Source organism: Copadichromis virginalis, linkage group LG13, assembly GCF_057382275.1.
Source record: "Copadichromis virginalis isolate Kocher_CV1m ecotype Utaka linkage group LG13, C_Virginalis_male_GT1.1, whole genome shotgun sequence".
Classification (NCBI taxonomy): Eukaryota; Metazoa; Chordata; class Actinopteri; order Cichliformes; family Cichlidae; genus Copadichromis; species Copadichromis virginalis.
In genome coordinates, this window is record NC_140630.1 from 6,815,984 (window position 1) to 6,960,162 (window position 144,179).

General features: G+C 40.1%; 2 long non-coding RNA genes and 1 pseudogene across 2 annotated transcripts; 2 read left to right on the top strand and 1 right to left on the bottom strand.

Moving 5' to 3' along the window:
* The first annotated feature begins 47,499 nt into the window (after positions 1-47,499).
* On the top strand, positions 47,500-96,116 carry LOC146695153 (uncharacterized). The gene is made up of 5 exons (XR_014923535.1): positions 47,500-48,052; positions 93,580-93,689; positions 93,829-93,888; positions 95,595-95,650; positions 95,883-96,116. It is a non-coding gene; the product is annotated as an uncharacterized LOC146695153 (long non-coding RNA).
* A 14,597-nt stretch (positions 96,117-110,713) lies between these two features.
* LOC146695154 (uncharacterized) lies at positions 110,714-111,876 on the bottom strand. The gene is made up of 2 exons (XR_014923453.1): positions 111,566-111,876; positions 110,714-110,971 (listed from the first exon to the last, which is right to left on the bottom strand). It is a non-coding gene; the product is annotated as an uncharacterized LOC146695154 (long non-coding RNA).
* A 4,456-nt stretch (positions 111,877-116,332) lies between these two features.
* Positions 116,333-118,788, top strand: LOC146695155 (uncharacterized; annotated as a pseudogene).
* The last annotated feature ends 25,391 nt before the right edge of the window (positions 118,789-144,179 follow it).

Here is a 144,179-nt window from a genome sequence, read left to right on the forward strand (position 1 = left end):
AGTATATTATTAAGCTAAGTAGATAATTGAAGCACAGTGTAGTCTTCTTAGTTGCTGCAGGCATCACCTTTACATAAAATATTTTCAGCTGTAACCCATTTAAGCTTTAGACAAGCTTAATATACTTAATATTACTAACATAAAGATTTTAAACCAAAATGTTTACTCTAAGGGGCATGACTGAATATGTGCAATGCATCTAAAATGAATAACAAATAGGCCACTGTTCTGTGGTCAGTTTAGTAAATGTAATGAAGCCAAATGTGACAATATACCTGACTGATGTTCTAAAACATCACGAAATGATACAAAGGCAGTGTACGTTTGCATATGCAATCATCAACTAATACTCTGACGCCCAAAGGCTAATATTATATTCTGCCGGTGAGTTAAAGGTTAGTTAAATCAGAAACTAATCGCTGATGCCTTTTGTAGTTTTGAAAAATGCTCAGTGGTTTGCAGATAATATTAACAAAGTTGTTTCTCCATAATATTATTTAATTGGTGAAGTGAAACAAAAGGTCAGATTTAGATATGTGCACACAGGATTGGTGATAAAATAGACAAACACACACAAGGTGCTGTATGAAGCAACATTAACGTTTTTGACTCTGACAATCACAGAGTAGCAAAAAAAGGATGGAATTCAATAAGAAATAAAAGCAATACTGACAGACAGTGCCCCAGAACACTTCACAGCCATTTGTCAATAAAGAAGCAATTACTAAAATGTAGCATCCATTTGTATGCTGCCTGGAGATGGGAGGGTTGGGTCTCTGTGGATTCGCAGTGCTTGTCATAGAGAAAACACACAAATTCACATAAATGAACATCAAAGAAAGCAGATGCATTTATATGTACAAAGATACTAACAAAGAGAATGACAGGAAACCAAAAATTATGCAGGACACAAAGGTTTGGTAACATAGGCTGCAAACACATGCAAATGAAAACACAGCCACATCAAAATCAGTGTTTTTGTCTGCATTTGTATGTTCAAGGGCATCAAATGCAGTTATGTATAAAATGAAAGAGCTAAAAAATGCTGGCACAATTTCTTGAGATGGTTTATATTACAATGTGATTTTTACTTCCAATTAAAAGAATGATCTATTTATAATCAATATAAGTTCATACTTCTAAAAGCTTTTTAAAGGCATGCAGCTATTCTTTTGTCTCTTAAGTAATATGGTACCTTTATATAAACATACACAAACATGTTGCCGATCAAACAAAGTAATTTCCAGCCAATTACAAGAGTCAAACAGAAATCAAAACTCATTTGGACTCACTGTTGTAGAGAGCTGTTATTTGCCTGTCTGCTGTGCCATACTTCCCTTTTTACTAGTATACACTGACAGCTGAGGTGTGTGCGAGTGTGTGTGTTTTACTGTTTTTGTTTTTCCACATCATTCTCATTAAACCCACTCAATGTTCCGCGTGAACAACTCATGACAGCAGTTATTTAAGAATACCTGGAGCTGACATGGTGGCCACTGGAGCTTGGGACAGGATTGTTTTTATTTTCTTTTTACCCTTGACATGATATTAATTTTAACTGAATCTCATGATGCCCGTTTACTTGTTTCAAATAGCACATCATCAACACATCGCTCACTGTCACCATGAAGGATTTCTCCTCTCCAACAGTATAAAACAGTCTAATAAAAGTTGTTGTGATGCATAGGTTGATTCAATGAGTGGTGTAATAATCTACTCCCAGAACATTTGCTTTGTGTTCTTGAGCTGGGGACTCGTATAATTTCAATGGCTATTTGGAAAGTATGTGTAGTCATCTCAAATTTGCAATTAGGCATTAGGTACGGTACCTATATTGCAACACATTTCTTCTGACTCCTTTCGAGTCAATGTGGATGCAATTTCAGGTGTGACAGTAGGAGACAGAAGATCTTCAAAGTGTTCTTATCACCACGCAACTATATCCTCAGTTGAGGTCAGTAGCATCCCACCCTGTTATATACAATGTGAGCAGAGTGCTGCTTCCCCTTCCTGAGTCATCTGAATCATTTTGACTTGAACCAAAAGTCTTGATCCTTGGTCTCACCGAATATTATTCTTCAGCTACTACCAGAGTAGCAGAGGGGCCTGCTGGTACCTGTAACCTGCTGTCGCCTGAACCTTTGCTTTTCCCTCCTCTTCTTCCCCACTTTCCTGTCTAATCTTCCCTGCTTCCCTCTAAAAAGTAATCGTTAAAAAATGTGTTGCATTCAAGGTCAGAAAGGTTGATGTTACCTTTAAAGTTGTCTCCTTCTGCACTGTAGGAGCCATATGTGAGTTTTTCCTTTTTTGGGTTAAGAGGGTTGGTTTAATGCACACACTGTATTGGTGCACGGCTGTGGGGCATGACTCATGGGTGTGTATTACATAATAAATGTGGTTGCATTCACCTGATCACCACACCTGCTATTTGATGAGCGGAAAGGTAAGGTGAGCATGGGGTGAGACTTTCTGTTGACTGCAGCTTGATGCACAGTTTGATACACCATTTGATGCTGTAGTTTGATTCTGCGCATGGATATCTCAATTTGACATAATAATTCTTGTAACTCTTTGTGAGTTGCAGTCCTGTATCTTTGTGAGGTCTGTGCATTTGTATTATATTAGATCCCATGTGCTGATGTGTGGTTTTGGACAGTATAATTGAACAAAAAGAAGTGCATTTCATGTGTTTATTGTTGCACATCGTCAGTATCCCCATGTTTAGCCTGCCGCAGCCGTTGGTTTTGGAGGAGCCGCAATATCCAACTTCATGCTACTTTCAGCACTGCCGTTCGTTCTTTGCAAATCTTTTTTTTTTTTTTTTTGAACAAATGGAGCCAACAAAAACAAGATTCTTGCAAAATGTAGAAGATAACGTGGCAAGCAGCAAAATCGAGCACCTCTCACCTTTTTAATTGCCAGTGGATGACATACACAAGGTGACATTTGAAGTGACTGTACTCATTCCGGATGTTATAGTACAATTCCTCTTTGTCTGCCTGATTAGCTGCAATATTTACTCTGACTCGCTGCCTTCACACTTTTACACTGGGGGCTTTTCAAATGCAGACCAGTCAGAAAAGGATTTCCAGAGACCAAAAATATGTAAACCAGTCCAGAGGTGCACAAAGAGATGATCTCTAGGGGAAGATCACCCATAAAGATCAGGATATGGTTTTTTTTGCTTGTTATAGGCAAAGTTGATAAATGAAATGGAAATGAAATAAAAGAAAGAAAGATATTTCAAATTTTACAGTTTCAGGAAACAACTGTAAAAAGATCATGGAGTGGATCTGATGCTTGTTCATCATCATCATCACAATAATAATAATAATAATAATAATAATAATAATAATAATAATAATGAATATTATTCTACTTACAAAAATAGACAAATTATGAGCATCCACTTTTTTGTCATTTGCTTTTCTCCGTTTAAATTCAAATACAAAGACTGTATCAGCTTTTCAATTTCAAAAACACAATCAATTCATAATTCATCCCAGTTTTACCACAGATATCAAAAGTAATACAGCTATTAAAGTAGAAGTAGGTGGTTGCACAAATAAAATTTATTGATTGTGCACAGCGGTTCACAGAATAATCTGTCCCAAAGTGATACACTAAAAGTCTCGTCTCCTTCAAGGGAATCTGCACAGAAAATTGTCCATGCCCCACCTGAGTGACAGATGTCATGTTTGTTCCCGTGTGCATATGTGGTGGATTGATATATGTGAGTTTACTGTTTGATGCCTCATTGACATCGTTTATGGGAGCTCTCTGGCTGATTGGACGCAATCAGATGCACAACACACACACACACACACACACACACACACACACACAGGCACACATGCCCACAACAGAATCTATGGGGGTTCTCCGGATGATTAGAGACAAAGACAACCTCGAATGATTGCTCCTTTCTTGATGATTACCCCCCTCAAACACCTTGTGCAGATGGAAACATACACAGGTACACACACACACACACACACACACACACACACACACACACACACACACACACACACACTATGGCTAAGGCATGTGTCAATCAAACTGCAGTGTTTTGGCAGGTTGCAGTTTATGTCATGTGGAGTCTTTTGATTGTATTAAGTGTTGCAGAGAACCGTTCTTTATGTTAAATTATGAAGTTGTTGAGAATTATTTTTCAGTTCATCTCCCCTTTTTTTTTTTAATGTTTGATTAATATACATAGCCTTTAGTGTGTAAGAGTAATGAATTAAAAATTAGCTGCAGGCTTTAGGCTCCATGCTGGACTCAACCAGCCAGCATGTCACACGACATTAGCTACATGGACATGACATTTCATAGTTACACAACATCAACTCAGACACAGCGTTGCTGTGGTATGACTACTTTGCAAACACAAACACACACACAGAGTATTCCTGAGACAAATGCCTTGTGTTCGCTAGTAAAGAGTCGTCAGGTTATGAGGCACAATAAACACGTCAGGCTCACCAGATGGTCAAATAAAGCAGTTTTACAGCTGTTTTGTTAGTGAGTGTTGACGTGTTTACCTCTTTGGGTGTTGGTAGGTGTATATTTATCGGATGCTATTTCATAAACAAACCCCAACTTTTCTTCAGGTGTCTGTAGTGCATGGAGGCGTGAAGATGAATGCTGTCTGACCTCCAGTTACTCAAAAGAAATATGGAAATATTAGAACATCTTCTTTAGTCCTTAAAGACTTTTTTTATGCACTGCTCTCTGGTTTAACTGCTGATTAATGACTAGGTTCAAATATTTTTTTCTATTTATTTTCTAATAAATTAAAAGTATGGCAAAAGTTTCCAATTAGATGCAAGCTATTTTAGGAGATTTCATGATAAACTACCTTTACTTAGATCTTTAGAATATGCACAATGTGCACTGAGGGGAGGGCTGAATTGAAACGCATGCTTTGTGATCAGTGGCGTGTCTAGAAAATTTTTGTTGGGGGGGGGGGGGCAGGTAGGGGCACAGATTTGGAGAAGGGTGGCAGATGTAATTGGCAAATAATGTTAAAAAAATTCTACCAATCGTTAACCATAATTCAATAACCCTATGAACCTAATAACCGAATGCGCTTTTAACTCTTATTAGAATGAGATTTTAACCACTACAGTGCAAAGTTATTCTTTCTTTTTATTCTTTATTGTTTTATTCTTTTATCTCTACTGGTTGGCCCTGAAGTAATAAAGCAAAAACTTATGTCACAAACAACAACTTTCCTGATGTATGACCTTGACTAGAAGTCAGGGATGTCAAATTCTGGCCCTCATGGACCCCTATCGTGCACGTTTTAGATGTTACCTATACCAACATAGCCAATTCAAATCAAATAATCCCCAAACACCTAGTTGTGCACAAGTCTGTAAATGGTTCTTTAAATCAGTTGTGTTGAAGAAACATCTGAAACCGGCAAGACAGGAGCCTTGAGAACCAGAACTGCACATCCCTGCATTGAACATGGCACAGCCATTTCATGGGGTGATTTACACTCTATTCATAACATGGAGCTGGGAGATAGGATACGTAATGAGAGAAATTAGCTAGACCGCACTGTGTCGTGTAAGTGCTGCCTTATGGTAAACTTTGGTAATATCGATGTATAAAGAACAACACTGGCTCATGATGAAATACAGTCAGCTGGCATGGTGACACTGCCAGTATTAACCTGCAACCAAATCTGCAGCTCCATACAGCAATGTTATGACTTGGATTATATCTTATAGCTCATAACTCTTATGCTAGCTGCCCCCCCAGCAGCCTACTGTCTGAAATATTCGACGGTTGCAATAATTCTCTAAGTGTTATTTTTTTCCTTGGTATTCTAATTTCACCGAAGTTTACTAAACTCAACAAACTTGCTCATAATGCAGAGGCTGATGCTGCATTCACGTACACTCGGATATCTGAACTTCACTGTGAAAACATAATCGTACATTTGATATTTGATTGAATTTTATTGTTTTAGCTTCGGGGTGGCACCTGGAGTGGCCAGTCTGGTTGGCACCCTGCTGGACATGCCACTGTTTGTGATATAGTTACAAATTTTATTTACTTATGTTGCTAGACACAATTTTTTACGTTCTAACCAGCTTTAGTGAAAAAAACTGTATTTTGGTATGAAATACTCACCAGCCGTGTTCTTTTCAACTGTATACCTTACCTTAATATATACTTAAAAGCTGAGTATGGTATCCTTTTACGGAATCACATTTGCCAAACATTTATGGACATGTACTATAACTCTGATGTCAACATTGTGTGCAGCTTTTCACGCTTTTCTGTGTATTTTTAGACATTTCTGTATTAGGCAAATTGCCTGCATGCAGTTGTGGAATATTTTATATGAAATTTGTCATCTATAATTTAGTAAGACACATTCACAACATGAAGTCCTGAAATCTCTCACTTTAAACTTTTGCTGTTTGATAGCTCACTGATAGCACACTGATTAAAGATGTGATATGAGACCAAATAGCAAATGGCACAGACCCCCAGGAAGATTTTTTTTATTGTTTTTGTTTGTTATGCTTTGCTTTTGTTTTTCTCCCATCTACCTGCCATCTGCAAAATAATTTTTTCTGCACCATTTAATATCAGCCGAGACCCGCTGGTCTTTTATTTTGCACTTTTACCTGCCCCACTAAAGAGCACCTGTCAAATCAGCCACCGCAAACATGTTACACGGAAAGCTTCTTTCCTATAAAAAGAATCTTCCCATGTAGGCACCAGTGTTGGTCAAGTTACTTGAAAAATGTAATCAGTAACTAATTACTGATTACTGAAAAGTAATCCCATTACTTTACTGATTACTTATTTTCAAAAGTAATTAATTACTTAGTTACTTTTTAAAAACACGATTTGCAACCTGAATAGGTGATAAAGCAATAGATCTTTCAGCCCAAATCTACTTTTTCTGCATAATCCATCCATCAAACTTGTTTTATTACTTTTATTCGTTTAATTTTATGCATCAAGCAAAGATTTAATTATATGCAAGATTCTCTGACTGGAAGAAATTTGTTTAACATTTAAACTTATTTTCTGCACATTCCAGCACATAAAATAAAATATTTTTTTGTGTTTACACTAACTCTGTCATGGTCCTGGGTCATTTTGGCCCAGCGTTTTGTGTTTCCTTGAAGTTCATTTTTGTGCTTTGTGTTTATTCTGATTTTGTATTGGTTTAGGGTTGAACCTGTAGTTTGGTGTGTGTATTCAGCCCTACCTGTGTCTGTCCTTGGTGCTCTGTTCATGTCCCGTGTTGTGTTGTAAATCAGTCTGTGTGTTCCTGCTTTACTTTGAAGGCTCATGTTCTGGATTTCCTGTTCTGTTCTGAAGGTCTGTGTCTGTTGTTATTGTGTTCAGCTTGTGTCCTCCGGTCCTCATGTGTATTAGGTTCAGCTGTTCTTCCCTCCTGTGTGTGATTACCTGATTACCTTGTGTGTGTATATTTAGTGGGTGTCGGTCTGTGTTCATTGTCGGCTCGTCTGCGTTCTATGGTGTTCCTGTCTCTGCGTCTCTCTGCCCCGCACCCCTTTTGTATGGTCTCAGGTTTGTCATTTAGTTCTCCCAGTTTAGGTTTCTTCAGTTGTTTTGTCATGCCTCACTGCCTGTTTCTGCCATTGTCACTTTGTAAATAAACATCACTCGTATCATCAGTCACTGCTGCATTTTGGGTCCTCCCTTTCCTCCACACCACACGGCTCACTCCGCCAGCCGTGACAAACTCTTTCAAATAGATGCAAGTAAAACACAGCAGAAAATAAATAAAATCAAAGACTAGCGGTCCTGTTGCTCTATTTTCACCTGTAAAGCAGGAGTTGGGTAGGCGGAGGTTTACCCTGGTGCAGGTGTGCCGCAGCGGTCAGTGGAAGAATCCGCAAGTTTCTGTGTGAAGGTTTTTTTTTTTTTTTTTTTCGCTGTAAAAAGAAGTTTTCTTCCCACGCACAACGGACGCTAATGTTTTTGTTAGTGATGTGCGATACCACTGATTTCCTTTCCGATCCGATACCAAGTAAAATTCAGGGTGGTATCGACGATACTGATCCGATACGATACTTTGTACAAAAACGTATTTTATTTATTGTATCTCAAATTATAGTGTCATAATGATTACAGGACATCAGATTACTTGTTCTTGTCACTTAATAATGCAAAGTTCATCATATAGAAATAAAAAACCTGAAGTTGTGCGCTATTTGAACACCTTGCCTGCCTGCAGCACTAAAGGACGTCTGTCTCGCCCTAGCAGCACCTGTCCCTGTCCACTCCTCCTCTTCAATTCGCTTTAACATACGCTTGTCATATTCTGTGATATGATTTACTCTGGGGTGTTTGACAAATTTGTGGTGTTGCCACAACACCTCACTTTCTTGCCACATGTATGGCAAACCACGTCTCGGCTGTTTGTGGATGTAAAATAGGTCCGTACATAACTCCAATTACGTTCAGCCATTGTTGTGAGTGCGCACGCCAAGGGGCTGCCACATTTATACAGCCATATTTCGCACATGACTATGAAAGGCGGAAGAGGAAGTAGTTCCTTCCAATTGTAGACAATCCGAATAAAATAGGTTATTTCCACTGTGTTCCTGTTAATGATAAACTACAAATTTACCCTTAATTACTAAAATATCAATATTTTAATGTGAGAATCGATTCTAGAACATAAATGACTGGTATCGGAGGAATCGATATTTCAGTATCGATCCGCACATCACTAGTTTTTGTCAGTTTTTATGGAATCAAACTCAAAGTAAGGTCAGTACTTCCACGCTTTAAACGCTGCACGCTCATACTCTCTCCCGCACTCGATATATTATCCATTGTTGATCTGCACACAGCTGTTGTCACGAACGTCGCACTCACTTACGTCACTGTCATGAGACACACTCGCAAAAAATCACGGATTTAGTAACGCAGCGTACTTACAGGAAAGTAACGGTAATCTAATTACCGCTTTTGCAATAGTAATCCCTTACTTTACTAGTTACTTGAAAAAAGTAATCTGATTACTTTTTCTGGTAGGCACCAAAACAAAACAAAAATGCTGCTCCCTTTTTCACAAGACGTCACCACAGCAGGCCACGCCACATATTTAGATTTTGGCAGATGACTGATGCAACTCCACAGGCTTTTGTGTCACAGGAATGAGCCAGGAATCTGTAAACCACTACACTATAGAGTCACTAAAAATAAATACTACATGTAAAATGTATTTTCAAGTAAAAAAAACAAAAAAACTCAAAATAAATCATTAATAGCATTGTAACATTGCTTGTATTCATGCCTATTAGAGTCAGCAAAGTCCTTTACGCAAACATTTATATGTTGAGACTTGAGCTTTGTGTGCAGTTGTTTTACACACTTCCACTCCAGCCTTTGCAAAATAAGTCAGGAACTATCTGTGTTTATCCACTGCACAGAAAGTGTTTCACAAGGGCAGAAAGAAAAAGAAGAAAATAGTGATGGATTAATAGAGATGAACAAAGAGAAAATGAGCACAGAGGGAAAGTGAAATAGAATAAGACCAACAAGAGAAAATTGTGGTAAAGAGAACGCAGAAGAGGAAATAGTGATCGTGTGAATGAACTCTTTATGGAAAGCTGCCCTGACTAATAGAGATACTCATACACTCATGGTTAAAAGAAAATGCATCCTCTTTATGGGTTTATATAAAAGGACATAATAAAAACAATCTGGTTCTCAAGATTTGATTAAGTTAGATAAATGCAACCTATGATCATCTACAAAACTATATAATCATTTATTTTACAACAATTAAGCCAAAATGCATAGGCAGTATGTAAAAAGCTAAGCTAAAATGCCCTTGATGAGTGAAAGACTGCAACGTCTTTTCAGGAGTATATATCTTAGCAAATCAATCCCCAAGTCAGACCGTTCTCACAAAACTACAAAACAGATCTACAGTTTGAAGAAGACAAAACCAGCTTGGCTTGTTTTGAGATGGTTTGCATGAGAAGACCTTCTTTAAAAAAATGGTGGCACATCCTAGACTTTTAGAGGAGAATCCACCACAAAAAACACCTTGTTTGGTGAAAGTCAGATATGGTGTTTGGTTTTCATCACTGTTCAAGCACCTCATGTCAACTGCCAAACTCAGTGGGGTGAAAGAGGGATGATTATGTGGGCTGGTTTTGCAGTCACAGCACCTGGGCACCTTGCAATCATTGGGTGGACCATGAAGTATTCCACAGTCAATTGTGAGGCCATTGTGCTAAAGCGTGGCCAAAACTGGGTCATAGGACAATAGGACAATGGCACCAGACACTACCAACAAATTTACAACAGAATGCCTGAAAAAGAATTAGTGTAGCATTGAAATGCTGTGACACCACTTTAAGCGAGCTGGCAAACGAATGTTGTTAAAGCTTAGTGAACTAAAGTCATGTTGTAAAGAAGCATGGGTCAGATTTCCTTCACAATACTGTGAGAGACTGTTAAATCACACAGAAAGGTATTTCAAGGTATTTCTGCTCTATTTTACAAGCTATTGAATCAGGGCACGTACTTGGCTTTTCATACAAAGCTTCTGCATTTTGGCTTAGTCTCACTTACGTAAATAATGACATAGTGTAATATGTTTTGTTGCTCAACTGAGGTTGTATTTGCTTCAATTTAAGACCTGGTAATGACTGCATAATTTTATTGGGGAGGGGGTGAGGTGGAAATCACCCCCTGGAAATCAAAGGGGGAAGTGTATAAGAAAGAGAACAAGAAGGGAAGGAGACAAGAAGAAGAAGAGGGCGATAACTAGAGGTCAGTGTTAGCACTTTTTGCACACACAACTGCAAAAAGTGGATAGAGGGATGAAGTACCAGTGATAAGAGCGGACGGAGTGATGAATAGCCACAGGATGTTGAGAGGGGAATAAACACATACAGTAGGGATATGATGACGGGGGGGGAAAGTGTTAATAAATGACTTTAAGTCACTAACAAATGAGTCATGGGCAGCAATTAGATTAAATCTAACTGACTGAGTACATCAGCAGGAGCACAAACTGTCCCATTGATTTTGCGCTAATCAATGTCTCTGAAAGACATGGGATGAGAAAGAACAGCAGTGTTATGCTACTCTTACACAAAGCAAGCCCTTAATTCACCTAAAGTAATGCAATTGTAATTCATTTAAGTGATAAACGCTTCATTTTGGTTAATTTAGCTGCACTGACAGAACTGACAGGCTCCCATTAAGCAGCATCATTTTAATTAGAATTTGGTCTAATTTTAATTGTCCTGTTTTGGGTGAATGAGGGCTCATGCAGACAGCCTCACTGAGCATTGATAGTGGGAGAAATGGCATTGATTAAAGACAATGAATGATAAAATGTGGTGGAAATGATCTGTTCAGAAGACTTTGATTAAATATGAATACTGGAGCACACACCTGCAAAGCATATAAAGACCTTTACTGTCATTTGGATGGCTGGCATACAAATGACGCTCAACCACTGGAAATTTGCTCCAACTTTTCACCCATTAGCGATCTACATTAATAGCTGTTCTGTAATTAAGACAGCTGCTTCAAAACTTTTAATAATATGAATTGATCATGGAAATTGTTTTGCTGCTTAACCCATCAAGCAGCAATGCTCAGTGGAGGAGGAAAAAAATATCTCTTGATAAATCTAGGAGCAAAACATCTGAACAACTATGGATTTTAAACCAGACACAATGAAGATTTGATAAGTCCCCAAAACATAAAAATGTACCACGCAAGTTTACCTAAAATTTTAATTAGTGAAAGAAAATCTCAGCCTACATAAAAACCTCTCACATGTAAATAAAAGTGAATAATCATGGAGGACTCTTGGAGGACAAAGACATGACAGTAGTACAAGTGATGTGCTACTACTTAGATCAAACTACTTTCTCTATGTCCCATCCAAAGACTTCTAAAACTGGAATTCTGACATCTCATGCTGTGACATAATTGGCTTTAAGATTCTTGGTTATTGCATGTATACGCCAGATTAGAAACGGACTGGATATACAGATAACACAAAAGATAAAAAAGAGAGACAACTGCTGAAACTGAAAACTGTAGCTATGATCATGACAGCAGTGTAGTCTAATATCGGGCAAAATTTCCCGTATTTACCTCGAGGCCTTTCTCGCATTAGTTCCACACTTAAAAGATGAGTTTCACTTTTAAACATTGTGGAAATATGAAACATAATGGTACAAAATTTAAATATGGCAATCCAGGATGGGGCTATACAAAACAGAACTGTGTGTGATTTTGTTTATCTGACATATCCTTTGTGCACTTATTAGTTTCCCTGCATCTCACCTAACTCATTCCACTTTCACATGAAATGTAGTTCCATACCGTATTACAGGAAATCTTATATTTTGGGACACAAACAAGATCAAACCTGGTTAATATAGATATTATTAATTCATTAGATGGCAAGGGCACAGCAGATTCTCTCATTTTACGCTGGGATTTATTCCATCTGGTGGATTTGGTGGTGGTCAGAGGGCCCGTTGGCACCAGTGTCCGGCAGCCTCGCCTCTGTCAGTACGCCCCAGGGCAGCTACGGCTACAATGTAGCTTGCCATCACCAGTGTGTGAATGGGTGGATGACTGAATGTAGTGTAAAGAGCTTTGGGGGCCATAGGGACTAAGTAAAGCACTATACAAATACAGGCCATTTACAACCCTTGATAAGGAAATTGAAAAGTTTACCTATGTTGAGGAAATGTTTCATTACACATACTTCATTAAACATACATAACAATCTGCATTTATTTTTGTAAGATAAATGTAAATACATAGATTAAAAAATCCTAATGTCAAAAAAAATTGTGTTCCGTAGTTTTTTTTATTTCTTTCATTTATCCTTGCTTCTCTGCTATGCTCAGAAACAACCAGGTAAAAGAAATTAAAATTGCTATCTGGATTACAATTGATGCTTTTAGCATTACACATTAAATTTGACTTTTTGCCAGTATCAACAAGCTGTCGATTCATGTTTCTAGGTGTTTCATTTCTTCATTGCTATAGAGATTTTCAAACCCTCTGTAAGTCTCCTTTCCACCTGCGCTGTCTCCTGTTATTTTCTTCATTTTTCTTTGGATGCATGTGGAGGACCTGATTGATGGAAAGCCCTTTCCAAATAACACAACATAGCAGGTTTTCTGTCACTTTATTTGATACTCTCTTGATCTTTTCCCCTTTTTCCTCACTCAACCTCTTCATTTTCCCACATCTCGTCAGAAAAAAAGCATGCACGTATCTTGCTAGAACCTTTGACATTTTTATCAGGTGGGTATTAATGTGTATGCGTTTATGATTCAGCCTTGTACCTACAGGCACTGTTGATGTGACACAGATCTAGATATAGCACTGTGAAAAAGGCAACACTTTTCTACTTTGTTCCATTATTGCAGAAACACATATGGCCATTTAATAATACATTGCAGTTACTGCCAACTCTCTCATTCTTCTAGAGCGAAGTAACAAATGACAAAACAGGGATGAAAGGGTTGACTAAGGAAGAAGTTCCACTCAGAGAAAACTGCTGACACTCCAGATTGGCATATGAAACAAAAGTGGGCATTTTACTGTCCTTTTTGTGTCCTTTTTTAAAAGGATTTTTTTAAACCCTCCATATAGCAACAACCCACTTTGTTTAAAATATATAACCAAATGGGTATGAAGTTACAGGGGGACTGAAGAGGTGGGGGAAATCCTAAGATATGGCCCAGCCCTAGAGCAGGAAAAAACAATTCAGCTAAAAATAACGAAATGTCTTTGTACACTGAGCTCCGGTAAATGTGTTCCTTACGAAGAGTCGTGTTATCGCTTAACATTTCGTGGTGCTTCATCTGCTGGGTTTACTGCTCTTTGCATATATTGCACAACTTCATTGTGCAATATATGCAAAAATGTTACTTCAGCTAACATTTATGCTTATGTTGTTGTTGTTTACTCTAAGTCATAGTAAAAGTGGAGTTTGGAAAATGTTACTAAAAGAGTGGGTTTGAAAACATAACAAAAATAAACTAAAAACAAACAAAAACCAAACTGAATTGTTGAGGAGCTCAATCTTAGTCTTGGAAATGTCTACTAGAGTGAAGTATGACATAATAGCTTGAAGCACAGTGCAACCGTCTAAACTCCAAAACTATCAAATTCCCTTTACCGTTCATATTTAAGGGAAGTTTTGATAAAATTAATAATTGCTATATTTTTTTGCTTCTCAGAAGTCCCTTAACATCCACTCGGATTGTGCACTCTGTGATCTCACTGTAGATGCCAGCTTTGTGTAGACATCAGGGGTTTTCCATTAGGGTGTCACCTCTGCTTGCCTTTCTGTAAAAGTCACCACACACCGCTGGTAGAAACAAAACTGTCTTTCAAACAGACAGGGGCTGTTTTTGTGGATTGTCATCGCAACCCAGCCCAGGGGTGATGCATCGGGTCAGCAGTGGGACTGGTTTAATGCTCACTGTTTTCTTTCTTTTTTTCCCTTTTGTTTTTAATATGCAAGGGGTTGTTTACTGTGAATCTGTACCCAAGGGAGTTTTGTCATAAAGGAGTTCTATTGTAACATCCTGAGCGGTCTGACATAGAACATTTATCTGAAATGATGATAGCTGTCATTGCCATTGTGTACTGACAAACAGCACATTGAAAACAGAGTTTTTTGGCCACACCAGGGCTCAGCAACCTTTGGACCCGGTTTCCACGCAAAAGAAAACACTGGGAGCCGCAAATACTTTTTGACATCTAAAATGAAGATAACACTGTATGTATTGTTTTTTACCTTTGTGCTTTTTGTGAACAACTAAAGTAAGTAAGTGACTAAGGTGTGTTGCTTATGAAATCCTTGAAGTGCTAATGAGAAAATTACATTTTATTTATGTAATTAACACATTTTGAACTCTTAAAGAAATATAACAAAAGGAAAGACACCCAGCTGAACTAAAATGATCCATGTAGCAAACAAAAACTGCTGTGAGCCGCCCCCCTTATATCGCCTTTGGGCTTTTGGGGCCTTGACCTGACTTTTAAAAAAATAATTGGAAAAACAGCACTTTGCTGCTAAAAGATGAAAAATAGATATTTGCAAAATTCTGCCTAAATATGTATTTTACCTGGTTAATGTGTGTGGCGGGGCGTGGTCTGCAGCGCCGCTGCAGGGGAGTCGGACGCACCCGAGCGGCATCCGCAATCACGCCTCGCCGCCTTAACGTCTGTGCCATTTATGCTGTTGTGTTGGTGTGTGTCGGGCTGTGAGCTGAAAAGCTACAGCCGGCTGTATGCGTACAGCAACCGTGTGTGAAAAGTGGTCAATAAAGAGATGCCACGGTCTGGCTGGCAGACCGTGGGGATGTGGGCAAAGGAGGACCCAGTTGCAGTACTCTGTGTCTAAGCAGTGCGTTTATTTACATTGAATGAAACAATAACAGTAAACCCCCGTGCTCTCCCGTGTCGTGTCTTCACAAAAAGTCAGTGCTCCGTGTTCTCCACTCTCGTGTGTCCACACACACCCCGTGCCTGCTGCCCTCCGATGTTCCACGCTCCTCCTGAGGGGAAAATAACAGAGGCAGCCGTCAAGACACTGTATTCCAGTAGGCATACACTCACAGACTTTAACTGAGCTAAGACTGACGTGAAGTCTCACGCCCATCAGGCCTGCAGGCGCTAGGCATCCACACACACATATATACGCACACATACACCTACACACGCCTACACATACAATAAGTGGAACACCGGAACAGAAGCATAGACTTACAAATACATATCACAATAACAAGTCCATAACTGCTCAGGGATCCTGGGTCCTGACAAGAGAAGCCGTAAAGCATGTTCATGGAAACCGCGTCGGGTCTGCCGTGGTATGTTTACAATGGAACTTCTGCTCCTGAACCTCTGCGCACAGCGTCTGAAAATCGGGGCTGTACGAAGTGACTTTCATCTTTACGCAGAACTGTAAGCTGTCATCTATAAGGCGTGAGCGGTGTTTGTTTTTAACATAATTCACGGAGGAGAACAGCTGCTGACATAATGTGGATCCGAAGGTCCATAATTGGCCTATCTGGGGTTGAAAGTCTCGATAAATGCACGGCGCTTAGGCGGGATGAAAAAATAATGAAATATAATTGTATTTTTATATTTCAATATCACAATAATCTTCCAATTTAGAACTACAATTTAAAAAAGAACTAACATAAATAAATTACACTTCAGCTAAATACTTCTAATTTATTTTCCCAAACCACGCACTACAAGGACTAAAGAGCCACATGCGGGTTGCCGACCCCTGGGCCACACCAAAACAGCTTTTGCTCCCCACCTTCCACTCACCAGATTGGGCTCCCTGTCAGTTTGTCGACATCAACAAAATGAAAACATGCCAACTTGCAGCTTGGCCACACTGGAAAAGAGCCAGTGGACATTGCAGAGGCATGAGTGGCACAGTAGGATGTTCACTCAGCAATCCAAAAGTAGCAAACCCACTGGAAGAGATCTAGAGGTACACTGGTTGATGCACTTGAAGGAAAGATGAGCCAAATTTAAATAAAGTATTTTTTTTCCAGCAAATTTCAGGTATTGACAGTCAGTTGGGTAATATAGCTTGACAATACAGAGATTCATGAATTTAGTTTCAGTTCAGCTAATGTAATGACTCGGTGATGCACACTTGCGGGTAACGTCACAAAAGCAAACACCACATTAATGCCCAGCAGATTGCTTTCACAGCTATAAGAGTGTACAGGTGTCTTTCTTAATCCCCCAGTGGTCCACAGATGAGACAATGGGTAAGTGGTGGAGAGAAAAGAGAGGGGCCACACATTCATATTTCATCAGGGAGACACTTAGCTACAACTGGTAAGTACTAAAAAGAAGGGCACAAAAAGAGAAAGGACATGCATTTATATTTCATCACATAGAAATACACATAGTTAAAAAAAATCTGAAAAACAGTGGTGGAAAGGGACAGCCACTGACTGATAACTCTTGGGAACATCAATAAATAGGCATGAGGGACATTTTCAGAGGAGGAGAAGTGACAGTGCGAGGCATGCATCCATATTTCATCAGAGAGAGGCGACTGAAATGGCTCCAAACAGGTGGGTATCAATATAGACACATCAGGACCACTTACGGCAGAGAGAGAGAGAGAAAAGCAGAGAGTGCTTTAGGAAGGCAGAAGCACATCTAAAAGCCGATAACTGCCTCTATGAATATAGACACATCCACAGTGACATTTATAGACAGCCATTAGTCTTTAGGTTGTTACTTAGTTGGAGGTTTAAGACATACGTTTACTCAACTTGTTGCGCTTTGTGGAACTTTAAATGTACATGGACCATCAACACTGAGTGGAAAAAAGGATTTGAAGGAAACCAACTCAACAACAAACTAAAGGCTAATTAGACTATTTTGTTAAAAAAAATTTTTTGTAATTTTGCAGGTCAGAATTTTTGCTTTTGAACTGTGAATTTTTACCTGTGATAATTAAATTGATGTAAAAGGCTTATTTTAAGTCATTTTAGTTTTATTATTTGTTTTTATTAATTTTTTTTTTTTTTTAAATTAAGACTTTAGCACAGAAAATTGCACAGTTAGGTGACATGTAAAGGCCCCATTTCAAAACTTGATAAGTTGGTATTCCCATTCCAAAGTGTTCATAAGCTTGATGTTGTACTGTAGCTACAAGGGCAAAGCATTTTATTTGATTTCTTAAAGCATGCCATTTCCAGAATAACACATTAAAGTTTTGCTATGGGGAGCTGGGGCATATAAAAAAAAATTCCAGGGAGCTCAAGAAACAGTTAAGTTTGCATAATGCACCTGTCGATAAGTTGGTTTCTGTCAGGGGCTGGGTCTGTGACCCAGTGTTTTGTGTGTGTGTGTGTGTGTGTGTGTGTGTGTGTGTGTGTGTGTGTTTAAGTCTTCTGTCTTCCTTTGTTCAGTGTCAGGTTGTCTGTTTTCACTCCCACCATGTCACGTCTAGTTCCTCGTTCTTCATGATTCAGCTCAGGTCGTGTTCATGTTCACGTACCTGGTCTGAATCATGTTCATGTCAGTTATCACAGTCATAGTTTTCCCAGTGCAGGTTTTAGTTTGTTTTGCCCTTTGCTTTGCTTTATTTTTCTTCTCATGTTATCAGCCACAATAAAAGGCTCGCTTTTTGTTTAAAACTGCAGTTCCTCTCTCTGTCTGCTTCTGGGTTTGTTTCCTTTAACACACCAGCTGGTCAGCCGTGACAGGTTTCTATGACTTGTTTTTAATAAGGTTACTATGAATACCATTAATTTGACGAGAAGAAAAACAAACAAAATGGTCAAATTCTGACATTTTTTTTATAGGACATTTGATAGATTTGCATTTTTAACATTTTATAGTAGTTTCTCCCACACAAGTACCAGCCAGCACTGTAAAATCCAGTAATTTTTATTATTTTTTTAGTGATACAGATTACAAAACATGAAAGTACAAATGAACATCCTGTCTTTCTATCTCTCTCTCCTTCTCTCTTTTTTAATAAAAAATCCGCACACAAACAAGCCCCAATCCCCTGGAATTTGAGATTGCCTTTGCCACTTCAGTGCATTGTGGGTACAGGATTGAGTAATGGTTGTGTCACATGTATACCATGCTGAATCTCTCTCCACTAATGTAATGGCTCAGCACTTGTGTGTGTGTGTGTGTGTGTGTCTTTGTTTGTGTGTTCAGCAGCTCTCCTCATTGTCCACATGTAATCTTTCTTATTGTGCATGAGTCTGTGTTCATGTCAGTATTCGTTTGTTTCCGTGTGTGTGTGTACGCGCGTGCATCACTGAGGGGAAATGAGGGCTCCTTATTTGGCCTGACAGGGCAATGAGCCGCTGAGACGAGATGAGCCTTATTTATCGGGCTGTGGGCCGGTTTGTGTGCACGCTTGTGTGTGTCTGTGCGTTTGCGTCCTTCCGTGTCCCTCAGACTAAAATGATCACAGTGGTGCAGTAGTGCACTCTCATCACTGTGTGTGCTGACAACATAATTGGTTGGCCTGGCATTTCAATTCAACACCACTAGACTGCTGTGGGCTACTCCATTCTCTGCTCTGTTAGCCACTGCTGCTAATAATCCAAGAAAGACGGAGGCCATGGCAGTATCCTCCCCTTCCAGTCTAGACACACCGTTGAAGCTGATTTAACATGAAGGATGTGAAATTTACATCATTTACAGATCAAAACTTTCCTTCTTTAAGATTTTTTTTTTCATTGTTTGCTTGTTTGTTCCTACTTGTTGTTTTTCAGTTTTCAAACCATACAATTTCATAACAGTACAATCAATAAAGTTTGTAAAAGAAAATTCTTACAACTGTCCTCATTGACAAAGCAACAGTAGTGGTTGTTTATTGAAATGCCACCAATCTAATAGGTAGGTTTTCCTGGCAAGCTATCTCATCTTTAAGTAAATAATGGTAGACATGGTAAAGTAGTAACAGAACCGGTAATTCAGGGGAAAACGGGGACACTAAAAAAACAGTTAAAGGGGGCAGAGTCTGCTGCCTCTGGCTGTAAGAATAAACTCCGTGTTCAAGTATACACTTTTACTGTCTGTCTGTTTAGGAGTTTGTGGTTCCTAGTTGTTTGGCTAGCTGCACTGACATGGGAAAATCCACCTGTTACTGTAGCTCTAATGTTTGAGTCAGGTGACAGGTGATTTCTTTCCTCCTCTGGCCGAGTATACTGAGCAGCACAGTCAGCTGGTAAGAACCATAGTTATGTTTGTGGTGTGATACACGTGTAGTAAGCTGTGATGTTGCAAACTGTCTGGTTGTGTTTAGGTTTTATTGCATTAAATAGCACTGATCACATTTTGTGAACATTTGCTGTGCCAGCTGATTGTGTGCCTGTTTGCACCTGGCCTCTTGAGGAAAAGCTCACCAGGTAAAGTGTGTTGGTCTGGTGATTCAAACAAACTCTTCTCCACACAGTCCTCATTCATAAAGTTTTTATACATCTGAACATTGTGGCTAGCAGTTGGATTTCCCCTCAGTGCAGCTAGCCAAACAACTTTCAGCATTTTACTGCTAAAGAGTGACAGTGGACATTATATCCTCGATTTTTAACATAAAACATACGTTACTTTTAATTTAAGATCAAAAATTGCTCTTTCAAACTTTATTGGCCTGATTAATATTTTGCTCATTTTGTACACCACTGCTCTCTCTTCTCCCTCATCTCCACCTCATCCTCTTCCTCTGGATCTCAGGCCTAATTTCCTGAATTAAAGTCCGAGCTCTAACACATGAATATGTGTCTGTTTTTCCCAGTATTGCCACGATTACCTATTGTCAGCAGATTAGACATGCATTACTCCCATCTATGCACAGCAGACAATGACATGGCAACAGCTGGTTATAAGCTAACATTAGGCTTGAGTCTCCTAAAATCAGACTTTCCCTCTGAGAAACAGAGTGAGTTTATTCCCTTAGTGTCCAAGTCCAACAATGTTAGATGGACTTCAAAGAAAGTTTCACTGACACCAACTAACGGTAGCAAACAGCAGCAAAAAACATAAGTATTTATTTTTTTTTATTTTTTATTTTTTTGCATGTAGTCGGTCTATCAATTTCCTGTAATCTTACGCTTTTAGAGTCTGAATACACATCAGCTCTGGAACCACACAAAAACAAGCTAAAAGTTCTGTTGACCTGCTGTAACACACATGCATGCATTTACTCTTTCAGCACCCTTGTCCACATACTCATTCAGCACACAAACTCCAAAACATTGCGCTGATTGTGTTCAAACAGCAGCTCCATCATTTCTTGACCGGAATGGACCAGAAAAATGATGTGTCTGAAGTGTAAGACTACAAAGAAATACACAATGTTTTGATGGGTTTACACACAAAGTAAAGCTGTTTCCACTTTGTATGAAGTTGCTTTTTCTCACATAAAACATAAAACAGGAGTGTACCTTTGACACGTTGTTGCTACTAGAGATATTCCATTGGATTGGGTAAGGGTGCTGCTTGATCTATTTTCACATCAGCAAAAGCTGTAAAGTCAGACATCACTTCGTGGACGATCACTTCATTGTTTCTTGAATTGCTCTTTGCCTGGCCCCACACCCAGCACCAGTTTGCCTTGTAATAACCTACTGGGGGCAAAACCCTGACAACATAGTCCCTGGCATCACCGGAACACAAAAGCTTCTCCACCATGGTGAGGTGGAAATTCACTGACCTATTTGTTGTGTTGTCTTACTTATTGACTTGTCAACACAGTAATCTGACACCAGTATAAAGTGGTGTGAACGAGGTCCCCAGCCACTGGGGTTCCCACTGTTTACTTCAGCCGTCTATATCCTGAGTTAGAAGCCGGCTTGAACATTTACTCTGCTGTAAAACATTGTGAAAGGAGTTTGTTATGAGTCATCACGTCCGTAAAGCTGGCAAACTGTGTCATCTAACCAGTGACAATAATACTGCAGTGAGGTGTGAAGTAGATTCTACACTTTTTCAAATGATAAGCGCTGCTGGTATTGCTGCTGTTAGCTGCAGCTGGCCCGTGTTAGCCTCTGTTACCTGTTGTTAGCTGGGATTAGTAAAACTGTCTTTGAAGTGAATCTAACATTATTGAACTGACACTTAGTGAATAAACTCGGATATAATGTGACAATATAACCTCAGTCTTTAGAGGGGAAAGTGTGATTTTTATTTTATTGTATTTTTTTATGACATTTGAGAGTAACATTAGCTGGACCAATGTTAGTTATAACCAGCTGTTGTTGTTTAGCCAAATGTTTTCAGCTGACTGGAGATGGGAAGGTCACATGTCCAATCTGTTAACAATAAGTAATTGTGACACTATCCACATAAATAAGCCTGTTTATGCATATTTTTGTGTGTTAGAGCCATGACTTCAGTTGAGAAGATAAGGGTTGAAGTGAGAAGGAAGACGATGTGTCTGTCCTTTTGTGTTTTTTCTTCTTTGATTTAGGCCGTTCCTGGCAATAAAACATAGATATGATCTTTGATATCTTGAGTCTGACGATGCAGACACAAATTTAGATATCTCTTCACTGCCTACAACTTTTCCTCCTCCTGTGGCTGTCAGCCATATATGCAAAATGGGGTTAACCAAAAGGGAAGACGGCCAGTATTCAGATATGACGGGACAACCCACCCCCACCGCTATTTTTTTTAAATTGATTAATTACCATTGCTACTTATCTGGGGGGCAGTTGATGATAATCACTTGCTATTTAAAGATTACTGGAAAACTATATCCCTGTAACTACAGTCTGACTTTAATTGAAAACAAGTTTTTAATGCACAATTACAAAAGGGGGAAAAGCAAAAAAAGACCCATATAGAATCCTTATGAAACTGATCAAGTTGAAAATAGAGTGAAAGAATTGACAGCAATGAATAGAGACCGATCGATGGAGGAGAAAAGAAGTTGAAGTTGAGAGAGAAGCCAAATTATGAGAAGCAGAAGGGGAGACGGCTCCCAATGAGGAGAGGAGGGGAATTAGTACCAGAACTAGGGCAAGCAGAGCAGGCATATCCCTGGGCAGCCATGCGTGTCTTTGTGTATGCTGTAAAACACTGTAAAGTGCAACAAGGTGTTGTAAAATTCATCGGGTTTGTGTTTGCGAACATTGCCGCTCTTAACTCGGAGATGTGGTCTGCCTTTCAATTATGTACAACTAAAATTAGACATGAATAGAAAATGACCAGAAACTAAATGCAGATTAGACACAGAAATGATTCGATGTACATAGGGACAGTGGAAACAAAGTGATATTTAAAAACGCAAACACACACCACTATATTTAAAACTGAGACACATGCATAGGATGCTTAGGATTAAGGTGGATGATTTATGTCAGTATTAATGTTTTTATTTAACTTGACTTTCTTTCTGTTACTACATTCACTGCAGTGTCAACTTTCTACAATTTTATTTAAATTGATTCAAAATGCAATTATACTGACATGTAAATTACACAAAGAGTATGAATGAGAAAAAAACTTACTTATTTGATCCTACCCTCCTAATACTATACATGGGCCTGGTTGACACACTTGACACAAATAACATTTTTAACATTGTCTTTATCTACTTTTACATAGGTGTTCTGGCCAAAGCTTACTGGCGTTTTCTTATCTTTTATATATAAGGCTCTATTGGCATTATAAAGGGTGTAGATAAGTCAAGATAACCTTCCTTGAGGGTGAAGATACCATTTTTTTTTGTTTCTTTTGTTTTTTTCAGTTACCCTCTTTTTCTCATTTTTTTTCCATGTCATTGCAACCGTAAAAACTTGAACTGCAACAAAATATTGTTCTTTGGCTTAAAATTGTCTAAATTGTTGCAACCGTCTGCAAATACAATACTTTTGATTAATGAGTTTCTTATTTCACTTATGACAGTGGAAGTATCCCCATATTCACCAAATGAGCTAATGAATTCCCAAAGTAAAGACTAAAATTTCATCTGGATGAGAAATTTGAAGTAATCACCAACTGAGTGCCATCTTGTCAACCCAGTTCCTTTACACTTTCTGTGTGCACATCCCTGTGTGTGTGCACGTGAAATGGATAGCTGTTGTCAGCCCACACTAATATCAACTCCCACATGAACTCTTAATGCCTGACCAAGGACGGCATTCACACATGCATGCACACAAAAACTCACAGACATCATCTCACACAATATAAAGCCAGTGGATCATTAATCCACTCTGCAGCTATTTGGAGGCCACTGTTGATGAAAAGAGGGAGAGACAGAGTGAGACAGAGAAGAGGAAAAGATAGCGACAGAGAGGAAACAAAGAATGAGTGCGAGAGAAACATAGAGCGACAGTTATGAAAGACTAGCTGAGTGCTTGTGGTCCAATATACAGAACTACTTTTACGGATACGTCATAGGGCTAACGGAGAACAGAGGTGACAGCAACAGAGTTGGAAAATCGGAGGACTGGAAATATATAGAGAGAAGACAAGCAGATAAGAAATGAAGCAAGACATATGAAGCGAATGGGGAACAAAGAATAAAGAACCAAAGTGCGATGAAGCAACACAGGAAAAAAGTCTAAGAGACCTACAGCAGACAAATATGGTAACTTCAGAAATAAAATAACATAAAAAAGAGATTTTAAAAAACAAGTTGTTCATTCAATTATGTTTTTGTGAACAGAAATGGCCACTGAAATTCCTAAAACAAAAATAATGAATAACAGATATTTAGCCAGTTGTTTAAGGCTGTTTATGTAAAATGTATTTAATCTGTCTGTTAGAGCATGTGTTAGCATCTGTTAGAGTATGTGATTAGGTACATGCTGCAGCTGTGCCGTCATGCTCACACCATGACCCAGTGAGTTAACATTTGCTTTTAAAAACATGTAGATTATGTGAATTGCCAATATAGACTGATTGTGTTTTTTGTTTGTTTGTTTTGTTTGTTTTTGTTCTTTGTCTCAATGATAACTTTATTTTCCCCAGTGGGCACTTGATTTGCAGCCTGTCCATACAGAAAGGGACAAAAACAAACACAACACATACAGGGGAAAAAGCCCTTCACCTTTTCAAGGTCTGAACTTGTACCGGCAGCAGCTTTATAGCATAGCCTGAGAACACAGGTTTTTTTAAAAAGTAATCAGGAGCAACAAATTTAACTACACACCAAAAAAGAAAAGAAACACTCCCAACTAAACTTGGCAGATCTCCCTTTTAAGATTGTGTTCTTGTTGTTTTCTACTTTTAGACAATTCTGTGTTAAACTGAACAAAAAGATTTTTAGCAGACGTACGCTATATCTGCTTTTTCTATTGCGACATGGTTTGCCTTTGATGCATGAAGACACATTTCGGCCAATTTATGACATCATCTATTTGTGGTTCTTTGTAATTAATGTCTTTAATAATTAACCACATTATGCTTTAGGCAGCAGAAATTCATTCATTTATTAAAGTTTTAGCCAACATAGTGTCACATTGATGTCTGTGTATACAGTGGATAAAAACATCAGCTTATGATTATTAGAGATGGCACGATACCACTTTTTTATGTCCGATACCGATACCGATATCATAAATTTGGATATCTGCCGATACCGATATGAATCCGATATAGTGTTTTTTAATCAACAAAACTGTTTTTTAAAATATCTTGCTGCATTTTGCAAGTCTGCAAGTTCATACTCAAGTTTAAAACAACAACTACACTAAAGCTATTCTGTTATACCTGTATACAAAAAAAATATTTCATAGTTCAGCAATACTGATCAATCTAATAAACTTAGACCTACACCATCCTCCCTATTCTGGTATTTTAAAGAGTACTTAGCGTAAATATTAAGCAACCTAACTAATAGGGTTCCAACTCCCAGCAACAACAAAAAGAAATAAATAAAAAATAAGGAACCACCCCTCACGCGCCACCTCATGATGCTTAATCGACGTAATCAACCTTAATTTGATGCAGTGTGAAAAAAAATGCACAGAAATCAATTATTTTTCAAGAAATATTAAATAGATTCAACATCTTTCTTCAACAAAATTGCAGACTGCACAGATGGTACCTTCCCAAAGTAAAAAGTACTATAGCTTACTAGGGTATATATTAGACTTAATAGTCACTATATACAGTAATTGACTTCTATTCATTTTACATCAAATTAAAACTTTGGGTGTCAGATAATTATTTATTAAAAGCTCGACATTTTAAATGAGAATAAGAAAGAAAAGTATGTCTTTGTGCCCCCTTTTCCCTGTTAATGCCCTATCGGCCCCCCTGGCTAAACTTTGCTAGATCCGCCCCTGCACAGTTACCAGCGTCAGCTACATAAAAAAAGATCCTGGAGTAGAAAGTAATATTAAATAAATTCTAACAACAGCTTATCAAGCTTAAACGTTCTGCTGTTGTTCAGCCGCTGGTTTCCTCTTTCTGGTGCAAAGTGGGCCAAAAACAAACAAGAGAGACGGACTCGCGACAGAAAAGCCGATCAGCTGATCATTTAAGCAGTTTCATGATTGAAGTAGCAGCCGGAGAGCGAGAGGCAGTCGCTTGTTAAGCTTAACGTGGGAATGCTTTACAAACATTCAGAGATGGACTTACACACTTGCTTTACTTCTCTCGGGGATAACTTTGTCGGAGATGAAATGCCAGGTTGCTAGCGAAGCTCTGCATGCTATCCAGACCACCGACAGGTCCGGCATGCCACAGCCGCTCTATCACGTGATGCATACTGCTCCGACTGCTAACGTTCTGAGGTGAGTTACGGCGTGTTGCAAGTTTTGTGAGGTGCTTTCGTGATATTTAATGGATCGGATTACATTTTTTATTTTTCTCCGATATCCGATCCAGTAATTTAGGTCAGTATCGGACCGATACCGATACGTAATATCGGATCGGTCCATCTCTAGTATATATATTAGACTTAATAGTCACTATGTACAGTAATTGACTTCTATTCATTTTACATCAAATTAAAACTTTGGGTGTCAGATAATTATTTATTAAAAGCTAGACATTTTAAATGAGAATAAGAAAGAAAAGTATGTCTTTGTGCCCCCTTTTCCCTGTTCATGCCCTATCGGCCCCCCTGGCTAAACTTTGCTAGATCCGCCCCTGCACAGTTACCAGCCGTCAGCTGCGTAGAAAACGATCCTGGTGTAGAAAGTAATATTAAATAAATTCTAACAACAGCTTATCAAGCTTAAACGTGCTGCTGTTGTTCAGCCGCTGGTTTCCTCTTTCTGGTGCAAAGTGGACCAAAAACAAACGAGAGACAGACTGGCGACAGAAAAGCTGATCAGCTGATTTAAGCAGTTTCACGATTGAAGTAGCAGCCGGAGAGCGAGAGGCAGTCGCTTGTTAAGCTTAACGTGGGAATGCTTTACAAACATTCAGAGATGGACTTACACACTTGCTTTACTTCTCTCGGGGATAACTTTGTCGGAGATGAAATGCCAGGTTGCTAGCGAAGCTCCACATGCTATCCAGACAGGTCCTGCATGCCACAGCTGCTCTATCACGTGATGCATACGTTCTGAGGTGAGTTACGGCGTGTTGCAAGTTTTGTGAGGTGCTTTCGTGATATTTAATGGATCGGATTACATTTTTTATTTTTCTCCGATATCCGATCCAGTAATTTAGGTCAGTATCGGACCGATACCGATACGTAATATCGGATCGGTCCATCTCTAATGATTATAAACAGATATAACGCCATCTGCAATATGAGTCTCATTAAACTTTGATAGGTGAAATCTGAGGTTTCCCATATCTAGCCAGTTGGAAAAAGGCGGTGGAAGTAACCCCTCCTTTCGTTTTTTCTACATTTTTAATGATATGGGAAAGAATGTAGAATCATTAGTGCAAAAACTATGAGAGGGGTGAAAAGCAATAAATTGAAATCAGTTGGCAACTGCATTTATAAGCCACGGCAAACCACCTCCTTGATATTTTGCTGTGAGTTGTTGGTGATGAAGCCCTACTCGTTCAACTTCATTCTGTGGATACTCAGTTGGACTGGGTCTAAGTTTCTATGGGTCAACCACCTGAACTCTTTATCAGGTTCCTTGAACCATCCCAAAGTAAGTTTTATAGTGTGGCAGTTTGTATATTTGTGGAGAATGGCAGGGTGCTGTTATCACAGGGTGTTTCTTGCTTGGTCTGCAAGATTGTTTAGGTTGGTACGAACATCCACAAGAAACATTCACATCAATGCACATAAAGATGCCCAGCAGAACATTGTAACAGGATGATCAATGTTCATTTTATCTGCTAGTGGCTTTAATGTTTTAGGCAGTCTGCATTTGTCAGCCTGAAAGCTGTGGAAGTTTGTTTAAAACCCAGAGCACTTTGTTACCATTGTTTCAGAGCACACTGTCATCGTCCTGGGACAATAGACACTTTATACATACAATTTAAAAATCACCTGATTATGTTTGAATTTATTTCAAAGCTTTTATAATTATTTTTGCCAACTCTTCACAGTATTTTTAAGTTTCTAAATAAATTAATGTAAGCCTTTATATCATATTGACGTTTGCACTTTTATACCTTTAATTATCACTTTCCATTGCGATCAGCTTGGGTAGACATATATAATGAATGAATTAGACACTATTGCTCACCTTTGTTGAATGTGTCCATGTACTCTGCTTTGACATGATGTCAATGCAAGGATCTAAAAGTGACACAAGCACACTGGTGCCAAAAGTCATTTTACTTTCTTTGTTTTTTTTTATTATATATTTTGAAATGAGGGATTACATTGCTACTTTTAATGAGCTGAGGCGGCTGACTGAGAAGGACAAATTAGTGCGAGTAAAAATCATTGTTACTGCTGTGTCACGTCGCAAAAAATAAATTCCCACCACTTTTACGCTCTAATGGTGCAGTCATTTCTAAGACTTCCAGAAATTACAAACTTTGTTTTCCTTAAGATGATGTTCTTATAGATCCAATGAATAATCACCTATTATTGCAGTTTTTTAAACACATACCTAATTTCACAGCTTTGCTGGGAGTCATTAGCCTAAGTGAGTTAATGCAAGTGAAACATTAAATTACACACAAATGTGAACATAGATACAAACAAGCACATACATACAGATTCACGCACACACAGTCTTATTTTATGCATGACGACCATATAAGCAATGATACCTTCACAAACTGAGGACCAGTTGTAGACATGTACACAGAACTTCAGGGGCTGTCCTGTAGTGTGTGTCTGTAATGTTGACAGTGATTCTCTTGAATCCTGTGGTTTGGGCCTCCATGGATTTGGCTTTTTTATGTGCAATCTGCATTTCCTTAATCAGTTTGTATTCCCTTGAGTTGGGAGACTGATTAAATGTCTTGTGAAGTTTTCATGGACTACCAAGGATTCCTCTAGTTTTTGTGCTGTGGTGGGAAGCATTATCCTACTGGGGGAGGCTCCTGTATTCAAGCGAGGGCAGATGGCAGTATGCTTGGACTGCAATAGTGTTTAGGTATTAGTATGTGACAAAATAACATTGACACCAATGTCTGTACCCAAGGTTTCAAGCACGCCATTGTATTGTTATGAGATCATAAATATTGCTCAGTTGTTGTCAGTGGTTTTAATGTTATGGGTGAGCTCCTAGGACAAAGGAATATTAACTAAAATCTTTGGTTCTACTTCAAACTATTGCTGTGATGCATTGCTATGCAGTTTCCTGTGAGTCATATTGAATTATAACTGTTCCTTATTACCAGTATCCACTCAGCTGCACTGCACAGACGCACCAATGACGAACAGAGATGTTTATAATGGTGTCCTGTATGCTCCTATATGGACAGTTTTCTTGTTCAGGTTTAGATAAATGAATGTGTTCAAAGAAATATAGACAGCACCATATGTAACTTTAAGTGCCTTTATTTTATTGTTATTTTTGTTTTATTTTTATTTTTCTTGCACTCCAAAACGTAGGCTTTATATCGTGCTCCAAATATGAGTTAGTTTTTTCCCCCTGTCACAGTAGCTATTCTGTCCCTCCTGTTATTTCGAAGGTATGTTTTTTTTTATAAGTTTGTTATATGACGGGTCATAATCATTCGTTCTGTAATTAACTGTTGCAACGTGTCAGAAAATATGTTTGTTCCTGATCTTGTCTGGGAAAAGCCTGCCATCTAGTGGGTTGACAGGGTAGCGCCATGTTAGAGCGCAAGCAGTGGTTTTCTCCCAGCGCTCGACAGGGAAGGTCCATTTCTCTGTGTCTCTGTAATTTCCTGAATCTGACGCCCTTGAAAAGGCAGAATCTGTAAGTGTGGCAAAACGGTATATTGTTCCCATTTATTAGTACCTTGTTCAGCAAAGTAATGAGTTTCTTGTGTGTTTAGCGAGTTTGTTACATTACTAGCACAAGCTAGCTGTTAGCCCTTTATTTAGCCTGCTAACATGAAGCATACCAGCATGTGGTGTTAGCTGTATCTCTTGACATGTGTTGATACTGAGATTGTGTAGTGACTGTTTACATAAGTCAACAATATTTAATGTAATCTTTGTGTATTTGTATGTAGAGTGAATACGCTGTATTCTGTTTCTGTTATTACAGTTTTACAAAAAAGAAAAATAAGGATCAGTAAAGCTCTGAAGAATGCCACGCGGTCTCCTGAGTGTTTACTGAAGCCATTTAATGTTTAGCTCTCTGCATAAGCTGGATAGAGACATTCAGCTGAGGGCAGAAGAGTAGCTAAATGGTAAATGAGAAGCCTGTGCTGTCCACCACTGAATAGTTGTAGAACTACTGATCCACCTTACACGAGTCAATGACAACTTTCCAACTCCCCAGTGAGGCTTTGAAGTGATAATAGCTGCTGTCCAAAGTCTCTCTCCTTCCAAGAGTCCCCGCTACAGGTATGTGGACTCTGTGGCAGGTCATTTGTTATCACAATTGCTCTCACATTTCCCCCTTTTCTCTTCCTCCTCTTCTTCCCTTTTCTCCCTTCAAAGATTTTATCTTCTCCTCTTACTGTCATTGTCCTTCTGTCTCATTGTCCTGCCCTCTCATCTTCCTCTTCTAGCTACCTTTGTTGTTGGTCACGGTGGGACATGGCTTTGTGTTAGGTCATGTGTTATCGGCCACACACACACACACTCACACACAAACACACACACTGTATACCAGGAATCTAATACAGTGAGAGTGTAACTGCAGAAAAGCTCACTCTGCTAACTTTGTATGACTTCTCAGTATCTATCATTATATTTCCTTTTAAAAACCTTATTATTATTATATATCCACAACCTAATAATCCACAGCTTTTTTATAGGCTTACAAGGCTGATAATTCAGTTACTTAAAATACATTTCCTTTCCTCTGCAGGTGTGTGCTTACCAATTATCAGGTTCTGTTTTGTCCTCACACGTCTGCACTGTGGATGGATGGCTGCTGAGGTCTTGTTTTGCAATCAGAACCAGTGACCCAGCTGTGTTTTGTTTGTGTTCTCATCTTTGATTAATTCTAATTCAATGGGATACAAAGATGAAGACTGCAATAGAATAAAGTTCAAAATGATATGGATTTCTATTTTGACCTCAACTGAGGGCAATCATAGAAAAGCCCTTCAATACCCATCTGTGTGAATTCTTTCTGAACGTTATTAGTTATTACAGTGGAATAGTGACTGAAGATGAAACCTCTTTTTTTTTTTTAAAGTCTGTTTTTTGTTTTTTTGTTTTTTCTACCCTCATACCACTATTCCTAACTGCTCCTTCTGGATCAATACTTTACTTCTCACTGCCCACACACATACACACAAACTGTGAGTGTGGACAGTGGCAGGCTGTGCACCTTTGAAGTCCTCTGTGTGTGTGTCTCCTGTGGTCTGAGCCATCAAAGTTTCCATTTATTCGTTCCTGTGTGACAGACTTCTCACCTTGACACACTGTTATTCTCTCTCTTGCGTTCTGTAACACACACACACACACACACACACACACACACACACACACACACACACACACACACACTCAAATGCCAATAAGAATTCAAGTATAAGCAAGACACCGAGCCACTTTGACCTTCATCACTTATGACCTTTCACAATAACTCAGGACAGAGTTTACAGAGCGATGCCTAAAAGTGAAACTTTTGAATTCCTTCCCACTGTAGGCTGAGATATTAAAGGGGTCAAATTATACTTATTTAACTAAGTCTCTTTTGAATGTGTATTCTTAAGTTTCATCTTAAAATACCACAGAGACTTTACGAATATAATACCTGAGAGCAACCAGTGGGTATATTGCTATGCAGAATCTGTAGGCAGCAAGTTTGATACTAGCAGCTTTTTCTAGTTTAGTTGTAGTCGGCATACTTTTGATTAAAGTTTAGCAAACTTTCAAGACAAAAAGAGGAAACACACGGGCAGAAATCCAATCTTGAAACAATCACCCATTATCTAATGATAATTGAACTTCTTATTAGCATTAAGAAGAGAAAGTCTTGGCCCACATTTCTGTTGGCTGCTCTTTAACATCTTAAATACTGGCATTGTCACCAGCAGACTAACTGATACTCCTGGTGAGTTAAGTTTATTTCTTGAAATTATAAAGGCACCCTTTTTGCTAAAGGTACTATTTAGTCAGAACCTACTAAAAACATTAATTGCCTATTCAAAGAAACATGGGGGAATAGAAGAAACAAGTAACATGCCTTTAGGCTGCTTATATAGTTATACTAGACTTGAATGCAAAATCGTTTTTGGCTTTGTCATGTGCTTAATATATGAGATGTTGTTAACTGTCAACAGCCACACAAGATATGTTTGACATATTTGAGTGGCACTTTAACAGGAAAATATACAATTTAATAAAATTTGATTATGATTGTTTTCTAGCCTCATAACTGTAAGAGCTCAGTCTTCATTTCATTACCAATAATCTTCTTGAATTATTATTTTCAAAGCCATTTGTTGTGCCGACTTTTGTATCCTGTTACGGAGAGGAAAAACCAAAATAACAACACTGGTCTGGCCGGGTTGAGTCAAACGATGATTTTAATGATCACACGCGTGGGAGATGGACACCGTACGCAGACAGCATCAGATCTCACCTCAAAAACCACTACTGGTACGATATATATGAATATAAATAGGAAAAAGTTATTATGGAAGAAATTTGTTTTACTATTAGCTATTAGTGTTGAGTTAACTCATTACATTTGTACCTGTAATTGAAGCAGTTACTACATAATGACAGGTTTATGATTATGCATGTACAATAATATGGACAAAAGTCCTGGCCACCTACATGTTACACCTGCTGTAGCTGCTCGGCCAGGAAGCTCTCGACCCACAGTTTTTGTTCTGATTTTAAAACCAGAGGGGATTTAGAGTTCTGTAGTTATTGACTCAGCAGCTTACCGACACCTACTATGCATTGTGCAACACAGCAGTCAGCGACTGTAACTACTACTACTACTTTAACAACTACTTCATGGCCAAGTTGCTGTGATTTTCTGAACACAGAAACTTGACCCATTCGTTCACAAATGTTTGTAAAGGCAGACTTCAAACCTCGTTGCTTGATTTTATTAAACTATTGCAATGGGACTAAAAACACCTGGATTCAGACATTACAGGGTTTGTCCCAGTATTATTGTCTATGTAGTATTGACATGTCCTGGGTTCAAGCTTGCCATTGTTTTCTCTGTAGATATGAGATGTCCAAAGCTCTGAGTGATCAGTAACTAAGAAATGTTATACGCATGGAAATGGGCATTTAAAAGGATCATTGTTTATTTATTTTTTTTCACTATTACATCAAATTACCCAGAAAATTGTAACCAGATTTCAAGACTGGTCTCTAAGGTCCAAAGAATAAGGGTATAGTTAACTCTAGTTTCACTGCCTTAGAGGGTTTTTTTCTTTTTCGATGTTGATTCATCTTGTTCTTTGCATTTTTGAATTACATTCACTCAATGCTTGATATGACTCATACACATTGATATAAAACTACTTCCCATATTATTAAATATTGCTCATGTTTTCCAATGTTTTTGCGGTCATAATTACCATAATTCACTGTGTTTGAATACACTTGAAGCCAAACATGCGAGAAGATGCAAGTAACAACACTGTTTAGTTCCAGGAACAGAATTTTGACACTTGGAAAAACCAAACCAAAACAACAACAAAAAACCTCATCGTGTTATTTTCTTGAATGTTCTCTTGAATAACAAGCTACAGAGAGAATATTTGTTTCCAAAGCCTCCAAGAAAAAAGATGGCAAGGGAGAAAAACACTCCAGAGCTCGGTCTGTGCTGTTTAATTAGCAGGGCAATGTTGGCTCAGAATATCTGGTCTCATTTCATGCTGTGGAAATAGAGAATAAAAGACACTCACAGATGTCTGGAATTCATGGAAAGCTAATTGTCTATCGCACTTTGTTAGCTTGTTAGGCCTTTGATTTTCTCTCACACTTCTGGGTGCTTTCCTTCATATCTTTGAGCCTTTCTTTTACTCTTTCTCTTCCCTTACTCCCACCCATTCTTTTTTTGTCATCTTTGTGCTCTCTGGCTGCGATTATGAGAGACGAAATCAGCATCACTGTCATCGCTTTTCGGGCCTATTTTAATAACTATTGACTTGACAGCACATGTAATGATTTCTGCCTTATTTAATAGCTGGAGCTGTAATCATTTCTGTTTTTTGAAAAGCAGTAGACTTGATGTAGATGTAATCAGAGACTTAATCACATGTGACGTTGTCTGCCGACTGGCTGGTTCATTTTTAGAACAATCAGGATGGGCTTTAATTAATAGGCTGATAGAGTCTGACAGAGTCTGAATGCAAATCCTCTTGTCGGTGTCATTTTTTTTTTTTTTTTGGCTCTGATTTTTTTTTTTGATTTTTTTTTATCTTGCGTCTTTCTTTCTGGGTTTTTTTTTCTGTTTTCATTTAATCTTTGGCTTTCTTGATGGTGTCTTTCTATATATGTGTCTCTCTTTATTATGTAGTTCCTATTTTTTCCCCATGCGCTCTCTTACTCGTCTTTCATCTGACTTCTCTTTTCTGTGTTTATGTTTTTTATTTCCATTATGAACAGATCATTACCTCTGTCTCTGACAAATGGCACCACTCCTAATATTTTGAATTAAAGGCAATATCTGTCAGGATCCTGGGTCTCCTGAGTATTTCCCTCTGTGTATTTTGGTTCTTAGAGTCCTCTGCCTTATGGTTTATGTCTGTGTTTCTTAGTTGCTGTCTCCACCGTGTCAAGTTCGCATCTCTGTGTTATACTTCCTGTTTTACTTTGAAGGTCCGTGTCTTATGTGTCCTGCTTTGCTTCCTTGTTCTGATTTCTCCCAGCTGTGCCCTCCTTCTGTGTCTCATCCCCCTCGTTACTTCCCAGTGTATTTAAACCCTGTGTTTCTCTGAGTCAGTGTTGCGTCGTCCCTCATGCTGTGTGGATCTCCCTGTGAGTTTAGTTTGTCATTTTCCAGTTTAGTTTAGTTTGCTTTTGTATGCTTTTCCCAGCCAGCAAATAAAGCTGTGGTTTTGAGTTCATCCCTCGTGTCTAAGAGCCTGCATTTTGGGTCCAATTCCTGCCTGCCCAATAGTGATTCATGACAATATCTTTGTTATTAAAATGTCCTCTATTTATATAGCCCACCTGCATTTGTCTGGGAAGAAGTTACTGATATATATGCAAGTCAGAAAAAAAGTAATTTAAATGTTTCTCTTTGTGACAGAATTATTATAAATTCATTTTCTGTTACTTATAATATAAGATAACAGATATATATAATATAACAGAGCACTGTTGGCTCATTTCCCACTTACTCTCTCTACATATTCATACATCGAGATTATCCAGAGTTATACTGGCCACAGCGTCCCACTGCAGACGCTGCTCAACGACATCTTGGTTGCAGTTTTGTAAATATCTTAATTTTCAAAAAATCACTGACATAAAAAAAGATATGGGGATATTGAAGATATGACTCGTAACTTTCCAGAGATACTTTTTTTTAAATGTCTTTTTTTTTTATTTTGTAAATTTCCAGCTTACGTTGGGTTCTGTTTATGGTAATAACACAAAGCAGTGCTGCCACAGACAAAGAACATTGATTTGTTTGAGCATTGCTATGCAATAAACTCAAACGTACCACTAACCTCAGCTGATGTACTTTATGCTGCTATATCAAATCAGTATTTCTACTAGGATTTCAAATTGGATGTTTTCATTAATCTAGGCTGACTTTATAGCACTGTAGCGCTTCCTCATCTCTCAGTTACTACTGGTCAGATGGTAGTATTGGTTTCCCTTTAAATGTCAAGAATATACCTTAAAATTCTTACACATACACGTCTTTGGAATTCCACACACTTTAAAAAAAATCCGAGTATATCCAAATGTTGCTCCACCACAAAAATTCAATTATACTAGAGATATGCTATCATTCCCAACTTTATTGCTTTGAGGTTGTCTACCTGCTGCTCTGACTTACAGGCATATGCTGTGTCTCCATGCCTCTCATTTTTGGTACAGCTAGCCTCTCTCCCTGTGTAGGCTGGGTCTTTCCTCTCTGTCTCCTTTCTAAGCTGAATGTATTTTCTTGCTTTTTCCTCACCTCCAACCTCTACGTTTTTTCTGTCTTTTCATGTCAAACCGTGTGTGCTTGAGAAAACTATTTTGCATTGTTTTCAATCATTGTGTCATATCAAACAATGACACTGTCAGTTGTGTAGGATAATTTCTTCAATTATTTGCATAACAGGGTTATGGGGAAAAAATCAATGGCGTTACCCCTGGCTCTGGATTGTGTGAAAGACTGTAAAAATATAGCATTTCAGATGCTCACAAATTCCAATTTATTGCAGGAAAAAGACGGCAGCATGAAGTTGAATTGCAAACTGTACCAAGGTCAGGAACAACAATTTACTGCAAACATGAAATCAAATCTACCCAAGCACCTCCAATCATGCCAACAAAAAATGGCAAAAGACCGCGAGTGATGCTCAAGCTCAAGTGTATGCCAACTCCAACCAGGCAGCCAAAGTTTGTTTTTCAGCAAAGAACAAAAGCAGTGAAGAACAGGCTTGTGGCTATGTGCACAGCAGTGTACCAATGTTTTATTTTTCTACAGTAATATCACTGTTGCTACAGGTGTTTCTATAAATTGCTCTTTAGTTTAGATATCGACTAAGCTTCGTGGTGTCTTTGGAAACACTCAGAGTACTCACGTCATGTCATGTTGTACAAAATGCAAACATAACATACGAGTAGTTACTTTCTACAGGTGGGAAAAAGGTTCTACTCAAAAAAAAAACCCCCAAAAAAACCTAGCTAGTGCAGGGGTGGGCAATTCCAGGCCCCGAGGGCCGGTGTCCTGCAGGTTTTAGATCTCACCTTGGGTCAACACACCTGAATCACATGATTAGTTCATTACCAGGCCTCTGGAAAACTTCAGGACATGTTGAGGAGCTAATTTAGCCATTTAAATGTGCTGTGTTGGTTCAAGGACACATCTAAAACCTGCAAGGACACCGGCCCTTGAGGCCTGGAGTTGCCCGCCCCTGAGCCAGTGCTTGTTTTTAATATAAAACAAATGAACCTTGCCACACACAAATCAGCAGTAGTGGTGTGCGATACTGCATATTTGGGTATCGATCCGATACCAAGTAAATACGGGCCAGTATCACCAATACCGATACCGATACTTTTCAATAAATAAGGGTTAATCGCAATTAATTTTCATGAACTTAAGTGTTTTTTTGTGATTTTTCCTTTTGTATTATTAATTACTTAAAACCCAGGAAATAATTAAATAAAAAATGCTTCACCTTCACTGCATCTACAATCATGCCTCACCGGCTTAAAACCTGTGCGCTGCTTGTGCTGTTGTTGTTTTTGGTGTTGATGTGTACAGCTGGCAGCAGGAGGGCTGCAGCCGTTGAATGTAGGCTACTGTTACAGCAACCGGGCCAGCTCCCGGACTTCCGCTGGAGGCGCGGGCGACCGCCAGAGTGGAAACTTCCCCGTCGCTGGGCCGGGGCATGGGATGCCGATGGTCCGGGCCGATTCCCTCGCCTGCTCGCGGGGTGGGGTGAAGCGGGTGATGGGGATGTGGCAGGGCGTGTTCTGCGATGCCGCTGCAGGTTTGGTGGTTGTGATGTGTACGGCTGCCAGCGGGAGAGCTGCAGCCGTTGAATGTACTGTTACAGCAACCGTGTGATTATTGTACGAATAAAAGGTGCGGCGAAGCATGAAAATGCCATCAGGTCTGCCGTGGTGGCGATCTTTTTTTTTTTTTTTGTTAATCTTAAGTGCACACAAACCAGTAAACAAATTAAAACAAATACTGTTGATAAACTATAATACAAAAATTACAATTAAAATTCTCAACAACAAAAACAATTGGTAAAAATATAATTAATATGTAAACAACTTAATAACCCCCAAAGTGTCTAAGTCACGTGACGTGTCAGCGCAACACCGAAACATAAGAAGGGGGGGGAGCAAAGCAAAGTGCTCTCCGCTGACACAGGAGCGGCGAGTCCAGCGACCTGGCTGTTTCGTTTTTGCCGAAAGCACAGCATAGCAAACAAGCAGAACTCAAAGTAAAGAATCAATCCAACCAGGCTAGTATCGATCCGATACCGATCCCGACTTGGGATCGATACTATCGATATTTGGATCGATCCGCCCACCACTAATCAGCAGTATTACTTATTTGTTTTTGATACTTTCTGTTTTTGTAAATAAATGCGACGTTCATATCAATCTAGTGCAGTGTGCTTTGACTTTTCTTAACAACCGTGCAGTAAAATGCACTTGAGCTCTCCCCTCAAAATAAATTTTTGATACTAACATGGAATACTGCTAATGGTGGAGGGGCTAGCAGAGCTGTTTGGTCAATGAGTTACATGACCTTTACAGTACAGTAGGTTTGCTGGAAATTGTGATACTGTGAAACATGCAGTAAGGCAAAATAGAAATAATAGTTTTAAAAAATTCTGATGTAGCGCTAGGGTAAATTCACCTGAGCAACTTGCGAGGACAGTAATTTGCTGCTTCATTTACCAGTCATTTAACATAGTTAGCTAATTTAAACACCCACAAAGACACATGCAAACAAATCTCCGTCAGTGAGAGTAATTATATGGTCAACAATCATTTCATCTGGGTCAGGCAAGAGAAACTGCAGAATAAACTACTTAGAACATGAATGTCATTGTCTGGTTGAATCAGTCACACCTCTCAGGGGGTGACACTCTGCTATGCACACAGACACAAACACACAAAAGGCGTCAAGGAAGAAAATTCATGCAATTTGAAAACAAAATTTTTAATTTATAAATAAACAAAAAACAAACTCACTATGACTGAATAAGAGGTAGCCTGAATGTGAAGGCTTAACATTTCAAGTACCGGTATGTCTATTTCTCCTCATACTGACTTATGCACAACAAGCCTTTGACACTCAAATGACTTCCACTGCAATGCGATCACACATGAACCTTCACACTGTGACAGCTAATATCTGTCTGGCACATATACAACCCCCTGTTTCAGGTATTTAAACACGTGTAGCTGATGGATTCAACCTGAATGTCTCATACTGGCTCATGTCTGATCTTAGTGGTGATGTCAGTGGATTATAATTTTTAGACAGGCTGCTATCGCTGTCTTAAATGAAGAAGCAAGGCGAAGTGGCAGGATGTTTTCATCTAGTTTTTATTCACCAGTGTTTCTCCTCGTGCATTAGTTTTCATTTATTTATTGTCTTGTTTTTGTCAGAAAAAAACAGTTGTTAAGTATGAAGAAAATTATTATTATTATTGAAACACTGGTGGAAACTCAAAAACATGACAATGGGAAGATCAACTAATAGTGACAGATAACTTTCCCCTGATGGTAAATTGATGATGGACAGAGCACATTCTATTTAGGGGGGGAAATAGTATGGAAAGTTCAGTAACTGTAGAAATAACAAAAGAAAAAGACGTATTCAGTCTATATTTCAAATTGAAAAGGCTCACAAACAAAGTGATCTATATTTAAGAGATAAAGACAAAAGCATAACAAGCACAGCATGGTTCTTTTTTTTAAATATGTGACAAGCAGCTGTACACTACAGTTGACGCTTGTTCCCGCAGCATTTATAGGGAGGCAGACATTTAATTATAGGTGCAGGTGAGCCTCATTAACTGGCCACAGCGCTGCTGCTTCTTTCCATCCATGCTCTGTCACCTCTTACGCTGTAAAGAACAGTGATATATATTACTACCAGAAAATGAGGAAGCCTTCTCACTTCCATTTAAATGCTCTGCAAGTTAATTTAAATGCTATCTTTTTCATTACTAAAGTAATTATAGGGCTGCCAAGTTGAAATCTGTCACAGAATAACATAGACATATGCACCTGCAAGTAGGTACATGCATACAAATGTGTTTATGGGTTTAAATACAATAAAAGAGAAAACATCACAACTGTGATGTGAAAAATCAAGTCTTAAATGTTCCTTGTATCTTTGTGTGGAAACAGAGTAGCAGTTAAGAAAAAAAGTGTATGTAATTGCATAGTCCTCTATTGCGGTGTGGTTGTAAGATTCTACAGCTACAGAAAATCTATATGTTTAGTTGCACAATTAAGACTTTCCTCCCATGATATCAACCATATAAGTTGTTTTTGCATGGAGTTTACAAGCTGTTGTTACGTTTTAGCATTACAACCGAAGTTTTTGAATCTTAAAAGAAAAAAGGGATTTGAAAGGATAATGTTAACCTGAATCAGAATTTATTCAGGTTATTGTTGTGCCCAGAGTCTTATTTCTGGCAGAGGTATAATTGTACTCTATTGTTAATGCAAAGCTCTGAACATACTGGACATTTGCCGGGTGGTCAGTTAAGTTTTTCTGTTCGTTTTTTCTTTGTTAGTATAATATATTTCACGATTTGCCTCTCCAAAATGTGAAATGGACACACATACACAAGTTGCATTACCAGCAGGGGGAGATGATAGACTTAAAGCCACAAAGTTGGTCGTGAGCAAAAAACTTACATTTACGTATATTTCTGGGTTCTTAATCGCCAAAAACGATTAAGCTAGGTGGCTAACATGTATATACATGCAAATGAGTTAGTAATGTCTTTCCCTGTGATTATTGTCATGTTGGCTTGAAATAAAATATCTTTATCTGCTGTTACTGCAACTTCTGCATGCATGTCCCTTTTACGTTTTGGAGAGGCAAACTGTGAAATGGACATGGTTGACCGGCGTGTCTATTACACACTGATATCGGGTTGAATAAACTGCACAAAACTGTGCAACATGTTTATGCAAAAGTTAAACGTGTGGTGGACTGCTGAGCACCTGACTGATCATGTTGGGCCCTCCTGGACTAGAAATTCCACAACCAACTTTTTATTCCAGCCAAGACCTGGCTTAGACTGCCAGGGTACAAAAGTCTTAATCAACTTTGCATTGCACCATGCAAATGAAAACTAAATTCTCAAATATACTTGTATTATAATGGAGCAGGAAGCAATGTGCCACATATGCGATCTCCTGGGGGTGCAATTATTATACAGTAAGTAAAATAAAGCAAAAGGCTAAACAGGTCTGAAATGAAAGAGGAGTTAAGGAGTAGTATTTTTAATCCAAGACTTTAATTTGACTTGGTCAAGTGCAGTTTTGTGACTTCAATACCAGCTAAAGACTTTATAAAAACCTTACTCATACAGTCATGTTTTTCACCCAGCCGTATAGGTGGGATTTCATTTCTGAAAGTTACACTTTGACTTTGTTATTGTTGTTGGGCTGGCACTCTGCTTTCTGAAAATTATACTTACCAAAAAAACGGATCTATTATCTGTATAAAAAACATAAATTATATGTTCATATTCATGTAACCTTTCAAGTACTTGCAGTCTGTGGAAGTTTTTCATAGTTCTCATAGTGCTTGAATCCTAAGGGCAGAACAGTGGGAGGCAAAAGGTTAACTCAACTTTCAAATGTCAGTGCTTTGCTGGAACAAGTCAAACTTTCCTGAGTGAGATATGGGCCTTTTATAAGTACAACCGGCATCAGATATGTCAAAAAAAATCTACTACCTACACCCACAAGATTACACGGACACTGGGGTAAACTTTGTCATGGGTTCATTATATAGGCTTTTGAGTTTTACTTCAGAAAATATATGTGTACAAAAGTTTTTAAAATACACCCTAAAGACACTGACATCAAAAGAAGTAAAGCATTTTCTAAACCCTAACAAACTAACAAACCTTCTAACAAACCACCTACATATGGTACTGATCAGAAAAATAACCTTTACCATAGATTATGATCCATATAGATAATAATCAATGATGGCTCTTTTAAAAATAAACATTCACAAGCTATTTCAGATGCCTTTTGGGTCATACTGTTGTAATTTAACTGCATTAATTACGCCGAGACTCTGAGTACCAGAACAGATTTTTATACATAAATGGAATCTTTGAAATGCATCTTAGATAAGCGAGCAAACACCTGTAGTAGTGCAAAAATCTGTTTCAATATACGTTGCAACTTCCATGTTATCTCAACACAAAGCTCCTGGAAGACTCATGGATAGTGATCAATGATCACTGCTGTCTTACTATTATGAAATTGTTATTTAAGCAAGAGTGAATCATGTATTTATTTAAAGATTATTATCAGTTAGGAATTATACACAACTTGATACTCTTGCATTGACACTACATTAGCCATAGCTTCAATTTTTATGAAACTGTATTTGTTTTGGCCAACAGTGGTGCTCTGTGGCAGAAAGCTTCTTTTCGCTTTACAAGATCTCTTCTTACAAGGTTCAAAAAGAGCCAGTTTTTTTTACACATATACAATTAATTTATGTCATAAAATAAATATGCTGACCTTTAAACCAGCCAAAAATAGACAATACGCATAACGTGTGCACAGAGATCTCAAAGATCTTCTTGCAGATTTAAGTAAAATGAGATCTAAATAATTACCCCTAAGAAAGGAAGTGTACTCTTACCTTACAAAGTGTGAGGTTAACTTATACATGCACATCTTAACTCCAGTTTAGAGACATTTAAGCAGATTATTTAATGAGAACACAACACAGGTGCTGCACAGATTCTGCAGGATTAATCTCTTAAGTCCAATTTCAAGGTGACATACACTCAACCAAAAAATATGGATGCTAGCATTGTATGTGCTGCATAGACAAAGTGTAGGTTCAGTTCAAACAGCTTGTAGCACAGTTAAGCAGTGGTCATTGCACTGTATGGAGTTTGCATGTTCTCCCTCTGCCTGAGTGGGATGTTTGGGGGGTACACTGGCTTCTTCCCACAGTTCAAATACATGCATGTTAGGTAATTGGTTGTTCTAAATTGGACATAGGTGTGAATCTGAGCATGACTGCTTGTCTTTGTGTTAGGCCTCTCCCCCATGACAGCTGCTTTAAGCTCCAGTCCCCCCATTAACCTTCAATAGGACAAACAGTTATGGAAATTGATGAATTGATTGTCAAAAAGTCAAATATGTCCTTCAGGAGACGGCTCAACGACTATGAGATGTCAGATATAACAGTCATGTCTATGCACTGTTATTTTCTTATTTTCTAAACCAGGGGTGTCAAACTCAAATACACAGTGGGCCAAAATTCAAAACTGGAACAAAGTCGCGGGCTAACGTTAATATTTACTGAAAAAAAAATCTTCCTCTAGATATAAGAATGAATCTTTTCTTATGGACTCAAACAAGTTTTGCTGAAAAACTGAATATGGAACAAGCAAAGCTTAATACTAAACAAATATATATATATATATATATATATATATATATTTGGTATATACATATGGCTTCGTGGGCCAAATGTAATTAGGCTGTGGGCCAAATTTGGCCCGCGGGCCAGAGTTTGACACCGCGGGCCAGAGTTTGACACCTATGTTCTAAACTGTTATCTGTATATTATGTGAATATAAACCCTATTAATTTGTGTCTTAGAAAACACACATTCTCCACAGCAGATTTCAAAAAGCTTTTGGACATGTGTTGAATCCTTGTTTTTCATGGATATAATTCGGCCAAAGAACCAACCCCAGTGGTCATGTCTGATACCTCTCCCAAAACACACCATTACTAGTGGGATTAAAGGGATTGCGGTTTAACACACACACACACACACACACACACGCACAGAGGGTTATAAAGGCAATGTGAGACAAGAGGCTCTGGCAATAGCAGACAAGAATCATGCCAGTGAAACACTCTGAAATGAAAGGCAAAATTTGGAGGAAAAAAAAAATTAGGACACAGGGGGTAAAAAGAGAGAATGAAAAAATTAAATTGGGAAAAGAACAGGGATGAGAGAAGCTGGATGGTAACTGCCAAAAGCTGGAGTCAAACTCACAAAATCTTGAGCAGGAGGTATGTTGCTGCACCACAGAGCATCCTAGTGTGTCTAACATGCTTTGGTATCAGTCCATTTGGAAACAAATTCAAAGTGTATGAACCCAGGCGGCCCAGTTCTGAAGAGGAGGGAGGTGTGTGTGTGTGTAAGCTTTTGACTGTTGTTTGTACAACGTGTACAATAGGTGAAATCAGTACAATATCCCTATTTACAGGTACAGCAAAACCTCACATATCTTCATTTCAAAGAATTCATTTTGCACACCAAGATTCGCAGAATTGTTTCATGCCAATGACTTAAAGATTAAGACAACATTTTTTTCATGCTCGCATTGTCCTACACGGATTTTTCTGAACTGCCTAATGTATAGATGCTAAATAGTTTTTGTGGAAGGCAATGCAATGATTTAGACAACATTTGTGCTCTGGTAGATGTCTTTTTTTTTATCTTTTTTTTGTCGTCACACTTTTGTATTTTAATATTGATGTAAAAAAAAACTGAGAAGATTAAAGTGAAGGTAAAAAGATAATACCCAAAAATGTTTGGGAGGTAATGGGGGAGGTAACTGAGGACAGAAATCAGTTCCATTCACTTCAATTCAGTTTTATTTATATAGTGCTAAATCATGACAACAGTCACCTTGATGTGCTTTATATACAGAGTCAACAATAATGGAGAGAAAACCTCAGAAGAAAAGATTATTCTGAGTTGGACGGAAGCTCTCATGCTACCAGTGTCGATATTAAAAAAATTGGTGGCAAAATTAGAGAGAATTATTGAAGAAACTAATAAATGTTGTTTTAAAATAAATTCCAGGTTCTCATAAAAAAAAACAGTTTTTTAAAACTGTTAATCTGTTAGACACACAAATCAGTTTCCTTTAAGCACCGGTTTTAATCTTGGTAGTCAGAGAACACTGTCTGAGAGAAAGTGCAGATTTTGCAAAAGTGTCTCTACAGCAAAGCATAAAGACCTTCAGCTAATTGGTTCTCTATGGGCCTCGTCAGACAGGTCCAAACATTAGGGTTATACAGCAGAGAAATGGAATGAGACAGACAAGGACAGGGAGACAAAAAGTCAGATTTAAAGAAAAGCTTCAATAAGGAGAGGAAAAGTAAAGGTTGTGAGCAATATCCAGTGGGGTAAATAATTATTTGAGCTCTGCTGAGTTTGCTCACTTACAAAAAGAAATGTTTAATGTTTCAATTAATTTCCAGGTTTTTCAACTAAGCATGAAGGACTTGATCTGTACCGTAATGTTATTCTGCTCTAGCTTTTATCAATGAAAAAACACATTAGAAGATCTATAAAGGGAGAAACCAAACTTGAACACCGTCTGTGGCTGCAGTGTAAAAATTCACCTCATCTTGACTGAGTTTGCCCCCTCTTCATTTTCTTAAGCAGAGCTTTCCAAGCTTAAATAACTGCAGGCAGGGAAATGTTGACATCCACCTCCAGAGTTTGAATACACTGCTCCAAATATGCCTCATATAAATGCACTCTTAAGACAGTTTCCAGTGCCAGCAGTCAGAAGACTCCTCAGATCTTGCAAACCATGCAAGTCCCCAGTTGCAACCAAGTAGGTGGGTGCAGAAGCCAGACCCCGCTCAATCTGTACAAACTGTCCTTGACATTTAAATGTTCCAGAATCATCTATATGACACGTTTGCAATATTTTCTGATCTGTTTGTACATTTTAATTCTCTAAATCAGGATAGACACATTTTCCAAAAATGAGCATAAATATATTTACAGAATAATTCTGATGCTGCACATAGAGGACAGTGTAAAATTATGATCAATAGCAAGATTATTAAATATGTACACAGGGCAAGTTTGTTTAATGGATTTCTTCAACATCACACCAGAATGGCACTATATATTTAAGACGTGATTATATCTGGACTTACTTCTGTCAAAGCTATGAAGATGTTAGTCATTCAAACCACCTTTAAACTGTTCTGATTTCTGTGAAATGTAATTCTTAGAAAGTATAACAACTAAACTTTCAGTATTGGCATGGATATTAAAGTATAAACGCTTTCTATGGGAGAAATGGTGTATGTTTTCAAGTAGGTTTCATTTATATTCAATACAGAGAATATTCTGTAATTGGTATTGTTAGCGGTAAGCTTACTATATCCTTATATTCAACTTTTCCTACTTTGTTCTGCTGCGTTGGCAGCTAAAGTGACCCAATTTATTCTACCTGGCATCCCCTGATACACTCCCTTCTTCTTCCTCTCATTCTGTCTTCTTTTTCACTCTCTCTCTCTCTGTCTCTGAGTGTCTCGCTGGCTCAGCCTCTCTTGTACTCAGTACTCAGTGCAAGTCTTACCTGCCATGTTACCTGTTTGCTAACTTAACACAGCTTTTTTTTCTCCCGACTTTCTGTTTCTCTCTGACACTCTGCTGTTCCTGTGTTTTGCTCTTTCACCACCTGACTTGTGTTTTCATAGCTGAACCTCCTGCCCTCAGCCCCACCCCATCAAGCCCCTGAAAATGTCACTCCTCAGTGGAAGAGGAGGCAAAACAAAGTAGACATGATTGTTCCCTCTCTGTGTGTGAGACTGCCTGTCGGTAATTGTGTGTGTATGTGTCACTGCCTGCATCTGTCTATGTCTTTGTGTGCCTATGCCGGTATAGATGTCTGCTTGTGGATGCATATATTTACTTAGACATAATGGTGGTTGTCTGTATATCTGTGTATGTGACCATCTTACTTGTGCTTTTCTTGGTTATGTGTAACTTATTGTGTGCTCTAACACCAGCACAAGTGTTTTCTGTCTGATTCTTTAAATGTCAGGTCAAGTTGAAAACGATTATTGCCAGAGTTCAACAGCCAAATCAGACTAGCATCAAGCCTGCTGAGATATTTCAGTCTGGCCCAGGGTGCTAGACTGACCAGCAGACCCTTCTATTCCCCAATAATAACATTAAATAGTGATGTATGAACGAAAACTGTAAATAACTTGTAAGATGTTTTCTAGGTTTCATTTAATATGAATCAGATAATACCTTTACATATGTTCCCCATGTTTTTGTGTCTTGTTCCAAATTATATCTAGCTCATAGGGCAACTTTAAAAAAAGGACCCTTTTTTTTCAGTCAAATCAGACATGGATAAAAGAATACTCTCATTCTGCTAGAATAAAATTGCACAAGCTTGTTAGAGGGAAGTTTGAGGATCAAAGCTGAATTAAGCTGAAGCCTGTGTGTGAAACTAAGGCAGTGTGTACTGGTTTTATTTGTGCAGTGGTATGAGCAGCGCACCCAGAGAAAAATGTACTGGCCTTCAGGTACTAAATATTGTGCTTGCGTATTTACTGAGAAAGCATGGTTAGTTAACCCTTTAAGACCTACCATAGAACCAAGTTCGCCAGAGCTTATATTATATTTTTACATGCTGTGGAGCCATTTTTGGGAGCATTTCAAGTTGCTATACATCAATACAACCATTATAGCCCAAACTTTAATAATATGTCTGCATTAGGTGCATAGTAATTACATAAATTGCAAAAAAGTGCAATAAACTACAAAAAAATTGAAAATTGTTTTTGTTTTTTTAACATATATTTCTAGTTAGAGAAATTTAAGAGGCTTATCCCTCAAAACTGTAAATACAAAAAAGTTACACAAACTAGTTTCCCACCACAGGAAATTTATTTTGAGTGTCTTCATAGTTTTATTTTTGAAATACACCAATTTTTATATACTGCAGGAAAAACGAAAATAAATATTATAGTGCAAATTTGCAAAATAACAGCATATGCATCAAAATAAACTATTTCCAGCAGTGCAATATGAGTCTTAAGCATCCCAGAAACAACACAGAAAGTCATAAAGTCAAACATAACTTTTTAAAACACATAACAAGTAAAACACAAGCTCATAAGGCCCCGATCGTAAAAAACTACATTTCCGCAAAATGACGTCACTTCCGGTTTCGGGCAGGTCATGCGGTCATGTGATAGTTCGCGCTGATGGACGTAGGAAGTGTTACAAACAGCTGATGGATCGGCGAAGCGTGTTTCTGGAATATCATGTTTTTGTTGCTGCAAGTGATTTTTATGCAGTTTTTGCAAAGCTATATGTGGAAGGAAACTGTGACCTAGGACAAGCTGGTGGCATAAGATGTAAGTACAACTCCTCCAGTTTCATATGCAAAAAAAATTATTGCGCTAGCTTACTTGGTTGCAGAGCTACCGGGATTTAAAAATAGTTACGCAAAACAGAGCGTGCCCGCTCCGATCGGCTGTAAAGGGTTAATCCTAAATGCAAAGTCTGGGCAAGACAGGAGGAAGGATATAGTCATGGTACAAATGCATTAAATAGTATTTCACTGTTTTTGCTGGAGAGCAAGCAGTTACAACTGCATTAATGTTTTATATCGACATCGATTAAACTATGAAGTACAATAGTAAACATTCTTCTACTCAGTCTATTCAGATTGGGAGCAAGCTACCATTTAGCTGCTTCACTGTGTCATTTTACTGTGAGAATTCATATAATATAGCATATCCTCATTTAATTCACTAGGGTTCAGAAGAGGATCAAATTGGATAGATATCACTACCATATGGCAAAAATACTATAATTCAATACATCAAAGAAACTGACCAATATAAAATGCTGGCAGTCACTGCGACATCGATTACTAAAGCTCCACTCACCTTGGCTGAAGTGACCACCTGGTAACCACTGGTATATAGGTTAAAAATGTGTAATCCTCAACCAACCCGTAAGTGGTTGCTAGAAGTTGCTTGCTCTAGGTAGGTGAAACAAGTTGAAAAGAAGCATGCATGCTACAGTGCTTGTTGTGTTTGCTTTGGTTGTCAGCAGATTGCCATCTCCTGCAGCTCATACCAAACTTGTTTGCAAACACTACTAGCACCTTTCACCTTTAAAATAAAAGTTGTGCCCTTTAAAACATATTCTGTTCCAGTGGTAAGGTACTTTTTTAAAGGTGAATGGTCTCCACTTCTCATTTGCATTTTACATGTTTTTAAGTCTTACTACTGCTCCATTGCTGGTTAGTTAGTGTTTGCAGACAAATTGGTGCCTTCCATGCAAATTACAGGTGACTGCAGAAATCTGCTAGCAACCAAAGTAATTACACATAGGCTTTTGTTGCAGAACCCTTCTTGCCAGCAGCAACCACAAACCTCCAGGAGTTACTTGCCAACTAGTCAGTGAATACAGATTGTGCCCTTCCTACAAGTGTTGCCAATCAGTCACCAACTAGTCTAGCAATATTCCAACTTAACCTGTACGCACTGAGGTATGTGATAAAGATCCTCAGAAAACCTGTCTGTGTGTTTGTAACTGCCTATTTCCAGAATATTCTGTATGCAGGGAATATAGCTGTTGATTAGTGTATGTATATGAGTGTATTCATATGCAGTGTGAGTGTGTGAGCCCACGCATTGATGTGTATTTATGCGAATTTGTGTGTCTTCATCTGTGAATGTTAGTGGGTGGCTGGGTATTTTTGTGTGTTCACAAGTGTGTAAGTGGAAGTCACGATTTGAGCAGCTGCTGTCAAAACACCCAGGAAAATCACAAAATCAAGCATTTGTAAAATGCCTCTGCACCCATGGCAGATAAGTCCTGTGTGCATGTGTACTGTATTTGCTTGTGTGGAAGAGATTCACCTGTGAGGTGAGTGCCAGCATTTGCTCATTTGCTGGCAGCCTTAAAAATGCAGGCTGACTTCACACAAAACAAATCACATTGACTCTTTTTACATACATCAGACACAGCATTAAGGTGGATTGTTCCTCCCCTACATTCTGACAGGTTAACAAACATTGTATGGTACTCCAAAACACCCAATTAACTCACATCCCAGTCTGTGTAACAATTCAGCAGTAGTACAAAATAGCTGAAATTCTTTAAGACAAGAACAGGTTTCATGCAAGGATTCACACAAATTTACAATCAGCATTTTAATTTTGACAGCTTCATCGGGATAAATGTTTGATATTGATGGTAGTTAAAATAATCAATAAAAAAAGAGTTGACTCACTAAAACTCATACTCCGTGACACACAGGCTTCAGCTTAATTCAACTTTGATCCTCCAACTTCCTTCTAACAAGCATGTGCAATTTTATTCTAGCAGAATGAGAGTATTCTTTTATCCATGTCTGATTTGACTGAAAAAAGGGTCATTTTTTTTAAAGTTGCCCTATGAGCTAGATATAATACTGCACTCCATGAGCATCTGGCAACACAAATGAACCAGCTGCTAGTCCACAACACACCCAGAATGGCTAACTGAAGGCTGGGCAGTCCTGATCCGCAAAGAACCAAGAAGGGACCCGTCCGATCGAACTACTGGCCAAGAACCTGCTTCAGTACCACGTGGATGCTCCTGTCAGGCATCATAGTGGCGGCTAAGATGAATAGGCACATGGTTCGATACATGAGAGGGGCAGGAATTGGCAAGAATACCAGAGGAACAAAACACCAGCTACTGGTAGACAGAGCAGTCACCTGAAACTGCAAGACCAGACCGACCAACCTGTGCACTGCCTGGATTGATTACAAGAAGCCCTATGACTCGATGCCCCACACCTGGATATTGAAATGCCTAGAACTGTACAAGATCAACCCTAAGAGCCTTCATCAGAAACTCAATGGGTATGTGGCATACAACACTAAAGGCCGACTTCAAACCCATAGCAGAAGTCACCATCAAGTGCAGGACCTACCAAGGAGATGCTCTGTCCCCGCTGCATAGGCCTGAAGCCCCTCAGTGAGATCATTGACAAGACTGGCCACGGATACCGACTACGGAATGGAGCAATCATCAGCTACCTCCTTTACATGGATGACATCCAGCTGTACGCCAAGAGCAAACAAGACATCGATTCACTGATCCACACGGACAGGATCTACAGCAATGACATTGGAATGTCATTCTGATATGAGAATTGTATTTGGATGATAATGAAGAGTGGGAAAGTAGTTAGGACTGAGGGGATCAAACTACCAGAAGGCAACATTGCAGTCATTGAGGAGAGCTACAAGTAGCTGGGAATCACAAAGGCAAATGGGAACCACAAAGAGGTAGCTAGGAGGGCTGAGGATGGACAAGATGGTGATGGATAACCAACCGGACATACTGGTGCTGGTCAAGCAGAGGAAGATGTAGCAATACCGAATGACTGCAACATCAGGAAGAAGGAGAAATATCAAGGGCTCAGAGAAGAGCTCGAGAAGATGTGGAGGGTAACAGCGGTAATCGGGTGCTCGGTGCGGTGATTTATTTTTTTTATAAACACTGTGTGTGTCTATGTTTTTGTATTTGCTCCATACTGCATTAGTGTGTAATACTTTTTTGCAAGGATATGATGCCTGCCTGAGCCCCACTCACTTTTCCCAACGCTTGTTGTTGCAAGCTTAATTAGTAGAAGATGATCACAAATGATAACTCTGTTCCAAGTACAGCTGTGATTTAAAATGTTTAATCACACCCTAATGTGATTACTATGGTGTGCAATTATAATGTTTTGGACATCAAGATAAAGTTATTTATGGCATGTTTCAAGTGATGTGCCTCACATCTGAGCCCTGTATGCATATCTGATGGAGCAGCTACTGATTTACCTTGTTTGATCTCAGAAAGCTTGAGTTCTGTAGTTGCTGGTTAAATAAAATGTTTTCGTGAGCTAAAAAGCTAATCGTTGGGGAAGATAATGCAAAACTGGATAGAAAAATCCTGTTGTGACTCAGGCAAAAGCTCTAAGAGGGGACAGAAGCAGACAGCAGCGAAAGAACATCGTAACAATCTGCTACATTTCAGCAGTGTTCAATGCTTTACACAGTAGTTGACAGTAAATCAAATCCAATGTTTCCTTTTTCCTTATATTTCCTTCTTTTTTCCTTTTATTGAAACCTTCCCCTGCTGTTTTTGTCCCTTGTCTCTCCCATCTGTGTCCAACATGATGTTGAGACAAGCTGTCAAAAAGGTCTGCTCCCACCATAGAATCCAACTAAACATAAGGATCAGTTTTTTTAAAGCTGGAAAAAAGCATCAAAAGACCGGTACAGTTGTTCATTATACTATAAATCAGTGTGAATACTTTTTTTCTTTCCTTTTCTCTTCAGTTCTTGTAGGTGCCTCAACTGTAGAAGTAAAGGAGAGAAAAGTGTTGTTGCAGTTAGAAGGTAATTCTCCTATTTAAATTACAAAACATGCCTGCAGGTTTTAGTTTTTAATTCTCTCTGTGGAATAATTTGCAGCTGAAACACATTCATCAGCAATAATACCCACACTTGCTGGAAAATAATAGAGTACATTACAAAATATTTTCATTAAATTGCCGTTGCTGGGGCAGGAACAGAAGGCTGCCTGAACAAATGACATGCTGTGTTTAAACGCATGTCAATGCACAGTGTGCATACTTCATAGGGTTTCCATTCCTATATATAAAACAATTAACACTTCACAATTGTTTATAATTTGTAAAATCGTTGTTTACAAATGGAAACTAAATCTATTGTCAGAGAAACAAGAAACATACTCAATAACAAAAAGACCATAAACTAACATCATGAAAAATACTTCATGGAACTAGAGAGACTCACAATCACAACAGTCTACTTATGCCTGCTGTTATGGTTGTCTATTTATATTAGTTATATAAGTTACTATACTATACTATAGTTTTTTTAGTGTCCTAAAAGTTAAAACACTTTATAAAATGTAATTATAGAACAGAATACAATGACCACATAAACCCATATTGTTTTAAAAATCAAACATAGGAAACATAACATTTTGAATCATTTCGAATTTGATGTCAGAAACAAATGTTTAAAAAGTTGGGACAGGTCCACATTTACCATTGTGTAGAATCCCTCCTTTTTACACTACTCTGTAAACGTCTGGGAACTGAGGTGACAGTTACTGTACTTTTAGGAAAATAATATTGTCCCATTGCTTTCTTGAGGCTTATATTATGAAGCCATACTTTTGTGATGAATACAGTATGTTGTTTAGTGTTGTCTTGCTGAAATATGCAAGCCCTTTCCTGAAAAAAGCCCTCTTCTGGATGAGGGGGTGTATGTTGCTTTAGCACTTTCTGAGATGTTCAAGCTGCTAAACTCATAGGCACTTATGCACCCACTTATCATCAAAGGCCCAGGCTTTTGAATTGGACGCTAATAACAACACATGGTTCCTTTCATTATTATAGTTGAGCCCTGGAGGACGGGGCTGTGGCCCGTCCTCCAGGGCATGAAGCAGGTATGGAGGAGATCAAAACTCCAGACATCCAGAGGCCCCCAGAACACAAGAGACCAAGGAAGACTAACAGAGGGGCAGCCGCGCCACTGTCCCAGAAAGAGCTGAGGAGAGTCCCAGATGAGGGTTCACTCAGCAGCCGCGGAGCAGAAGCCAGGGGGAGTTGCAGTGACGCGCCCGTGAGCTCCGGCGGCAGCCAGCTGTGCCTGAGTGACCGAGCCCCAGGCCGAGAGGCCGGGGGCACCCCACCTCCGAAGTGGCCCGAGCGAGCCCCAGGCTCCAGGCCCTGATAAGCGGCCGCCAAGGAGTGAGCCGGTGTGTACCTGGACGCCCATCCCCAGACACAAAGAACCACCAACGCACCGATGTCTGAGGGAGTCCGCCACTGGCAGGGGAAGTGGTGGTGGGGGGAGATAGGCCTCCAAACCTTGGAAACATAGCAAATTCCAGGAAACTAAATGTGGTGCTAACTCAATGTGATGCTCCACTACCATTAAATGTATCAAAGGAACAGCTTGTGGTTTAAAAGCTTGGGGAAAGGTGTTTGTTTGCAGGTCATCTATAGGAAATGTAGCAAGAGGCCATGTGGAGTTCTGAGATTTTGTGTCACCCATAACAACTACTCCCACTAATACTCCCATTACTTGTGTCACAGCCACTCCCAAAGATACCCAGTATGCCAGGGATGTCAGCTGAGGAGCTCTGGGGCTCATTAGCAAATTGGTGGTGAAAAATTGCACCTCAAGAGAGAGCTTTAGAGCTGCAACACCTTTCTGGTGCCACTACAAAGCAAAGCCTGCATTCTTCCCCTGAAAACCTGAATGTGAAATCATATGTTGCACTGGTCCACCATTCAAAGATTCAGATTTTCTTTTTTTATTTTATGCACTAGAGTGCATTGCAGTTGTTTTCAACTACCAAAATATTGTTTGGACTTAGTCTGAAGTGGTAGGGATAGTTCACAAGGTGCATGCCACCCTCACACTTGAGCAGAGCTTTAATTATGCTTTCAAGGCTATCGCTTTCAAGACTTCTGCTTTTGCAATAGAGTTTTACACATGTTTACCAGAATTCCATCCTGTTTATTCCAGTAAGCGAAAGATTGTGGCTCTTGTCAGTACTGCTATTCTGCCAGAGTTTACCATCATAAAAATACAATTATTTTCCTTGTGTGATCTACAGTAACTCCAGTGGGTAAGAATTGAAAGTGCATTTATTGTCATCAATCTTGACACTTCCTTATAGTTAGTCCTGTGCTGAAAATAACAGTTACACCATTTTTCATTAGCTAGCATAAAATTTGAAAGCTTTACCAAAAGCAGACATTCATGATGATTTTAAGCTTTTTCATTTAGTAGATGGGGCACAAGATTTGCATTGCAATTCCTAAATGTACTAGGAGGAAACATTCTGTGACTTAATGTGGAACAGCCCTTTTATGGATCATTGTTGATGTTAGGATTTTACATATAAACGTGTGAAGTGCACCTCTGACACCTCAGCTCCCTATCACTCTTTTCCCTCAGAACAGCATTGTGCTTTCTGGGTTAAGAGAGGAGCTTTTTGTTTTAACATTTTTATTCCTATTGAAATTGTCTTAGTTGTTAATATTTTGTTTAACAACAATGGGAAGAGGGGAAAAAATTGTAATTTTAATTAGCTTGGGCCACTTTGTCATAATCATAGACAGAATAAAATTTTGATACAAAGTATATAATTTTTTATACTGTCCATGCTGATCCTTTATCCAGCTTTAATTTTCATTAGAAGCTAAAAACCCAACTTTACATTATTTTTTTTAAACTAATTATTCAGCTAGAGCCTGACAGGGACAAAATTTGGGTTAGAGAAACTGAAGATAAAATATGGAGAAACAGATCAGACACGGTTTACTGATGGGCCTGTGTTATTAGTTACCCAGATAGTAAAAGACTAACTGATTTGCCCTGAAGGCATTTTTTTTTATTACATTAACAAACAAGTTTTAAAATATCTTATGGGAATTACATTTTTTTTAATAATTATAATGTAATGATGGAATATAGCAACATATTTTTGGGGGTGAACTTTCATCAGCAAAGGGAAAGGCATAATAAGAAATATCAAAGCTTTTATTGACTTTAAGCAGTAATGGGAATAATGGCGTTACAAGTAAAGGCGTTACTAATGGCGTTACTTTTTTCAGTAACGAGTAATCTAACTAATTACTATTCCTATCGTTACACTGCCATTACCGTTACTAACAAGAAAATGCCGTGCAGTCGCATTACTATTTTTCAACAAACAGATGGCTGAAGCTGTGTTCAGGTTACCGCAGCTTATATCAGTTGCATGGAAGTAGCTGTAAGTAATCTGGGTGCTACAGCTGTGCGTGCTCCAGCGGGCGGTAATCACTTTCTGGTAGACAAATCACATTTTGGCACAACACCTGGAGCTAGGGGGAAAACAGTCGTATGAGTGCTGCTGTTTGACTGAGGAAGAATATAGTGGTCACATGGCCACTTCAAGATGACGAAGCAACAAGGTGATATATATCAGTTTTTAAATTGTGTTGATAGGCCATGTAAAACCAGAGTCATGATAAACAATATATACGCGTGTTTTTCCTCAATAGTTTCGTCACGTTTGCTGTGTAAGGACAGCGCTAGCAAGCGCTCTCTGCTTATGACCAAAAAGTAAAAAAACAAAAAAAACCAAAAACCACCCGTTCGTGTTGGTGGAAAAATGCACCGTGTCGACCAATCAAAAAACGATATGGCAACATGACATTTGGTTGTTTAGGGAAGAGGGGAAGTTTTAGGAGTGACGGCGAGAGAGAGAGAGAAAGGGCAGAAAAAGAGAGAGAGCGAGTTTTGAGATGCTGAGAGATTTGTGACGTTCAGCGTGTTTGGAGTGTGTAGTTCATGTGTTGTCTTGTGTAGTTAGTGTATAGTGTTGTGGATAGTTTTGTGTTGTATGTTACAACAATGAGGCGACTGCTGTCTCCAGGTAGAAAACAGGAGTGATACACCTGCTGCTGTCAGACTGTCACGGTCTGGCTAGGGCAGATCGTATGTTGCAGGGAAGGACTCAAGCGCAGACCGAAATGAGATGTGAATAACAAAACAAGCCGTTTATTAAGGAAAGAAACGAGGGTACAAAATAATAGGGAATCGATGAAAACTAAACAATGACCTAAACTGGGTGAACTAAAACAAAACATAGAAAACTCTAAACATAACAAACTGACAGGGATACCTGGAGCGGAGACATAGGAAACAACGGACGAGTACAACGGGTGAATACAACGGACGACCTGACAAAGAATGACTGAGAACACACAGACTAAATGGACACAGGAAGATAATGAGGGAAGTGGCAACACCTGGGGAAACAGCTGGCACACATGAACATAATGACGTCACAGTGGGAGAGTAAAACTGAACACGATGAACACAGAAACGCCAGACCTCTTCACAATAAAACAGGAAACAGAGTGAGACATAGACATGACAACCTGAACTTGACAACATAAGCCACAGACATGAAATACATGAAAAGCAGGGGAGACTTAACATGGTGGAAACACGAGGGGAAAATAACTAGAAACACCTAGGCATGAAAACGATGAACTTAGGAAACCTGAAGGCTACATAAACTAAACACAAAACGCTGGGTCAGCAGACCCAGGATCATGACACAGACCTGCAGGTATCGGGCTGTGATGTTCTCCTTTATAGTGGACAAATTATTTTTTTGGAGTGGCACAAATGATTTTTGTGGCATCTTACTGAATGCAGAACACCTGATTGTTATGTAAATAGTTTGAAATGATTATAAAAAAGAGTAAAAGGTAAATGGCTGCAAATAACTTGTTGTTTGTTTCACAATTTATATTTGCATTTAAGGTTATGAAATATGATTCAATGAACATGTTTGTGGTTGTTACAGTGAAAATATCACTTTTTCTACTCGGATTTGATGTTTTTTGTCTGATTTTAGATCAATTGTGTTAATACAGTATGTCAAAATGAAAACACAACTGTAAATTCAGACACGTGAGGTTGTGCTGTACTTTTTCAAAGTAACTTGCCCAACACTGGTTACCACAACAACCACTGTTAAAATGTATCTGTATAAAGCTTTAGAAATAGAAAATATGATTCCATAGTAAATTCTACATGATTCTACAAATAATGCAACATAGAGAGAGAACAAGCAGTACTAAAAAGTGTTTGACTATAAAATAAGCTTTATTTCATGCTAACAGTGTTGCATTTCCTTTTATATTATTGAATCCTTGAAGTGAATGATTTCTTTGCTCGCCCAGCACCATAGGAAGGTCAGCGGTTCTGGTAGGAGTTAAGTGTCTTGGACAAAGACACTTGAGCAAGGCCACTGATGGATAATCCTATAATCAGAACCAAATTAATCCACTCATATATTTTGAAGTGAAACTGAAGGACTCTTAAACTCCCAAGAGTCATAAAATATGAAATTGCATTTTTTCACTTATTTCACATTAAAACATTTTGAATAATCTTGAGTCATGGAGTAGAAAGTATTTTAAGAAAGAACAAAACATGACCTGATTATAAATTTTAGATGTGCATGATGTCATGCACATCTAAATTAATCTAATTAGATTTAATGTACACTCATTAGGCATAACATTGTGATCACTGGCAGGTGACATAAATAACAATAATTATCTCTTCATCATGGCACCTGTTAGTGAGTGAGCAAGTGAACATTTTGTCCTCAAAGTTGATAGGTTGGAAGCAGGAAAAATTGGCACGCATAAGCACTTTAGAAAGTTTGACAAGGGCCGAATGCTGATGGCTGACGTCAGAGCATTTCCAAAACTGCAGCTCTTATGGGGTGTTCCCGACCTGCAGTGGTGCAATGGAAGAAGGGAGGTGTTCTGGTCTGGTGAATCGCATTTTCTTTTGCATCACTTACATGGCTGAAGGAGTGGGCATCACATATCTGGGAAACATCTGACACCAGGATGTGCTATTGGAAGAAGGCAACCCAGCAGAGGCAGTGTGATGCTTTGGGAAATGTTCAGTTGAGAAACCTTGGCTCCTACCATCCATGTGAATGTTACTTTGACATGCACCAACTACATAGGCATTGTTGCAGACACCCTTTTATGGAAATGGTATTCCATGATGGTTGTGTCCTCTTTCAGACAAAAAAAGACAAAAACAAAAATCCTACAGAAATGCTGCGCGTCATAAAAAATCTGACAGGCACAGGTGGGATAAAAGCACAACAAAAATTCAAATTTTTCATAGTTCCACATTTATTGCCTGTCTTGTTATTAGGGAATCTATCTAGGATGAAGGATAAATTAATATATCAATTTCACTACAACATGGTTAAATTGTTAATAAATGAGCAATGCAAACCTAGCCTGGACTGTGTTCAGCATGTACAGTAAGTTTAACTTGCTCCTGACACCAGCCTCCACTTTGCACAGACCTTTTGCTTTGCACTTGCTAACATCACTACAACTGAGTGTTTTGTCATGTTTTTGTAAATATAAATCATTATGGGCACAGCTGTTCTTCAAACTGTCCCCTGTTATTAAGTTATATTCAAAGATAATAATTATCATTGTTCTCTGGTAAAGCTGGAGTTTGTGAATACTGGCAGAAACGCAATTAAACGCAAAGGTGCAGTTACAATTTATGCAAAAACCCTATGCCACTGAAAGCATATGTTCCTAAATGAGGGGGGAAAAGTCTTGAAAAAAACACCTTCATAAAGATCAAAAGCCTTCCTTGATTCACATTTTGTCAGTCATATGTTCAAGCTCTTCTTCTTCAGTCATGGAGTTATTTTCCAGTGCCCATTGCTAAGGTGCAAGTGAGAAAGGATGTCACTTTCAAAAAGCGCTCTGATAAGTCAATAATATGGCAATCTTGAAACAGTTTTCTCTAAACTTGATTTATTTAGCAACTAAATGTAATTAACTAAATAAAACAGTATAGTTGTCAATTTCAAAATATCATATATCAAAATTAAATAGCAAATTAAAGCGGGTCGTATTGAGGTAAGACCCTTATTTTTCCATCTCTGAAGGCAGCGAGACTTACGATGTCCACCTGCTATATTTCAGAGGGAAAGTGCACCAGCTGTTAACCACCCATGAATACAGATCAGGAGCTTGTTGTGATGTGGCTAGAGGTTTGTGACGTGCATCAGCGGAGAACTAACTCACCACATAATGAGTGATCCTTATCAGCTCAGCGAGAGCCACACAAGTTTGAGTGAAAGGCCCATTGATACACACACAATATTCTGTCTCCACATTCTTCTCACATGCACTTTTAATGTCGCAGATGCATAGAGAAAATTTAGATTTAGTTGTCTATGACTATGAAGCTTCATATAAATCATCTAGGTGGCACAGTGTTTTGAAAAATGGAGCCTAATTCATGCAGAATATTTCATCCTTATCAGGGGAGGTGAGGTTGAGACACCGTGACACCATGTGTAGATGTAGATATTGGAAATAAATGAGCGTGTGAACATTTGCAACTCCAGCTTATGATCTTTTTACCTTTTGTTCTATTAATCGTCATGTGTCTGAACCCACTGGCTTCTTAATGATACAGTAATAGCCACTTATTGCATTATCTAACTACTAATGACAGGTGATTCAAATCGTTTAACTCTCAGGGCAAACATGAGTATTAGAATATAAAAATAGATTGCATAGAGGGGAAAGGTTTCAAGGAAGCCTTCAAGGAAGAAATTATCCAAACACTATAAATAAAAACTAAGGTCAAGCAGCCTGTGGTACAAGGTAAAAGGTTTTTTTTAGAGAGGATGCAACAATGGCACTTGAAACCAATTTTGCTATTGGCTCGCACTATACCATGACAAAGCGTTTGCGCTCGCATGGAAGTTTCATCCCACTGAGTGATGTACAATGGGATGAAAGCCCAGCCAAGAGAAAGTAGGCCTTCAGATAGCAGCAGGCACAAAGGCATTATGGAGAAAAAATGCCAATTTGTATGTCTCATTTCTATAAATAACATTACACAAGTTTGTATTTATATCAAGACCTTGGGAGAAAACAGCTTTGTTGTTAAAGAAGAAATGTAAAGTGTGCAATTTAAAAAGTAGCACATTCTCTGATAGTGTAAGTAATATACAGCTGTGATCAAAAGCACTCATCAGCTTTTAATAATTTTTTTTAATAATTTCTTTGAGCTTTTCCAGTGTGGAATGATTATACTGATTATTTTGAATATCTGAATATTTGACCACTCTTCTTTATAGTTCATTTAAATTGGTTGGTTTTCTGACATGGACCTGACTTTTAAGCAAAGTCCATGAATTTTCAGTAGCATAGAGGTCAGGGTTTTGGGAAGGCCATTACAGAAGCTTAATATTAGCTAAATATTATCCATTCCACAACCTGTTTTGGTGTATTTTTCATTTAATAGAGCGTGAAGAGAGGCTGAGGATGGGAGGGGGGGGGCTGAGTCATTCAATAGGGACTCAGTGTAGCACAGTTACTCCTCCACAACAAAAGGAGCCAGCTGAAGTGGTTTAACCACCTGATTAGGATGCCTCTTGGATGCAATGTTCCAGACATGTCCTGCCACAGGGACACACTGGAGAGATTATAGCTATCGGCTGTATTGGGAAAATTCCAGCGTTAGCTTGATGAGTCAGAAGAGGTGGTTAGGGAGTGTGAAATATGGGCTCTGTGTAGACTGCTGCTCCTGTGACCCAGACCTGGACAAACCGCAGAAGAACGATGAAAGGATGGATGTAAACCTTTTAAGCCCATCGGAGCGTGCACGCTCTGATTTGCATAACTATTTTTAAATTCTACAAAATAAGCTGGCAAAATAATTTTATTTGGCATATGAAACCAGAGGAGTTGTACTTGCATAACATGCATTCACCGTGTCCCAATCATGGTTTCCTTCCACAAAGGGCTTTGTAAAAATCGCATAAAAAGCGCAACAACAAAAACATCATAATCTAGAAATACGCTTTGCCGATCTGATCAGCTGTTCATAGCATTTCCTACGTTGGAATAAATGTCAGCGCAAACTATCACATCCCCGCCTTTACCTGGAAAAACTGGAAGTGACTTTTCATAGAAACATACTTTTTTCCCTTTCGAAGGTTTATTTTAGTTTATTTTCAAAAATCATGTTTGCCTTTTTGTATAGTTTCTGGGATGCTTAGAACTTAAATTGCACTCTTGGAAATAGTTAGTTTGATGCCCAATGCTGTTTTTTGTAAATTTTGCACAATAATATTTATTTTTGTTTTTTCTGCAGTTTGTAAAAATTAGTGTACCTCAAAAATGAAACTATGAAGACACTCAAAATAAATTTCATGTGGTTGAAAACAACTTTGAGCAACTTTATTGCATTTACAGTTTTGAGGGATGTACCTCTGACATTTCTTTAACTAGAAATATGTGTAAAAAAACAAAAATGATTTTCAATTTTTTGTATTTTTTTTGCACTTTTTGGCAATTTATGTAGTTACTATGGACTTAATGCATACGCAGTATTAAAAACTGGGATATAATGGTTCTGTTGATGGATAGCAACTTGAAATGCTCCAAAATAATGGCACTACAGAATTTAAAAGGTTGGTAAAGACGGCAGTTGACACCTTGAATGATAAATAAACGTGTTTGATGTTTGATCTTTTAATATTCATCTAAAACTTCGCTTGAGCTCCTTTTGTGGAACATCAGCCTTGTTCTTTAAAAAGTAGAAGGTTGTTAGAAGTGGTCAGTTGGTTAAATGCTATACTGTATATTTCTAAAAATAATCTCATGATTTGGGCTTTCCTTTGGGGAATGGTTTAAATATGTGTCAGACACCCTTTGTTTGGAACCATTTACAGCTGACATTTTTAGTTTAACATGGCATGTAATACTTTGTATTCTTGCAAATTGTTGCAAAGGATCAGACCTTAAAAGGGCAACTGTGAGAGCAAATTTACATCCCTGCCAGAAACTGTTCTGCTTTACCAGATGATTTGTCACAAAATACACTGACATTGATTTTTTTTTTAATAACAATAGAGCAAATTTTAATAGATTATTAAACTGTCAGTAACTGACATAATAAAATAGCAGAACATATTTAAATGTTTCAGTTTTTGTAGAAATCTGAGTTTAGGTCAAACTTCTGTCAAGAATGAAATGAAATTGAATTTTTAAACACATTAATTTTTTTTTTTACCTCTAGGCCTCAGTAGACTTAAGCACTTATAAGTTGGGCTCTGATTAATGCATTTTAAAAATGACAACTTCTAGGTATTTAAATTGCAAAATGTAAAGTTTCTACATTTTACCAGGTGATGGATTTTCTGCAGTACCACACGTATGTGTTTCTCAGTCACCAACTATTTCAGTTATGAGCATCTAGTGGCAACTATTTACTATTACATTAGATTGCATTTTAGGTGGCATATTCTTGACATTCTGGAGTTTCACACTGGTAGTGAGGTTCATTCAGATGTTCTCATACTTGCATTATAAGTTAATCTAAAATGAACAAGCTCAATTTTTCACTATGGAACCATGCTTTATCCAAATGCATACATTTTCTCGGCATGAGGGAGCCACACTTCTTCAACAGACTCAATAACTTATGGTTTGAATCAAGAAGCATGGCCTGAGGAACACAAGGCAGATAAAATAAGTTGTCCAACCCTCTTTGGAAGTGTCTCAGCTCATACTATTTACCTGTAGAGATAGTCTAGCTCAAAAAAACCTCCATAAATAACGGGGCAAGCTTGAATTCATGACTATTTGTAATTGTGGAAAGTGTTGGAAAACCAACACAAGTAGTAGACCAAGTTCCCTCTTTTCTAAGTACAACTCGTTTATGTGGTCAATTAAAAGTCTGAAGATATCTTTGGGTTTGTTCCAAATTAAAAAGGTTTATTTGAACTTAAATCATTAACTTTTTTTAAACAAGTAGATTAAACTGAATCTAACTGTAGAACTAAGTAAATGCAGTAAGAAAAAAAAGAAATAAAAAGAAATAGAAACAAAAAGAACAACTGGTCAAAGTGCTGACTTTCAGCTCTTGATTTTTAACTCACAAGATGAATCAGAATCAGAATCAGAATCAGAATACTTTATTGATCCCTGGGGGAAATTATTTTTTGTTACAGTGCTCCATTTTAAACCAACATTAAGACAAGACAGACAATACGCTAACTAAGAATAGTACAATATATACATATATATACATACATACATACATACATACATACATACATAAGTCACTTATAAATAAATATTTGGAAAAGAAACATGTGTAGCTGTAGCAGCAAACAGTGTGTTAAGTGGATGCGTTGTACAGGGAGATGGCCACAGGCAGGAATGATTTCCTGTGTCGTTCAGTGGTGCTTTTCGGTAATCTCAGTCTCTCACTGAACGAGCTCCTGTGACTGACCAACATGTCATGGAGTGGGTGGGAGGTGTTATCCAACATTGTCTTTATCTTGGACAGCATCCGCCTCTTCGACACCACCTTGAGGGAGTCCAGCTCCATCCCCACAACATTGCTGGCCTTACGGATCAGTTTATTAAGTCTGTTGGCATCTGCGACCCTCAGCCTGCTCCCCCAGCATGCAACAGCATAGAGGATCGCACTGGCCACAACAGACTCATAGAAAATCCTCAGCATTTTCTGGCAGATGTTGAAGGACCTCAGTCGCCTCAAAAAATAGAGACGACTCTGGCCCTTCCTGTAAAGTGCTGTGGTGTTTTTAGCCCAGTCCAGTTTATTGTCAATGTGTACTCCAAGGTATTTATAGTCCTCCACAATGTCAACACTGACCCCCTGGATTGAAACAGGGGTCAAGTGTTTCCTGGTCTTCCTGAAGTCCACGATCAGTTCCTTGGTCTTTGCCACGTTGAGCTGCAGATGATTCTGCTCACACCACGTGACAAAGGAGTCGACCACAGCCCGGTACTCTGTCTCATCATCCCTGCTGATGCATCCAACCACCGCAGAGTCATCAGAAAACTTCTGAAGATGGCAGGTCTCTGTGCAGTGGCTGAAGTCTGTGGTGTAGAGGGTGAAGAGGAAGGGGGAGAGGACAGTCCCCTGTGGTGCCCCTGTGTTGCTAATCACCTTGTCAGACACACACTGTGGGAGACGTACATATTGTGGTCTTCCTGTCAGGTAATCAACAATCCAGGACACCAGAGAAGCATCCACCTGCATCGCTGCTAACTTATCACCCAGGAGGGTCGGCCTGATGGTGTTGAAAGCACTGGAAAAGTCAAAAAACATGACCCTCACAGTGCTCGCCGGCTGGTCCAGATGGGTGTAGACACGATTGAGCAGGTAGATGATGGCGTCCTCTGTTCCGAGACGAGGCTGATAAGCGAACTGAAGGGGATCCAGATGTGGTCTTACTATGGGTCGCAGCTGGTCCAGGATGAGCCTTTCCAGGGTCTTCATGATGTGGGAGGTCAGTGCCACGGGCCTGTAATCCTGGGGGCCACTGGGACGAGGCGTCTTTGGTACAGGGACGAGGCATGATGTCTTCCACATCACCGGGACCCTCTGCAGACTCAGACTCAGCATAAACAGTTTATGAAAGACTCCACACAGCTGGGGGGCACAGGTCTTGAGGACAAGGGGACTCACTCCGTCTGGTCCAGCAGACTTGCCTGAGTGAAGTCTCCTCATTTGCATCTCAACCTGGTATTGAGTGAAGGTGATGGGTGGGGGAGGGGTGTCAGGAATCTCACAGGAGGCAACATGTGAAGAGAGAGGCTGGCACAGTGGTGTGGCTCTGGATTCCAGGCTGACTGCAGGTGAGGTTGTGGGGGTAGGAGCAGACACTGTGGTGTCGAATCTATTGAAAAACAGATTCAACTCGTCGGCTCTATTCTCACCTCCCTCAGCTCCCCTGCTGTTGGTTGGCCTGAATCCAGTGATGGTCTTCATGCCCCTCCACACCTCTCTCATGCTGTTCTGCTGGAGTTTCCACTCCAGCTTCCTCCTGTAATTGTCCTTAGCCTCTCTGATCTTGTCCTTTAGTAACACCTGGATCTTCCTCACCTCCTCTTTGTTGCCCCCTCTGAAAGCCCTCTTCTTGTTGTTGAGGAGGGCTTTGATGTCCTTAGTCACCCACGGCTTGTTATTTGGGTAACAATGAACAGTCTGAGCTGGAACAATGGAGTCGGTGCAGAAAGTTATGTAGCCTGTGATACACTCAGTAAGCCCATTGATGTCCTCGGCGTGAGGCTCAGAGTGTTTCCCAGTCGGTCACCTCGAAACAGCCCTGTAGTTCCGCTATTGCCTCCTCTGACCACCTCCTAACAGTCCTGGTGGTCACAGGTTCCCTCCTCACAATTGGCACATAACGGGGGGTGAGGTGAATCAGGTTATGATCTGACCTACCAAGTGGGGGGAGGGAGGAGGAGCTGTATGCATCCTTGACGTTAGCATACAGTAAGTCTAAAGTTTTCTCTCCCCTGGTGGGACAGTCCACATATTGTTTGAATGTTGGTAGTGTATTGTCCAGTGATACATGGTTGAAGTCACCCGAGATCACAATAAAGGCACTCGGGTGCTGAGTCTGTAGCCGAGCTATGGCAGAGTGGATAGTGTCACATGCAGCTGTGGGGTTAGCAGAGGGGGGAACATAGACAGCCACCAAGATGACGTGAGAGAATTCCCTGGGTAAATAATACGGCCTGAGTCCAACAGCACACAGTTCAGTGTCCGGGCAACAAATCCTTTCTTTGATTGTTATGTTGGCAGGGTTACACCACCGGTTGTTAACTAAAACAGCAAGCCCACCTCCTTTACGCTTACCGCTAGCGATGCTGTCCCTGTCCGCCCGAACAGTGTGGAAGCCTTCCACGGAAGCATTCTCATCGGGAATGTCCTGGTGCAGCCATGATTCGGTGAAACACATCAGGCTACACTCTCGGTATTCCCTCTGACTCCGTACCAGTGCTGAGAGCTCGTCGATTTTAATTGCCAACGATCGCACATTTCCCATCACGATAGACGGCAGACACGGTTTAAACCTCCTCCTCGCTTCGAGCCTCCACTGTCTCACCGTCACCTTTTTTCTTCTCTTCTGTCCTTGACCTCTGCATCCCCGATGTGTTTTCCTCCAAATTTCAGCTGGTACTTCTGCGGGCCTGGCCAGCGAGCCGGCCGGCATCAGGGCGATCAGCTGATCTCTGGAGTAAACAGTCCGTGCGTGTAGGAGATGTGCCGCGGTCCCGTTCCATGATAAAAGTAACAGTTCCACGGCCACCAGAAGAACAAAAACTCTCTCAATCCACATGATTGAGTAAGAGATAGAAAACGGAGGAAAATACAAGTCAGAAAAAAAAAAGAATACGTAAGAAAAAAGAGCTAAACTAAGAGAAAAGCAGGAGCGACTGTAACAGGCTGCACGCTGGTTGGCGCATGCGCACTTTAAAATGTAGAGTTATATAGTGTCCATGACAATCCCTGACTGATAGTGGTCTGTTGTGTGGTTTTCTATCCAGATGTGCAATTCCCGCATGGACAGAGCTTTGGTTAAAGGAGACAGCAGTGTTTCTGGATCATGTACACATATGGCATTAAATTGCATTTGTAGGTGTCACAGTCAGCTGTGTTCACAGTGATTTCTGGAAGCGTTCCTGAGTCTATGCAGTTATTTCTAACATAGAATCATGCCTATTTTTAATCCATGCTGCTCGAGGGCCTGAAGATCAAAATCATTTACTATTGATTTTTGGCCCTGTCTGTTGCACACAGGGATTTCTCTAGATTCTTTTTTGATGATATTATGAACTGTAAATGGTTCAGTCCTTGCATTTTGTTAAGGAACCTCTGGTAATATTTACTTCAGATAAACTCTGTTTCTCTAATATGCAGTTTTTTTTATACCCAGTCATGTTCTTGACCAATTGCTAGTTGGCCTAATTGGTCACTTTTTTTTTTTTTATCACCAATTACTTTTGTGTTTTGTTGCACTTGTGCCAACTTTTTCGAGATATTCAAATAATTATGTTAAGCCTTTTTTTTCCCTTAAAATGATACATTGTCTCACTTAAAACATTTGATATGTTTTTGTGTGAAAAAATGTGAATTTATGATGCTTAAAATTGGCTTCCAAAACACTGAACAGTAGGGCAAATTATAACAGTTTCTAGGTGTTGCTATATAAAATGTAAATAACATTACTTGTAATCTTAAATGTATAGTATCTGAGGGATAATCATGGCTGCAATATTAGTTGAAGCTCTTATATGCAGTGGAAGTGTCAACATTTTTATTTTTACTCTACACCGTCCTACAAGCTTTACAAGGAAAGATTCAATAGTGGTCTGTATGAAAGCCAGCAAAGAGGGTCCAGAGTGTTTGGGGGGATTTTCTGTTTTTTTTTTTTCAATTGTGATCGCCCAATGTAGAGAGTAGCCAATGTGGTCATGAAAATTCACAAATACACAAAAAAACTTGTCATTAAAACCTTCAGTACCTGCGGGGACCTACGGTCACTAATGAAGGGCAAAATCCTGGTCCCCATGAGTTTGAAGGCATTTTTGAGGCTCAAAATGTGGTTTTAGTGTCAGGGTTACAATTGGGTTATGGTTAGGTTTAGGCTGAAGGTTAGGATTAGGCATTCATTTTTGATGGTTAGGGTAAGCAGCTAGGTAAAGCATTATGTCAGTGAGATGTTCTCACTAAGATATGAAAATAAGTGTGTGTGTGTGTGTGTGTGTGTGTGTGTGTGTGTGTGTGTGTGTTTGTTTGATGGAAAAGAGTCATTTGAAACATATGCTAAGGAAGTTCTTTATATCAAATTAAAGCTACTGTCACTGAGCGTTTGACTTTCAATTCCAATGTTAACTGGTGTGACAACATAACTTCATTATTTATAGTTAAATAAACAAGTCAGTGTTGCCTGTGACACAATAATCATAACAACATGGATTTTTTAAATCAATTATTCACTTTCTGTTGTGTTCTGTTCTCATCCTTTTTATTTTTTCCTTTATCCATTTATTTATTCATTTCTATCATTATTATCATTTCTGTTATTATTCACATTAATATTAAGAATCTAGTAATATAGCTGTTTCAGAGCTGACAGGCAGGAAAAAGGGAAGACCGAAAGGGCGGGAAAAGGCAGGAAGAAGAGGACAGAGCACAAGTAGAAAAGCATAGTGGTTCACAAACCCCTGCACTTGTAAGCTTCTGCTCTACATTTGAGTACACTACATGTGTTCAGCCCATCCATCCAATTTTTTTCCTGTTTATCCAATTCAGTACATCAAGGTCGTTTGGGTTGAAAGTAGACAGTAACACAGGGTATTTTAAAGATTAAGTGAGCTGTGACACAATGTATCCTGTGTTAGTGAGTTCACTAAAGAAAGATGAATGGAAATGTAAGGTCACAGTGTTTAGAAATTAGTTTGAAAGTATGAATTTGCAATGTACATTTGTACTTCAATAAACACTTTAAAAGATGATAGTTTGCGGTTTATAATGCTGAGTCTAAAAATCCTTATATATGTCACCTGACACACTTTTAACCCATCTGAGTCTGTCTCTCTGTCATTCTCTGTAAGCTCAGTAAATGGGTCACAGCCAGGTTGGGAGGAAGCCTTGATTTCCACAGAAATATGACCTTCACAAGGTAAAATCAGTGTCTACAGCATATGTGAAATATCCACACACACATACAAACATACAATCATCTCTAATGGCCCAGTAGAAGTGGTGATGTATTTAAACTCCACCCTCTGCTTGCAATTCCCTTATTTTCTTATTTTCCTGTGTTTGGAACGTTTCTAGGTTGGGAGCTTTGGGCATTTTCAGTGTCTCTGTCTATGTAATAGATAAATAGATAATTGCATGTCTGTTTGAACAAACATACACACACACACACACACACACACACACACACACTCATTGTGTTTGAGAGTGCCAGCATAATGTTACATTTATCGGTTTATATGACTAAAGACTTACTTTTTGCCCACATAAGATACCCCACAATGTGACTGGAGGGAGAGATCACACCCAGGTCATCGAGTACTGCTGTTTTTTCAAAGCCACTGGCATTTCTCAAATATTCTGAAGGTGTTCCGTCATTGTTTGTGTCATGACACCCTTGGTTATTGCAAAAGCAAAAAAAAAAAAAAAGCCTTATCTCACAGCTATTTATATATAAAGAACAGTGTGTGGGCTGTTACTTTTTTTAAAGTAATGCACTAGGTCAGCGGTCCCCAACCCCCGGGCCTTGGACCGGTACCGGTCCATGAGGCTCAGGTGTGAAATGTATGGTTTTCAGGGTTTTAAGCGTTATTTTGTTATCGTTTTTATCGTTAACTCGGTTTTCCTGGGTCTTTTCACGTGTGTTATCTTCTTTTTTTCGGTGCCGGTACTAGTTTTATTTTGTTGTATTTATCCGCGACACCTTAAAGGCCGGTCCGTGAAAATATTGTCGGGCATAAACCGGTCCGTGGCGCAAAAAAGGTTGGGGACCGCTGCACTAGATTACTTATTTACTCCACAGAGAAGGCCATTTGTAATGTAGCCTAATTACCAGTTAACAATATTAACCCTCGGATGGTCTAAGTCAAAAAAGGGTCCCTTTTTTGACTTAGACCATCCGAGGGTTAACCTTAGGCTAAAGTCTCTCACTGACACAAATCCCTGTCCCAGTGAGGACATGCACAGTATCATTCTTTCAGTGTAGCTCTGTGTTAGCATGTTGTCTTTGCAGATGTTTGCAAAGGGTCTTTGTTTGCAGCGTCAGCACAGCTTGCACGTTATAATCACAATCAGGTCCAAGATCTCTACTCTCCAGAAGTTGTTTGTGTATGTACACGCGCACACATGCATGCACAAACACACATAAATATATATGAATTTGTTTTTAGCCCCTCATTCAGACAATTGAAGAAACTTGGTGTAGTAAAGCAAAGTGTTACATTATTGCTCTATTAAAACATTTTTTAAATTAATGTATTTATTTTTTCTGCCTAAAACTCACCAAGTCCAAACAACATTACTAAGCACGTAAAACATGAACCACCGTCTCCTCTACTCCGCTGCCATCTCTCCAACCTCCACACTGGCTCAACAAAAGTCAGTCCACATTTGGAGATTGTTTAAAAGGGAACCATTATCTCTGTGTCCAATAATACACCGGCCAGTTTATGATGGCATCAACACCAAAGGGAAGCTTTTTGCACATCCCTCTGATACTACAGTAGCAATATGTCACAGAATTGCAGTGTGGGGTGGGCTGAACAGTAATATATCTTCACATGATGAGCAAGTTCAGGTTCACACAAACCTCAGATTCTCAGTTTTAGAATTCACATATTTGTCAGTGAGATGGCCTTTCTTTAAGTATTTTTTTTTTCTTCTATTCATGAAATGGAGAAAATGAACTCTCCCAAAGGATGGAGAGTGTAGGTCACTGTATTAGAGCAGGATTGGCCTTAACATAAAAATATGATGAATAGTAGGAAAGTGTGTGCAAAGCCATTTTATATATACACACAGAATATTACATGTGGAAACAGCATAAAAAGAAGATTACAACAGAAAAGCACAGCATTTGCCATTGTCATGATCAGTCATGACTCGCTGATCCTCATGTTTGAACTTACACTTAAAGCACAGTTGGACGCACAGGAGGGCAAGAAACAGCTAATGACTTTGAAGAAGTACTGTTTGAAGAAAAGGAGTGTATAATTAATTTAACTTAAAGACAAGCTATTGGTGGTGGTTTGAATCAGTTAGATATTTCATTTCATCAGATGCAAAAAATCACATTTTGTGAGGAAAGAAATTAAATGCTTCCGGCAAAGAAAACCTTTAATTGTCATGGTCCTGCGACCATGACTCAGTGACTTTATGTTTATGTACTTATTGTTATTACTTTCATTATTATTCATGGCTGTTTTGGGATGGTTTGTGTTTGGGATTTTAGACACTGGGTTCTGGGTTTGTGCTCCCTCTGTTGGTCCCTGGTGTTAGTGTTCCCCTGTCTCGTCAGGTTAATCAGGTCCAGCTGTTTCCCCCATCTGTGTGTGATTTCCCAGTGTCTCTTTGTGTATTTATAGCGTGTGATTTCCTCTGCTCCTCGTCGCGTCGTCTGTGTTCCTACCTGTGTTCATCCTCTGTGTTACCCTGCGTACTCTGCGTACTCTGCATCTACCCTGTGAAATCCTCTGCGTGCTCTCCCTGCTGTTCTCCCTTCGTGTTCAGGTTTGCCACTCCTTTGTGTAGTTTCACCCAGTTTAGTTCATCCGTAGTTCTGTTTTGCCATCTCCTCTTTATGTTTGTTATTATCAATAAATCACCCTCACTCTGTTTTCTGGGGCTATCCAGAGCGGGATGGGAGACTGTTCGGATCGCTTACCCACCTTCGTGGTAACGGACCCTTCGCAAGTGGGCGTGTACAGACCCTCTGTGAAACCGAGAGACTGTTTCTCTGCCGCTCCTTCTGAGCCAGGACTCTATCACCATTCTCCGGCTCAGTTCTGTGTCCCGCCACAAGCTTCCCAGTCAGTAGCTCAGCCGTTAGCCTCCCTGGGGGCGCAATTGCCTGTTCTGCCGCCGCTCCAGTTAGCCACTCAGCCACCACCATCACCGCTAGCATCGCTACAACCCACGGTTCCGGTAATAGCTGAATCACAGTTTTCACACTGTTTTTCCACCGCTGTTTCTAGGCAGGGAGATGAACTGTTACATTACGGACCTGTTCCTCAACAGCTGGCAACATTAGTGACTGTTACTCACTCCGGGGCTTCCCCAGAGGCGGGGTTACTACCCTCAGCTTACTCTGGACCCCTGGTGGCCAAGATGCCAGCTGTGAACTGCACCGGGCTGTCACTGCCTGAGCAGGGTCAGTGCTCTGCGCAGCTGCAGCCCTCCTTATGTGTGCCAGAGGCCCACGTGCCTACTGGTTTTGTTTCACATGTGCCAGAGGCCCACGTGCCTACTGGTTTTGTTTCAAATGTGCCAGAGGCCCACGTGCCTACTGGTTTTGTTTCATGTGTGCCAGAGGCCCACGTGCCTACTGGTTTTGTTTCAAATGTGCCAGAGGCCCACGTGCCTACTGGTTTTGTTTCGTGTGTGCCGGGGGCCCCGGTGCCCACTGGTTCTGCGGCTGTTTTCGCTGGGGGGCCCGAGGAGCCCGTCCAGCCTCCTGTTTCGCCTGCTGGGGGGCCCGAGGAGCCCGTCCAGCCTCCTGCTTTGCCTGCTGGGGGGGCCGAGGAGCCCGTCCAGCCCCCTGTTTCGCCTGCTGGGGGGCCCGAGGAGCCCGTCCAGCCTCATGCCACACTGACTGCCACGTCGGCTGGGGGGCCCGAGGATCCCGTCCGGCCACCTGTGGCTGCTCCTCCACCTGTGGCTGCTTCTCCACCTGTGGCTGCAGCGCCGCCTCCTGCAGTACCATCACCTGCAGCGCTACCACCTGCTACTGCCACGCCTCAGCCTGAAGCGTCAGCCTCACCTGGTCCTGGTCCAGCTTCATCCTCGCCTGGTCCTGGTCCAGCTTCAGCCTCGCCTGGTCCGGCTTCATCCTCGCCTGGCCCGGCTTCATCCTCGCCTGATTCTGGTCCAGCTTCATCCTCACCTGGCCCAGCTTCAGCTACAGCGTCAGCTTCGCCTGGCCCGGCTTCAGCTGCAGCTTCTTCATCGCCTGGCCCGGTTTCATCTTCGCCTGGCCCGGTTTCATCTTCATCTTCGTCTGGTCCATCATCAGCATCGTCTGGTCCAGCCTTCGTGTCTGCACCCTCGCCTGGTCCAGCCTTCGTGTCTGCACCCTCGTCTGGTCCAGCCTCTGTGTCTGCATCATCATCTCCGCCTGCTGCGGTCCCGGCTTCCGTGCCCTCAGCCTCGCCTGGCCCAGCCTCGTTTGGGTCTGGAGCTAAACGGCCGTTTTCTGGACCGCTGGCTAGGCTACTGGCCGAGCGCCGTCGCCTGACTGGCCGCCGTTGCCTTCCGCACGGCCGGCCCCCGGACCGCCATCGCCTGAGTGGCCGCCGTTGCCTTCCGCACGGCCGGCCCCCGGACCGCCATCGCCTGAGTGGCCGCCGCTGCCTTCCGCACGGCCGGCCTCCTGAACTCTTTACGCGCCGCTGCCTTCTTCGTGGACGGCCTCCTGAACTGGGCTTTGGACTCTGCTCCCCTGTGGGTTTTGTGTTCATCTTTGTTTTGGGACTCTGGGGCCTCCGTCCGTGGTCGTGGTCCGGTCCCTCCGTCCTGGGCCCCCTGCCGCCCGCCCGGATCTGGTGGTGTGTTTCTGTGGCTGTCGGGGGCCAGCCCTTGAGGGGGGGGTACTGTCATGGTCCTGCGACCATGACTCAGTGACTTTATGTTTATGTACTTATTGTTATTACTTTCATTATTATTCATGGCTGTTTTGGGATGGTTTGTGTTTGGGATTTTAGACTCTGGGTTCTGGGTTTGTGCTCCCTCTGTTGGTCCCTGGTGTTAGTGTTCCCCTGTCTCGTCAGGTTAATCAGGTCCAGCTGTTTCCCCCATCTGTGTGTGATTTCCCAGTGTCTCTTTGTGTATTTATAGCGTGTGATTTCCTCTGCTCCTCGTCGCGTCGTCTGTGTTCCTACCTGTGTTCATCCTCTGTGTTACCCTGCGTACTCTGCGTACTCTGCATCTACCCTGTGAAATCCTCTGCGTGCTCTCCCTGCTGTTCTCCCTTCGTGTTCAGGTTTGCCACTCCTTTGTGTAGTTTCACCCAGTTTAGTTCATCCGTAGTTCTGTTTTGCCATCTCCTCTTTATGTTTGTTATTATCAATAAATCACCCTCACACCTGAATAAGTGCTGCGCTTTGAGTCCTCCTTCCACTCTCCACACGGCCGCTGCCCCGGACCGTGACATTAATACAAAATATCAAATCTCAAAATCTTAAACTGTTAAATTTTAAGGTTAAAGTCTTTCTAAGAATTTTCGGATCAATTTTAATGTTTGAGGCCACATAATATGGAACAAATTTATTTTTACTTTGGTGACTAAATTATTAAAGTATACTCAAGGCAATAGGAAGAAATTTCAGACACATTATTTTAAAACAATAACCTTCATTAAGATGATAATGGACCAAAACGAGTAACTTAAATAGCAGCTGGTGTGTGTGGTAAACTAATAAAGGCAATATGAAGAAAGATTTGCCCTTGAGTTTCAAATACATTTCAACTATGTTCTGCATCTCAAAGGTTTAAAAGTCTTAAATACCTTAAGCGCAATATCGTAATTTCTACTTTTGGTGAAAGATGCTGATATTTGTGGGAACCATTGAAACTGTTAAACCCAGCTTAAAAAAATAAATAAATAAGCAAGCATAAATATTAGCAGAGCGTCTATGAAGATTCACATCATTTTAAAGGTTAAGATGTTAGGTGCTAGATATTTCTAAGAGCAATGAAAAAGCAGCTGGAAAACATGAATGTGCTTTGCTGAATCTTGCATACTAATCATATCAACATTCCATCCAGTATAGGATCACATATTGGAGTTTTATGATGTCTGTCAGCCCAAATATCACACAGGCTATTCGCAAAGCAGATGATGTCAGTTTTTGGACAAATGAAAGACACATAAGTTAATAATAAATAACACACCCTGTCAGATTTTTGGACAATTGTAATTACTGCTTTCCTATTATTATTATTTTTAACAGTGGGACCTTAAATGACAAGAAATGTCACAGTTTGAATGCCTTGAATGAAGTGCAGAGTGATTCATTTGGGGTTAAATTAGTTCTTTGTGGATAATTTCTCTTTTTGATCCATAAATAAATGCAATGCTAATTCAAGCAGGAAGATGGCATCTCAATCAATCTCGTGCTTCAAGCTTGTTCCTGTGCTGCCATGATTAGTGCCTCTGTCCTGTCCTTCAGTTCAGCTTTGCCCAGCCATTGGTAGAACTTAGTATCAGCCACTTTTTCTATCTGCCAGTGGTGCATGCCAAGCAGAGGCCTGTCCTTTCACAATGGTCCCTCTTCTTGCTCGGGTTTCTCCTGCCTGGGCATATGATCAGTTGTGGTCATCTACTGATATACTCATGGATCTTTGTTGATGTCTGCCACTGTGATGGTTACTGGATCCTGTTCAGAGAGGTTTCTATGGTCTGCTCTTAGCTCCACTATCCACTGAGCACTGTTGTAATGTGTTGTGTCCTTCTCCCATATGCTCTTCTCTAGCTTGATAGGACTGCTGTTCTCATATTCTTACCCTGGCACTGAGAGTACACGTTGGATGGAATGGCTTCTCACTTCTATCCTTCTATCCTCTTCAAGCGGCTGGCCAAGGCTGTGAATCTTCACTTAGCAGTTTCCAAGGCCTCAGATATGGGCAGCTTGCTGCACTTCTTAGGCATCCCTTTCTTCATCACGTCTTTGTGTAACTCCAATAGTTGGCTAACTTCCCTCCATGCTGCCTTAATTGTGGATGTGTGTGTTTGTATGTGATTCTATCCAGGTATTCTTTTACTGCAATGACAGTGTGTTTGAAATCATTGTCATGCTGAAGCTGTTGCTAAAATTTTAGATCAGACCAAAATCTCATCCCAAACAACACTGAAGAAATGAAACCCCAAACCATGACAGAGCCTCCGCTCTGTTTTATAGATGGCTGTAAACACTCACAATTATGCCTCTCTTCTGACCTTCATATTTACTGATGATCTTAACCAAAACTTTTGCGTTTTTGGTTCAAGTAAGATGAGTTGCCACAGATTTTCAGTTCTGTTCTTCTGTAATTTGGCATCTCTCAGCCTTTAATATTACTACTACTACTACTACTACTACTACTACTAATAATAATAATAATAATAATAATAATAATAATAATAATAATAATAATAATAATAATACTTATTATTATTATTAAGTATTATTGTTATTATTTCACTATATATTTTTTAACCTATAGGTAAGGTAATGCAATTTTAAAAGTAGGTCATTCTAAATTTAAAATTGCCAACCAGCCAGAATAAAGCCACATCACCACAGCTGTACAAACATACATTTTTAAATGGATGAGAATGCAAGGGGAGCAGGGAGAAAGGAAGGGGGGGGGGGGGGGGGTTGGGTGGTGGTGGTGGCACTGGATTAGAGACACAGCAGGAGAGGAAACAAAGTACAACTGAATGGTGCACGATGCCTTTTGTAAGAACTAGTTTACATGGCTCTGCTGAAATGCCCAAAACAAATGAAGGCTGTTATCTCAAAAGAAAGAAAACAAATAAATGATTTGAGAGCATGAACTGCTCTTTCATTAATTGTTTTGTTATTGCTGGGATGATATCAACATTCATATTTATGATGTTCTGGGGTTGAACAAGTGTTTTGATTAAAGTCTTTTCCATGTTTTCTTTAAAAATTCTGTAATTCACACCTTAGTCCATAATTTTAGTGAGTAAAAACACATTAACTGCAATAGGACAATTTAAAGTTTGTCCATATTTATTTGATTTACTATTAAATTGATTATTAATGGAATTTTGTTTGTAGTTTCATTAGATAACACTTTTTGATCTATGAATTTTTAAAGATTAACAACATCATGTTAATATTGTAAAATGTTTTCAAATTGGGATTAAACAAGAAACAGCATAATAAAACATAGATATGCAGCACATCCAGATCAGGAGTCAAAAACAGTTAAAAATACCCCCAAAACCTCACCTTTTCCTTTTATTGTAGCCTGCACTCTTTCATTGAAAGTGGTAAGAATCTCACCTTACCTGTGGGTAACACCTAGCAGGCACACTTTGATCCCACTGTGCAAGAGTCAAGCAATTAAATATGTTGCTAATTTTGTGTTTTGTTCAGTGCATCATTCTCAAAGTATTGCATACGTACATGAACTGGACATGTGTGTGCTTAATAGACTGGCAAATTACAGCAGGATTTTCCTATCCTCGGTCAGAAGGCACAGGTGACTTATATGATGAAAGAGAGGGTCCACAGCAATGATAATTAGGGTTCTTTTAATCCAAACATCTCCAGAAGTGAATTCGTGTGAGTATATGTATATGTGTGTGTGGTTCTGTAAAATAACAGAAATTACAATTAGCAAACAATTAAAGTCAACCAAACTGGTCTAAATAATACAGAAAGGGTTGAACAGAAATGACTAAACACCACCCCCTGGTGGACACAAATGGGCTGCTGCACAGGGATAGACTCCATCTTTACTTTGGGCAGCTCAGTTCACAAGGGTAGCGCCATTTTGGTCAAATCAGCGTGAATATACAGTGTCTCGTGGCTACACGAACAGCTGGAAAACTCTACTAAGCATCACCCAATGTACATAGCTAAGTATATGATAAGTTACAACCATAGAACAAACAAATACAAGGCACTTACTTATCATTCACGCACACGCACTACACATGTTCAGTACAACAGCCCAGCTCCACCAGCGCTATCAAGGTGGACCAGCGCAAACACAAACAAGGGATGGGAGGAATGTACCATCTTAGCAGTGGTTAGAGGGGTCCGTGGAACAGTCTATATACACAAATCACAGGGGTTTTCTACAGCCGCCCCCTAATGTGTATAGCACATTAGTAAACATCAAAAACCCATGTGAATATAACTAAGGACGTTCAGCTGACAGTTCAGGTAACGTGATAAGTTTTGACACAGGCCGTTGGTATTTATGTTCCCCAATAGCGACTTCAGCTACTCGCACCTGTCCATCCGGGCTGGGAAATACCTGTGTTACCCGTCCTACGGACCAGGAAGCCCGTGGGAGCTGATAGTCCACCACCATGACAGTCTGTCCCACTTTCAAAGGTGGAGTAGTCTGGTTCCACTTCTGGCGAGGCTGCAGTCCAGGCAGGTAGCGCTGAATGAACTGAGTCCAGAACCGGTCCGCTATGACTTGGCTGTGACGCCATTTTCGCCTTCCAAGTTCTTCTCTGGTGCCATATACTGCCTGGGGAAGGGAAGCATCGCGCCGCCCCATGAGCAACATATTTGGCGTGATCGGGTCAACATCTGCAATATCCGAGGAAACGTATCCCAGTGGCTTGGAATTAAGTATGCCCTCTACTTCAATAAGAACAGTAAGCAACAAATCCTCTCGCACCGCTTGACCTTTGAGGGCAACTTGAAGTGCAGATTTGACTGAACGGATCTCCCGTTCCCAGGCTCCCCCAAAATGTGGAGCATGCAGAGGGTTGAAGTGGAAAGTGATGCTCTGTTCACTGAGCTTCTCCTGCAGTCGTGGCTCCATCACTTTGAATGCCTCCTGCAGCTCTCTGTCTCCTCCTCTGAAATTGGTGCCCTGATCACTCAGTATTTCAAAGGGTTTTCCTCTTCGAGCAATAAATCTGCGCAGAGCCATGAGAAAGGAGTCAGTGTCCATACCAGTGAGAAGGTCGAGGTGAATGCAGCGGGTCGTAAGGCATTTAAATATAATGCCCCACCGTTTTTCTTGTCTCCTGCCTATCTTTATAGTGAAAGGGCCAAAACAGTCAATTCCTGTGGACCAGAATGGCGGCTGATTTAATCGCAAGCGGGTAGCAGGGAGATCAGACATCTTCGGTGAAACAGGCTTGGCTCTCCACTTCTTACACTCCAAACAGCGATACTGATGCTTCCTTATGGCCTGTCTGCCTCTTAAAATCCAATACCTGCGTCTCAATTCGGCAAAGACACGTTCTGGGCCAGGATGTAGGAGACGTGTATCATAGTCTTTGATGATGAGCTGAGTAGTAGGATGGTCTGGTGACAACACGATAGGATGCAGAGTGTCAACATCCATCTGCTCTGCTCGCCGGAGGCGTCCACCTACTCGTATGAGGCCAAGCTGACTGTCATATTCGGGAGAAAGGTTGCTCAGTCTGCTGTCTTTGTACACCTCTTTCCCAGATTTAAGGGTGTGTACTTCAACAGGGAAGCTTTCTTGTTGCGCCTGTTTGAGAATTTGAACTTCTGTCTCTAGTCGTTGTGCTGCTGACATAGGGAGGCCAGCCGCCCCGTGAGAAGACAGGTGGGTGGCCTGCACCAAATCAGCCCAGGTGTTGTATGCAGGATCAGACTGTGCCAAATCTGTAGTGACACAGGCACAGAAAGCTGATTTCTTTAACTCAGTATTATCTTCAGTGTCTGTACTCACAGTAGGTCGTGCTGGCCACTGCTCAGATGCTTGTCTCAGGAAGGGGGGCCCATCCATCCACTGGCTAGGTTTTGACAGCTCACGTAATGGTTTTCCCCGGGTGATGTCATCTGCTGGGTTCAAAGCCGAGGGGACATACCTCCAGCTGGCGGCCTCAGTCAGCTCCTGTATTTCAGCAATACGAGTACCTACAAACACTTTATAGTGACAGGACTTGGACTGGATCCAGTTCAACACAGTGGTAGAATCGGTCCATAAAGTAGTCTCACTAATGGGCAGAGTAAGCTCACTGAGGAGGAGTCTAGACAGTTGTGCCCCAGCCAGTACAGCACACAGCTCTAAACGGGGAATTGACAGTTTCTTGCGGGGAGCTACACGTGATCTGGCCATGATAAAGGCAGTGTGGACCTCATGTTCTGCCGATTTAAATCTCAAATATGCCACTGCTCCGTAAGCACTCTCTGACGCATCACAGAATACATGCAGCTGGAAAGTTCCCTCTTGGGTTGCTGGGGCTATGTAGCATCTAGGCAGACAGATTTCTTGTAGATACTGTAACTCACTCACCCACTCTTGCCACCGCTGGAGTAACTCGCCCTCGATGGGATCATCCCAGTTCCTGTCATTCTGCCACAGACGTTGAACAATAACCTTTGCCCGGGTCGTGAAGGGGATGATGAAGCCCAGTGGGTCGTATTGAGAGGCGAGGATGCTGTAGATATTTCTCATGGTTGACTCCTGAGGAACCACTGGCCGACATCTGTAGGCAATCTGGTCTGTGGAGCAGTGCCATGCCAAGCCTAAGGTTGGTTCTTGGGGATCTGGTTGGTGTTCAGTCAACCACAGCTCGCAGGTAGGGGACTTTGCTTCAGAGGGGAGATGAGCAATGGCCTCTGGGTAGTTACTTGCCCACTGTCGGATTTCGAAACCACCAGTAGATAGCAACTCTCTGATGTTATCGACAAGTGGTCGTGCCTGCAAAGCAAAGGGCAGAGATTGCAAACAGTTATCGACATAAAATGAGCGCAGCACTGAGTCTAGTACTTGTTCATTGCCATCTTTATGATCCTGCACATGGCGCTGAAGGGCATACGTGGCACAACAGGGGCTGCATGTGGTTCCAAAGGGTAGGACACACCACTCATAAATGTCCGGGCTCCGATCTCTTTCCATATCTCTCCACACGAATCTCAGCAGGGGCCGGTCATGCGGAAGAAGCCGCACCTGATGGAACATACCTCGTATGTCCCCACTCACAGCAACAGGGTGCTCCCTAAATCTCAACAGGACACCTATTAAGGATGGACCGAGAGTTAAGACAGTCTTGCCTGTATTGGAAGGAACAGTTGAAAACTATCCTAGGCTTATTGTTATGATGCACAATATGATGGGGAATGAACCAGGATTCATCTGTGAGGTTTGCCTCTTCAGGAGTGAGTTTTCTTACATAACCTGCTTGTTCCAGTTTGTGTATTTCTGCATTGTACACAGCCGCTAGATCAGGATCTTTAATCAGGCGCTTCTCTGTGGACCGAAGGAGAGCCATCACTGCGTCATGGTCAGTTCGTAGTTTAGTGGAGTCTCTGCGGCGGAGCAGAGGAGTAGCATAACGAGCTACTCCATCCACCTGTACACGTTCTGTGGTTTTCTGCAGTAACTCCAGTGCCTCTTTGTCTTGTTTAGAGCGAGTTACCTCTTTCTCTGATCGAAAGGGGAGCACATCTAACTGCCACAGCTTCTCAACGTTCTGTCTTAACGCTTGAGAAAGAGATGGTAACAGGGATGTGTGCAGACATGAAGCTTCAGTAGGTAGATGTAGAAAGGTAGCTGGTCCCTGGATGGCCCAACCGAGGTTAGTGTTGACAGCAACAGGGCTGCCTAGTGGACCGACTTTGACAGGTGACAGAGGGGTGATGAGCTGGACATTATCTGAGCCTATAAGAAGCATAGGCTGCACATCCTTAAATGCTTTGATGGGAACGTCGGCCAGATGTGGATATCTCTGACGGAGTATGTCCACTGGGCAGGATTGTTTTGCCAGATTAAGTTCTTTAGCAGTGAAGACACGTCTGATGTGATGTTTGATTTGGGGAGAGCTGGGTGCACTCAGTTCAAAAGAAACCGATGCGCCTTGTAACTGTGACACCTCCTGCCTGATGGTTCGTAGTTTGAGGGACTCCTCTGTGATATTTAATTGCAGGTAATGAACCGCTGCAGATAAAACAATAGTCCGCTCTGATCCATCGTCAAGAATGGCATAGGTGGACAGAGATCGCCCATTGTTGTGGAGGGTAACTGGGACCACTTTAAGCATGACTCTGCCTGAATGAGTGACTTGGTCCAAATACACCATGCTGGAGGCTGTACTCAATGTCAGGATACTCTTGTTTGGGCGAGAGGCAGCTTCATGAAGGATCTGCAGGTGTTGTTCTCCACAGGTGGCACAAGGTTTCTTCAGATTGCAACTGTCAGGCTGGTGACTCCGACCACATCTCCAGCATCTCTTATTGTCATTAATCCATGTAATAATCTGTGTAGTACTCAGCTTACTGAAGTCAGAACAAGAACTCAAGTAATGTTCTGTACTGCTACAGAAGGGGCAGTAGGGCTTAAATTTCTCTCTTTTCTTCCCTTTCATAGGTTCTTTACTGTCAGTAGGGGCTGAAGTGGTATTAGCCGTCGGTGTTGTAGGCTTGTCAGTGCCATAGTAGACTGATGAGGATGTCTTTAATGGTCGTGATGACTTGTCTCTACGATCTGAGCGGGGTTTATCAGATATGTAGCTTTCTGTAGCCCTTCGTGATATCTGTATGGCCTGTGACTTCCTCTCCAACCACTGTGCAAAGTCAGGGAGAGTATAGGTGTTAGCTGAGTCACTCTGCAAGATGCCCTTTGCAAGACAATATTCAGCAAAACTGTCTTGATAGGAGAAGGGGAGTTTACTCAAAAGCCTGTCCACATGGGAACCACACTCTAGTTCGCTCTTAGCAGCTCCTTCCATGGAGTTTAGTAGTCCCACCAAACTACTAACTGATAGAGCACAGTCTTCAAACCCCTGTGCATCTCCAGCTTTCACTGTGGGAGCTCTCAAAATGTTGTTAATTTCACCTTGGACTAATTGGCGTGGTTGTCCATAGCGCTGCTGTAGAGCCTGCATTGCTTTACTGAAGGGCATAGTGTCATGCACATACCTCTTTGCAAGCTGAAACGCAGGAGGAAACTTTAGATGATCCAGAAGTACTTGGAATTTGTAATCCTCAGACAGGTGTGGGTGTGGTCCCAAAACTCCATCCAGACCTTTCTTCAGTAGCAGGAAATCACTCTCTTTTCCTGTGGTGAAGCGGATCAGGTTGGGTTTTGGGATGCCATAAGAAGAGGAAATAGCCATCTCCATCAAGTTCGGTCTCTGAGAGGAAAGCAGAGATGAGGAGTGTTGTGGGATGCTCTGAATTACATCATGCTGTGAACTGACAGGTGGCGGTGCAGCTGGAGCATGATGCTGATAGGTATACTGTGAGCTAACAGCAGGTGGCAGCACTGGTGTAACGTATGGCTGACTGAGAGGTGGGCCTGAAGTCCAAAGCGGATAGCCTGGAGAGGGCATGCCAGGCGGCAGCGTGACAGGGTACTGCATAGTGCCAGGGATACTAAACTGAGCAGCACTGTGTGGCACAGACCACTGTGGGGTTGATGACTGCCAATTCAGGTCTCTTTGCTGATACCAGGGAGGATGTGGCTGTTCTGTTGCTGTAGATGCAGACCGGGGTACCACTGGTGTTGGCTGAGCAGCTGATGGCATGGAAGAGTGGACGTATAGAGGGGGCTGAGGAATAGGTCGGTTAACAGGGAGAGTAGGAGCTGTTGACTGTAATATTTGAGGGTTATCAACATGATGAGCTGTGGAAGGGGAGGTCTGCTGTACAGTATGAAACTGAGGGCTAGGTATTACTGGAGATATGGGAGGGATGTTTTCTAGTCCGCCCATAGGAGGAGCTTGTGTAGGATTATTATCCACAGTTAGTAAAGGCATACTATGGCTCCGGACCTGGGTTTGTAACTGTACTTGGGGGGTTCTTTGGCCAAAGTTCAAAGACACTTGTATAGCGCTCTGTATCTCCCTCATCTGCTCCTGTACCTGGGTAACACACTGCTCCATCCTCCTTATTCTCTCCATCTCTGGTGAGCCATCGATGCCAGCGATTTGGTGTATTGGAGTAGCTGCGTTAGTGTTCGGTGGAACTGGGTTAGTCGGCTGTGGGGGATAGGTCCAGATGAAGTCATCCAGATATCTTGGAGCCCTATGTGGTCTCCTTTGCCGGGCACCTTGTTGTTCTTCATCATATCGGGATGTCGCCATGTTAGGAAATGCTGTAATTAATCCGGCTCGAAGGACCACTTGAACTGGACATGTGTGTGCTTAATAGACTGGCAAATTACAGCAGGATTTTCCTATCCTCGGTCAGAAGGCACAGGTGACTTATATGATGAAAGAGAGGGTCCACAGCAATGATAATTAGGGTTCTTTTAATCCAAACATCTCCAGAAGTGAATTCGTGTGAGTATATGTATATGTGTGTGTGGTTCTGTAAAATAACAGAAATTACAATTAGCAAACAATTAAAGTCAACCAAACTGGTCTAAATAATACAGAAAGGGTTGAACAGAAATGACTAAACACCACCCCCTGGTGGACACAAATGGGCTGCTGCACAGGGATAGACTCCATCTTTACTTTGGGCAGCTCAGTTCACAAGGGTAGCGCCATTTTGGTCAAATCAGCGTGAATATACAGTGTCTCGTGGCTACACGAACAGCTGTAAAACTCTACTAAGCATCACCCAATGTACATAGCTAAGTATATAAGTTACAACCATAGAACAAACAAATACAAGGCACTTACTTATCATTCACGCACACGCACTACACATGTTCAGTACAACAGCCCAGCTCCACCAGCGCTATCAAGGTGGACCAGCGCAAACACAAACAAGGGATGGGAGGAATGTACCATCTTAGCAGTGGTTAGAGGGGGTCCGTGGAACAGTCTATGTACACAAATCACAGGGGTTTTCTACAGTACAGATGCATACTGTGGCTTTGTGTGTTGTGTTCAATGACAATGACAAAGACAAAGACAAAGACACAAAGGAAAGAACAGGCTGCTATCACACAATGGCAGCTGAATAACAAGGCAGTTTCCTTAAATCATTACAGAGTATTTTTTCCTTTTCGTCCATCATGTCGTGCCACGTGCAGTAACCAAGTTCTGCCTGTCATCCTTTCTTTAATGATCTCCTCAATCATCAATATGTCTACATATATTAAACTTTTGCGTGGCCATATATGACATGCCCACAGCAACACACACACACACACACACACACACACACACACACACACACACACACACACACACACACACACATAAATGACTGCTATGCAGTGTTATTTTGTGGCACACTAATTCATTCATGTAATTGTGGGATGGTGTGACTTTTTGTTCTTCACACAGAAGGACTTGGAAGTGTGTGTGTTGGGTTTAGATTTTATTATTGTCATTTGTATTAGGAAATATTTAACCATATATTCTTAGAGGTGTATAATCAATTGTGTAGTGATAGGTTGTGTGATCTTTAACAGGCTGCAAAGGCTTGGTGTGTATTCCACACTAGAATGCACACCCACATCCTGGGAGCACGGGAGAGGTCGTACCTTGTCTTCATTGTTTTATGGTAGGATTAACGTAGCTACGTCTGTTCTAGTCTAAGTGCTTTTCTGTTTAGATGAACTGCTGGACTTCCTCACCGGGGGGGGTCTACCCTCTTCCTGACCAAGGATGTTTGCCTTCATGTTATATGACCCTTTGATCAGCAGTACCACACACACACACACACACACACACACACACACACACACACAGTATTCTTTGTTTACATGTATACCTATGTAAGATGCTATATGTTAATGACCCTATGCATATTCATGTAACCACAATAAAAGGAGTGCTGTGGGGAAACCTGGCTGAGAGTCTGACAGAGGTCAAGTGGTGGAACGACGCTTGGCTCCAGCCAGGTCTCCCTCATGCATGAGTAAACCAGAGAACTTTGGTGCCTTGAGTCTTGCTTTTTGCTGCGTAGCAGATTGTCCTTAACGTTCCAGCGAATAGGTTTATGCTACAAACCTATCAGTGTGCGTATGAGTTTGAATTTGTGACATGTCTCTTTCTCCCCTCACCCTCAACTGGTCATGGTAGATGACTCATCCGTCCCGAGCCTGCTTCTCCCTGTTAAAGGAGTTTTTTGTTCCCTCTGTCCCCAAGTGCTTGCTCATAGGTGGTTGTTTGATTGTTGGGTTTTTCTCTTTAAAAAACATTCTTTATATTGCAGGGTCTTTACCCTACAATATAAATCCGGTTGAGGTAACAATTGAACTGAACTGAACTCAATTGAATTGAACTGAATTTACACACACAGATACACAAAACCTTTGTGTGTGTGTGTGTGTGTGTGTGTGTGTGCCTTATTTGGATGATTTTCAGGGAATTTGTGTGTCCGTTTGTTTGCAGCAGCTCATTTGCGCTATTGCCTCTGTTGTTTATATCCTCAACTGATAGCTTTCTCTTCTAAAAAATAGGCTTCCAGTGTGTTTGTGGTGCTATTGTGTGGTCTGCCTCTTTGTCAGCATGTTAATATATGCGTGTGCATATTTGTGTGTGTGTATGTGTGTCCATTTGCCCAGCTAATTGAAAAGTGCCAGTGTTGTAAACAAGCTTAGAAAAGAGCGAACATTTGTCATGTGGCACACGGGCTCTGCACAGCAGGGCGGTGCATAGGTTTTGTGTGCCAGTGTGTGCGTTCAGGGCCTGCCAACCTCAGATGGAAGTCACTTATCTCGGGTACTTGCATCATTATATCTCCTCTCTCATCCCCTTCTCAACACGCTCATCTTTTTCCTCTCATCTCGTCACCTCTCCAGTCTTTCCTCTCCGTGATGTCCCATTGGTTGTGTTAACACGGTAATTCAGAATTTTGATGCTCTGTGTTTTTGCAAAGGTTTTTAAATTGATCAAACTGTTTACACAAACTAGATAAAATTCTGCCAGTGAAGATTTTTGCTGCGTCAAATAAACCAGTTAGCATGATATTTCATTATCCAACAATGGCCCACGCTATTATACTACTGCCAAATTATTTAATACTTTTCTCGCTGATATGTACCTTTAGAAACTCCATCCAGATGGCAGAACTGACGGAACTGAACATATCAGTTTAAAAAGAAAAGCTGTAATGACTTGAAACATATGATCAGAATATTTTTGGATTAGATTCTCAAGGATTGACCTCATAAAATGCTGAAAGAATAACAAAAATAAAGTAACCAATCCAGGCTTTTATCCACAAAACAGCTTACTGTGTAATTCACCAAGGTTGCAGAAAATGGCATGAATAATACAAAATTTTCCATTTTGTGTTTCATATACTGTGACATTGGGGTATATCAGCCTTAACTCTTAACAGCTCAATTTTAATCAATTGCATGCCATTTATTGCCCAATAATAACAACGGGTGTTTTTAAATTACATTCACAATGTATCTGAATGATATCTTACACAGTTTTGTTTGTTTTTAAAAGTACAGTTATTCTAGTCTAGGAACAATCCGATGTTTAGTAGACAAGTTTACTTTAATGCTAGCATGGTGTGTAAGAATGCTAATATTTCCCCTTCCTGTTGCAAGTACAAAATTCAAGAAATCTTGTCATTCAGATTCATTCCCAGTCATAAAATTTTCCTAAATGTCACATGAAAGATAAATGTATACAAGTACTGCTGCAACATGTTTCAAAAGTCAACATTTTAGCCTTAGTGTCACCAAATAATAAAAAATTGCTAGTGATGGTGTCACGGCTCGGGGCAGCAGCCGTGTGAAGAGTGGAAGGAGGACTCAAACGCAGCACTATTTCAGACGTGAAGGATGATTTATTGACAATACTGAACATAAAGTGGAGATGGCAAACAGAACTAAGGACGAACTAAACTGGGAGAAACTACACAAAGGAGTGGCAAACCTGAACATGAAGGGAGAACAGCAGGGAGAACACGCGCGTAAAGAGTTCGGGAGGCCGTCCACGAAGAAGGCCGTGACGGCGCGCAAAAAGTTCAGGGGGCCGGCCGTGCGGAAGGCAACGGCGGCCGCTCAGGCGATGGCGGTCCGGGGGCCGGCCGTGCGGAAGGCAACGGCGGCCGCTCAGGCGAAGAGGGTCCGGGGGCCGGCCGTGCGGAAGGCAACGGCGGCCGCTCAGGCGATGGCGGTCCGGGGGCCGGCCGTGCGGAAGGCAACGGCGGCCGCTCAGGCGATGGCGGTCCGGGGGCCGGCCGTGCGGAAGGCAACGGCGGCCAGTCAGGCGACGGCGCCCGGCCAGTAGCCTAGCCAGCGGTCTAGAAAACGGCTGTTTAGCTCCAGACCCAAACGAGGCTGGGCCAGGCGAGGCTGAAGGCACGGAAGCCGGGGCCGCAGCGGGCGAAGATGCTGAAGACGCTGCTGCAGGCGATGGTGCGGATGCTGAAGACGCTGCTGCAGGCGATGGAGCGGATGCTGAAGACGCTGCTGCAGGCGATGGTGCGGATGCTGAAGATGCAGACACGAAGGCTGGACCAGACGAGGATGCAGACACGAAGGCTGGACCAGACGAGGATGAAGCTGGGCCGGGCGAGGACGAAGCTGTAGCCGAAGCCGGGCCGGGCGAGGCTGAAGCAGAAGCTGAAGCTGGACCAGGCGAGGCTGAAACCGGGCCAGGCGTGGATGAAACCGGGCCAGGCGTGGATGAAGCTGAAGCTGGACCAGGCGAGGATGAAGCTGAAGCTGGACCAGGCGAGGATGAAGCTGGACCAGGCGAGGCTGAAGCTGGACCAGGCGAGGCTGAAGCTGAAGCTGGGCCAGGCGAAGATGAAGCTGGACCGGGCGTGGATGAAGCTGAAGCCGGACCAGGCGTGGATGAAGCTGAAGCTGGACCAGGCGAGGATGAAGCCGGGCCAGGTGAGGATGCGTCCTCAGGCTGAGGTGTGGCCGTAGCAGGCGGTAGCACTGCCGGTGGTGGTACTGCAGGAGGCGGCGCTGCAGCCACAGGTGGAGAAGCAGCCACAGGAGGCCAGACGGGCTCCTCGGGCCCCCCAGCCGACGCGGCAGCCGGTGTGGCATGAGGCCGGACGGGCTCCTCGGGCCCCCCAGCTAGCGAAGCAGGAGGCTGGACGGGCTCCTCGGGCCCCCCAGCCGAGCAAAAACAGCCGCAGAACCAGCGGGCACCGGGGCCCCCGGCACACACAAAACAAAACTAGGAGGCACGTGGGCCTCAGGCGCACATGAAACAAAACTAGGAGGCACGTGGGCCTCTGGCACACACGAAACAAAACTAGGAGGCACGTGGGCCTCTGGCACACACGAAACAAAACTAGGAGGCACGTGGGCCTCTGGCACACACGAAACAAAACTAGGAGGCACGTGGGCCTCTGGCACACACGAAACAAAACTAGGAGGCACGTGGGCCTCTGGCACACACGAAACAAAACCAAGAGGCACGTGGGCCTCTGGCACACATACAGAGGGCTGCAGCTGCGCAGAGCACTGACCCTGCTCAGGCAGTGACAGCCCGGTGCAGTTCACAGCTGGCATCTTGGCCTCCAGGGGTCCAGAGTAAGCTGAGGGCAGTAACCCAGCCTCTGGGGAAGCCCCGGAGTGAGCAACAGTCTCTAACGTTGCCAGCTTTTGAGGAACAGGTCCGTTGTAAAACAGTTCATCTCCCTGCTTAGAAACAGCGGTGGAAAAACAGTGTGAATATTGTGACTCAGCCATTAACTGAACTACGGGTTGCGGTGATGCAAGCGGTGGTGGTGGCTGAGTGGCTAACTGGAGCAGCGGCAGAACAGGTAATTGTGTCCTTGGGGAGGCTAGCGGTTGAGCTACAGACTGGGAGGCTTGTGGCTGGACACAGAACTGAGCCGGAGAATGGCGACAAAGTCCTGGCTCAGAAGGGGCGGCAGAGAAACAGTCTCTCGGTTTTACAGAGGGTTTGTACACGCCCACTTGCGAAGGATCTGTTACCACGAAGGTAGGTAAGCGACCCGTACAGTCTCCCATCCCGCTCTGAATAGCCCCAGAAAACAAAGTCCCGGAATCTGGGGAAGCCAATGCATCCCACTCACTCACCGCCTCGGGCTGCTCGAAAGTAAATGCAGACGGGGGGTGAAGTCCAAGGTCCAAAAGGAGAAACTCCCGCTCCCACGAACAGAGCGAGTCCAGAAGCCATGGGAGACCGGTCACCAGACGCTGTAGCCACCTCTCTATAGCGCGCTGGGACGTGCCACCCGGGCTTTCCAGCCACAGGTCGATCAGCTCCTGTGTGGCATCGATGAGCGTCTCCCGTAGCTCCCTGGACGGATTAAGCGCTGCTGGGTCCATCTTGTGGTCGCGTCGTACTGTCACGGCTCGGGGCAGCAGCCGTGTGAAGAGTGGAAGGAGGACTCAAACGCAGCACTATTTCAGACGTGAAGGGTGATTTATTGACAATACTGAACATAAAGTGGAGATGGCAAACAGAACTAAGGACGAACTAAACTGGGAGAAACTACACAAAGGAGTGGCAAACCTGAACATGAAGGGAGAACAGCAGGGAGAACAGCAGGGAGAGCACGCAGGGAAATTCACCGGGTACGAACACAGACGACGCGACGAGGAACAGAGGCAAACACACACTATAAGTACACAGAGAGACACTGGGAAATCACACACAGGTGGGAGACACAGCTGGACCTGATTAACCTGACGAGACAGGGGAACACTAACACCAGGGACCAATAGAGGGAGCACAAACTCAGAACCCAGTACCTAAAATCCCAAAACACAAACCATCCCAAAACAGCCCATGAATAATAAAGAGAATAATAACAATAAAGAACATAAACACAAAGTCACTGAGTCATGGCCGCAGGACCATGACAGATGGTTCAAATTATAATACCTTAACTCATAATTCTATATCTAAATACAATTATATTTTTGTGGTATGTGTTTTGAACATGATGAAAACTTTAATTTTAGCAACTGCAAAATCACAAATCCATGTCATGACAGTATACTTTGAAATAAAGAAAAGAAGAAAAGCCCTGGATTTGCTTCTCTTTCACTTTGCAGCCTTTTACTGTGTAGACTAACTAGCAATTGTAGTGCTCTCTGCCTACTTTCAGTTTTCAGGTCAAGCTTTCTCGTTGCAATCACTCTGTACCCTGAACACACATCGACATTGGTTGAGAGGGGAAAAAAGGGCTTCATTCAACAGCTGAATTATTCTGCAGACGAACTCTGTGATACTTAAAAACTACAGACCAACCCTCTGCCCTCACATATTATAAATACTGCCAGCGAGAGTTAATTAATTCTTCAGTTAAATGATGTTACACTGGACACTTTTTTACTGTTCTGACAACTGACAACTCAATTTTACTATTTTAATGAAACCTTGAATAAAAGAAAGCTTGACTGTGGGGGAATGATGATAGTGAAGAGAAAAAAAAACTTTGATAACCTAGTCTATTTTATTTATGTGGAAGAATGGCAAATTAAACTTTTGAAGTATTTATATTAAAGAATCACTGTAGAGTAACTATGAAGAACAAAGGTCAGACTTTACATAAAGAAAAAGAAAAATTACCATGACTTCCAAGTGAAATGTATTCTACATTTACCAAACTTTACCAGGTGAATGGTAAGTAACATATTGATAAGTAACATAGCAACATACAACATTGGGGGGTATACTATAAATTCAAATGGTATAATGTATTAATATTGTCAGGCTTGTTATTGTCCACGCCACATCCTTTTAGTCTGTTTGAAGGTCAGTGGAACATAGACCTCGCTCCAGGTCAGTTCTTGGTTTGGTTTGCTTAGTTTTTTGTACAGAATTCATTAAGAAATCGTTAGAAATCATGACGACTTGATTAAAGCGAGTGAGGGCTGAATGATATAAGAAGAAATGCAGAATTTTTAGCTTCTTTAATGTGTCTATTTGTTTGTCTGTTTATTTTTAAAATGATCATGACACTTTTAGGTATTGTTTTGTTCATTTCACCTACAACTCTACATTGGTTAGATTAATTTATTCATTTTCTGATTTTGCATCTTTTAGAGGTGCATTCCATGTGCAAGGACACAAGTTTAACAGGGTATTTATTGGTTTGCACTGAATGCATTATTTGATCTTAAAACTATTATTTAGTCTTTCAAAGATGGTTGCACACGGAAATACAATAAAGGTTAAACACAGCATATGAGATCTTTTGAGGTTTTGTCGTGACGTGACTGCGTTGGAGAAGTGCCATTCAAGGTGACAATGTGAAATCAGTCGTGAAAAAAAAAGTATTTCTCGACTGCTTACAAGTGGTCGCTGGAAGCTGACTGTCACTGTACTAGGTCTGTGACCCAGTGTTTTGTGTATTTTAGTTTTTTACTTTGATTATTATATTTTTTCCATGTGTCCTGTTATATTTTGAAAGAGTCTTGTGTTCTTTGTTCATTTTGTTTAGTTTCACTTCGCCTGTAGCATCATTAGGTTCATGTTTATCAGCTGTTTCCTCATGTATTTTCACTCCCCCTAATCACCCTTGTGTGTTTTTAGTCAGTCTGTTTCTGTTCAGTTATTGCCACGTCGTCTGTTATCCACACCAGAGACTTCATAGGTTTTCCTCATTGTGTCACTGTGTTTCATAGAATTCCTAGTTTACTCAGTGCTCATAGTTTTTCATATTTTTTCACTGAGTTTCATAATCATTTAGTTAACACAGTGTTCATAGTCTTCTTAGTTTTCCTAGTTTCATGTTTTTCTTGTGCTATCAGCCACAATAAAGGCTCGCCTTGTGTTCCTCTGGGTCTACTTCAGGGTCCTGTTTCTTAAACCATTGGCGCACCCCGCCATTCATACAGACCTACAGACCAGTCAGTGACCTTGATTGCAACTTCTTTGCAACCAGTTTCACCCATCTATAGCCAGTACCCTCCAGATTTTTCCATAGCAGCCGGTGATTGAATCAGATCCAATATGGCGGACAACTCTTGAACAATGTGTGTATGGTATCACATGAGAAACCTAAATTGTTCAGTGTTCCTATGGAACAATTTGGTTATGACCTGTGAGTTTACCCAAAATTTTCTATTGTGAACATGATACAAAAACATATGGAAAAAGTAATGATGATATGATATATATATATATATATATAATTTGGGGCGGCTGACATTGGGTCGAAGGCAGGGGCCACGCCGAGCATGTTGCCAGTCCATCGCAGCGTCAAACGGGAAAGAGAGAGATTTTTTTTTTATTTCATTGTGATTCATTTTTGTAGTCAATGAGAAGTTTATGCTATAGTTCACAAAAATCACCAACATATTAGTGTGGGAAGAATCAGCATTCAGTTTATCATTTGATTTCCCCCCCCTACCGCAACATAACATTTTGTACAGGTATTCTGGTATTTCATTTGATCAGTATAACAGAGGTAAAAGACTGAAACTCAGCATAAGTTTATTTGCATGTGTGTGTGTCCTCTTTGTTACCAGGGAAAGCAATCTAAATGGAGATGGTTCCTTCCCCCTTTTAGAGACACAAAAAAATCTGACTACAAAATGAATGCAATCACAATTTCCTCCTGCCCTCCCTCTCCCCTCCTTCCTCCTTTCTCTTACACTTCCTCCTCCTTTGTATTATTTTCCCTTTGTCTGTCTGCTGTACATATTTAGATGTATGGCTCTGCAGAGATCTATACTCATATGAATGCAAGCTAGAAAGAAATATCAGCTACTTTAAAGTTTTTCTTCAAGTACAAGGAAGGCATTTCATTGGGGAACTTGCACCAAGTACAGGTGTGTGTGTGTGTGTGAAGAGGTTGGGTATACAGAATGCTCTCGTAAGAGAGTAGCAAATACCAAGAAAAAAATCGAGCTGTTCTTTCATGACACCAGTATGAGAAGCACTACGTGTTCTTTAATTTCTTGCAACCACCAAATCTCTTTCTGTGCTGTATGTGAAGGACTTTCAGCTGAACACAATCTAACTCCAAATGCAAGTGCATAATCAGATGTACACACAGGGACAGATGATTTTGTCATGTTCCTGTCAGCTACTACTGCAAATGGAAAAACTGGCTATTTATTCATTCTGACCACTATAGCATGAGTGGTTCAGTGCGTCACCAAGACTGTCACCTTTTATTTTTCACTTCATTTATCTTTTTCAGGCCCTGGAGCACATCACTAAAATAAGTTCTAAGATTATACCTCCATGTTGGGAAGAATCACACAGGGCAGTGAGGAGAAGTGCAGCAGTCAAATGAACAATCACCTGCAGGTTAGTTACTCCTGTCTGTGTCCAGAGTTGGCATTGAAATACTGAAAGTGGAAGTAGCATGAAGTATTAAAGTGTGTGAGACTGTTTCTCACATGCTCTTATGAAAACATCAAGTTATTTCAACTTTTTGTTTTACCAGGCACAAGATTGCAAGATTGGAAAGCATGGACTGAGGGCCAATAATTCATGCTGGTAAAAGGTAAAGAAACGAAAGCATTTATGCAATATACCACTGATGTTTTGTGCAACATTTTCCCAGAATTTAGTATAATCACAAAAAAAACATAAAAGAAAAAGTGCATTGTTATGTGGTTGCATTGCTTTAAATAATCTTATTTATAATCTGGTATTCAGTAACCATTTATAGCAAATGGTGCAAAGCAACATAATTGCTTTTTAATAATAATAATACTAATAATACGTATTGGTAGGGACCAACAGAAACAATTCTAAATGTATTTGGCAATACAAACATGTTTGTTCTAAAGGGTCTGGCTACTTCCCACGATTCAAAAATATGAATGTTATGTTAAATGGCAACCGGGGAAATTCTGTCAGTCGGGCGCCCTTTGGGTCATAACTTGAAAAAATTGACCTATAATAATTGCATGTCTGTAATTGTATGTCTAAGTTATTCTGCTAGTGGATTACTTAAATATATCAGAAAATACAAGTTTGCACCTCAGGCATGAAATCACAGTCATTAGTGAGGATTTATATCTCACTAAAATCCTTTTGAGGTCAACCCAGTTACAAATAATTTGAATCACATGTAATTGTGATTTGAAAAGACACTTAAGTACATTTTTACCACTATACTGGCAAAGCAACAGAAGGTGCAGATGGTTACACCTGCTGATGATCAGTTAATCAATTGTGTTTTATTAACAGCACCGGTCTGTTGCTTACTCTTCTAGTTCCTATGGTACTCATTAAGGGTATAGCTGCATAAAGTCCCTTGTAGTGATGGGATTTCCGGCTCGGCTCACTCTTTTGGCTCCGAACCGGCTCTTCGGGTTGTTTTGTTGCTTTAATTTATTTATTATTAACAATAATATAAAATTATGCACAAAAGGAATCACTAATGTAAAAAAAGTGGTTTTATTTATATATGTTTATATTTAAATATATACAGTGGCCCTTAGAGACAAAACACGTACAAACTCCAAAACACATTTCTAGCGTTAACTGAACTTCCAAAACAGAGCTACCTAGATCACTTAAATTACACAATTGAAAGCATATGTGTATTGTTTGTGTATTTATACACAAGCATTCATATATATTCAAATAATTTAAAAAATGTTAATTTACCTGTTACTACCACACGCCAAATCCGGTCGTTGGTACTTGCTGGCTTGTGTAGCCTCTAGGTAACAAAAGCTCAACACTGCGCCCAGCATCCTGGAGCACTTCTTTTGTCTTTTCTACATGTTTTGAGTTTTTATGTGCTTCTGAGTTTTTACGTGTTTTGGAGTTTTTACATGCTTTGTCTCTAGGGGCCACCGTAAATATAATTTTATTTATTCACTCCACATGAAATGTAATAAATAAATCATATAATAAAAAAACCAACTATTCACATTTCAACTTTTAACTATTTAAATTTTCAGCTTTTTCCTTTTAAAGACATTTAAAGTGAAACAACACAAAACACTGCAAACAACAACACAATTAAATATAAATTAAAATATGAAAACAAAAAGAAGATGCACATTCTCTGTCATATAGGCCTGCACGAATAAACTTTCTGAATCCTTTATCATCCGCAACTGAAAATAGTTGTGGATGATTACTATACCTTTCTAGTGTGATGTTGTTGTCCCTGGCTCTCTTTCTCTGTCTCTCCGGCTCTGTTCCTGTGCTACTGCGAGTGTAACTACCGCCCCTCCCCCCTCTTCCCAGCGCAAAGCACAAGACTCGCGTGCGGAGTGAAGCGGAAAAAAAGTGCGAGACAGAAGGTGAGAGAAAGAAAAAACAAAACAAACCCACGGCTTGCGATCTTTGACGTTGTTCACGTCAAAGATACGGCTCTAAGAGCCATTTCGTTCGCAACCGACACATCACTAGTCCCTTGAAAACATAACTTTACAAATGACTACATCAAATATCTCTATCACTTAAGTTAATTTGTGTTCTTTTTTTTCCCTGCTTCAGTGTCAATTCCCCACTATTCCTAACATATTTTGGCAGGGATAGCTCAGTAGGTAAAGTGGTCACCCCATGATCGGAAGGTCGGCGGTTCGAATCCACTTAACGGCTACCCTGAGGTACCCCTGAGCAAGGTACCGTCCCTACACACTGCTCCCCGGGCGCCTGCTTAGTGGGCTGCCCACTGCTTCACTGAGTGAATGGGTCAAATGCAGAGAAAAACAAGTAATTTCCCCATGGGGATCAATAAAGTATCCATTATTATTATTATTATTATCATTATATTTTCCAGGTACACACCGGCTCACTCCTTGGCGGCCGCTTATCGGGGCCTGGAGCCTGGGGCTCGCTCGGGCCACTTCGGAGGTGGGGTGCCCCCGGCCTCTCGGCCTGGGGCTCGGTCACTCAGGCGCAGCTGGCTGCCGGCGGAGGTCACGGGCGCGTCACTGCAACTCCCCCTGGCTTCTGCTCCGCGGCTGCTGAGTGAGCCCTCATCTGGGACTCTCCTCAGCTCTTTCCGGGACAGTGGCGCAGCTGCCCCTCTGTTGGTCTTCCTTGGTCTCTTGTGTTCTGGGGGCCTCTGGATGTCTGGAGTTTTGATCTCCTCCACACCTGCTTCACGCCCTGGAGGACGGGGCTGTGGCCCCCCCACACCCTCTAGCAGATTATTACATGAAGGAACCTTTTAAAAAAACAAAAAACAAGCGCGTCCATGCTCACAGGTGTACACACGGGTGATCACACCCACAAACTACACCCTTTTTGGCTCCTACCTCAAAGCACACTGTGTTCTGTTGATCTTATGTGCTGCAGAATAATGTTTAATATTTAGTATTTACTGTCATATTCCCATATATCATTGTGATGTTGTTTATTCTATTACTCTTGTTCTCTACTGCTTGCTTTCTTTTTTCTTTCTCAGCAGGTGATCCAGGTGATTGATATATGCATTTTTTTTTCTCTGCCCGTTCTGTTGGTTTTTGTCTTTTGCCCTTCTCCCCCGTCCCTCTTCTCAGCTGTTTCTCTTTCCCTCTTTCTTTCTCCCCTTCTTTCCCCCAGTCAAGTCTGTCCCGTATTCAGTAAGTGAAAATAAAATAAACAATAAAAGGTGAATCAAATGGACCATTACGGCAAGGCTGGGATGGTCAGTTTGGTAAAGTAAATCCGTTGGGCATCTTTCTTTGCCTTTAGACAACAATTCTGATGGCAAAAGAGCCAAACGGGACAGGCCAAAAAAAAAAAAAAAAAAAAAAAAAGTTAATTTGTGTTCTTTTTTTTCCCTGCTTCAGTGTCAATTCCCCACTATTACTAACATATTTTGGCAGGGATAGCTCAGTAGGTAAAGTGGTCGCCCCATGATCGGAAGGTCGGCGGTTCGAATCCACTTAACAGCTACCCTGAGGTACCCCTGAGCAAGGTACCGTCCCTACACACTGCTCCCCGGGCGCCTGCTTAGTGGGCTGCCCACTGCTTCACTGAGTGAATGGGTCAAATGCAGAGAAAAACAAGTAATTTCCCCATGGGGATCAATAAAGTATCCATTATTATTATTATTATCATTATATTTTCCACTCTCTCTGCATTTCCATTCCATCTTGCTCTGTAACATCTTTGCCCCTGTGCCGCTGATTTTGCCACATGGCTAGTCAGGAAATATAGAACATAAAATAGAGGCAAAAAGTGAGGCAAAATCTCACTTATACATACAACAGAGTTAAATTGTCGAGCCTAACAAGTTCAATTTGTCTTTTTTTGTTGCCTTAAGAATATTTAATTTCACCTCAAAAAACAATTTCCCTCGGGATAAATAAAGTATTATCAATCAATCATTAAAGATTTCTTTTTAATATGTCCGCAACTTGCACATCTCATGAGAGTTAGAGGTTAAGCATCACTATGGTCTTTAAATGCAATAGCTGTTAAACTGTGTCTGTAAGAATGCACCTACAGATGAGCTTATTTGTTTTTTGTTTTTGTTTTGGAGCCATCTTTTTCTTGTGTTATCTTTTGTCAACCAAAGTCAATCAAAATACCAGACATTGTCTCAAAATGTTAGATTGAATTCAATTGTAGCCTCAAGATAAAGATGCTTTGCAGTCTCACAAAAAGTGTGACATCTGTGATCCAGTCACAAATTGATGCAAGTACTAGGCTGAAGAAGACACAAATGATTCCCAGATTTAGTGGTGGTCTGGGTCACATACATGTGGAAGTACAAACTTGCAATTGTATGCCTCTTCCAACCACTAAAACTATTGTTTACGTCCATGTTGGTTCAGAGCTGTAATATAAATATAAGTGTCAACAATTTAGTCTCTAACCTAATGTGAAATGTAACTTGATTTGTCTCTTTTGTTCTGGAGTTATGCCACGTGTGAACGTCTGTGCTTGGATCATCCTCAGCCCTCTCACACCCTTTGATGACTGAGTAGGTAAAATAGCAGTTTGCAGAAAACAATCATTCATCGTGACAAAATGGTTTGAAAACTGAAATAATGTCATGTATGTAGACACTGATGCCATATGGACTTGAACAACAATAGTCAGTTTAGTATTACTAAACATTAAATAACATTCATGACCTGACGGTTTACTAATGTCTGAACTTGTCTTTACTCAAACCTTATTTCCTGTCACACAGACTTTTTCTGTCTGCCTGACACAGGTGTAGCGATACATTTGAGTAACTCATTGGCATTCAGCAGGCTGGTGGAGCTGACGAGGTTTATTAAAGGGATCTGGAGCCTGATGCAGTCTCCCTTCATTAACCTCAATAGTACCTCAGACAGGTTATCTGGTAGACACACAAACACACACATGCAAATGACAGAAGAATGAGGGATGTGCAAAGACAAGGTATGGAAGAGAAACAAAAGCGATGCTGACATAAACAAATAGTGGATTTAGAGGAAGCAAACACTGAAGCACTGAAGGTAAATTGTGTATTTGAGTCAGATTGAAGTGAAACCTTCTAGAAAGAAAACAGTTAAGAATGAATGTAGCCTTTGTATGTTCATGGGCAGCTTGTGGTTCTACTGATATTTACTGCAGTCACAAAGTACCTTATTTTTGTCATTTGGCTGCAGTTTGTCCTGTGCCTACCAACTTGATTACACCATGATTAGTTGTACATTTTTTCACCATTTAGAAGCATTGACCTGAGATCTACATCGGGGTAGTCTCATTCTCAAGTCATCCCTCATGGTTGGTTGATCGGGACTTCTTGACATGATATTTTAACATGATAGTCCCCTTTAGCATCATTTTCTTTCTCATTTCATTTGGTTAGTTCAGACTTCTAGGCAGCACTATTGAAATTCATTATTATTGGGTTGCACTAAAAGCTCCTTGAAAAGCCCTATAGTTTCAAAAGTAAAATGGGAGGGAGAGCCTTCAGTTTACTGGTCCCTCTTCTATGGAACCAGCTTCCAATTTAGATATGGGAGACATACACTATCTCTACTTTTAAGATTTGGCTTAAAATTCCCATTTTTCATAAGGCTGGATCAGTTGACCCCAAATCCTCCCTTAGTTACGTGGCCATAGGTTTAGGCTGCTGGGGGATTCTCATGATGCTCTGAGTGTTTCTTCTTCAGTTACTTTCTCACTCACTGTGTGTTTATACACCTCTGCATTTATCGATTACTTATTCTTAATCGCTCGCCAAAGAGCTTGCTCATAGGGGGCCATATGATTGGGGTTTTCTGTTTTCTTTGTGTTATTGTAGGGTGTTTACTTCACAATGTAAAGCGCCTTAATGCAACTGTTTTGGTGATTTTGAGCTGTATAAATAAAATTTAATTGAATAGTCAGATTAACACCTACATTATCTGCATAAATCAAATTACAGTGTATAACAAGCACTGCAGATGCTCATATTACTTCTCTGTTCTTTCCTGGTCACATACACACTGTGTCTTGTTAGCTTCATTAGTCAAGTTAAGTCTGTCTCCTTTTTTTCTTTCTGATCATACTGACACATAAATATGCTCACACTGTACAACATGCTGACAAATCAGGTCTGACACTTACTGGGTCAGCTTCTCAGGCTGTCAACAGACAGATACAAAGACACAGACAAATACACACCTGCCCACTACTGTTCATAACACACATTAATGCATACAACGGCAAAACATCAAACATATAATTCCCATCCCTTGCTGACACACATACACACATCCACCGTGTCTGCGTCCCTATGTCTCATCTTGTTAGCTTTGTTATCCAGGCTAATTGACAGTTCATTACCAGGTTGTTCTCTTCACACCAAGAGCCACTGGCAGCTCCAAGCTTTTTTTTAATGGAGCTACAGGCTGCATTTTCAAACAGCATATTTTAATTCTAGTTGGCTGTTTTGCAAAAAGTCATAGTGCTACTTGAGACCCTTACCCAGACCTTTTTCTTGCGATTTTCATCCATCTGGGGAAGTTAAAAAGAAAAAAACGGAAAGACAATTCTGATAATCGCTATCATTATGTTACACAATAATGGAAACTGAATGAGTATAAACACAAGTTTTTAGCTGTGTTTTCTAGTCTGCGCAGTTAACACTGCCAGGCAAGAGTTTGGAAGTGTATAAAATATCTTCAGATCAAACTTTATTTTCTAATTATGTTACACTAAAACAACATTGTGCTCGGAATAACCACTTCCTTACAGTTTTTTCTAACTTTTTGTTTGGAGCTTTAGTAGATCGGTCATGTAATAGAATCTGAGATAACAAAAAACTGAGCTTAGAGAAAACTCTACAGAAAGTTTCGACACCAGACCTGCACATAGCAATCTTGTTCAGAGCATGTGTTTAATCTAATTTTTGACAATTTGAAGTGTTGTTTTAATTTGCAGTGACACTCTACATCTGTTTTTATTATATATGTCTATATATAACAAATATCTGTAACTAGACAACATTTGCCATTTATCCTAAATTAATTATGGAAACTTGGTAAAGGAAACTGACACATAGATTTTGGGATCATATCCATCTCCCCATCAGTCTGTGCCTAAAAGGTTCCCTTCCTTGCCCATCGCCTGACCCTGCTCTTTCTGCCCTTCATTTCTACAACAGGTCACACCTGTCTTACAATGGATATGTACCAGCCCCTCCACTTCCATTTGCCTTGTTAATCACTTACAAACAGAATATCAGTAATAAAAAGACAGCTTATATTTATTCATTTATTTCAAATTCCAAAATGGCAGGTTTGACAGTCATTGGATTTCACAACTTCTGGCCAGCTTTTCTCTTCTTTGTTGGTATTACTTGTGTGTAAGTACTCATTGAGATGTAATTTGTCTTAAAAGTTGAAAAGTAAAACCAAACTCAATACTAATGTCTGGGAGCATAAAGCTTCGAAATAATTTCAGTCTGAAACCATTGAAGCCCCACAGTGTCTGCAATGAAAATTAATGTAGTCTTTTTCTTCTTCTTTTTTTTTTTTTAAGCATGTGTGCTTCAGTGCATTTTGGATCAATTACTAATGAAATTTCCATACTCAGAGGCCTTCTGGGAAAATTCAGTGGTTCCCTCTCTTTGTAAGAGTATTTCCTCCCCCATATTTTCATATCCATATATATATATATATATATATATATATATATATATATATATATATATATATATATATATATATATATATATATATATATATATATATAACATGCATACACACACATATTGAATTAGCTTGCAGGGTTGCTCCATCAATGTCTTTCATCTTACAGACGTGATTCAATGTTGTATGCTTGTCCACATAATGAAAACCCCAAAAAAAGTTCTGCAGTAGTACAAATCCAAACCTCAATTAAGTATAACAAGTATGTCTGTGTTTGCAAAGTAGTTTTCTTGTCAGACAAAACAGCTGAGCTGATGTTATTGCTGTTGTAATTACACTTGAGCTCACAGGGAGCCGCTGGTTAAACTCTTACAAGCTGAGAGTGAAAGCTGAGGGGAAAGAGACATCAGAACAACACGAAACTGTCACCCCGCAATGTTGTCACCAAGAGAAGCACAGAGAATGTGTATTGGGGGAAATCAAGGTCATCACAATGCATCATTATTAAACCTAGCCATTGAAAAAGAAAAAAAAAATACAAAGCAGCACAGAATCGTCAGTGATATACCAGGCAGCATTTTTTTTTTCAGTGGTACAGCTATTTAAGCATGTGTGAATGGAATCTGGATGGAAAATGGATTCTCCCAAAAATCTGCATGGTTTTGCGTGTCTCCATGAAAACATGTAATCATAGAGGAGAAGATCGTGAAATTAAAACTAAACATTTCAGACCAGTATTGTCTCATTTTTTTCATTTTACACATGAATGAATGAATGAATGAATAAGCAGGCTTTTGCTTAGCCTTCTAGGATGTGCAGAGGATCACACAGCTTGGGAATCATCCCTTAGTTAATCTTATTAATCTTAAAGATCCTTTTCTTTCTTTTACCCTATACTTGCATTGCTGTGGGGGGGGGGGGGCTTTTGCCAGTTGCTGATATTCAACTGTATTAACTGCATTGCAAGGCAGCTACATGTTAGTGTTACTGTCATTGCAGTGACCTTGCCAGTTAGATTGGAAGGTGTAGAGCCACAGCTACTTGTATGTCCTCAGCCGATCTATATATGTAATTAAGGATTGCCGCAGGTGATTACCTGTCTATATATATATATATATATATATATATACATACTGTAGCAGTCAGTCCTTCAACTGGACCATGATTACTATACATGGCTGTATTGATAGATCCATCTATAAAATATCACGGTAACCTCAACAGTTTTGCATTATGTAACCAGATCACTTGTGTCTTCTACAAGCTGTTACGTCACACATGATCAGCTTTAACAATTAACAAAGGGGATCCTAAAAAGGAACCCGACTGAGCATAACAACCTTCGTCATGTTCCATTTTATTTAATAAATACGTTGTTTATTTTCCCCCAAGGGCTACTGGCTCAGACCAACACTCATTAAAGCTTCTTCATGCAGGATGTCAATTATTAATTCTCTCATTTATGACCATCTATTAGAATGCATGGCTCATAGCACACAGGAGAGACTGTGGCAGGTTTTGTGAATACATTTCACAGAACAAACGGTTTTCAATAAAAGGGACTTTTGGCCTTTGAAAAAGCCTTTCATAACACTGTCCCTCTTGTAGAATGCTGTTGAAAAATAAGCTGGGATGTAAGATGACTCCGTTTGAATTGATGGTAACCTACTGCAAAAAAAATAAACACGGAAATAGAAGGGGGTGGATCATGGATTACATAAAGAAGATGTCTTGCTCTTTTGGCATCTCAACAAATTGTGCCAAATTGGAACAAGCAATATTTATACATAATAATACAAATGATACTAATAAGAAGTCATATACATAAATACTGTATGTAAAAGGTCAAGTTTTTGAACTTCATATATTGGCTGCATCTCATTATATTTCTCTTAATAATACAAGCAAACTATCTCCCCAGGGTACAAACTAGTGGTGTATGTGCACAAAACAAACAAATTAAACAAATGAAAGATAATAACTGGGGTTTCTTTGCATCTGGTATCGTGTTTTTTCTCAATGAGAGCCTCTCAGTCTAAGGAAAGAAAACTTCCAGAGTGGACGAGGTTTCACCAATTACTTCACAGCCTTTAACTGTGCAAACATTTTAGCATCACTGTGTCATCACCAGAATCAAAATTGGGAAAAACAAACAAAAAAGGGCATCAAAACATACTTAATCCAAACCAGAAGTAAAATTGATTTTGGATAATTAGTTGAACGGCCTTTTGAACATATGGAATATTAAATTCAGTGGTAGGAGCTATCAAGGTTCGTATCCACGTGCCACACCACAGAGTCCCCTTTCATTCTGTGAAAGTTCAAAGTGTGTCTCAATTTCAAGATAATATTTCACAGTTATCGCATTTTTTAAAGTACATGGACTTCTTATAGGTTACTTCTGACCCCTGTTTAACCCCCATAAATCCCTGTTGAATGCGACAATGGTGTCAGACTTCTGAATAAGCACCCAAAACCTTGTAATGTTCAGCAATTCTGAGGTACTGGGCTGTGTTCATTGACTAAATTCCTGGTAAGAGAAACCACTCAGAGCAGTGTAGCCATGGTTAAGATTAGACAGTTTGAGGCTGAGAAACATCTACTATAGGTAGTTGTAGATGCAGCCACGTGATATCAACTTTAGGGAAATTAGTTTCCGTTGTGAAACTTGATTTCAGCAGTTTCACCAACACCACTATTAAGATGATTATAAAGGATACACATTTTCCAGGGTAGTCAAAGATATACCGTCACAGTTTCTGGCTATAAGATGTACTGTAAGGTGTGCTGTCAAAGGAGCTTGCAAAGAAAAGCGTCTGGACTTCTTTAAGTTGCTTGAAGACGTTTCACCTCTCATCCGAGAAACTTCTTCAGTTCACGCCCAGTTTCCCACCTTGGCTCAGGCGATTAGAGGATCATCAGGGGGTCCTTTTGTCCCTCTGTGGGGGGTCACTCCCACTAGGTTTATATCTGGGAGTCTCCACCATTTGACCTTAGAACTGAAGAAGCTTCTCGGATGAGAGGTGAAACGTCTTCAAGCAACTTAAAGAAGTCCAGATGCTTTTCTTTGCAAGCTCCTTTGACTACGATGACCTGGATGACTGAGAACCTTCACAGACATGTAAGGTGTGCTGTGTACAAGATAGGCAAATAGGCTCGACCCAGTCAAAAGCCTCTCATTGCAACTTAAATGAATGAAGATAATGGCGCAAACAAGAAGGTGCTTGTTAATCCGTCCAAATAATCTCTTATATAGGGAATAAGAAAACGGCCCTGAGTATGCACCGGGCCTCTGCCAGCTCTGACCCACTCAAGCTGCTCTTGATAGAAAGGTGCTGAAAGACATGAAATAATAAAGAATAGTAGGTTGGTTAGCTAGATCTGAAACACATGGAATAAAAAATAACGAGAGATAAAGTGTAAAAAAGAGGAACTGAAAAATAACCGGAATGATGAGGCTAACAAGATAATATTGCAATCCAAGGGAGATACATACAGACCAGTACTGAGACTGCTTTAAATTGGTGGGGGATTGTGAGGTCTGGAGAAATCCAATTAGCAGACTATCATTTCCAACGAGAGGATTCTTCAATAATGCAGACCTGGTCAGCTGTGGTCAAATAAACCAGCCCTCAGTTTGCGCCACTGATGATTACATTTCACAATAAACCACTGATCCTGAAACCACTGCAATCCATTCTCCAAATGGCTACAAGTGCAAAGAACATCAGTTTACAGCACTCTTGGAAAGAGAAGACATGGTTAACTTTTTTCCCCTCTTCTCATCTTTCTCCTTTTGCCCCAATCAAATATTCATTTCATTTACCCTTTTTATTTTCTCCATCTCCTTTTTACCTTCTTTTTCACCCTCTCTCTATAATAGCAAAATTGAGTGGAGGAGATGAAACAGCCATTAAAATATCCATTAAGAACAAATGACAGGCCAAACAATAAACTGCTCAGTGCTGATGTATTCAGCCAGCGTCTTGCACTTATCTACCTCAGAGAAAGCTGGCATTTGGTCATTGTTATTCATTTGTTAGTTACATTTAATTAAAAAAAAATCTTTACCTGTTTAGAATACATACACCCTTCCTTTTAGGTTTCATTTAAACAATACATTAAAGTGATTTCATAACTTTTAAAGCACTATTTCTCTGTTTGGTGTAATGATGTTGCAAATAATGGCAGAAAAACAGTCATAAACATGCCTTTTAGTCACCTATTTTAACTATGTATTGACCATTTGATCAGAGTATATGGCCATACACCTGCAAGAAATACATCGAGGTTTAGTCCTGTATTTCCTGTGAGGTTTCTCATTTACACACTTCATTTTCTATCCCATGATTAAACAATGCATCTGCTACTATTTCTTTTGAATACAACCCATTAAGAGTTGGCAGAAGATGCTGGGTGACACCACGTACCCAGCACTGGGATTTCACTACAGGCATACTCATGCAAATAAGTTCACGCATGCACTATCAGTTTTTGGGAGCTGAAAGACTTAGTAGTGTGTTGTAATATAAACACTTGCCACAGCCACACAAATATCCTGGGAGAGTCAGCTGGCTCTGAAAGCAGCTCTCTTGGCATCAATCATATTTATCCTTAACAGCTTGACTGAATCTTGCCAGTGTGTCTTTTCTATCTGTGTGTGTATGTGACTGATTTCAGCCTTCATTTAATTTCATTTTTTTTACATGCAATGTGTTACGAAAGCAGTTTCACCCCGGTTCATAGATTCCTCAGGCCTCCAGAAAGAACACCGGGACTCAGTAGTCAATTCACAACACTTTTATTAATCGACACTCACTGATTACACCTTCTAGAAGGGAGATGTACAGGACCCCGGAATTCCTCTGCAGATATCAACTCCTTTGTCTGTTACACACAGTCCTGCGAGGTGCCATAAAACTAAGCACTATGTTTATATGTTTGTGTGTGCGCGAGCACGTGAGTGCCTGCGTGTGCGCATTCCTGTGTGTAAGTGCATGTGTATATATGCGTATGTACCTCTGCGTACGTGACTTCCTGGGGGTCATAAAAGTCCATCTCCCTTCCAGAGCAAAGTTATTCGATACAAATGTTGAGACCCCCACCCAGGTATCCCCTGGGGAATTTCCACTCAACATTAACTCCTTTTTGTCTTACTTTCACAGTTCAAGTGGGGGAGGGTCTCCTGAAAATCTACTCCTAGGTTTATGACACACTCAGGTCTTTATTACATCCAGGGCAGTGTCAGTGTCTCTACAATAATTGTACATCCTATCTAACACATTTCTAAACTCTCAAATAAGCCAAACATTTCTTCAAATGTGATACATGTTATTACTTGAAAATTTAAGACTGGAAATAGCACCAGCTGATTCATGTTTACACATTCTCATGTGGGCAAGTGCATTGCCAGCCTGCACCACCATCACAAGGGTGACACAATTTATTCATTTATTTATTATTTTTCAAGCAATGTTTACAGCTTTTCAGTGTTCAATCAAATTTAGTCCCTTGAGATAATTTTGAGATGCTACAATGTAATGAAGCAATAATGAATAAAGATATCTAAAATAGGTTGCTCACTTTCTCAAAATCTGTAATAATCAATGGGAATGTCCCACTTTTGTTGATTACAGTCTTAAAAAAGGCACCTGTAACAGATGCTGGGAGACGTATACACCCCCTACCATTCAATAAATCCATCCATCTTTTTCTGGATTTATTGATTGTTGCAATCTTGGTTTTTACTGTCATTCCCACTCAACGTTTACTATTAGTTTTATTTGGTCCCACTTTTCTCCATTTAGTATTTTCAACTTCTCTCTTGTTTCTGCCCCCTGTCTTCTGTAACTTTAGATTTTCTGTTTACAACTCTTTTCACCACCACCCGCCTCTCCTTTGTCGGTAACTCCCCACTAACCTTTTCTATCATTTTTTGAAAAAATGCCTGTTCCAAGATTCTCAATATGTCAGAAGGAGCCAATTCAAAAATCAAAACGTTCCACTCAGAGAACATTGCAGTCGGTCTTTGACTTGTTTGTGTGTCCAAATAACCTCTTATGTAGGGAATAAGACAACAGCCCTAAGTGTGCACTGGGCCTCTGCTATCTCTGACTCACCCTCAAGCTGCTGTTGATAGAAAGTTTTCTTGTTTTCATTTGTGAGTCCCCTGAAAGTCAATTGTATTCATAGAACAAACTCTGTTTGTCACAAAGTGATTCAGAGACAGAGAAGCAGATAAGACTGGCATTAATAAAACAAGTGATAGAATAGCTACATCACAAGCTCGGGGAAAGGACTTGCTTTTAATTCTTTTTATACTTTAATTGCATTGCTTTAGGCGATTTCCTGAAAATCAGCCTTTTTACATTATTTATACAGAGAATGTTGCAGAACTACAGATTTTTTTTAGAAAAAAACCCAGAAAAAAAGATTTCTTAAAAAAGATATATTACTTATTATATGTTTTATTAATGAGTATACTTATTAGCTCACCTATTAGCATTTTTATCACATGTAATCGCTCTACAGCAAATGCCATTGGTCTGAAAGAGATTAAATTCTGTGGTGAATCCATTTTTAGTCATGTCATATTCAATCATGAAAAATGGACCACTGAATTACAGATTAGTTCCCTTATAAACCACTTCAAATATATTCCTGATAGCGTCTGTCCATATAAGCAGCCACACGATTTACAGATTGGTAAACTAATTGATTTTTCACATCAAATCCAATTTGGATAGCCTCAGGCTACCAGTAATAACTTCAATCTAACACCATCATTATTTTTAACTTGAAGAGATCCAGTGTATCTCTTTTACTTCAGTGAAAATTATGTACGAGCTATGAAACAACACATGCTTTAAACAATGTTCATCTTCTGGATAATCTGAGACTGAGGAAGAATAAACGCATTTGTCATTGTTCAAACAGTTCTGTTTACAGCTGATAAATAGCTCTTGCTGCTAGATGTTTTTGTAACAGTCAGGAGCAAACATTAAAGTCGAATGCTGATGTTTTCAAGAATAAAAGCTAAAGTAAACTTCAAGTCAGGTGACATATAGTTGACTATGGTTGCCTATCAGCAGTAAATATTTTCCTTTTGTCATTGTTCTGATCTTTCCCTCAGATTAGATTTGGGATTTAGATTTGCAGCCACAGGACTTGGGCACATTGGGTCAACAATGACCTTTCTATGCACCAGATTAAAGAGTTAAATGTGATGCCATCTGTCCAACACCTAAAGCTTGGACAAAATTGGGCCATTTAACAGAATGATGATCCCAAGTACATGTTTTAGGGTATTGCTGCTGAAGATGGCTCTATAAGCTCTACAATACCTATACCTAGTTACCTAGAATGTCTAGTGTTTCTGCTGTTTTTGTATTTTAATATGTTTTGTTTTTCTTTCTAAGAAAACGGAGACTCTTATATGACAGAGGCTGTGCTTTCTTTTTACCATGACTTTATATTAAATAACTGAGTAAAAAAATAAATAAAAAGAGAGAAGTACAAAAAAGACAAAAAAACAATTGTGTGTGTGTGTGTGTGTGTGTGTGTGTGTGTGTGTGTGTGTGTGTGTGTGTGTGTGTGTGTGTGTGTGTGTGTGTGGCTGGTCACACACAATTGTATGTGACCAGCCATTAAAACTGTTTTCTATTAATGAATGCTCAACTCATCTGGAACTCTGTTAGCCTGTCATGCCATTTGCTTTAGGGGTGCCATGACAACAAAATAACTAAGATAAGCAATGTCATTGCTACCCATTGTGACCTTTGCCATTGTGGGAAGGAAGGGGGAAGAAGACTGATACTGACAGAACATATGAGAAAGAGAGCTGGTGAATATGGGGACGGGAAAATGAAAGCAAGCAGGAGATGCTGGAAGAGAGAGTGGGATGAAGTGAAAACATTGAGAAAGATGCCAGCATAGAGACAAGAAGGAGATCAAGGGAAGAAAAGTGTAATGAAGATGTTGGCCACAGGAGTGAGAGAGGAAAAGGGTGATGAATATACATCTAGATAATACTGTAATGACCTCCCTGGGGAAATTAAAAATTATGGTACAATCATTTATATGTTACATTTGTGTCACTGCTGCAAGAGCATGTCATCAACTAACCCAGTGTCATTAAAACACACTGGCTCCCTTTACACCCGTCATTAACGTGTGCATTATATTTGCATTATGTCCAAATGAATTGTAGCTGGACCCTTCTTCAACTTTGCCTCCTTTAAAATATATTTATGTTTTGCTTATTTAGTTGCTTTTTCATAATATTTTCACGTGTGAATACATTTTTCTGACTTTGTACAATTTCACAACTCTATAAGCTGATGCAGCATCTATAGTGCTGTATTGGTCACTAGCAGACAGTCCAAGCTCTGTAACCATGTGATGTACAACCCCAGTTTCAAAAAAGTTGTTAAGCTGTTTAAAATGTGAATAAAAACAACATAATCTGCAAATCCATATTTTATTCACAATAGAACAGAGGAAATATATGAAATGTTTAAACTGAGAAAATGTACAATTTTAAGAAGAAATTGTATATTAGCTTATATTGAATTTGATGACAGCAGCAAGTCTCAGAAAAGTTGGCCATGTTTAGCACTGTGTGCAGCATCACCTCTATAAACACAGGTGAACTGAGGAGAGTGGTTATTGGGAAGGGAATATTTTCCCATTTTTGTCTGATATGGGATTCTAGCTGCACAATGGCACTGGGTCTCCTTTGTCATATTTTTCATTTCATGATGCTCCTAATGTTTTCAGTTGGTGAAAGGCTGGACTGCAGGCAGGCCAGCTGAGCACTCAGACTTCTCTACTGCAAAGCCATGCTGTTGTTTTAGATGCAGTATGTGATTTAGTATTCTCTCGCTTAAATATGCAAAAAGATTTCTGGAAGGGAACATATGTTGCTTTGAAACCTTTAGGTACCTATTAACGTTTATGGTGCCTTTCAAGCTGCTGGTTCCATAGGTACACAGCAAATCCAGCATGTCCAAATTAACACTGTCGGATTTGATTTCAACACTATTAAAGTGTCTATATGGGTCCACACCAGAGAGTGTTAATTTAACTCTTTTTGGAGAGTTGGTACGTTAACTCTGATTTAGTGTTAAACACCAAATCTGTCTGGAGTTGATAATTTAACACTGGGTGTTAAGAGTTTATATATTAACTCTCAAAGAGTATTTTAGTTTAACTATGTAAGAGTTATCTTCTAATTCATTCTAAAAAGCAGGAATTTTACTGTTCTGAACTTCTAGAAATTTCTTTTGGAAATAAACATTTACTAAAAAGATGCAATGGTTTTTGAAAAACATTTATTCTGAACTGTGCACCACAATTTCAAAACATTTTCTGAAAGATGTAACAGTATACATGTTCTCACTTTCATTAGAATTTTGTTTATCAAAAGGTCTGACATAGGTGAGCTGGTAAATGCAAATAACAGCATTCTCATCACTTATTTCTTCAATACAATATGCTTGTCCTTCATTCATCCCTTTGTGGAACTTCAACGCACTTCTGCTCTCCCCCATATTCCATCTTCACAAGCATATCCTGTGCGGAGATTGAATAAAAATTAGTTGACACTAATTAACGGCCCAAATAATCCAGTAAACAATTGCAGCACAGTAAAAAAAAAAAAAAAAAGGAATCCTCTTTGAGCCATTACTTGTGTAAAGTATTTTCCCAAAAGACAAAGACACAGGCAACAGGTAATACTGAACTAAATGTAAAACCTCAACCTTTTTCATTTTTACCTAAACCGTGTGCACAAAACTCTGGAGGGATCTATGCTAACGTAGAATCCAGTCAGGACGTCAGCTACTGCTGTTTGCTCGTTTGTTTGTTTTTTATATGTGCGATCGTTTTCAGGCTTCAAGTAGCACCATTATACCAATATTTCACATTCTAGACATTGTTTTAGGTGTATTTGACCAAAAGTTTGACTGAAAATTCACATGCAAGCTTTTTTTCAAGGCTGTGGTATTTGCCCGCAAACAATACCTTTCAGCTAGCTAAAACAGAATATTATGCTATCACCGAGCAATATGGCTACTGCCTTCCACACAGCTTTGTCTCAACTCCAAAGAGCCACAGAAGTAAAAGCTCATAATAATAATTGAAACAATCTTTGAAAAAATGACTTACCAAGCATGGCAAACAACTCGAATATGTAGAGCAAAATGTTCTGAAACGGCTTCACTTCAGCTTCGATTGGAGCCGTGCTGGGGGCGGAGTCTGTGAATTTACTCTATTGGTGTCATAGCCCCTCTAGGAGTTCAGAGTTAAGAGGTCAAGAGTTAATGTTTCCATTGTAACACCTCCAGATTTGACATAGAAACACTCATTTTTAACACTCGATTTTAACTACTATCATTTTACACCTCAGAGTTACATTAAAAGAATGTGACTCTGCTTAGAGTAAAATTAACTCTACTTTTGCAAGAAGACTATTAACACCAAAACATTTAACACTTTTGAATTAGCTGTGTACTAATGACCCCCATTACATCCAAGATAACAAGCTCGATGGTCCCTCTGATCTTTAGCCATGAGGACGCGGTGTTCATGTTTTTCTATAAGATTTAAAATTTCAGTTCATCGTTTGCCTTAGTCCATTTTAAATGAGCTCTGGCTCAGTAATTATGGTAGAATTTCTGGATCACGTTTCCATATGGCTTCTTCCTCACAAGATTGAGCTTTAACCTGCATTTGTGGCTCCCCAGCAAACTTTGTTCACAGACTGATTTCTAGAATTGTTCCAGACTCCATACAGGTATTTCCATGACACGGTCATGCCTGTTTTTAATGCAGCGCCTCTGGCAGCCCAGAAATCCTGGGCATTAATTCTCAGTCTGGTCACTTCTTGGACTCTTTTGATGATATTATGTACTGCAGACGATGTGATATTCTCTTTGCAATTTTGCATTGAAGAAGATTTTTTCTGAAATTGTTCCGCACTTGATAGACACAGTATTTGCAGACTGGTGAACATTTACCCAACTTTACCTCTGAGAAAGTTGAGTAAATGGGACTGACTAACTTTGCATCGTCGGCAGTTGATTGTCGTTGATTAAATATCCTAAAACTGATTGCATCTCATTCTGGCCAACAATCTGAGTGTAAAAACAGAATTTCTGGCACAATATCTGACACTTTACCTCAACTGACAGTAAAATATTTAAAAAAATCATGAAGGAATCTGCATTGCCAATGCAGACAAATCTGTATGTAATTGAAGGCATGGCTGTGAAATATGCGACAAACAAAATTTTGAACATATGTACTTTCTGAGGTTGAGTTACAGTTTAGTCTTTTCCCTCTAACTCACTACACGACTTATTGCAATGTGATACATGAATGTTAACACAGGTCGAAGGACTGCCATGTCAGTCAATGTGTAATCTGTTGTGAAAATATACTATCACAAAGAAAACTGAGACAGTAACTGCAGTCACTCATACCTGACTGCTTCCTGTTATCAGCATCAAGCATTTTCGTATGATTTGAAAATAGAAATTGTACCTGTCACTTTCCATAAATAGATCAGCAAGCCTCTTTTTATTGCATTTAAAAAGCTGACTGAAGTGTGCTTCATCTGTCTGCCATCTTTTGTCTGACTCGCAATGTAACTGGTTTGGGCATCCAGTACATATATTTCATTAGCCTTGATGGTGAACTCATGATACTGAGCCAGGTTCATTAGCCATCAGTCCTTTCTGCCTTCCCAGATGCTTATCGGACATCAGCACAAATCTTTGCAAAAGTATCCTTAACCTTGACGGTCTCCTTACCGTGAACAGGTAATGGATACACAGGCAGGTGAATGCACTGCAAGTCAGTTCATATTGGTTTCACACACGCACAGGAAAACACACACCTCAGAGTCTTTTAATGTGGCAGACAAAGGAGATGCCAATCGATTACTGGCAAGGCCAGACATAAGAAAAGCACTAGTCAGGAAATAATGCCTCCCCGCACACCCTGGTCGGCTGCTCACCGGGTGAGCTAAACGCTGATCGAGGCGTGAATACCTTGTGATTAGAAAGCCCTGATGACATAGGAAATGTTCAGAGACATTCTGCTGGCAGTTAGCAGCTCGTAGGCCAGGAGGTTCATTTATCACAGACTCTTACCAGGGTCTCTGTCAGTATTCTCAGGGCCTGCAATAAAACTTGATGTTATGGAGCCAAGTCTGATGTGCCAGATTGGCACAGCATAGATTTTTAAATCTGCCAACACAGATACGGACACAGGCACCAGAGTAAAAACACTGGCTGTAATGTTTGTTCCGGCTGTGAGCTGGAGAGAGAAACCCAGCAGGTAGTAAAGTCTCAATCTCTGTTGGGGGAGCATCAGATTTTTAATATAAGGATTTCACCTCTTTATTTAATTCTTATGCTTGAACTTTGAGGGGAGTTGTAGGAAGTGGATCAGTCAGAGATCTCAGGAGGAAGGTAAGCAAGAAGAAAATTTCTTTATAGAAAAATAATTACACAAAATTTCTGTTTTGTTTCATATGTATTCACAGTATTTTATAATTACACATGCTTGTCAGTCTTTGCTGTGTCTTTTCAAAAGATTTGAGTGTGACTATGATAATATGCTTTGACTAGTTTGTCATATGTTGCAATTTAAATCTTTTCATGACAACATAAGTGTATATATTGTAACGGGAACATAAGGACAACACTGTCAAAACAGAACTGAGAATAAAACATATCTCATGGTTTGAATAGCCTAAAAATAGAATGACAAAGCTTACATATTTTTGTTATTGAAAACCTAATCTTCACCTTTTTGTCTTGTGCAGTACTTTAACATGTTTCTAGATTATCCCATTGTTCATATCGTGTTCTTTGAGCTATACATAATACACACCTGTCAGAGTGTGGAGACTGAATTGCATTTAACTTTGACATCTAAAATCTTCCTCTGTCTTTTTATATCCCTGAGCACTCTCTTTCCCTCACTTCACTGCACCTTCAGCAGAAGAGCAGCTTCATCATTACAAAATTGCTACTGTTATGACCCAGGGTCATTATTTGCGGTACGGTGTTGTTATTGTTTGTATTTGTATTCAGTGTTGCTTGTTTCCAGGTGGAGGCCACCCATTGGTGGAGGAAGGAAAGAGGCCAGCTACAAAAGGGGTTGGACTGGGTCGGCGAGCAGACTTCCTGGTTTCCCGTGAGCTGTGTGTCTGGGGACCGTCGTGGTGTGTGACTGCACGGGGCTGCAATATTAATGCTGAAAAAGGGGTTGTACCTGGGCTTGGTAGCTGTAGGGGTGGGAAGCCGTTTTCTTTTATTCCCCTCTTTTCTCCTGTTTCGGGTAGGGAGACAGGTTAGAGAATTGTATTTTGTTTTGGGATCGTGGGAGGTAAGTTAGCTCTGTTTTTCTTTCTAGTGTGTTTTGTTTGTTGTTTTGGCATCGCCCACCCTGAAGCTCGCTACCTGTTCAGTAAATAAATTAACCAACTCTCGTCATTCTGCCGTGGTGTGATTTTTTTTGTCGTTATTATGTATCGGGTTTATCTTTTTGTTGTGTTGCACCCCGGCTTCGGGCCGGTGTGTAACATAAATGGGGGCTCGTCCGTTTGAGGGATTTCGGGGTCGTTTGTGTGTAGTGGGGTTCGTGTGGGTGTGTGGGGTTTTTTTTGTGTTTTGGGGGGTTGTTTGTGTGGGTGGCCGCGGATGGAGTTTGATGTGGATAAGTTTGCCGAGGCGCCTTCCTTGCAGCAGTTGAGTCGGTGTCGGAGGGAGGATTTGCTGCTTATTGCGGGCCGTTTTGATGTGCGAGCGCCGGCGGGGGTGAAAAAGGATGATTTGCGACAGCTTGTCACGGTGGCTTTGAGCGAGCGGGGTTTGTTGTCGAGCGTGCCGCTTGTTGGTGGGACGGGCGGGGCGGCTATGGAGCCGTTGGCTCCGTTGTCTGTTCCTCCTGTGGCCGCCCCCTCTGTGGCTCCTCCTGCTCCGGTGGTGGGGTCGTCAGCGGAGGAGCTCCAGTTGTTGCTCCGCATTAAGGAGGTGGAGTTGAGTAGTCACCGGTTGGAGGTAGAAGCGATGCATTTGAGGGTGAGGGCGTTGGAGTTGGAGCGCGGACCTCCACCGCGTGCCCCTGACTCTACGCCGCCCACGCCTGCGCCCTCTGTGCTCCCTGCGCCGCCGGCGCCTGGTCCCGCCCCGGCTCTCCGTCAGGATTTTGATGTTGGGAGGCACATTAAATTGGTGCCGCCCTTTTGTGAATCAGAGGTGGAGTCGTTTTTTCCTGCTTTTGAGCGTGTGGCTGCCGCGTTAAAGTGGCCGGAGGAGGTCTGGGTTTTGCTGTTGCAGTGTCGGCTGGTGGGTAGGGCTCAGGAGGTGTGGGCTAGCCTGTCAGCATCTGAGAGCTTAGATTATGGTGTGGTTAAGGCTGCCGTATTGCGTGCTTTTGAGTTGGTGCCTGAAGCGTACCGTCAGAAGTTTCGGCAGTGTGTGAGGGGGGGGGGGGATCAGACTTATGTGGAGTTTGCGCGCGAGAAGGGTTTGCTCTTTGATCGGTGGTGCCAGGCTAGTGAGGTTAAGGAGTTTGCACAGTTGAAGGAGTTGATGTTATTGGAGGATTTCAAGGGGTGTCTGCCGGAGTGGGTGGTTGTTTATTTGAACGAGCAGAAGGTCGTTTCCCTCGCGAAAGCGGCGGTTCTGGCAGATGAGTTTGCTTTGACGCACAAGAGGGGTTTTTCCCCTCCGTTACGTCGGGGTTCTAGAGTTTTGCCGGAGGTGGGGGGGGGGGCGTTCTCCCCCGCTCTCGCGGCGTAGCCCTACGGTGGCCGCTGGGGACCGCCGATGTTTTTTTTGTCATGAGCTCGGTCATCTCGTTGCTTCTTGTCCCGTGCTGAGGGCGAGGGAGGGGGCACGGGCCGACATTTCGGGGGGGGGCCGTGCAGTGTTGCTCCGCGGTAACCCGCCCTAGCTTAATGCCGGTTGGCGTCGTTCCGCGGGGGATAGATGAGGTGTTTCGACCGTTTGTTTCGACGGGGTTTTTATCGTTGTCTGGTGATGCGGGGGACCGGGTTCCGATCACCATCTTGAGGGATACAGGGGCGAAGCATTCGGTGGCGCGGCATGGAGTCGTGCCTTTCTCTCAGCAGTCGTACTGTGGTTCTGATTTGCTGGTGTGGGGTATCAAGGTGAGTCTTTTACGCATGCCTCTCCATACGGTTACTTTGACCTCGTCCTTCGTATCTGGCGCTGTGCGGGTGGGGGTTCGAGATCAGCTGCCAATTGAAGGCATTGATCTTGTTTTGGGAAATGACTTGGCCGGGGGAAAAGTGTTTCCGGCTATGCCGGAAGTTATTGAGTGTCCTACTTCGGATCGGTTATGCCAATTCCCGTCGGAGCTGGGTGACCCTACAGTTTATCCGGCATGTGTGGTTACTCGTGCTCAAGCTCGTCGCTTGGGTGGTGAGGTGGACATATCCGAAATGTTTCCGGACGGCTCTGAGCCGCATGATAGTTCTGTTCCGGGGGTAGATGGTGGGACGGCGAAGGTTTTTAGTATGGTGTCGGAGAAGGAGGCAGCAGGTATCCGCAGGTTTGTGTGTGGTCAACTCCGTGACGAGGCAGACCTGAGCACGCTGACCTTGGGAATTTTAAAAAAGAGATATCAGACACACAACAAATGTGACTCATTAAGGCCAGAAGTAAAAACTTTCATGAAACAGGTGGTGCAAGAGGAACTGATGAAAATGCAGGATAATGATGAAAGTGAAAGTGACTCAGAGACTAAGAAGCTCCAGAACAAAAGGAAAAGAGAAAATGGAAATGACGAGGTCATGAGTGAGAGTGAAGATGAATCCTGGGCAAAGAAATCACAAAATAATCATTCAAGCTCATCATCAGAATCTGAGGTTCAAGAGGACAACAAAACAGAAAGTAAGGAAAGCAGCGATGATGAAGAAAATGCCAAATCTCAAGCTGATGGTGAAGAGCCAGAGGTAAAAAAATCACAACAAAAGAGAAATGAAAATCGTCAAATTGACAGTGACGAGTCTTCTGATGAGGAACTCAGTGAGGAAAGCAACTGCAGTGACAGTCCAAAGAAAATGGTGAGAATGAACGTTGAGACAGTAACCAGCAGTAAAGATGAAGGAAGGAGAACACCACTGAGTGATGCAGGAAACGAATCAGATGGAGACTGCAAGTCAGAAACGAGTGACAAAATTAGGAGCGACGAGTCTTCTGACAGTGAAAAAGAAGATACAAAAGTGGAAGAGAAAACCAGTGACCCAGACTCAGTTTCATCACTACCTTCTTTGGAAGATGAAAAAGAAAATAAGACTGATAAAAAGATGAAGAAGAGTGTGAAGAAAGATGAGAGCACCAGAAAACCAAAGTCTGATGACAAATCGGTGGCGAGGCTTGAACGTTATATTGCCCTCTGCGGCGTGAGGAGAAATTACAAGAAGCTGCTGGAGGACTGCCGCTCCCAGGTGGCTGTTCTGAAGAAGGAGCTTGAAGAGCTTGGTGTACATGGTCAGCCAACTATTCAGAAATGGAAAAAGGTCAGAATGAAGAGAGAGCAAGCTCAAGAACTGGCTGCTCTTGATGTCAACAACATCATTACCACACAAGGTTGACCTACACGCAGGGGTGCCTCAGCAAGTCAGAAACAACAGGACTGTCCGTCCTCTGAATATCAGCGCACTCTAAACTCGGAATCAGACAGTGATCAGGAAAACAATACCCACAGAGGTCGCAGGAAAATGTCCGAATGGGCCAACCTGCAGGGGATCATCAGTGATGACACAGACAGTGACTGATGAGTCTGGTTTCCCCCTAGGAAGTGTTCGATTTGTTTGTTTGTTTTAATGTTTTTGATACTAGGTCTAGCATCTCTCTAATGAGATGCTTGATTTTAGGTGGGGGGGTGTTATGACCCAGGGTCATTATTTGCGGTACGGTGTTGTTATTGTTTGTATTTGTATTCAGTGTTGCTTGTTTCCAGGTGGAGGCCACCCATTGGTGGAGGAAGGAAAGAGGCCAGCTACAAAAGGGGTTGGACTGGGTCGGCGAGCAGACTTCCTGGTTTCCCGTGAGCTGTGTGTCTGGGGACCGTCGTGGTGTGTGACTGCACGGGGCTGCAATATTAATGCTGAAAAAGGGGTTGTACCTGGGCTTGGTAGCTGTAGGGGTGGGAAGCCGTTTTCTTTTATTCCCCTCTTTTCTCCTGTTTCGGGTAGGGAGACAGGTTAGAGAATTGTATTTTGTTTTGGGATCGTGGGAGGTAAGTTAGCTCTGTTTTTCTTTCTAGTGTGTTTTGTTTGTTGTTTTGGCATCGCCCACCCTGAAGCTCGCTACCTGTTCAGTAAATAAATTAACCAACTCTCGTCATTCTGCCGTGGTGTGATTTTTTTTGTCGTTATTATGTATCGGGTTTATCTTTTTGTTGTGTTGCACCCCGGCTTCGGGCCGGTGTGTAACACTACGCTAAATGTTCTACCTCAGAAATAAGAGCAAAGAACACCTATAAAGTCTTAACTTTGTTATATTTAATATGTCAATGTCAAAAGAAGTCCATTCAGTACATATATCCAAAAGTTTGTAACATAAAGAAAAAATCTCTTAGCCAGAGCCCTTTTTCCATTGCATAAGGATGAAATACTGCATTAAATAGAAAAATGAAGTAAATCATTTTAAATGAGTCATGCTCTTAACAAACTTAAATAATGCCACAGACGTAAGACCATAGAAGTTAATGAGCTCCTTAAAAGGACAATAAACCCAGAGCTCAAAACGTATTTCACTGACTGCCCTCCAACCCATCACAGCAGTGATACTGAGCACTAACACACAAAAAATCAAGGCACCATACTTTATTTTCCTGTAGCTCTGAATTACAGCTACCCACAAAATACACACAGACACACACAGATACATATGTTGGGCTAGTGACCAAACCCATATTTACTCATATAGGAATTATTGTAATTTAGTCACATTTTTTGTCTTGAGAACAAAAAAACAATTCTATGTTATAGCTGATCCAGGATGCTACTGTGAGAGTACGAACTGGGACTAGAAAGAGGCAGTATTTCTTTGATATTACCTTCCCTTCATTGGCTTCCTGCTGAATTCAGAATTTTATTTAAAATCTTTCTCATTGAATACAAAATCGTCACTAATCAGGCCCTGTCATAGCTTAAAAATAGCATAAAATTTTATTTATATTGCATCTTTCAAGACCGAGATCACAAAGTGCTTCACAACAAAATATCAGAACATTAACAAAGAAAATAGTTTGTAGTTGCTTCTTGTAAGACCACAGCTCTCAAGCTTACAGGAAGAGAGTTTCAGAGTTGGGGGTCCACTGTGGAAAAAGCTCTGTCTCCTATACTTTTCAGCCTCATTTGATGTACATCAAGTAGGCCCTGATCACAAGACCTCAGGGATCTGCTGGGGATATATGGCTGTAAAAGTCCGCTGACATAATCTGGTGCTAGTCCATGAAGAGCTCTAAAAGTCAGACCCAGAATCTCTGTTTTCAATGGGGAGCCAGTGCAGCTGGACCAGCAATGGTGTGACATGAGAGTACTTTAAAGAAGCCTCGCTGCAGCATTGCAAATGACCTGCAGACGTTCCAGGAAGTTGTTTCTTAGAACAATAAATTACAGTAATTCAAATGTGATCAAAAGTGACCCCAAGGTTCCTGATAGATGATTTAGCAAATGTTGCAAGGGAACCAAGAGCTTTCATTACCCCGGGCACAAATCTGCCAGAGGCACAAACAAGGACTTGTGTTCTTTTCTTCATGAAATTGGAGAAAGTTATCAGTCATCCAACTTTTAATGAATTCTAAGCACATATTCAGGAAATGCAGTTCAAAATTATCTTGAGGCTTAACCTCCTAAGACCCGAACTCTTTCATGGCATGCATTTTTTATTTCTCTTTGATATTTGGGACCTGATGAATGTAAAAGCAAAGAATTACCAGATGTTTGTTCTTTTTTTTTTTTTTTTTACCTGATTTTTGTTTCTAAGAAAAATGAGAGCCACATATAAGGATATTAGTTTAACATTTCGATAGGACAGCAGTATATTGTCCTCATAAGTGGATATCAGGCCCTTGTAGGGCAAAATTTAGTATTTTGGTCTAAATAACCCAAAATGTGATGTCCACATATGTGAACGCCAGGTCCTAGGAGGTTAAAAGAGATGACTAAATGTCATCTGCATAGCAGTGATAGCAAATACCCTTAATGGTGGTCAAAATGTGCTGAAAATGGCGTGGATATAATAGAAACTATAAGGGCAGCAATACAGAACCTTGCAGGACATCATGCGTTAGAGAAGAGGATGAGAACTTAGAAACAACCACAAAGAGGCATAGTTCAGGCAGATATGATGCAAACCACTCCAAAGCAGATCCAGATACAACCGCCAAGTACTTCAGCCTATTAAGCAAAATATGATGGTCACCATTATCAAAGAAGTAAGGTCTAACATCAGGAAAACAGAACATTCTCCTTCATTGCTTTGCATAAAAATGTCACTAGACACTCTTAGAAGAGCAGTTTCAGTGGAACGAGCTCTAAGAAAGCCAAAGTGAAATGTGTCAAGCATATTGCAGGCTTACTGCACCTGTGCTTCAAGTTTAGATTTGAGAGACAGACACTTTGGCTGCTCAGGGGCTTCTCAGATACTCTTGGTCATTCTCCTCTTTCAATCCCAGTATGTTTATACACCACGACTGTATTTAATCATTAGTGCCACTGTCACCCAGTACTTGCTCATAACGAGTCCTGTGATTTCTGGGGTTTCTTTCAAATATTGTAGTGATTGTTTGTGTGAATTGGTGCTATATACATAAAATGGAATTGGATTTAATAGTCTAGAAAATTTAAAGTTTTGTTGTAATTTTAACCACAGAGAAACAATTCAGGTTCACATCAATGATTCATACTTGCAACCATACATGTAGCTAATTCTGAATCACCCCTTAACCTAAAATGCTTGTCTTTGGTTAGGGACATTTCTTTTTCAAAACTGATGTGAATTCAGATCAAAGAAAAACACACTGCACAGTCATTAAAAACATATCAATTTGAAGATATTCTTTTTTCTTTTTCCTTTTTTGAAGGAATATCTAAGGAGAAAAACAAACTGTCCTTCTCTTGCATTATAAAATTATCAAATTTGATGGACAGATTTGAAATTTGAAAGTGTTTGACCTTGTTTTCCTTCCTGAGAGATAGTTTACAGATACTACTTATCCTACAAGACCACTATTATGCAGCCTCATTTTGCTTCTTGAAATCTTACATTCTTTATTAAGCAAATTTGGTATCTCGATGAAGTTGCCTTGATGTATTGATCTTCTGATGGTGTGGTCACTTTTTGTCTGGCTGATCGGGCAATAGATAGAACCAATCCAGTTTCCATAAAGTGTTTTAAAGTGCTTAGTAAGCAACAGTTGTACATGGACTGCATTTGAATTTCCTTGAACAATCCTCTAATGTGTCATCTTAGAGTTTATTCAATGGAACTTGATTGCTTACTGAAAAAAAGAGTCCAGAATTTAGAAAAGTTTGCAGAGTTGCTGTTTGCAGCCTATTAAGCATCCAAATATCACTACACTCATTTCCTTTGTTTGAGGCTGCTGTATTGTAGACAAAAAGGCTCCTGGCAGGAGTTTAGTAAGTGCAATGACACACTAAACTAAGCTAGCCATTAACATCAAGTGAGAAGTCACAGATGTTTCTGAATCAGTGTAAAAGAGGTGAAAGGATGCACGCTCCTCCTGTGCAGATCCAGTTGGGATAAAAGCATCCATTAAATGTTTTATGTTGAGACTTTGAGAGTGGAGAAGCTCAGTTAGTCAGTTTGAGGAAAAAAGAAACAAAAGATGTGGTTTCTTATAATTCTGATCTATCCTGGATAATGTTTACATGTGCGTGCAGATACTGAACTTTGTAAGCGTCTTATAACACCATTTCACTAATGTGGCCAGACTTACCTTTTATTGGTAAAACATAAAGCTACTTAATGACACAGCAGGAATTGGGTTTACTCTGCTCTAATAAAATCTAGGGAGTGCTGCAATACTAGCCTACAGTACATTTGACTTTAGATACACAGGTTAAAGGTGACATTAAACACTTTTAATAAGGGCCATTTTATATACCTTCCTCATAACTAAAGAGGGGCACTGACTCTTGTTGGCTCTTGTAATTCTCTCTTAACAGCCACTCAGGGAATGGGCAATGGCATTTTCATTCGTGCTTATCATGTAAAACTCTAATATTAAATCTAATATTCAGTTTCTTCCATACATTCTCGTCAGACATATCATGTTTGGATTACTGTCAATCTCTGTTCATGAAAAAAAAAAAAAAAAAACCTCCTTGGGACATCTGCAGAATGCTAAAAAATAAATATTTGCCTGTATTATTGCATATCCTTGTATTTTTTTATATGCTTCATAAGAATTATTGTCATTCCATTTTCTGAACTTCATCTAAGCACTCAACTCACTAAGTTTGATAAGCGGTTGTAAAAACAAACCTACATGAAAGGTCTCTCTCACTCTAAATTCCTTGAAATAAGGCCATGAAAGTGATTTGTTAAAATAGCTATAAACCAGTGAAGTAACATACAGAATTTTCCTTGAGGTCACTCTGACTGTTCTGCTGTGCAGTGCATCCCAGAAATTGCATGGAAAAACCATACAAACACACACACACACACTGGAAACAGTAAACACTGAAATCAATGTTCACAGCAGGGTCAGAATGGACTGCACTAACCCAACTAAAACTATTATCCTCTAATGGGGAAAACCAATATGGACTGGTGTAGCACTTCCATAGCTTGCTCAGAATGGGGCATTAACACACACAGTGAATACTGACTGTCAGCAGGCTAACTCTATTAGCAATGTGGATTCATGCTGGTTATGGAAATAGGATTGACTGCACGATCATAGGGAAAGACTTAGCATGCTAGCATGAGATTTTCAATAGAAGTCAATTGAAGACAAAATGTGCAAGTATGAAACGCTGAATTGAAATACAGGCTTTTTGTATACTAATATTACTTGTGCTGTTGAGACATAAAGCTGTTGATGTAGTAATATTAGGATTACATTCCTTAGCCCTCAAACTATGAATCATTAAAGTTTAAAGCATGTTAAATCCTATGCAGTGAAATCTTATAATATCTGAAACCATATGAAACAGTTAGAAAAAAAAGAGAAGCTACAGGTCAGTCACAAGAAATACAATTAGATGACAAAATAAACGTGTTCACTGGGTTTCCTTCATTTTGCTGACTAGTCTAAATCGGTCCTCATCTCAGGGATCAAAAAATGAGCAGAGGATGCCTTTCCAGTGTTTTTTTTTTTTAATGAAATATGTGTGAAAGTTCGTGATATTTAATGTACCAATTATAGCATTATGGAAAAAAAATATGTTCGCAGGAAGCCTGACCCATACCAAATTCTGATCACCTATCCTGAAATCCAAGAGCAAGTTTGTGCCAAATGTAATGAAATTCCCTTGAGGCTTTACTGAGGTACCACTTTCACAAGAGTGAGCTGTATTTGAGGTCACATGTACTGACCTTCGACAAACAAAAGCTAATGTGTTTCTCCTTTAGGCACAGTGAAGGTTTGTGCCAAATCTGAAGAAATTCCCCTAAGGCGTTCAAGAGATATTGAGTTTATGAGATGATGATGGAATGACAGAAAGAAAAACATAAAAGTAAAAATTAATAAATACATAATTAAAGATGCATAAGAGAGAAAGAGAGATAATTAAACTTGTGAGGGTAGAAAACCTGAGATGTACTAATATTAGGATTACATTCCTTAGCCCTCAAACTATGAATCATTAAAATTTAACTTACCATGCTGTCTTCACAAATTCTCACTGTGAAATCATTCAGAAATACTTGAAAAGTTTACAAAAATAGTGCACTATGCTCCTTACTTGCATTATTTTACACCTGCAACAGAAGGAGGGTGTCCATAGATGTGCACTGAATTGCCCTTCAAGCTCAGTTAAACAAAAGGGAATGATGAGCAGTGTCCTGATAGGAATATGTACCTGATCAAACAAGCCTCTAAGTACATCAGACATTTGGTGTACATTCAGAAGTTAACCTTAACATGTACTTTAATATTAAGAATGATAGCTGGACCTTACACTGTCACACTTCAATTTCGGATATTTACCTCCGACAGCAGCCAGTTCCTTTGAAAGTAAGGTGTTTTCAAACATGATCACAGCCTCTCAAATCTCGCCTTGACCTCTTAGATGATTTCAACGTAACTGCATAATACAAAATAGTAAATAATTTATCTCTGGCTTATGTCATTATTCATACATTTTATATTTTAAAACTTTTTTTTTAACTTTCCACTACTGCGTGACTATTGATTCTTTTTTATATTACAAAATGAATAAAACTCAAAACCTAAATGAAAAACATGGCATTGCTCTGTGTCTGACCTATGAGGTGAATACACCTGTGCAGTTTGACTAAACTGAAAACGTCTGAAGCATTTGTCAACTCATTGCATCTAAAATTGAATCTTTCCAATTTTATAAATGTGTTTTTAAGCCCCTGATTTATGTGTGTGTGTTTGTACATAGGTGTGTGGTTTTTTTTAAACAAGCAAAAATGCATGGTTAAACAAAAGTGTATGAAACATACACTAACCTTTTTATTTAAAAAGTGAATTCTTACTTAATTTATAAAGTAATTCATTAGATAACATGCTTTGCATTACTCAGCAATAGTCTGGGATACACGGTCACATAATTTTAAGTTAACAATACTTTTGGACTAAAATTCCACCCATTGGCTTCAATACTTATGTGCTTCCAACCATTCCTAAGAGCACCTTGAAAATGTTTGCTGTCTCAAAACAGTTATGGGTAGAAATGGAGGGTGCAGTCTTACAAGTGTGATTGCTCATCATTTTGTTACCTGATTTAAATCAACCCATTATTTTGGTGCCGGGTTCTTCATTACAAGATTTGTGCTAGCATCTTGTCTTTGTCAATGCTTGCAAGGAGGTGATGTCATCAGTTTTCATACTGAGAATGGATACTTTTGTGGGCAAAACAAAGTTAATGACATTCCGCCATCCTTAAATGCCACTGTCCTTATGATAATTCTGATTTTTGAGGCAGTCCTATCAACACCTTCAGTAATCATATACTTAGGCTCAAGACTGGGTAAAATTACATCCCTATCAGCCTTAAACCACTATTTAGCATGCCAACATGCTAAAGTGAGATAGAAAAGTTGGGAACATCATACCCACTCAGCTTATGCATATTCATACTCATACACAAGGCAGAGAGAACACACTACCAGTATTTAAAAAAATGCAGAAATGCGTCTAACAGTTTTAGCAGTATGCCAAATGAAATATATATTTTATTTATCTACTTTTTTCATCACTACACTGCTCAAGTAATGTTATTTAATGACTTTGACTGCATGCCTCACCTTCAAAGCCACAGCGAAGCTCACACAGAGGTCGTACATAGCTGACTGATAAAAATATAAATATTTATTTATTTGTAGTAATTTTAGTGTTTAAAAAACACTGGATATTGCAGCTTTAATTTACACTGACAAAAAGCAGTGTCATGACACTTGTCATTTTTTCCCCAATACTTTATATATTTGCCAAGTACATTTCTTAGTATACTGTTTTAGCTTCTTTCATTTGACAGATGCTGACAGACAGAGGGTCAGTGTCAGCAAACAAAGTGACAATGAAATGACAGCTGGGTAAGTTGTGAAAGATAACATGGCGTCCTTAGGGGAACTTCTAAGGGTGAAGGTCAAATGGGCGTTATTTCTGAGGCGTCAACTGTTCTAATGCATAAATACAGATGAGCAGAGGAACACTGCATAGCTTCTTTAATCACAAACTAAAATTACTCTGTGTAACAATGAGTACAATTGAAAATGAACACTTTTTGTTTATCTAAAACACCATAGCAGAGACAGGTTGGCAGACAAAGAGCACAGAACTGACAGTTGAACATGTTGTAGAAGACAGTGTGGGAGGTAGTGATGTTTTTGCCTGTCTCCCAGTGAGTCAACTCTAACCCCATATGACTCCAGTACAAACCGTGTGCCTTCAACAATCACAGAAATCTGTTTATCTACCTCTAGGCACCCTGGCTTCTCACCAGTCTCAGACACACACTCTACAAGTAATAGGTTGGAGCTCAGCTCGTGACCTTGCTTGTCATCCTCAGTCTCCTGTACAGTCTCAACTACAGTACAGTGCAAACAGAAATTCCCATATGATAGCCATGAGTAGGTTGGAAGCAAGGTGAGGAAATAGTGACACCCAATTCCCATTTACTTTCATTTTTCTCTGTTCTCTAGTTTCATATGGGGATAAGAGTAACGCTCTGATGGTAGCGACTTTAGTAATCTTGTGATCAAACAGGATGCTTTTTCCTGTTACTCAAGTTGTTATTGACACCGTACGCAAGAAGAACAGAAACAAGGTGGGTGCAAGGCTTATGACATCATTCTTTTATGTAACTAAAGAGTTTTGGGCCACTCGCCATCTATAAACATTACAAACAGGCTAAATGCAGGAACATTATCTCTACCCTTGACCAGTAAGAAAAATCTTTTCTACTGATATGATTGTAATGCCACTGACAGGTTACAGGTATGGGGGTGCTGGGTGTCAAATGCTGCTGTTTTGTGAAAGCCTCTAGCGTGTCTGAGAAATAATAGTGGCCTTGAACATTGCTGCCACTAGCCGCAACAAATGCCTCATAATGAGCTAAGAGTGCTGGAAGGTTGGTGAATCATGAGTTTTGCAGTTATATTAAGGGTTGGTGGTACATGTCAAAGTAACTTCCCCAGAAACACTAGGACCCAAGGTTTCTTTGCAGATCATTGTCCATGACGTTAGGTTAGCTCTGTGATGCAAAAGAAAACATGATTCATTGGACCAGGCCAGCTTTTTCTATTGCTGAATTCTCCAATTTTAACATTCAAGTGGCAAGCTGTGATGCACTTTTTGTTCGCACGCCATTTAATCAGAGCCAGTATAAAGGTTTTTTGGAAAGGTTTCTCCTCCAAGCTGGGATCACGGACGACAGGCTTTGTTAATAATTTCCCCCAGGGATCAATAAAGTATTCTGATTCTGATTCTGATTCTGATTGTTCTCCCTGCACATTACTGAGACCATGGTCATGACACTATTGGTCCTTTGTTTGACCGTTTTTAGTTGACGATAATGATAACATACCAAGAAAACTGCGTCAGACTTGCTGCTGGGCAGACACTTTTAGAGTGAGTCCTCACAATTTAGAACAATTATCAACACAGTACCTAATACACTACTTGATGGCACCAATGAGCTGTTTTAACAAAAATATGTCCTATACTACCTTTAATTAGACTTGAACAAAATTAGTTATAAAAAATCATGTAAACACTGTGATCAATTTAATACTAAACAGAAAAAAACATCTGTGTAACAAGTTCAAAGTAAAATATTGTTCAGTAACATTAAGAAAAAAACAGATGGTTATACTTCAGCAAAGTATGCTTAGCAATATGGTTGACAAACAAGAAGGAACTAAAAGGAGCTAAAACTGCAAAGACAAACAAGGCTGACGGGTGATGCCAAATCAAAGCAAAACAAATCAAATCAGAAGATGCATATGAGTGCTCCATCTTGCTAAGTAGAAAAAAAATAACAAGAACTAGTAAACGTCCTACCAAAATTAGAGAACAAAGTGAGGCACTCAAACTCCTAGTGCGTCTGACAAAAAACCTCCCCAGTGTGTATGTGTGTGTATGTGTGTCTGTTTGTGTAAGAGCCAATTCTGACTTAGTCATAAGGCAGTGAGACGAGAGCCTTAGAAAGTACAATTTAACAAAGCTAGAAGTAACCACTCATAACATACAGAATACATAAAAAACAACTACAACCACAAGTAAACAAACACAGGCATTCTCAAAGTAACAAGTGATCGTGCAACACACAAATGACAACATGTAACCACAGAATAACAGACCAAGTAATAACAAACTCTCATAAAACCAGAGTGTGCAGTAGTGATTACAACTATGAGAATCACAGGAATTGACTAACAGATTATGCTGTGTACAAATTTCATGTTTACATGTGTACACATTTCTGGACACAAGGAAGCAGCATTAACAAGGAACGAAGCACTGGCTCATTTTAATATTAGATAATAAAATATTTTATTTATCTTATGTATGGGAAAATCTTTTGCTGCAGCAGTTATCAATCATCATCATAATAATATTCATCATTATGTACAGGACAACAAGTAAAGCATTTCAAAATCAAAAAAGCAAAACAAAATGTTCAAATAAGAGAGCAGGTGATTTTCTGCAAGACAAGAGTTGTTATATTCATAACAATGAGTATGAACGTCAGTCCCAGCCAGAAGCCCACATACAGGGAGTGCAGAATTATTAGGCAAATGAGTATTTTGTCCACATCATCCTCTTCATGCATGTTGTCTTACTCCAAGCTGTATAGGCTCGAAAGCCTACTACCAATTAAGCATATTAGGTGATGTGCATCTCTGTAATGAGAAGGGGTGTGGTCTAATGACATCAACACCCTATATCAGGTGTGCATAATTATTAGGCAACGTCCTTTCCTTTGGCAAAATGGGTCAAAAGAAGGACTTGACAGGCTCAGAAAAGTCAAAAATAGTGAGATATCTTGCAGAGGGATGCAGCAGTCTCAAAATTGCAAAGCTTCTGAAGCGTGATCATCGAACAATCAAGCGTTTCATTCAAAATAGTCAACAGGGTCGCAAGAAGCGTGTGGAAAAACCAAGGCGCCAAATAACTGCCCATGAACTGAGAAAAGTCAAGCGTGCAGCTGCCAAGATGCCACTTGCCACCAGTTTGGCCATATTTCAGAGCTGCAACATCACTGGAGTGCCCAAAAGCACAAGGTGTGCAATACTCAGAGACATGGCCAAGGTAAGAAAGGCTGAAAGACGACCACCACTGAACAAGACACACAAGCTGAAACGTCAAGACTGGGCCAAGAAATATCTCAAGACTGGTTTTTCTAAGGTTTTATGGACTGATGAAATGAGAGTGAGTCTTGATGGGCCAGATGGATGGGCCCGTGGCTGGATTGGTAAAGGGCAGAGAGCTCCAGTCTGACTCAGACGCCAGCAAGGTGGAGGTGGAGTACTGGTTTGGGCTGGTATCATCAAAGATGAGCTTGTGGGGCCTTTTCGGGTTGAGGATGGAGTCAAGCTCAACTCCCAGTCCTACTGCCAGTTTCTGGAAGACACCTTCTTCAAGCAGCGGTACAGGAAGAAGTCTGCATCCTTCAAGAAAAACATGATTTTCATGCAGGACAATGCTCCATCACACCCGTCCAAGTACTCCACAGCGTGGCTGGCAAGAAAGGGTATAAAAGAAGAAAAACTAATGACATGGCCTCCTTGTTCACCTGATCTGAACCCCATTGAGAACCTGTGGTCCATCATCAAATGTGAGATTTACGAGGAGGGAAAACAGTACACCTCTCTGAACAGTGTCTGGGAGGCTGTGGTTGCTGCTGCAGGCAATGTTGATGGTGAACAGATCAAAACACTGACAGAATCCATGGATGGCAGGCTTTTGAGTGTCCTTGCAAAGAAAGGTGGCTATATTGGTCGCTGATTTGTTTTTGTTTTGTTTTTGAATGTCAGAAATGTATATTTGTGAATGTGGAGATGTTATATTGGTATCACTGGTAAAAATAAATAATTGAAATGGGTATATATTTGTTTTTTGTTAAGTTGCCTAATAATTATGCACAGTAATAGTCACCTGCACACATAGATATCCCCCTAAAATAGCTAAAAGTAAAAACAAACTAAAAACGACTTCCAAAAACATTCAGCTTTGATATTAATGAGTTTTTTGGGTTCATTGAGAACATGGTTGTTGTTCAATAATAAAATTATTCCTCAAAAATACAACTTGCCTAATAATTCTGCACTCCCTGTATAATGATACAATGGTTTCATACCAGAGATTCAAACATAAAAGAGGTGAGGTGCAAGGTCATAATCCACCTTAAAATCCACCACGAGTCTTGGGATTTTAAATGTATAATATATTTGTAGTGTAACAGTTGTAATGAGATACTCAGCAATATGAGTTATTGTACATTACCAGATATCCATACATAAACAAAACAAAAAGTTTTTTCTGTCATAGGCAGGTTCCTTTTAAGGCAGAAAAAATGTTTTTATAAAAAAACCTTTTAAACACTGTTTGTAAAATTTTCCCTGAATGACAAAAGTATCAGGAGTCCCTGCCTTTCGCAAATCAAGTTTAGGCATACATAAAAAAACAAAAAAAAACAACCACTTCACCAGTGTCCCTACAGCTCACCACAGAGAAATGCTTTTGCCATCTGAGAAACATGTCACCTAATATTCAGTGGCCAAAGCGTAATACTTCTAAATTTAATAGCAGTGATGAGAGCGATGGCATATGAATTTATCTCAGTCATTCATATGTAGAGCAGCATGCTGACTTTTGAATGTTTGAGGCAAAGCAGCCTTTCAATGTGTTGCTAGCACCTTTGATCTTCACTGCTTTGACCTTGTCTGCCCTTCTCAACTTTCCAAGCGAAAGTTGAGAAGGGCAACTTTTGTTGAGTTGAGTTGTTGTTCATTACTCCCATGCGGTCATCACTGTGACTAGGCATCTGTTACATCTGTTAAAGCATCAAACTCTCTGGTGAAAATATATGTGCCCTACGTTTAACAATCATTTAATGTAATGCACTTGCTATTCAACAAATAGTTTCAACAAACCAGAGTGCATCCAACAAAAACAATGAAATAAAAAAAATATCAGTTTGCAGAAAGTTCTACTTTTACATATGAAATCTAAATAAATCTAAATCCAGTGGTGGTGGCAGGGAGGTACACAAGTTCCTGTAAGAGTGAAGACTTGCAGTTTTACAGCTGCTGGTCATTTGTAGTGTAAGTACAGACTGTTCGGGTTATGCAGTGAAATCTTATAATATCTGAAACCATATGAAACAGTTAGAAAAAAAAGAGAAGCTACAGGTCAGTCACAAGAAATACAATTAGATGACAAAATAAACGTGTTCACTGGGTTTCCTTCATTTTGCTGATTAGTCTAAATCGGTCCTCATCTCAGGGATCAAAAAATGAGCAGAGGATGCCTTTCCAGTGTTTTTTTTTTTATGAAATATGTGTGAAAGTTCGTGATATTTAATGTACCAATTATAGCATTATGGAAAAAAAATATGTTCGCAGGAAGCCTGACCCATACCAAATTCTGATCACCTATCCTGAAATCCAAGAGCAAGTTTGTGCCAAATGTAATGAAATTCCCTTGAGGCTTTACTGAGGTATCACTTTCACAAGAGTGAGCTGTATTTGAGGTCACATGTACTGACCTTCGACAAACAAAAGCTAATGTGTTTCTCCTTTAGGCACAGTGAAGGTTTGTGCCAAATCTGAAGAAATTCCCTTAAGGCGTTCAAGAGATATTGAGTTTATGAGATGATGATGGAATGACAGACAGAAAAACATAAAAGTAAAAATTAATAAATACATAATTAAAGATGCATAAGAGAGAAAGAGAGACAATTAAACTTGTGAGGGTAGAAAACCTAGGAGGGAGAGAAAATGTGGAAAAAAAATGAGGGTGGCAGAAATAGGGATCGGATTTAAAGAGGACGAAAAAAAATGAAAATACAGCAGAAAGGAAGATGAATGAGACATTTTAGAGCTCTCAGTTGTTTTTCAGTTATATGACAAACAGTGACGAATGATGGATGAAATTAAAAGAGAGATGAGTGAAGGAGAGAGACAACTTTGTCTCCAGGCTCCACATAAAGAGGTATTGTCTTTATTACTTTCCAATACCCAATGCCCTCTGCATTGAGTTAGTGCTGTATACATTTACAGTATGTATTTGTCTGTGTATCATGGTGCAGTATTGTTATGTTGCTATTGCAGTATAGCAACATTGTAGATGAAAACATTTTTGTCAGTATAACAGCAAACATTGCTAAATACAAATGAAAACTCATTTCATCTGATGGTATAGATGGTATAGTAAGCAGTATGCGTCTTTTGCATTTCTCAGTATATTTATGTGTGTGTCCTCTCTCTGCCTGTCCATGGGGCCTATTACTCAGGCAGGGTGTTAATTATTCTGCTAATGCTTAAAGTGCAACTCCCTTTGAAGACACGCTCATCATGAAAATACCACTTTAATCAACGGTGTGTCCCCACTCGTTTACAACTCTCCTAGTGGCTAATTAACCAAAATTTGAATAGCGACAGCTGGGACACACATATATGGGTCGTCACAGAGGAATTCATGGCATGGTGACAGCACACACTGACAATGCACAGTAAGAAGTGGACAGATCAAAGTGGCGTGCATCTGTCAGATGCTCTCGCAAATGTAAAGGGATTCATTCATGTTTTGTTTTTCAGTTTTTTTAGATAATCTATTTTTTTTTAAATGAAGCGCTAAACCTGATTTACCAACTCTGATTAAATGACTGTAAGAGAACTATTACATTTTTTTATGTGTTCAGTTTATTTTCATGGTGTCTGGGTAAAATGCTGTGCAGATTTCTTCTGTCAGGCAGTGGAAATTGCTATGTGCTGTTTTATCTGGAGGTATTTGAATTTATAAGAAGTTACATTGGTCACAATGGTGTTAAAATACAGCGCTGCTGCGTAGGGCACTCTAAAACAGCGAAAATGACTTAATAGTTAAAATGTGTGTTTAACTTGAGTTAAATTTCTATATAACAGTGAATTGGTTTATGTGTAAACACATTTTGACTTGATAAAAGTCACTGTAGTTGGATTTCAACACAAGGATCAAAGTTTTCCTACTTGTTACTGCACACTTTTCTCAGTTCTTTCCTATTTAAAATGTCTGGACTTAACAGCAAATAATAGATACATGAAAATGAGCTCCTCAATTAAGTCTTTGCTGTGTAAAAACTTCTTTCTCTTGATACAACAAAGTAGCCAGTTGCCCTACATCTGCACAACAACAGTAGTTATCTTGTGTTACAGGTGTTATAAATGCCCTTTTCATGGTGTGTATTTGTTTCTACGTTTGGTAGGGAAATAATATTGTAATTTTAACACCCACACATCCACACCCTCTTGGAAACCTTCAGGGAATTAACTTGTTGTGGTAGTTTTACCACAATTAAATGCAGTGAACGTTGTACTTGTATAATTGTTATCGGGCTATTACAAGTTGTTTCTCAATTAGGTTAATAGCTTTTAAGATAATGAGCAGCTGTAGAATCTAAAGGCTACAGTTCTTCATTGTGTTTTGTATCTCCACACATCTAAATGAGATCATTAACTGGAACATAGGCTTCAAAGTTAGTTCAGTCAGCAACAAGATCTATTATAGTTGGTGGCGAGTGATTCTTGTGATTCTCTGGAACAAATCTGTGCAAGCATGACACTGACTGTCCTTGAGCTCACATGAGCCTGAGCGACACTGCGTTAAACAGACATTAACATTTATTGAAAACATTCAAAATTCATAAATGCAAAATACTAGGAGGAGGGTGCGTAGGTGAGGCCATCTCTGATAGCAGGCAACAGCATATAGTACTAACTAGAAGAGTGTCAAGTGTTACAGGCTCTGCCTAATGATATGTTGTAGAGATACATAGTTGAGGAGAGTGCATCTGTAGACTGTGTTTTACAACTGTACTTCCTTGCTTGTCTGTTTCTCTATATCTATGATACAAATTTGTTCAACATACATGCGTTGCTTAGGTACTGCCAAATGTTAAGTATAATATAGACTTTTTATACTGTTTTACCAGTATTTTCACAGTAAAAAAAAAGCCCTTCCACTACTGCTGGCTTATAAAATTACATTATCCCAGTCAGATATCACTTGAGGAATTGGTTTTTGTTTTCTGCAAATGTAGAATATATGTTTTATTTTCTTTTTTTCCCTCCTAGACATTGACCTCATCACCTCAAGGAATGTCAAGGTCACCAGGGAGTAAGGCATGAAAAAACTTTTACTTTGGTGGCGACTGTGGAGCAAGAAAGTGGTGGTTATTTTTGGTTATCTGCTCTACATACCATTTTGAGATACGCTGGTTAAATGTATGTTACAGCTCGACTTGAATATGTTATTAGTTACTGATATTAAAACCAAACACACTGACCTTCTGTTCCGCCTACATAATTGTTGTGTCCATATTTACATTATAAAAAACTGTCTGTGGTGCTATGAAAAAGAACAAGCTTTTACAGTTGGAATTAGGTTTGAGGCAGAAGGTCCCCAAAAGAATAGTTATGTGTTTTAATAAGGCTAGTTCCCAGAATGCAAGTTAAATTTCCCATTTGGTTCTTTAAGATGAAGGGCAAAAACTCTGAATTAGATTTTGACAAATAGTTATGACTCACTCTCTTCAACTCCATAACTCTGTCTCCCCTTTAAAAAATTTGAACTTTGCAGTATCATATATTTGTAGTGATTTATTGTGGTGGAGAACTTTTAAACCAACCTGCTTGTCCTTGACATCTTTCTCTCGCAGGTCTGGTGAGGAGGGAAAAAAGTGAATAGTAACCAAAAGCAGTTCTCAGTGCAACTTTGATGAATCTTTCAGGAGTTAGTTAGTTTTCAACGTCACATATACCTTATTTATCTTGTCAAAATTCCGATATAGCTGATGAAAGTTTGACTTTTAATATATTTATATAAATAAGATATAAATATAAATGAGACTTCAGTGGCACACGTGTGATTCAAGCCTTGATTGTACTCTGTTGCGGACACAGCAGCTGGAGACACCACGGCCGAGTAGTCATTCCTGTTGTACTTCTTTGAAGTTCACTGCCTGGGGTGCTTGCACAGTTGGTGCATTGTAATGTAAAGTCTCTGCAGACAAGTCTGCATAGTCATAAAAACATTGGCAGGTGTGCAGATGTCTGCATTATACTCACTATGGTGCTGAAATATATCCATGCCCTAGAACAGCGGTCCCCAACCCCCGGGCCTCGGACCGGTACCGGTCCGTGAGTCGTTTGGTACCGGGCTGCGAGAGTTGAGGCTCAGGCGTGAAATGTATGGTTTTCAGGGTTTTTATCAGTTTAGCGTTATTTTGTTATTGTTTTTATCGTTAACTCGGTTTTCCTGGGTCTTTTCACGTGTGTTATGAATAAATCTTCTTTTTTTCGGTACCGGTACTAGTTTTATTTTGTTGTATTTATCCGCGGCACCTTAAAGGCCGGTCCGTGAAAATATTGTCGGCATTAACCGGTCCGTGGCGCAAAAAAGGTTGGGGACCACTGCCCTAGAAGACTAACTCGAGGATTGAATCCATCTTCTTGCTCAGTTGAAATGTCTTTTATTTTATTTTTCAGTTGTGTAAATTAGTGTACAGTTTTTCAGTTGTTTGTGTGAATGTCTTGGCATTTTTGTATCATCTACATGTTTAGGCTTCACTATAGTATGTGAAACACTGACACACATGGTGAACTAAGGAGCTACAGGGGCTTGCAAAAGTATTTGGCCCCTTTGAACTTTCCCATATTTTGTCACATTACAGCCACAAACATGAATCAATTTTATTGGAATTCCATGTGAAGGACCAACACAAAGTGGTGGACACGTGAGAAGTGGAACGAAAATCATACATGATTCCAAACATTTTTTACAAATAAATAACTGCAAAGTAGGGTGTGCGTAATTATTCAGCCCCCTTTGGTCTGAGTGCAGTCAGTTGCCCATTGACATTGCCTGATGAGTGCTAATGACTAAATAGAGAGCACCTGTGTGTAATCTAATGTCAGTACAAATACAGCTGCTCTGTGACGGCCTCAGAGGTTGTCTAAGAGAATATTGCGAGCAACAACACCATGAAGTCCAAAGAACACACCAGACAGGTCAGGGAAACTCACAGGCTGAACAAGGAGAGCGCTGATCAGAAATGCAGCCAAGAGACCCATGGTGACTCTGGACGAGCTGCAGAGATCTACAGCTCAGGTGGGGGAATCTGTCCATAGGACAACTATTGGTCGTGCACTGCACAAAGTTGGCCTTTATGGAAGAGTGGCAAGAAGAAAGCCATTGTTAACAGAAAACCATAAGAAGTCCCGTTTGCAGTTTGCCACAAGCCATGTGGGGGGACACAGTAAACATGTGGAAGAAGGTGCTCTGGTCAGATGAGACCAAAATGGAACTTTTGGAACAAAATGCAAAACGCTGTGTGGCGGAAAACTAACACTGCACATCACTCTGAACACACCATCCCCACTGTCAAATATGGTGGTGGCAGCATCATGCTCTGGGGGTGCTTCTCTTCAGCAGGGACAGGGAAGCTGGTCAGAGTTGATGGGAAGATGGATGGAGCCAAATACAGGGCAATCTTGGAAGAAAACCTCTTGGAGTCTGCAAAAGACTTGAGACTGGGGTGGAGGTTCACCTTCCAGCAGGAGAACGACCCTAAACATAAAGCCAGGGCAACAATGGAATGGTTTAAAAAAAACATATCCATGTGTTAGAACGGCCCAGTCAAAGTCCAGATCTAAGTCCAATCGAGAATCTGTGGCAAGATCTGAAAACTGCTGTTCACAAATGCTGTGCATCTAATCTGACTGAGCTGGAGCTGTTTTGCAAAGAAGAATGGGCAAAGATTTCAGTCTGTAGATGTGCAAAGCTGGTAGAGACAGACTCTAAAAGACTGGCAGCTGGAATTGCAGCAAAAGGTGGTTCTACAAAGTATTGACTCAGGGGGCTGAATAATTACGCACACCCTACTTTTCAGTTATTTATTTGTAAAAAAATGTTTGGAATCATGTATGATTTTCGTTCCACTTCTCACGTGTACACCACTTTGTATTGGTCTTTCACGTGGAATTCCAATAAATAATTGATTCATGTTTGTGGCTGTAATGTGACAAAATGTGGAAAAGTTCAAGGGGGGCGAATACTTTTGCAAACCACTGTAATTGTGCTACTTGAGCTACATATCCAAAGTGGGCAAAGTGCCAGTCTCATTATTAATAGACAGTTTCAAAGGGAGAGACTAAAATAAAATGACAAAATACAACAGAGCAGTGCAGATTACAACACAAACACTGGTAGTGATTGTTTTCCTCGGCTATACCATCATTTCTTTATGTCATTATATAAAATTTCATTCATTTTTTAGAATATTAAGACAATTATTGAACAATCCCTCTGTGTGATACTTTATTCTTTACGTCTTGTCTAATGCAAAATATTTGATTATTATAGTTGGTGTAACATAGATAAGTTAATGCTATGTTGTGTTACATACACACTACACACTGAACAGTGAAAAATTACAGTGAACTCTATCACAGTGGTCCACCTGCTGTTTAACCCTTTGAAGCCAGTCGGAGCGGGCAGGCTCTGTTTTACGTAAATATTTTTAAATCCCGGTAGCACTGAAACCACGTAAGCTAGCGCAATAATTTTTTTTGCATATGAAACCGGAGGAGTTGTACTTACATCTTAACCCATTAGCTTGTCCTAGGTCACAGTTTCCTTCCACATATAGCTTTGCAAAGACTGCATAAAAAGCGCTTGCAGCAACAAAAACACAATATTCCAGAAACATGCTTTGCCAATATGATCAGCTGTTTGTAACACTTCCTACCTCCATCAGGTGAACTATCGCATGTCCTCCATGTCCCGCCCGAAACCGGAAGTGACGTCATTTTGCGGAAATGTAGTTTTTTACCATCAGGGCCTTATAAGCCTTTACTGGCGTTTTTAAAAATTATGTTTGACTTTATGACTTTCTGTGTCATTTCTGGGATGCGTATGACTCATATTGCACTGCTGGAAATAGTTTATTTTGATGCATATGCTGTTTTTTTGCAAATTTGCATTATTATATTTATTTTCGTTTTTCCTGCAGGATATAAAAATTGGTGTATTTCAAAAATAAAACTATGAAGACACTCAAAATAAATTTCCTGTGGTGGGAAACTATTTTGTGCAACTTTTTTGTATTTACAGTTTTGAGGGATAAGCCTCTTAAATTTCTCTAACTAGAAATATGTTAAAAAAACAAAACTGATTTTTACATTTTTTTGTAGTTTATTGCACTTTTTTGCAATGTATGTAATTACTATGCACTTAATGCAGACATATTATTCAAATTTGGGCTATAATGGTTGTATTGATGTATATCAACTTGAAATGCTCCCAAAAATGGCACTACAGCATGTAAAAATATAATATAAGCTCTGGCGGACTTGGTTCTATGGTAGGTCTTAAAGGGTTAAGCAGTAACCACCAAACTCCAAGGTGTTTTCTTCTGATGAAACACAACCACAAAAGCTGAATTATAGAGCAGACTGAAGTTTTACTTTGATGTTTATTACAGTGATTTAAAATGGATGAATCTGACATATAAACAGATACACCCACACACATATTCATACACACACATTCAGAAACGTGTATTTGTGAAAGCAGGGGTATTTACCAACCGAGAACCTTGTGTGCATAGATGTTAGACTGTGTCAAATCATGAAATGAGCATGCTCTCAGTTTGATAACTCTCTCTCACTTTCTCTCGTTGCTGTGTGTGTACTTGTACTCGGCCTACATAATTAATTGTGCACAGTTCAAATGTTACATTTAAACACTGGATTTCCCAGAGTAGCTTGGTTGGATACGAACTGCAGCTATGTAGCCAAGTCCATGGATTTGAAGCAGTTTAGTTCCCCATAGTAAAATGTGTGAACTCAGTTTTACTGTAAGGACATTTGGATCAAGGAATATGTTAAGAAATTCAACACTTTAGCACATGCTTTCATGTTCATTGGCTGGTTATATGCTCTAATTGGTTAACCCTCTACATCCCAGTGGAATGTTTTTCAAAGCTTCCAGATTACTGTGAACTCTGAAAAAATGAGAAAATCTGATGAACATTATGAACATTCTTTTTTCTTTTGCAGTGAATTTGTTTTCTTAGGCTTGGCTTCAAACTAGCTTGAATACATGTAAAGACCTGGCAGTTTGTTACCACAGCATTAGAAAAGATTTGAATCAGATGACTTAGACATGACATACCAGTCATCTTGAAGAATAAAAGAAAGCTAAGCTATGTAGGCGGCAGGTGGCACATGATACAATGTCTAATTTCAAGCGTATCTTATATAGAACTTGTTGATTTCAAAGAAAGTCAGAATTATAAATGGCTTTAAGAATTTTAAAGAATAAAAAAAAAAATTCATCTACCTTGGAAAATATAAATGTTTTCACCTTTAAGCTTGTTTCTTTTCCCCAGCTGCACCAAGGCCGATCAGCAAGCACTCCAGCGGGTGGTGAAAGAAGCTGGCAGAATTATTGGAACAAGTCTGCCAGAGATCAGTAATATCTTCCCCACTCGCTGTCTGAGGAGGGTGCACAGTATCCTGCGGGACCAACATCACCCTGCGCGCCACCTTTTCCATCTGCTGCCCTCAGGGAGAAGGTACAGGTCTATACAGGCCAGAACATCCAGACTGGCCAACAGCCTGTATCCACAGGCTGTGAGGCTCCTGAACTCTCTGCCCCCCTCTCACGGACAATAACCATATCCAACTTCTTAATAGCAATGAACTGGTCTGCATTGGTGCATCATATCTTTATTCTCTTCCCCCTCCTGCCCCCCCCCCCCCCCCCTCTTTCTTAAATAGATAACTATCATATCTGATATCATATCTCACAGTACAATAATATTGAATGGGTTGCATTGTTGTATTTTGTCATGTTTCTCAGGTCTTTGTCTGAATTTCTACGAACATTATTGCTAAGGATTGTCTTATTGCATTGGAGTCACACTGGGTTAAATATGTACACTTGGGTTTTAAGGGGTATTTATTATTTTCTTCTTTTTTTTGGGTTGTATGGAAGCCCCAAACGCAATTTCATTGTTCTTGACAATGACAATAAATAAATAAATACTAAATACTAAATACTTTGAAAATCAATATCTTTACTTTTGATAAAGCTTCTCTTCATCAATTTGTGGCACATTTCAATTCTTTTCTGATTAAAGTATTTCTGCGTTGCACACAGTTCCCTCCATATTAACCAGTCTGTGTACTTCAGCAGACTCTCTTCACATGCTCTAGCACTTTATTATTTCAGGGTAGGGCGTAATAACTGTGTTTATATTATTGTTTGAGTTTTAGTGTGATTCCCTGTAAGCAGCACAAAGAACCCACTGAAAAAACATTTCTACTAACATGTCTTTGGTTTGAAATGCAGCATTTGTATTGTGACTGAAAATAACACAATTTCTTATGATGTACTGTTTTAAGATTTTCACAAAATGAATGACACATTTTAATAGAAATGGAAAATCGTAACTTAATTAACTCAAATAACCAAACAAACTACCCTTCTCTTGTTAGTTTTGTTTTTTGACTACTGTTGATATGAGTCCCCCAATCTAAACAAACACTGCAAAACAGGACCCAATTAACTATTCATATGTTAGAGTTTAAATTTACATCTTTATAGTTATGTTTACAGTTAAAAAAAAAAAAGAGAGAGAGTTGACAGTGTTAAAAGATACTGTCAGTTTGAAACAGGATGCTGAAAGTCCTCTCAACACTAATTTATCATTTGTCTACGAAAATCTGCACCGATGGATACTTCCATAGAAACAGCCCAGACTCCCGAGTACTAGTAATTGGCCAGTTTTGAAATGGAAGGACAAAACTCTCTGTTTTAGAATCTTTTACGAGACCGTTCCTGGTTTCAGCAGGCTGATTTGTTGAATACGAACAGGATGTACCTACAGTGCTCCTCCATTTTTGTTTTGTTGTATGACTTTTCTGTTTTCATGCTTTATTGCACTACATTGTGGCACACAGTCTTTTAGTCGCCTGTTTACAAATGGAAAACTTTAAATTTTACTGACAATATTGCTGCAGTAATTTCCAGATATGCAACTGTAATTACTAAAGCTTATGAGATGGGTTTTAATATCAAGTAATTACTGTCTATCTGTCTGCTGGGGCACAAAGACAGCTTTATATTGAAGCTACAGCACTTCAAAACCTGTTTACTGGTCAGACATGATAGGATGTATAATTATCAGACAATTTGCCCCATGGAGAGGAAACGTTTCACCAAACCAAATCAATAACGGATTATGTGCTACATGATGAAAAACAGTACTTAAATTGCACTGATTTTAGACATCGGAATTTGTTCTCTTATCAGGGGATTTACAAAATAGCATTTTCATCACTATTTCTATGGCTCTAGAGGGAACTGTGCAAATTACCTCCGTGTTGTCAGCCTTGTGTTATGAGATGCTGTGGGGAATGAGGCTTTAAGTTTGACAAGAAAAAACAAACAAAAGCTTCAGGGGCGTAGATGAGACAATGTAACGGCGCATGTTGTAAAGAAACCTACAAAGATTTAAACTTATTCGTTTGTATTATTCTGAAATTGCTTGAACTACTTAAATTCAAGTGTAATGCAGATGTTCTCCCATCTGTATTGCAGGTACAGTGGCGAGTGAAATAATGTATTCAACTTTTCTGGTACAACTTGATGTTACATGACATATTGTCAAATACAAATGGCATTATACTTTTGAATTTATATAGACAGATAGTAAAAATGAGATGGTAAAAATGTGCACAAATGTAGCTGAGTGAATACATTTGCTTTTTAATGAAATTGCAATATTCATGCATTTTACAAAGTACTTATAAAACATCCTCAAGCCCAAACACCAACAAAAAAACCCGTCTTGCTCAGGCTGTGGAATACATCCATTCATATTCTAGAGTGAAGATCAGTTTTTCCGTGAAACAATGATGAAGCCACATTTCTAACAACAGCTTTACTGCTGTTGTGTCTTCAGCATCTGGCTGCTATGAAAGGCTTTTCAGTTCATTTGGATGAGCTATTTGCTTTCTATTTCCTCTTTCACAAAAAAGCAAAGTGCTTAAATACAGTGTGACAGTGTGTGTGTGAGTGTGAGTGTGTGTGCGCAAAGCAAAAGGCAGTGATGTAGAAATATGATTCTGTTCATGCTTTGTAGATAAAAGGACATTACATGTATGTGTATGTGCTAACATGATATTGAACTATAGACTGTAATGAGATGTGAACAGATGTGTTGTATGTTTAAGAATGAAAAGCATGAGCTTGTTTACAGACAAGCTCATTTCTGAATATGAATATGGTTCTACATGCCTGCTTGCTAATATTTCTGTGTATTTAAGAAGTGCCGAAACTGACTATTAATGTGTGTGTATCTCCAAGTAATGTAGTGGTAGGTGTTGACACATGGCTCTAGCAAACAGCTTTTTATTTGAGGTTAAAGAAAAGAAAACTGAAAGAAGTGACTCAGAGAGAACTAATAAACCTTCACAGCAGAAAGAAGGAATGGAGGAAGGAAACGGGAGCTAGATACAAAATGGGAAAGAGATAGAAAAGTAAGCTGGAAGGATATTAGCAGAGGTGTTTGTTGCTAGTTGAGGCTATTTATCTGACTGCAGCTAAATGTAATCTGCGCTTCCCCGCCCCTTCCCCTTGTCTTTGTTATCAGTGTTTGATGCAATTAATTCTACCGCAGGGCCAGCTCGCCAACATGAGCTAATCTGGTGAGCAAACACCCAGGGAAATATACCATGACCCTGAAAGACAGATAGAGAGACAAAGAAAGAGCGAGAACAATCAAAAGCTAAAAATGTAAAGACATGTGCCAAGAAAAACAAAAAGATAAGAAGTGATGGAAAGCAAGAAGAGAAGTGAATGAATGGGGAGAAACGTGAATAGGGAGACACAAAGCAGAGAAGAGAACACAAAGAAGGAGGAGGAGAAGAAGAGACAACGAAGAGATTTCAAGATGTGATAGATGATTTTACATTTCATCCGTGAGTAACAGACCGTTGTAAACACTATGAGCAGACAGCCTGGAGGGACTAGAGCTGTTCGTTTATCTGTGTTTTTTTTTTTGTCATCTTTGTGCTTTTGTTTCTCTCATTCATCATTCAGAAACACTGTATTATACAGCATTTAAACTTTAAACTTCACTGATAAATTTAACCCCTCTATCATGTAATGCCCTTCATTTGAATTTCTATCTGCATGAATTGATTTGCTGTCACATGGGGGCAGTGAAACTCCACAACATGTTACCAGACAAATAGTCCTGTATTATTGCAAATTGTAATGCTTTATATGTTGATTAAAAAAAAGTATAGTTACATTTCTACATTGCATGTCCTCCTGATGAATACAGCAAAACTGTTGTAAGCATAGTGTCTCTAGAAAATTCAGTTTACACTGTCAAATCGAAGCAAAGGAAACATGTTGAAATGTTAACCATACATTTCTATTTTATTATTTCATTTTCAAGTTGTAAAAAAAATAAAATAATTCTTGTCAGAATGACTTGTCCTTGTCAGGAACCCATTTCCTTGATAATATTGTTAAATCGCAGAGTTAAAAGTTTGGGCTTGGAAATTATTAATCTTTCATGTACAGTACAACATTAGGAGTAGAGAGTCAAAGGCAGTCACCTATATTTTTATGTTGCTCATAGAAGAAGAGATGGAAAGGACTTGCTCCAGATTTCTTGAGTTCCAGATGATAGCTAAGAGCCCTGTTTATTGATACCAGTAAACTCATTTGACTTATGACTTAATTTATCTCATGATACCAGACTGTTTAGTTAGTGCTTCTTTCTTCA